This window comes from Elephas maximus, chromosome 2 (genome assembly GCF_024166365.1).
Source record: "Elephas maximus indicus isolate mEleMax1 chromosome 2, mEleMax1 primary haplotype, whole genome shotgun sequence".
Taxonomy (NCBI): domain Eukaryota; kingdom Metazoa; phylum Chordata; class Mammalia; order Proboscidea; family Elephantidae; genus Elephas; species Elephas maximus.
Genome location: NC_064820.1, coordinates 94571817 through 94715995, shown reverse-complemented (window position 1 = coordinate 94715995; position 144179 = coordinate 94571817). Strand labels below are relative to the sequence as shown.

The 144179-nt window shown below is 37.9% G+C and overlaps 1 protein-coding gene across 3 annotated transcripts; it reads left to right on the top strand.

The window, feature by feature from the left end:
- Positions 1-36611: 36611 nt before the first annotated feature.
- On the top strand, positions 36612-127011 carry TMEM161B (transmembrane protein 161B). Of its 3 annotated transcripts, XM_049867285.1 has the most exons (12): positions 36612-36750; positions 67370-67473; positions 88320-88403; positions 90783-90880; positions 95232-95388; positions 112497-112648; positions 115699-115759; positions 116258-116398; positions 119172-119285; positions 121986-122160; positions 123233-123329; positions 125805-127011. In XM_049867285.1, the coding sequence occupies exons 1-12, from the start codon at positions 36748-36750 to the stop codon at positions 126077-126079; spliced, it is 1461 nt and encodes a 486-aa protein (XP_049723242.1). In that variant the 5' UTR covers positions 36612-36747; the 3' UTR covers positions 126080-127011. The 3 variants fall into 3 exon arrangements, with proteins under 3 accessions (XP_049723242.1, XP_049723258.1, XP_049723248.1); XM_049867301.1 differs by lacking the exon at positions 67370-67473; XM_049867291.1 differs by lacking the exons at positions 36612-36750; positions 67370-67473; positions 88320-88403; positions 90783-90880 and having other exon boundaries at positions 95298-95388; positions 112535-112648.
- The last annotated feature ends 17168 nt before the right edge of the window (positions 127012-144179 follow it).

Sequence of the window (144179 nt, the reverse complement as noted above, 5' to 3'; positions counted from 1 at the left end):
ACCAGAGGCCATCCTCTCAATGAATACTTTTTACACTGGCAAAGTTAATATGTAGATTCTATCTATCAGGACAGTCTGGGTAATGCTATAGAGCTAAACTATACCACAGCCTCAGAGGCTTATCACATAAAAGTTTCTTAGGCAAACCTGCTATAGTCCAGGAATTTCTCCAGGGCAGCCCTTTATTTAGTGGCTGAATATTCCAGATTACCTCCTTCTTCTGGCCTCTTGATCTCAAGGTGATGCCTCAGGGTTCCTTGTACCAGAAAAGACAGCATGGTGAATCACGGACTGACCATCAAATGCTTTGGCTTGGAAGTAGCACATGTCATCTCTAGTCACTGCCCATTAGCAGAACTAGTCATATGGCCCTGCCCAATTTGCAGAACTAGGAAACATAGCCTTTTATGTATCCACAAAGGGAAGGAGAACTGAGAATACTGGTGAATATTGGTAACGTTAGCCACAAGGACAGACATACTGTCTGATAGAGGCTAATATTTTAGCATCCATAAGGATCATCTTATAAGAGTTTTACTTTGAGACAAACTGTGCATATATCTTATCCTGGGAAAGGAATTAATTTTAAGCTGTTATGTTTATTATGTAATTTGAACGAAAGTAAATTTAGTTAAGTGTAAATAGAGATTTAGCAGTTAAAGTAAAACCTGTCAAGGCATATACAGTCTCTTCAATAATAAGATAAATAGTAAAAAAAAAAAAAAAAAAAAAGAGCACATTTGAGTGAGCTGTGAACATTTATGTAATATTCTTTTTCCAGATGTTTCCTCGAAAGAGTGATTGTAAAGTTTAAAAACAAGAATAAAATATAAATAAAAGTGAGCTTTGCTTGGATTTATTTTCACATTTGACCATTTATTCCTTTAAAGAGGAGTAAAATTACCCCGTAAGTAAATACACCCACACCTTTGTTTATACGGCATTTCTTCAATAAGAAAACATTTCAGACATTTCACATTATTGATTAGAAGACAGTTCATAGCTAAGCTTGAACACCCCACAAAAAAAAGTAAATGAAGGTACATATTTCCTTGCTTTCCATAACCTTGAAAACAAATTTATATATATATATATATACACACACATATATATATATATTTGGTGTATAATTTTATAAAATTTTGTCACATGTACAAATTCATGTAACCATTGCCACAATCTGGATACAGAACTATTTTGTTATCCCAAAGTACTCCTTCATAGTCATACCCTACCCCAAAATCTAATCTCTGGCATTAATGATCTGTTCTCCATCACTATAATTTTGTCATTTCAAGAATATTTTATGAATAAAGTCATACAATATGTAACCTTTTGGAATTGACTTTTTTTTTTTCACTTGGGATGATGACCTTGAGATCCACGTACGCTTGCTTCTTTTTATTGGTGAGTAGTAGTCCATGGTATGAATGTACCACAGTTTATTCACTCACCTACTGAAGGACATCTGGGTTGTTTTCAGTTTTTGGCAATTATAAATAAAGCTAATATGAACATTTGTATTCAGGTTTTTGTGTGAACAAAAGTGTTCATTTCTCTGGAGTAAATATCCAGGAGTTAGATTACTATGTCATATGGTAAGTGTATGTTTAAATTTATAAGAAACTGTCAAACTGTTTTCTAGAGGGACTGTACCATTTTACATTCTCATTAGCATTTTCTGAGAGATTAGTTGCTCCACATCTTTGCCAGCACTTGGTATCATCACTATTTTTAATTTTAGTCATTCTAACAGATTTGTGGTGGTCTCATTGAGGTGTGAATTTACATTTTCTTAGTGTACAATGACGTTGAACTATAGTGATTTTTACACCTACATAGTGTTTAGCAGTTTTACAAAGAATTTTTGAAAACATCTCAAGTAGTTTCCACAAGTACGGAGTGATATATTTCAAGTGATAAGAGGCACATATCATGTAAATCTGAAAAAGACAGGCAAATTACACAAATGCAGAATCGAAGCAATTTTAAACCTCAAAAGGAATATGAATGTAATTTAGTTGAACTTCCCCTTTTACAGAGAACTGAGTCCCAGAGAGTTTAAGTGACTTTCCACACAACTGGAATCATACGTAAAGCCACACTTCTGATGCTCGAATCTCTTCTATAATGTTCCTTCAAGTACTTTATACTGGAATCATTCAAGTGACTGGGAATCCATTCATTTTCTGCACAGTTCTGTTAGAAAATGTTTCTTGACATTGAGTTGAAATGGGCTATAAGTGAGCAAGCAAGTATATAAGTGTTTTGACATTGAGTGGAAATGGCTTACTACAGCTTCTGCTAATTGATGTCGTTTCATCCTGAGACCTTCCAGAGGAAGTCTGGTCCCTCTTCCACATGGCAAGTACTTCAGGTACCTGAAGGCTGCCATCATGCATTCACATTTTCCTTCAACCATTCCTCAAAAAATGAACCTTAGTATCCTGTTTGCTTTTACGTGAACCTATCTTAGATTTCTTATGGTGCATAATATTGAATAAGATATTTCAATTAACACAGCTAAAGTCTATACATTTTCTGATTGTACATATACATTGCAGGAATTAATGAAAATTACTCAGAAAAACACCAATAATGCATAATTTCACTACACAGAGGAAACTTTTTTTATGTTTATTTTTAAAAAGTCAAGATTATACTGCATATTGCAATTTTTCTTACCTTTCATGTAGCATATCATGAGCATTTTCTCACGTCATTAACATATTTGTATATGCATATTTTTCATTTTAAACTCAATACTTTATTTTTAAATTGTATGAGTTTTTTCTTTTTTTTTTTAGATGTGTTACATGGACATGGTACAAAATTCAAATGCCCTAAAGGGTTTACAGCAAAAAGCCGCAATCCCTGCCTTCTAGTTGCCCTGTATGTATAGACTAAAATTATCTGTTTGTTATGAATTTTCCCAGAGACAGTCAATGAATAAACTATAATATAATAAATATAATATAGTGTGGTACAATATAAGATATTTCAGGCATTACTTTTTCAGATGCATAATTTTCTTCTTTGATTATGACATTTCATCACATGGCTGTACCATGTCTTTTCAATTACTCATCTTTAAAATTTTTTCCTATTATAAAAAAAGCTACTGTGGAATTCTCATAAAAAGACCAGACTTAGTGGCCTGACTAAGACTAGAAGGACCCCAGCGGTCATGGTACCCAGACCTTCTGTTAGCCCAAGACAGGGACCATTCCCAAAGCCAACTCTTCAGACAGGGGTTGGACTGGACTATACGATAGAAAATGATACTGGTGAGGAGTGAGCTTCTTGGATCAAGTAGACACATGAGACTATGTGAGCAGCTCCTGTCTGGAGAAGAGATGAGAAGGTGGAGGGGGACAGAAGCTGGCTGAACAGACACAGGAATACAGGGTGGAGAGAAGGAGTGTGCTGCCTCATTAGTGGGAGAGCAACTAGGAGTATATAGCAAGGTGTGTATAAATTTTTGTGTGAGAAACTGACTTGATTTGTAAACTTTCACTTAAATCACAATAAAAAATTTTAAAGAAATGCTAATGTGGACTGCCTTATATGTAACTTTCCATAAACATTTTAGAGTCTTTCTTTCTTTCTTTTTTTTAGAGGTGAAGTTTCCATATTTTTCTGAAACAAAAAAGGCATTTTTTAAAAAAGAAGTATAATATCAGGAATACTAACCTCTTTTTTTTTTGACCTTTTCTGTTTTTGAGAATATACACAGCAGAACATACACCAATTCAACAATTTCTACATGTACAGTTCGGTAGATTCTTTATTAAAGTAGACACCTAGAAGAAACCTGCTGCATCAAATAGTACAACTTTCCAAAAAATTAGCATTTTTTTTGCACCAGCCATATGTAAGTGTCCATCTTGCCACACCATCAAAAGCATAGAATAATATTGTTTATTGATTTTTTAAAAAGGTGTTGTCTCAATTTGCTTACAACTGAGGATAATTTTTTCATATGTTTTATATTTTATATGTTCACTTGCTATTTTTATTTCCTCCTTTGGGTGTTCAAATCCATGTCATTTAAAAAAATCAGTATGTATGAGCTATCTATAAGAATATTGACCCAATGTCATATTTGTGGGAAATATTATTTGTCCCGCATATTAAACTCCTAAATGTGCTTTGGAAACACTGGTGCCAGTCCATTCCATACAATTAATGTAGTTAATTTTTTTTTTAATTTTTACTAAATATAGGCATTACAGTTAACATTTATGTTGTAATACATTTGATCTCTTTACAAGTCTATTTCACTCACCAGGTTGTAAACTCCAAGTCCAAGGACCCTATATTAATCATCTTTCTATAGTTTGACATGGACATTGACACGGAGTAGATAGTCTATAAATCTGTGACAAAAAAATGAGTGAATAAATGAAATTAGTTCGTTGGACTCTGCCTATATGGTTACAGGCTCTCGAAATCTTATGAATTCTGTAATGACCACCTAGAATTTAAACCAAAGTTAACATCAAGCTCTTTTAAAGTTTGTAGAACATCCTGCCCTTTCCAACTTTGAATCAGGTGAAAATTTGATAAATATGCGTTCTGTATCTTCATTCATGTCAATGAAACACAGTGCTTGCCCCCATAGCAACTGTGGATCTATATTAGAAACCTCTGGAGAGGTTGACTGCCATTCAGGAGTCAGAATTCTTAGGGGTTAAATCACTCAGCCATTTGCCAAAAATGAATTCCCCGAAGATACTAACATCTAGCCCTTTTTGCTCCCAACTTACAAGTATATGATGAGAAATATCAGTAAATACCTTTTGAGCCCAGATAAATATTGTCTGCTGAATTTTATTGCTGTTTGGAAGAAAATAACGTTTGACTGAAATGAATTCTTGTTGGTAAATCCACACTGTATTTGATTGATTAATGCTTTCTTTTACAGATAATCCCAGAGCATCCTTTTAATAATTCATTTGGTATGCTTGCTTAGGATCAAGATGATCTTGGCTGAGGGGTGAGAGTGATTAGAGGTGTTGGAGAATCTCAGTTGGATGAGTAAAGACCTAATCAAGTATAGATTGGAGGTAGGAAAGAAAGATTTCCATTCCATATCACTGGAACAGCTTTAGTTGTTCATGTTGTTTTTAGGTGCCTTTGAGTTGGTTTCAGCTCATAGCGACCCTGTGTACCACAGAATGAAACACTGCCTGGTCCTTCGCCAAGCTCACAATCGTTGTAGTACTTAAGCCCATTGTTGCAGTTACTGTGTCAATCCATTTCATTGAGGGTCTTCCTCTTTTTCGCTGACCCTGTACTCTACCAAGCATGATGTCCTTTTCCAGGGACTGATCCTTCCTGATAACACGTCCAATGTATGTAAGACATAATCTCGCCACCCTTGCTTTTAAAGAGCATTCTGGCTTGTACTTTTTCCAAGACAGATTTGTTAGTTCATGAGCCTTCCTTTACTTCTGAGGGTTCGTAACTGCCTGAGAATATTGAAAAAGGACTTTTTCCCTAAAGTAGTTTGGATAGGATAATAAAGTACCTAGGTACAGGCAGCAGTTACTCCTGCCACAGACCAAGGTGTAGTGAATGGAAGCATTTGTTAATCAGCCAGAGGCTTTCCTGATCACATGGACCACTCTTTGGAAGGAATCTTCAGGTATTGACTTGGAAACCCTGGTGATGTAGTGGTTAAGAGCTACAGCTGCTAACCAAAAGGTTGGCAGTTTGTATCTACCAGGCACTCCTTGGAAACCCTGTAGGGCAGTTCTACTCTGTCCAGTAAGGTTGCTATGAGTTGGAATCGACTAGACAGCAATGGGTTTGGGTATTGGCTTGGCAGTTACATGGCTTCCTGGTTCTGGCAATGCATGGTAACACTGTTGGATCTCTTTCAAACCTTGACAATCTCTGTCAAAGCAGAGACTGTGGGGTCTGTAATTTACTAACTCCACTCTAGTTCACATAGCCTCTTCAAGGAGTCCATGGACCTTCTACACCCTCCACCACTCACTTCATAATCCCCCATTCCTGCAAACCAGGAAAACCTAATCTTTAAACTCCTGTGTATTCATCTTACCTAAAATTACCACAAACTGGGTGGCTTAAAACAACAAAATTTATGCTGTCATAGTTCTGAGGCCAGAAGTCTGAAATCAAGGTGTCAGCAAAGCTGCCCTTCCTCTGAAGGCTCTGTTCTTTGCCTTTCTAGCTTCCGGTGGTTGTTGGCTTTCCTTGACTTGTGGCTGCATTACTCCATTTTCTGCCTCCTTGGTCATATTGCCTTCTCCTCTTCTCTGTGCTCTCTTCTGTTTGTTGTTGTGTGCCGTCAGGTCGATTCCAACTCATAGTGACCGTGTAGGACAGAGTAGAACTGCCCATAGGGTTTCCTAGACTGAAATCTGGATGGGAGCAGATCGCCAAGTCTTTTCTCCTGTGGAGCCGCTGGTAGATTTGAACTGCCAACTTTTTGGTTAGCAGTAAGCACTTAACCACCAGGGCTTCTTCAGTTAAATCTAAACAGTCCAAAATATGGTCCTCATAGACTTTCAGCAGGATGCCGTAGGTAAGTGAACATGATGCCCTGTGGGGCAGTTCTACTCTGTCCTATAGGGTCATTATGAGTCTTCTATTTTATAAGGAAACATTCATTGTATTTAGGGCCCACCCAGATAATCTAGCACCATCTCCACATCTCAAGGCCCTTAAAAATTAAATCTGCAAAAACCCATTTTCCAAATAAGGTAACATTCACAGGTACTGGGAAGTAGGACATGGACATATCTTCTTTAGGGTCCACAATTCAACCTGCTACATCTTGTTTAAGAGTACATTTTTTTCCCTTCTTTCAAGCTTCGCTTACTGAAACTTCGAAGAAAATTACAAAACCTCTTCTTTCTTCAGCACTTTAGCTTTTAAGATGTGTGTCTCCTCATTAAGAATTTCTTTAGAAAATTCAATCAATTCCTTTGTTTCAGTTGCTTTTTTGGGTGATTCTCTCTTCCCTGGGGCAAATGAATGCTACAAAAATGAAAAGAAAGTCACTATGACAAAAAGTAAATAATTCAGATCTTAAGATCTCCACTTTTCAGGCAGACAATTGCCCGAGTTTGGTGTTTTAGCACCTCTTCTGTTTCCCACAATTCCTCAAAGATGGGGACAGTTGTTCTCAAATCTCGTTTGTACCTCCCCCTGCATCTCCTTAGCCTGGAGTAAATCATTTTATGTCAGATAATACACTCTAAGTTGGAACCATTAGATACTCTCTTACAATGTCTCCCTCCTATTTGAGAATAGTTTTTCTTCCTGTCAATATTTATGTTACTGTTTTCAGTAATATTAATAAGTTGCCACTTATTGAGTCACTATTAGGAGCCTGGCTATATGTTTGGACGTATTGCTTCCATTGCTAGAACAATCTTATGAGAAAGATAATGGTTTCTCCATTTTACAGATGGGGAAAAGAAGGCCCAGTGTAATATAGTAAGTGTTGAAATAAGGAAACAAACTCAGCCCTGACACCCAAACTCATGTTCTTTCTACTATGTCAGACTAATTTTTGGGTTTCCTTTGTAGGGAATGAAGCAAAATAGTAGTTGGGGAGTTCTGCATTCTGTCAGCTCTGATCTTACACCAGATGCGGCAAGTGGACTTTTCCCTTCCTTGATCATCTTCTGCCTCTGAGCAGAATCTTAAAAGGCCCATTCTTTGCCCTTTCTTAGCATTTTTTGCAAGTCTCACCTCATTTGGGGGCTTCAAGTTTCTTGACACTATACTTTAGTGCCCAGGTTACCTTCTTATAATTATCCTTGGTATGCGGTTGCTTTCTCCCAATGTTTCTGTCACTTCCAATTAGCCAAGCTATTCCTTCTTTTTGGTCAGAATTAGGTTCGCCAGTTGCTCCTACTACCCGCTGGGACATTCAATCATGAGAAAGGCAAGTCAAAAATTTGTCAGAAGTTTTGGTTTTAGCCCAATGAAACTTTTAAAAGGTGTCCAGTGATTTGAATTTTCTTTTTTTTGGATTGCTGTATTGCTACAAGTATCAACAAATAGTATACTGTAGGGTACTACGGTATCAATAATGAATTCTTTTATTAACAATTGTATGTGGCAGAACATGCTTGAAACCAGTTTTAAACGTCTCACATAAAACACGCTAAAGCAGTTCCATACTTCCTATTGTCTATATGTACACCTGGTCATTCTAATACATTCCCCTTTCTCATCCTCCCCCCACAATGAAGAATTGTGTCCAGAATTAATTTATTCGTATATCTCATTTTGAGCATAATCCCAGTCCAGAAAGATAGGAGGGGAGAGAATACGACTTCTCTAAATTAAAGTACAAGCCACAAAGCCTGTGAATTAAGGTCGTAGAGCAGAGGGCCTGTGAATTTCAATGGGAAATATATTACAATTCAGTTTCTGCTAACCTGTAAGTGATAACCTGGGTAATCAATTAGCATTTCCTTCAATTGTGAATTTAGATCACAGTGTTTTATTAATACTGATATTTTTATCAGTAAATATCATAGATTATTTTCTTATCATGTTACTATAGTTGCAGATATCTCGAAATACAATTGGTATTACTTCAAAACTACAGACAATATTAGCCCCCCTGCTAGATTGTGTTATTTAATGTATAAAGAGGCACATATATAGCACACATTTGTTAAATGTTTTGATTACTGTATTTTAGCATAATTGGTTTCATTTATAATCCTATGCATTTTACTTAAAAACATTATTTTGAAAAGGCCTCCAGAAGCATCACCAGACTGCCAAGGGGATCCACAGCACACGTGCACACACATACATGGACACACACACACACAAAATGTATGCAATATATATATATATATAATATGTACATATATATGTCGAGGATGCCTATTATAGACTCTGGCTCTGTGGCTAAGGGCATGTATTCTGGTGTCACACTGCATGGGTTCAAATTCTCTGGCTTAGATAAGTTACATACACTCCGATTCTTCACAAATGAAGATAATGATACCTACCTAAAAGTCTTGCTATGAAGAAGTGAAATAATATCTGTAAAGAGCTTAGCACAATGTCAGGCACACGGTATGCTATTTATCTCCACATCCGTCCAGTTGATAAGGGCTTCGTTCAGATCCTGTTTATCCTACATACAGTTTTTTTTTCTTTTTTTTAATGAGTTGTCACTGGCTTCATTTTAAAAGTTTATTATTAAATATTGACTAGTTTCAAATTAATATCTATAAAATACATGTATAGTATAAGGAAGAATGATATAAACAGGACTTATGTATCCTTCATCCAGTTTAAGGAAAGAAAAAAGTTTCCTTAAAAAGGATGAACATGTAATTTATTATCCAAACTGGGATACACTTGGGAGTGAAAGAGGGTGCTATGAGTCGTTACACTAAGAAAATAGGCAAACTAGGACTGTCCCAGGCAAACAAGGACTGTTCTGGCCAAACCAGCACGTATGATCACTCTACTTTTAAGTTCTTTGTATGTCCCTTCCTTATTCCATCCCCTTCTCTCTTTAACCTGTTAACCCGTTGCTGTCAAGGTGATTCTGGTTGCTGTCAAGGTGATTCTGATTCATAGTGACCCTCTATCTTGAATTTTATGGCTATCATTCTTTTGCTTTTGTGATGGGTTTGCTTGGGAAGATAAGAGCACCACACTGGCCTGAGATTGCCCTTTTATGTCACTTCTGAAGCCAGGTCATGGCACGGTGGCTTCTGCATCTCTCTTGGGTTACTTGCACTGGGGGGAGCCAGGCAGCACTATGGAGAGGTGTTTGTGAGCAAGCCATCTTGGAAGTGATCCTCTAGGACCCGTTAAGCCATCAGATGATTACAACTCCGGTCGACAGTTTGAATGCTACTTCATGAGAGACTCTGAGCCAGAACCACTCAGTTAATTTGGCCCTGGATTCCTGACCCTCAGAAACTGCATGAGATAATGAATGTTTGTTGTTTTAAGATGCTATGCTTTGGGGTAGCTTGCTACGCAGCAATAGAAAACTAATATAGATTTTGGTACCTGGAAGTGGGGTGCCAACATAACAAAAGCCTAAAATGTAAGAGTGCCTTTGGACAGGCAGTGGACAGAAGGTAGAAGGACTTACAGGAGAGTGTTAGTGAAAGTTTGAAGAGCCTTGAAGAAACTGTTTGTAGATAAATGATAACCTTTGTGGAGCTGCAAGTGACATCTTAAAAGAGTAGAAAAATTTTATTGGAAACTGGAGGGAAGCAGAATACCTGTTATGTAGTCACAGAAATTTTAGCAAATTTGTCACCTGCAGCTATGTAGAAAGTAAAAAATACACCTAATGAACTGTGTAATCAAGCTAATGAGATTTCCAGCCGGACGGGTAAAGATGCTACCTGGTTTCTTCTGGTTGTTTACAGTAAAATGTGAGAGGAGAGAGAATTAAGCTAAAGAAAGGACTGTTACACAAAAAAGGAGCCAGAACTTGCTGGATTTGAAAATTCCCAGCCTCTCCAAATGACAAACTTTCTCCAAATGACAAACTCTACTAAAATTAGGAAGTGGCTCTGAGCAAAGAACAAATTCATGACACTGCCAGGAAAACACGAAACTGAGGGTATAGTTGTAAAGTACTTTGCTAAGATCTCAGAAAGATTTTTATTCAGTCAAAAAGGGCACACCTCACAGAACCTCTCAATCAAATAACAGAGCATCTGAGAAGCTTAAGGGTATTGAGAAAGAAGTTTATATTGAAAAAGATTATGGGTGTTGCTTTTGTCTAGTGGAGTAAATTCCAGTAAGAATCACAGGAGACCCACAAAGTTTTAAAGAGAATTGTATCAGCAGAAACACTACCAGCTTGGACTGTAAAGGGACAGAGAGAGTGCCAAGTGAAAAGAGACTTTTGAGCACCCAAGCTTCTATAGACAGAAAGCACACAGATACAACTACACCCCTGCAAATGTGGAAAAGGAAGGATGACTAAGTAGGTGACTCTAAGAGCCCAAAAAGTCAAGATAACAGCCATTGAGAATTACTTCCTGGCCTTGATACCTAATCAAGGAACTGCCAACCTGGGCCCTGCTGGATTTCAGAATTTCTGTGAACCTATGTGCCACTAGCCCACGCCTCCCACCCCCCAGTTATCCTATCCATATTATATTGGGTATGAGGGGGCAGGAAATGTGTGTCTTTAATTTACAAATTTTCGGATCAAGAGGAACTCTGTTTAAGGAGCTGTACTTCCTTAAGTGCACCTGAAGAGACTAACCCATACTTGGACCTGATTTAGATGATGAGATTCTAGACTTGGAAATAATGCTGTAACGGAATGAAATTTTCTTTGGAGTTTTGGGAGGGGATAAGTGTATTTTGCATGAGAGGAACGTAAATCATTGGGGGATGGATTGTGATAGCCAGCCTCCAAGATAGTCCTTGATGACCCAATTCCTAGTATTCAACTCTGTGGTGCTTATTATAGTAGAAGGGATGGCATGTCACTTTGAGACGTTGTGGCTTCTACCTTTCTCTCTTGGATCACTTACTCTGGGATACATCAGCTGTCATGTTATGAGGACTCTCAGGCAGTCCTGTGGTGAGGGAATTCTGGGGGAAAATTGAGGATTTCTGCTAGTCAGTCATGTGAGTCATCTTAAAAGTGACACCTCAAGCACCAGTCAAGGCTTCAGAAGACTGTGGCCCAGCAAACAGCTTAACTGCAAATCCGTGAGAGACCCTGAGCCAGAACTACCTAGTTAAGCCCCTCTTGGATCTCAGACCATCTGAAACTATAGTTGTTGTTAGGAGCCATCGAGTTGGTTCTGACTCATAGTGACCCTATGCACAACAGAACGAAACACTGCCCCGTCCTGCCCCATCTTTAAAATCATTGTTATGCTTGAGCCCATTGTTGCAGCCACAGTGTCAATCCACCTCGTTGAGGGTCTTCCTTTTTTCCACTGACCCTGTACTTTACCCAGCGTGATGTCCTTCTCTAAGGACTGATCCCTCCTGACAACATGTCCAAAGTATGTGAGACACGATCTCGCCATCCTTGCTTCTAAGGAGCATTCTGGCTGTGCTTCTTCCAAGACAGATTTGTTCGTTCTTTTGGCAGTCCACATTATATTCAATATTCTTCGCCAACACAATTCAAAGGCATCAGTTCTTCTTTGGTCTTCCCTATTCATTGTCCAGCTTTCACATGCATATAATGCGATTGAAAATACCATGGCTTGGGTTAGGCACACCTTAGTATTCAAGGTGACATCTTTGCGTTTCAACACTTTAAAGAGGTCCTTTGCAGCAGATTTGCCTAATGTAATACATCTTTTGATTTCGTGACTGCTGCTTCCATGGGTGTTGATAGTGGATCCAAGTAAAATGAAATCTTTGACAACTTCAATCTTTTCTCAGTTTATCACAATGTTACTTATTGTTCCAGTTGTGAGGATTTTTGTTTTCTTTATGTTCAGGTGTAATCCAGACTGAAGGCTGTGGTCTTTGATCTTCATTAGTAAGTGCTTCAAGTCCTCTTCACTTTCAGCAGGCAAGATTGTGTCATCTGCATAATGCAGGTTGTTAATGACTCCTCCTCCAATCCTGGTGCCCCATTCTTCTTCAGATTATTTGCTCAGCACACAGATTGAATAGGTGAAAGGATACAACCCTGACACAAACCTCTCTTGACTTTAAACCACTCAGTATCCCCTCATTCTGTCTGGACAACTGCCTCTTGACCTATGTACAGGTTCCTCACAAGCACAATTAAGTGTTCTGGAATTCCCATTGTTCACAATGTTATCCATAATTTGTTATGATCCACACAGTTGAACTCCTTTGCATAGTCAATAAAAAACAGGCAAACATTCTTCTGGTTTTCTCTGCTGTCAGCCAAAATCCATCAGACATCAGTAATGATATCCCTGGTTCCACATCCTCTTCTGAATCCGGCCTGAATTTCTGGTAGTTCCCTGTTGATACACTGCTGCAGCTACTCTTTAATGATCCTCAGCAAAATTTTGATTGCGCGTGGTATTAATGATGTTTTTCTATAACTTCCGCATTCAGTTGGATCTTCTTTCTTGGGAATGGGCATAAATGTGGATCTCTTCCAGTCAGTTGGCCAGGAAGCTGTCTTCCATATTTCTTGGCATAGAAGAGTGAGCACTTCCAGCACCGCATCTGTTTGTTGAAATGTCTCAATTGATATTCCATCAATTCCTGGAGCCTTGTTTTTGCCAGTGCCCTCAGTGCAGCTTGGACTTCTTCCTTTAGAACCATCAGTTCCTGACCATATGCCACCTCTTGAAATGGTTGAACATCGACTAATTCTTTTTGGTATAATGATTCTGTGTATTTCTCCCATCTTTTGATGCTTCCTGCATTGTTTAATATTTTCTCCATAGAATCCTTCACTATTGGAACTCGAGGCTTGAATTTTTTTCTTCAGTTCTTTCAGCTTGAGAAACGCCAAGCGTGTTCTTCCCTTTTGGTTCTCTAGCTCCAGCTCTTTGCACATGTCATTATAATACTTTGCTTTGTCTTCTCCAGCTACCCTTTGAAATCTTCTGTTCAGTTCTTTTACTTCATTATTTCTTCCTTTTGCTTTAGCTGCTTGACATACGTAAGCAAGTTTCAGAGTCTCCTCTGATATCCTTCCTGGTCTTTTCTTTCTTTCCTGTCTTTTCAATGACCTCTTGCTTTCTTCATGTATGATGTCCTTGATGTCATTCCACAACTCATCTGGTCTTTGGTCATTATTGTTCAATGTGTTAAATCTATTCTTGAAATGGTCTCTAAATTCAGGTGGGATATACTCAAGGTCATATTTTGCCTCTCATGGACTTGCTCTGACTTTCTTCGGTTTCAGCTTGAACTTGCATATGAGCAATTGATCGTCTGTCCCACCGTCGGCCCCTGACCTTGTTCTGACTGAGGATATTAAGCTTTTCCTTTGTCAAATTGATTCCTGTGTATCCCATCTGGCAAGGTCCATGTGTATAGTCACCGTTTATATTGGTGAAAATAGGTATTTGCAATGAAGAAGTCATTGGTCTTGCAAAATTCGAACATTCGATCTTCAGCATTGTTTCTATCACCAAGCCCATGTTTTCCAACTACTGATCCTTCTTCTTCGTTTCCAACTTTCACATTCCAATCACCAGTAATTATCAATGCATCTTGATTGCATGTTCGATCAATTTCAGACTACAGAAGCTGGTAAAAATCTTCATCTTTGGCCTTAGTGGTTGATGCATAAATTTGAATAATAGTTGTATTAACTGGTCTTCCTTGCTGGCGTATGGATATTATCCTATCACTGACAGCATTGTACTTCAGGATAGGTCTTGAAATGTTCTTTTTTACAATGAAGGCAACACCATTCCTCTTCAAGTTCTCATTCCCGGCATAGTAGACTACATGATTGTCCGATTCAAAATGGCCAATACCAGTCCCTGTCAGCTCACTAATGCCTAGGATATCGATGTTTATGTGTTCCGTTTCATTTTTGACAATTTCCAATTTTCCTAGATTCATACTTCATACATTCCAGGCTCCAATTATTAACAGATGTGTGAAGCTATTTCTTCTCATTTTGAGTCGTGCCACATCAGCAGATGAAGGCCCCAAAAGCTTTACTCCATCCACATCATTAAGGTCAACTCACTTTGAGGAGGCAACTCTTCCCTAGTGGTCTTTTTAGTGCCTTCCCACCTGAGGGGCTCATCTTCCAGCACTATATTAGACAATGTTCCGCTGCTGTTCATAAGGTTTTCACTGGGTGACCCTGCTGGTATCTATCTGAATACCAGTGGCATAGCTTCCAGCATCACAGCAACATGCAAGCCCCCACAGTCCGAAACTGTAGAGGTAACAAATACTTTTAGTTTTAAGCTGTTAAGTTTTGGGGTAATTTGCTTCATAGCAATAGATAACTAATACAAGTTCACACATTTCTATTGGTTCATAGCAATCTTTTAAGAAAGTCTCTTTTAACCATTCGGCCCTCCATTTTCTCTCTTTCTGTGTCTCTAGCATATTTGCTTAAGCTAATTTTTCCATAGATTGGATTTTGTTGATTGCATAGTGTGATGTTTAATATGTTCTCTATATTTTCTGTAACTTGGTAAATGGATCTACAGCCTCAATGTCAGGTACAATTTTTTTTGGCAAAACTTTTTAATAGGTAGCGGTATATTTCCATTAAGAGGAACAATACTTGCTTGTCTGTCAAGTTAGCAACTGTTGAATTACAAGAGCAAATCCATTTATTCATTAGGAATTTCAAAATGGCAATTTCCTAATTCTATAATTGCTCTTCATTGATTAGCTGGAACGTGTATATAAAGAGAAACTTTCCCCTCATGTTCTATTTTTTTTTAATTGAACTTTAGATGAAGGTTTACAGAACAAACTAGTTTCTCATCAAGCAGTTAGTACACACATTGTTGTACGATATTGGTTAACAACTCCACCACATGTCAACACTCTCCCTTCTCAACCTTGCGTTCCCTATCACCAGCTATCCTGTTCCTTCCTGCCTTGCAGTGCCTGCCCCAGGTCTGGTGTAACCCTTTAGTCTTGTTTTGTTCCATGGGCCTGTTCAATCTTGTGTAATACTCCACTGTGTGCATGTACCACAGTTTGTTTATTCATTCATCTGTCGATGGGCATCTAGGTTGTTTCCATCTTTTTGCTTTGCAATCAATGCTGCAACGAACATGGGCATACATATATCTATTCGTGTGACAACTCTTATTTCTCTAGGATATATTCCTAGGAGTGGGATTGCTGGATCATATGGTATTTCTATTTCTGGCTTTCTAAGGAAGTGTCGTATCATTTTCCAAAATGGTTGTATCATTTTGCATTCCCACCAGCAGTTCATAAGAGTTACAATCTCCCTGCAGCCTCTTAAACATTTGTTATTTTCTTTTTTATTGATTCTTGCTAGTAATGGCAGGTGAGATGGCATCTCACTGTGGTTCTGATTTGCATTTCTCCAATGGCTGGAGATCTTGAGCATTTCCTCATGTGTCTGTTAGCCGCTTGAATGTCTTTGGTGAAGTGCCCGTTCATTTTCTTTGCCCATTTTTTAATTCGATTATTTGTCTTTTTGTTGTAGAGCTGTTGGATTTTCTTGTAGATTTTAGAGATTAGGCCTTTCATTTGTAATAGCCAAAGATTTTTTTCCCGGTCTGTAGGTTCTTTTTTTACTCTTTTGGTGAAGTCTTTGGATGAGCATAAGTGTTTAATTTTTAGAAGATCCCAGTTATCTAGCTTATCCTTTGGAGCTTGTGTGTTGTTGGCTGCGGTTTGTATCCTGTTAATGCCGTGTATTAGGGCCTCTAGCATTGATCCTATTTTTCCTTCTATGAACTTCATAGCTTTTGGCTTTATATTTAGGTTTTTGATTCATTTTGAGTTAGTTTTTGTATATAGTGTGAGGTATGGGTCCTGTTTCTTTTTCTTTTTCTTTTTTTTTGCAGGTGGATATCCAGTTTTGCCAGTACCATTTGTTAAAAAAAAAAAAAAAAAAAGAAATCTGCCAGATGCTCCTTGGAAACTCTATGGGGCAGTTCTACTCTGTCCTATAGGGTCGCTATGAGTCGGAATCGACTCAATGGCACTGGTGCTGGGTTTATTTGTTAAAAAGACTGTCTTTTCCCCATCTGATGGGCTTCGGGCCCTCATCAAAGATCAGATGACCATAGGTAGATGGATTTATACCTGGGTTCTCAATTCTGTTCCATTGGTCAGTGTGACTGCCGTTGTACCAGTACCAGGATGTTTTGACTACCATAGCTGTATAGTAGGTTCTGAGGTCAGGTAGTGCAGGTCCTCCTACTTTATTCTTCTTCTTCAATAGTGCTTTACTTATCCAGGGCTTCTTCCCTTACCATATAAAGTTAATGATAAGTTTTTCAATTTCTTTAAAGAATGTTGTTGGTGTTTGGATCAGTATTGCTTTGTATTTGTAAATTGCTTTGGGTAGAATTGTCATTTTCACAATGTTGAGTCTACCTATACATGAGCATGGTATGTTTTTCCATTTATGCAGATCTCTTTTGGCTTCTTTCAGTAGTGTTTTGTAGTTTTCTTTGTACAGGTTTTTTACATCCCTGGTTAGATTTATTCCCAAGTATTTTATTTTTTTAGGGGTTATTATAAATGATATTGTTTTTCTCATTACCTTTTTATTGTTCTCTTTATTGGTGTATAGGATGCCAACTGATTTTTGTATGTTTACCTTGTATCCTGCAACTCTGCTGAATCTTTCTATCAGTTTCAGTAGTTTTCTCACAGAATCTTTTGGGTTTCCTATGTATAGTATCATATCATCCACAAATAGGGAGAGTTTAACTTCTTCATTACCAATTTGGGTGTCCTTTATTTCTGTTTCTTGCCTCATTGCTCTAGCTAGGACTTCCAACACAATGTTAAATAGGAGTGGTGATAAAGAGCATCTTTGTCTTGTTCCTGTTCTTAAGGGGAATATTTTCAGGCTTTCTCCATTAAGAATGATGTTGGCTGTTGGTTTTGCTTAGATACCCTTTACTTTGTTGATAAATTTCCCGTTTACACCTATTTTATTGAGAGTTTTTGTCAGGAATGGGTGTTGGACTTTGTCGAATGCCTTTTCTGCATCAACTGAGATGATCATGTGATTCTTTTATTTATGTGGTGGGTTACCCTGATTGATTTTCTAATATTGAATCATCCTTGCATACCTGGTATGTTCCTACTTGGTCATGGTGTATTTTTTTTTTATATGATGCTGAATTTTATTGGCTAGAATTTTGTTGAGAATTCTTGCATCTATACTCATGAGAGATATTGGTCTGTAATTTTCTTTTTTTGTAGTGTCTTTACCTGGTTTTGGTATCAGGGTTATGCTGGCTTCATAGAATGAATTTGGAAGTATTGCTTCCTTTTCTATGTTTTGAAATAGTTTGAGTAGTACTAGTGTAAGCTCTTCTCTGAATGTTTGGTAGAATTCTTCAGTGAGGCCATTTGGGCCAGGGCATTTTTTGGTTGGGATTTCTTTTAGTTACCTTTTCAGTCTCTTCTCTTGCCATGGGTCTGCTCAGATTTTCAATGTCATTTTGTGTTAGTTTGGGTAGGTAGTGTGTCTCTAGAAATTTGTTTATTTCCTCTAGGTTTTCAAATTTGTTTGGGTATAGTTTTTCATAATACTGTGTTATAGTCCTTTTAATTTCAGTTGGGTCTGTTGTAATGTCCCCCATTTCATTTCTTATTTGGGTTATTTCTGCTCTCTCCTGTTTTTCTTTTGTCACTTTGGCCAGTACTTTGTCGATTTTGTTGATCCTTTCAAAGAACCAACTTCTGGTTTTGTTGATTCTTTCTACTGTTTTTCTATTCTCTACTTCACTTATTTCTGCTCTGATCTTTATTATTTCCTTTCTTTGGTGGCTGTGGGCTTCTTTTGCTGTTCTCATTTGTTCAAGTTGTGTAACTAATGTTTCAATTTTGTCCCTTTCTTCTTTTTTGATGTGTGCATCTATTGCTATAAATTGACCTCTGAAGACAGCCTTTGCTGTGTCCCAAATGTTTTGGTGTGATGTGTTTCCATTCTTGTTTGATTCTAGGAACTTTTTTTATCCCATCTTTGATTTCTTCTATTACCCAGTCGTTTTTAAGCAGGGTGTTATTCAGTTTCCATGTAATTGATTTTTTTTCCTTACTCTTCGTGTTAATTTCTACTTTGATGGTGTTGTGGTCAGAGAAGATACTTTGTATTATCTCAATGTTTTGAGTCTTGTTGAGGGTTGCTCCGTGGCCTAAAATGTGGTCTGTTTTGGAGAACCTTCTATGTCTGTTGCAAAAGAATGTGTACTTTGCAGCTGTTGAATGGAGTGTTCTATATGTGTCTATGAGGTCAAGTTGGCTGATTGTACTTTTTAGCTCTTCTGTATCTTTGCTGACTTTCTTTCTAGATGTTCTGTCCTTTACCGACAGTGGTGTGTTGAAGTCTTCTACTATTATTGTGGAACTGTCATTTTGTCTTTTCAGTGCTGTTAGAGTTTCTTTTATGTTTTTGGAATGCTGTCACTGGGTGCGTAGATGGTTATTATGGTTAAGTCTTCAAGATGGATTGTCCCTTTAATCATTATATAGTGTCCTTCTTTGTCTTTTATGGTGTATTTTGTTTTAAAGTCTATTTTATCTGAGATTAGTATTTCCACTCCTGCTCTTTTTTGGTAGTTATTTGCTTGATATATATTTTCCATCCTTTGATTTTTAATAAATTTACATCTCTGTTTCTAAGGTGTGTCTCTTGTAGACAGCAGATTGATGGATCCTTTTTTTTATTCATTCTGTCACTCTCTGCCTCATGTACTATCTGGTTACTCAGTGGTACAGTTCATACAAGAAGGACAGGATAAATGCTTAAATGCCTGTAACCTAGTAGCAACAAACCTCATCTATATTCAGGAGGAAGGATGAGAACCAAGATCAGCACAAAGCTAATTTCTATGAGGTGGAGGTCAGACATACATCCACTCTCCAAATTCTTCACCATTTCGGATGCCAGCTGTACTCCCAGTGGCACTCTCTACTTCTCTGCTGGGTTTGATGATTCATTACAATGACCACACAGAACTCACAGACCATACTCATGATTACGTGGTTTATTAGAGAAGTAAAAGGCTACAACTTGGGATCAGGATCAACTTGCAAGTAACAGGATACAACTCAGGAGACAGGATACAGTTAGTTAATCAAGACACTTTCCAACCAAGACAGCTCTCTACTTCTCAGATATGCCTGTAGGCAGGTGGCCCTTCTCTAGGCCATATCCACTTCTGGGCCGTCTCTCTATCTTGCATGCCACTGGGCAAGTGTTACAGCTCTCTAACTTCACTGACAAGTGGCTGGAGGCACACCACTCAACCAGCAAGCTTCTTGCTGAAGGCACTCAGCTCTCTCGATCTCCGTGGGTTAGCAAGCCCACCAGAGCCAGCTCACACCAGTCTCTTGGTTCCTGCCATTTGATCTGCTACTGCTGTTTCTCTGCTACTGGGCTCTGCTGTGGTTGCCACTGTTTCTCTGCTGCTTGTGCAATCTCCAATGTTACAACTTCTGTGTTTAGGAGGTTCTCAGTATAGGGACTGAGTCGAAAGAATATGCTCCAATCCAAGCTCTTCTTCTTGATGGTTGTAAGGTTCCCTTAACCTCTGTGGAATTGGCCCTTGTGTAAGGAAACCCCTTGTCAATTTCAAGGCATGATCCTCCCACCAGAACCACTAACTGACCCTTGGTAGGCCACAGCCACTGAATTTGCATAGTAGTTGACAAATTCCCTGAAAGATCACTTAATTCTACTGGGTGATTTTACGCACCCTATTTGCATAGTAGACTACCAATCCCTTTAACAGTGTGTAAAATAGACCAATCACAAGGCAAGCTGCAACCCAGCCAAATATTTTTGGCAGAATTATAAACCTAAGGCCAGAAAGGCCATATATGGTGACAAAGCAAATGTACTGCAATACTTTTTTAAAATTGGTTTTCAGAACAATAAATTGATTTCATACCATCCTCTATGGTTGACCAACTATATACTTTTTGTTTTACTATCATTACGAAGTCATAGATTTAAAGACATTTGATAAGTTTTAATTCATTGCAGTTACTGTCCTTACTGATACTCAAATTGTACCATTTTTGGCCAATGGGAGGCTTTTCCGTTTTCTCCTGAGTCCGTTTGACATGACTCTAGTAGTCTGTGATAGCTTCCTTGCTATCATACACAGCAAAATGTTCCATGCTCATCTTGTCCATTTCATGTGTCTGTCTGAAATCAGCCACTACTCCAAGAGTTTGTGGTGTTTCTTGATGAACAGAGGTTCAGAATTTTAATGTATTTGAATCTATTCTTTCTTTATAGAGTTTGCGTTTCCTTACCACAAGATCGTAAACATATTCTCCTTGGAAACTCTGTGGGGCAGTTCTACTCTGTTCTATAGGGTTGCTATGAGTCAGAATTCACTCAATGGTAACGGTTGTTTTTTTTTTCCTTTTTTTTTTTTTGTAAATGTGGGTTTACTCCTGGGCTCACTATTCTAGTAGAAATCAATTTTTCTACCCCTAAACCAATATAGGACTACCCTTATTACTATAGTTTTTTTTTAAAAACAGCTTTATTGATAAATAATTCACATACAATTCACCCATTTAAATTGTACAAGTCAATGATTTTTAGCATATTCACATGTATGTACAACCATCACCAGTCAATTTTAGGACATTTTTATCATCTCAAAAAAAAAAATTCATATTCTTTAGCTATCACAACACCCCCCCCCCACCCTTCCCTGTACCTCATCCACCAGTGGTAAGCTCTAATCTATTTTCTGTCTCTATAGATTTCCCTATTCTAGATGTTTTATATGCATGGAATTATGCAATATGTGATCTTTTGTGAATGGCTTCTTTTACTTCTCATAATATTTTCATGTATCAGTACATCATTCCCTGAATAATATTCTATTCATGGATATACAAAATTTGTTTATTTATTCATCAGTTGATAGACATTTGGATTGTTTCCAATTTATGGTTATTATGAATATCTAATTACTACAATTTTTTAAAATAATTCTTGATATCTGATAGGTCAATTCTCTCCATCTTAAGTCTCCTTCTGAAGTATCTTGAATTGTTATGGCCCATTGCTCTTTCATATAGAGATTAGAAACAGCTTGTCAAGTTCCTTGAAAAGTTCCTTTGAGATTTTTATTGAAATTGCTTTAATTGTGTAGGAGAGAACTATCTTCTTAACTCTAGTGTCTTGTAACACTTGACCATGGTATATCTTTCTTTTTTAATAATACTCTTTAAAGTGTTTCAAAAAAGTTTTATAACTTTTTTCCATATGTTTTATATCTTTTCTGAATTTGCTCTGAATTTGCTCCTAGGTAATTAATATTTTTAAAATGGCATAGTAAATGGAAGAAGGACCTGGTGATCTACTTCTAGAAAAATTGGCCAGTGAAAACCTTATGAATAGCATTGGAACATTGTCTTATATAGAGCTAGAAGATGAGCCCCTAGGGTTGGAAGGCACTGAAAATATGACCAGGCAAGAGCTGCCTCCTCAAAGCAGAGTCGATCTTAATGATGTGGATGAAGTAAAGCTTTTGAAACCTTCATTTGCTTATGGGACATGCCTCAAAATAAAAAGATACAGCTACAAATATCCATTAGTAATTGGAATGTGGAATGTACAAAATATCAGTTTAGAAAAATTGGGAGTTGTCAAAAAAGAATTGTAATACTTGAAGGTAGATATCCTATGCATTGGAGAGCTGAGATGGACTAGTATTGGCCATTTTGAGTTGGACAACCATAAGGCCTAATATGCCAGGAATGACAAATTGAAGAGGACTGGCATCACATTAATTGTCAGAAAAGAACATTTCAAGATCTATTCTGAAGTACAATGCTGTCAGTGATAGGATAATACTGCCTACAAGGAAGACAAGTTAATATGACTATTATTCAAATTTAAGCACCAACCACTTACACCAAAAAATGAAAAAATTGAAGATTTTGATCAATTTCTGCAGTCTGAAATTAACCAAACATGCAATCAAGATACAATGATAATTACTGGTGATTGGAAAGCCAAAGTTGGAAACAATAGTTGGAAAATATGGCTTTGGTGATAGAAATGATGCCAGAGATTGCATGATAGAATTTTGCAAAACCAATGACCTATTAATGAGAAATACCTTTTTTAAACAACATGAATGGTGACTGCGGAAACCCTGGTGGTGTAGTGGTTAAGTGCTGCGGCTGCTAACCAAAGGGATGGCAGTTCGAATCCACCAGGCGCTCCTTGGAAACTCTACTGGGCAGTTCTACTCTGTCCTATAGGGTCGCTATGAGTCGGAATCGACTCGATGGCACTGGGTGTGGTTTGGTGAAATGGTGACTATACGTGTAGAGGAGCCCTGGTGGTGCAGTGGTTAAGAGCTTGGCTTCTAATCAAAAGGCTGGCAGTTCAAATCCAGCAGTTGCTCCTTGGAAACCCTATGGGGCAGTTCTGTTCTGTCCTATAGGGTCACTATGAGTCGAATCGACTCAATGGCAATGGGTTTTCAGCAGTGACTACACATGTGGACCTCACCAGATGGAATATGCAGGAATCAAATTGACTACATCTGTGGAAAGAGATGATGGATAAGCTCAATATCATCAGTCAGAACAAGGCCAGGGCTGGGTGTGTGCATGATGGTTAAGTTTGTGTGTCACCTTGGCTAGGCCGTGATTCTCAGAGGTTTAGCAGTTATGTAATGATGTAGTCATCCCCCATGATGTAATCTGATGTGATCAGTCAACCAGTTGTAGGGGGAGATTTCTTGGGGGTTTGGCCTGCATCGAATATATAACCCAGTGCCATCGAGTTGATTCCGACTCATAGCAACCCTATAGGACTGAGTAGAACTGCTGCATAAAGTTTCTAAGGAGCACCTGGCAGATTCGAACTGCCGATCCTTTGGTTAGCAGCCATAGCACTTAACCACTACACCACCAGGGTTTCCACTGGATATATATATATATATACACACACACATATGGACATTTTGGCAAAGCTCACTTGCTCTGGGTCCTGCACCCAGTTTGTCATCCTCTTACTTCCAGTTCTTGGGACTTGAGCCACTGGCCTGCCATATTGCCTGCTAATCTTGGGATTTGTTAGCCTCCAAGCCTATGAGCCAATGGCCTACTCTCTGACCTGCTGATCTTGGGGCTCATCAGCCCTTGCAGCTACATGACTCAGGAGAAGCCTCCAGCCTGACACATGACCCATGGATTTGGGACTAGTGAGCCTCTACAACTGCATGAGCCATTTCTTTGAGCTAAACCTCTCTCACTGGTTTTCGTTCTCTAGAGAGAACCAAAGACATTTGGTACCAGTTGTGGTTCTAGAGACACAAAATTGTAATGATGAATTTTCTAAATTGGTTCTCAAGTCTGACTAGTCTTACAGATGCCGATGACTCTCCAGTAGTAAAGTGCACAGCTAATAGATGGTATGAAGTGGCAATATTAATACACAAAATATCACCACAAATAGATCAAGTATTGGTTAGAAGTGAGGCTCTGGGTGATCGCATGTTCGATACTTTCCTACAATTTTGTGAAAATGAGAATTATAGGGAAGCTGGTTGGTTGGTCTTCCTTTCACTAGACGGTGGTAAAAGAAAGGGATGAGCTCAGGGTTTCAGAATCACAGCTCAAGAACCACAATGAAAGACTTCAAAGTTGCCACAGAGCTGTTATTGGCAAAAATCAAACCTAGTCTTATCCTGAGTGACTGAATTACGGTGTCAATTGAATTCCTAACCTCAAATGGTGTCTGAAGTTAAAGTGAGGGCACTGATTCAGAAGAAATGGGATCTGGAAACTTGGGATGGAGACATATGGGCAGATAATCAGGAAGCTGAGAACATGGACCCCCCTAAATTCCATTGAATCACTCCTGACAAAAGAACCAGCCTTCTTATTACCATCTGAAGAGATCACTCCATCTTTATCTGCTAAGTTAGCCTCCCCAGTAAAACTATTATCACTTCCACCCTTATTTGATGAGACTGACCCAGCTGTGCCTGAAAAGTCTTTGTCTGATATATCGCCTGGTGTATCACCTGTGGCATTGCCCAAGGTAGATGCCTTAAAAGACATTCCTGAATGTTCCCAGGACCCTACACCATCACCTGTTATTGTTTGTAGACCTATAACTAGGCTTAAGTCCCAGCAAGCCCCAAATAGTGAAGTACAAAGTGTGACTCAGGAGGAGGTACACGACATTCCGAAATAACTGCTTGACTTTTCTAATACGTACAAACAGAAACCTAGGGAATTTGCGTCAGAATGGCTATTAAGGGTGTTGAATAATGGTGCAAGGAACATAAAGTTCTATCAGTTTGAGTTTATTGATACAGACCCCTAAGTACAGATTCTTTATTCAATGTTCCAGCTCAAGAGGTTAGGAAAGGATCTAATAGTTTATTTGGTTGGTTTGCTGAAGCATGGATTATGTGGTGGCCTACACTAAATCAAGCTGAAGTACCACACCTGCATTGGTATACCGTAGAAGAAGGTATCCAAAGGCTTAGGGAAATTGGCATGGTAGAATGGATTTATCAGGTTAGACCCACAGACCCACACATGCAGGGCCCAGAGCAGACACCTTTTGCCATGCTGATGAGGAACAAATTTGTGAGGAGAGCCCCAAAATACTTGAAGACTGCTGTGATTGCTATTTTATGTAAATCAGATTTGACAGTGGGAAATGCCCTAAGTGAATTAAGACACCTAACTATAATGGGGCTGAGTGGACCCCAGAGTGGTAGGGACCAAGTGGTGATACTCAATCAACAAAGACAAGGTTGGCATGGTTACCATTATGGACAGCAGAGTCAAAGCAATAATTAGAATCCTCTGACTCATATGGATTTATGGCTACTTAGTCATGAGGTCAGGTTATTAAAAAAAAAAAAAAATTTTTTTTTTTTTTTAGCTCAGGTCTGTCTCACAGTGGGCCCAGTGGGTGCCTGAACCCATCCTGTAGTGATTTCCCCCATTCTAGAATGCAAAATTAGAATAGAAATACTCAGCAACTGGCAGAACCCCCACATTGGATTCCTGACAAATAGAGCAAGGGCTATTATGGTAGGAAAACAAAGTGGAAGCCATTAGAACTGCCTCTATCTAGGAATACAGAAAACCAAAAGTAATACTGTATTCCTGGAGGGACTATCAGGAGATTCGTGCCACTATCAAGGACTTGAAGATTGCAGGGGTGGTGATTCCCATCACATCCCCATTCAACTCGCCCATTTGGCCTATTCAAAAAATAGATGGATCTTGGAGAATGACAGCGAATTATTGAAAACTTAAACCAACTGGAGCTGCATTCCAGATCAGGTTTTACTGCTCTAGAAAATTAACACATCTCCTAGTACCTGGTGTGTGGCCATTGATTTGGCCAATGCCTTTTTCTCAATTCTGCTTTCAAAGGAATACCAGAAGAAGTTTGGCTTCACCTGGCAAGGCCAGAAGTACACCTTCATGTCCTATCCCAGAGCTATATCAATTCTTCAGCCCTATATAATCATTTAGTTCACAAGGACCTTGATTGCCTTTCCCTTCCACAAGAATCATACTGGTCCATTACGCTGATGAAATTATGCTGTTTGGACCTAGTCAGGAAGAAGCATCAATGACTCTGGACTTATTGGTAAAATTCTTGCCTGTTAAACCCAAAAAACCTGTTGGTGTCCAACTGATTCCAACTCGTAGTGATACGATAGCACAAAGCACAACTGCCCTATAGGGTTTCCAAGGAGTGCATTTCCAAGCTTGTGGATTCGAATTGCTGACCTTTTGGCTGGCAGCCAAGCTCTTCAACCACTGCACCACCTCAGCTCCATTTGTCTGCTAAAAAACCAAAACCAAACCGACTCATAGCAACTGTATAGGACAGAGTAGAACTGCCCCATAGAACTTCCGAGGAGCGCCTGGAGGATTTGAACTGCCGAACTTCTGGTTAGCAGCTGTAGCACTTAACCACTATGCCACCAGGGTTTCCTATTTGTCTGCTAGAGGTTGGTAAATTAATTCCACAAAAATTCAGGTGCCTTCCACTTCAGTGAAATTTCTAGGACTCCAGTGTTGTAGGATATGTCAAGGTATTCCTTCTAAACTGAAGGATAAGTTGTTACATCTGGCCCCTCCTATGACTAAAAAGGAGGCACAACACCTGGTAGGGCTCTTGGATTTTGGAGGCAATATATCCCTCTTTTGTGTGGGCTACTCTGACCTATTTATCAAGTGACTCAAAAAGCTGCTAGTTTTGAATAGGGCCCAACAAAGGCTCTGCAACAACTTCAGGATGTCATGCAAGTGGCTCTACCTCTTTGGCTATATGATCCAGATGATTCAACAGTGCTTGAGACATCAGTGGCAGATAGAGACACTGTTTGAAGTCTTTGGCAGGTCCCTATTTGTAAATCACAGCACAGACCCATAGGATTTTGGAGCAAAGCCCTGCCACTCTCTGCAGATAACTACTCTGCATTGAGAAACAGCTTTTGGCTTGTTACTGGGCCTTAGCAGAGACATGAATGTTTAACCATGGGACACCAGGTCACTATGTGGCCTGAACTACCCCTCATGAACTGTGTGTTGTCTGACCCAGAGTCATAAAGTCAGAGTTTTACATTAAAGAAGTGGTATATATGATATCAGGCCCGAACAGGACCAGAAGGCACAAGTCAGTTGTATGAGGAAGTGGCCCAAACATCCACGGTCTCCATTCCTGTCGCATAACCTGTCCTCTCCCAGTCTGCACCTATGGCCTCATGGGGAGTTCCTTATGATCAGTTGACTGAGGAAGGGAAAACTTGCACCTGATTTACAGATGGTTCTGCGCAATATGCAGGCACCATTTAAAGTGGTCAGCAACAGCACTATAGACCTTTTCTAAGACCTCCCTGAAGGACAGTGGTGAAGGGAAATCTTCCCACTGGGCAGAACTTCTAGCAGTGCACCTGGCTGTTCACTTTGCTTGGGAAGAGAAATGGCCAAATGTGCAAATGTATACTGATTTAAGGGCAGTGGCCAATGGTTTGGCTGGATAGTCAGGGACTTAGAAGGAACATGATTGGAAAACTGGTGAAAAGGAAGTATGGGAAAGAGGTATGAGGATAGGCCTGGCTGAATGAGTTAAAGTGAAGGTATTTGTGTCTTATGTGAATGCTCATCAAAGGGTGGCCTTGACAGAGGAGGATTTTAACAACCAAGTGGATAAGATGATGCGTTCTGTGGAATCCAGTCTTTCTCTTTCCCCAGCCGCTCCTGTCATTGCCCAATGGACTCATGAACAAAGTGGCCAAGGTGAAAGGGATGGAGGTATGCAGGGTGTCTTAGGCTGGGTTCTCCAGAGAGCAAAACCATTGAAGTGTCTATGTCTCTCTACCTATATGTGTATATATATAGAGAGAGAGAGACAGAGAGAGAGGGACACTGAGATTTATACCAAGGAAATGGTTCCCACAGTTGTAGAGGTTGCAAAGTCTCAAGTCTGTGGTAAGGCTGGAGGCTTCTCTGACTTATGTAGCTGCAGGGGCTGGTTAAACCAAGATTGGCAAGTCAGGCGCAGGTCTCTGGCTCACAGGCTGTGGAGCCTGAAAAATTCCAAGATCGACAGGTGAACTGGCAGGCCGCTGGCTCACAGACTGTGGAGGCTGACAGATCCTACGATGGGCAGGTAAGCTACTAGCTCAAGTCCCATGAACTGGAGGTCCAATGAACAGGAACCAACTGCAGGATCCAAAGCAAGCAAAAGTCCACGAGCCTTGCCAGAAAGTCCACCTATATTGGATACAGATCCGCGACCCCACGGAATCTCCCTTTCAACTGACTGGCTACTAACAGCAGATCCCATCATGGAGGTGATCACATTATATCAGTTCTCATCATGGAGGTGATTACATCATTATCTGACTGCTAACCTACATCATAACTGCCAAACTACTGAGATTCATGGCCCAGTCAAGCTGACACACAACCTTAATGATTACACATGGGCTTGGTAACATTAACTTCCAGTCACCAAGGCTGACTTGGCTACAGCCACTGCTAAATGCCCAACCCGTCAGCGGCAGAGACCAATACTGAGTCCTCCATGACACTGTTCCTTGAGGCAACCAGTCAGCAACCTGGCGGCTGGATGATTACATTGGACTGCTTCCACCATGGAAATGGCAGAGTTCCTTCTTACTGGGATAGACATTTACTCCAGATACAGAATTGCCTCTCCCGTGCATAATGCCTCTTGCAAAACTGCCACCTGTAGACTCAGAATGCCTTATCCATCATCATGGTATCCCACACAGCATTGCCCTGGATCAAGGGACTCACTTCACAGCAAATGAAGTATGACAATGGGCCCATCTTTATGGAGTTAACTGGTCTTACCATGTTCCCCATCCTTCTGAAGCAGCTGGCTTGACAGAACAATGGAATGGCCTTCTAAAGACACAAGTACAGCACCAGGTAGGTGGCAATACTTTGCAGGGTTGGGGCAATGTTCTCTAGGAAGCTGTGTATGCTCTAAACCAGCAACCAATATACAGTGCTGTTTCATCCATAGCCAGGATTCACAGTTCCAGGAATCAAGGGGTAGAAATGGGAGTGGCATCACTCGCTATTACCCATAGTGACCCACCAGCAACATTTCTTTTCCTGTCCTCCTGGCCCTAAGCTCTGCAGGTCTAGAGGTCATAGAAATGTTTCCACTTGGATACACAACACAGATTCTATTGAAATGGAAGTGAAGAAAGCCATCCAGCTACTTCGGGCTCCTCAGGTCTCTGGATCAACAGGCAAAGAAAGGAATCAGGATAATGGCTGGTGTGATAGTCCTTGGCTACCAACTGGAAATGGAATTGATGTTGTATAATGGAGTCAAAAAAAGAGTACATCTGCCATACAGGAGCTCCTTTAGGGGTGACTAGTCAATGGAAAACTACAGCAACCCAATTCTGACGTGTCTATCAATGGCTCACCCACTTCAGAAATTAAGGTTTGGGTCACCCCACCAGGCAAAAAACCACAACCAGCAGAGGTGCCTGTCGAGGGTTAAGGGAATACAGAATGCATGGTAGAAGGTGGTTCTAAATACTGGTTACAACCACGTGACCAGTTGCAGAAACAAAGACTGCAATTGTTACGAGTATTTCTTCCTTGTGTAAGTATCTCAAATATTCTTTTATTTATAAAATGTAAAATGTAAATGATGCTAGTACATTTTTGGTTGTACACCTATTAATTATATCATGTTAGGCACAAGTTTGACTTTGTAATTGCCTTTATTTAAAAATTGTGTATGGTTTAACACATGCACAGGTATTAAATTGTGAAGCAACAGACTGTGGTACTTAAGGTTGCGTGTCAACTTGGCTGGGCCATGATTCTTAGTGGTTTGGAAGTTATGTAATGATGTAGTTTGGAAGTTATGTAATGATGTAGTTTGGAAGTTATGTAATGATGTAGTTTGGCAGTTATGTTATGGTGTAGTCATCCTCCATGATGTGAGCAGCCAATCAGTTGTTAGCGGAGTTTCCTTGTGGGTGTGGCCTGCATCCAGTAAATATACATTCTGGCAGAGCTCACTTACTTGCTCTGGATGCTGCATCTGACTCGTCATCATCTGACCCCCGGTTCTTGGGACTTGAGCCAACTGGCCACCAATCTTGGGATCTGTCAGCCTTTGTAGCTTGTGAGCCAGTGCCCTGCTGTTTTACCTGCTGATCTTGGCATTCATCAGCCTCTGCAGCTTGTGAGCCATCAGCTTGCCATCTTACCTACAGATCTTGGATTCATCAGGTTCTGGAGTCACTAAGCCAGTGGCCTGCTGTCTGACCAGCTGTCTTGAGTTCATCAGTCCCTGCAGCTACGTGAGTCAGAAGAAGCCTCTAGCCTGATGCCTGACCCACGGACTTGGGTCTTTTAAGCCTCTACAACTGCATGAGCCATTTCCTTGGGATAAATTGCTCTCTCTTTCTATATATATACACACACAAACACACTTCATTGGTTTTGCTTCTCTAGAGAGCCCAGCCTAGGACACTGCAGAACACACCATCAATTGCTCATATGCAAGTTCAAGTTGAAGCTGAGAAAACTGAAACAAGTCCACAAGAGACAAAGAACAACCTTGAGTGTATCCCACCTGCATTTGGAGACTATCTAAAGAACAGATTTGACACATTAAACACCAATAACCAGATGAGTTGTGGGATGACATCAAGGATATCATACATGAAAAAACCATAATGTCATTAAAAAAACAGGAAAGAAAGACAAGACCAAAATGGGCATCAGAAGAGACTCCAAAATCTATTATTGAACATAGAGTAGCTAAAGGAAATGGAAGAAATAATGAAAAGAGCTGAATAGATGATTTCAAAAGGTGGCTTGAGAAGACAAAGTCAAATACTATAATGAAATGTACAACACATGGAGTTAGAATAGCAAAAGAACAGAACACTCTTGGCATTTTTCAAGCTGAATGAACTGAAGGAAAAATTCAAGCCTAAAGTTGCAATATTAATGGATTCTATCAGTAAAATACTGAACAACCCAGGAAGCATCAAAAGATAGGAGGAATATACAGAATCACTGTACCAAAAAGAATTGCTTAACATTAAACCATTTCAGGAGGTACCATAGGATCAAGAATCGATAATACTGAAGGAATTTATCCAAGCTGCACTAAAAACACTGGCAAAATACAAAGCTCCAGGAATTGACGGAATACCAGTTGAGATGTTTCAATAAACAGATGCGACACTGGAAGTACTCACTCATCTATGCCAAGAAACTTGGAAGTCAGCTATCCGGTCGACTGGAAGGGATTAATATTTATGCTTATTCCAAAGAAAAGTGATTCAGCAGAATGAGGAGATTATTGAAAAATATCATTAATATCACATGCAAGAAAAATTATGCTGAAAATAACTTAAATACAGTTATGCCAGTACATTGACAGGGAACTGCCAGAAATTCAAGCTGGATTCAGAAGAGAATGTAGAATGAGGGCTATCACTGCTAAAGTCAGATTGATCTTGGCTGAAAGCAGAGAATACCAGAAAGATATTTTCCTGTGTTTTATTGACAATGCAAAGGTATTTGGCTGTGTGGATAACAAATTATGAATACCATAACGAAGAATGGGAACTCCAGAACACTTAATTGTGCTCATGTGGAACCTGTACATAGACCAAGAGGCAGTTGTTCATTCAGAACAAGGGGATACTACGTGGCTTAAAATCAGGAAGGGTGTTTATCAGGGTTGTTTCCTTTGACCATACTTACTCAATTTGTAGGCTGAGCAAGTAATCCAAGAAGCTGGACTATACGAAGAACGCCACATCAAGACCAGAGGAAGTCTCGTTAACAACCTGCAATATCCAGATGATGCAACCTTGCTTGTTGAAAGTGAAGAGGGTTTGAAGTACTTCTTGATGAAGAACAAAGACTACAGCCTTCAGTATGGATTATGCCTCAACATAATTAAAGTAAAAATCCTTACAACTAGACCAATAAGCAACATCATCATAAATGGAGAAAAAAATTGAAGTTGTCAAGGATTTCATTTTACTTGGATCCACAGTCAACACTCATGGAAGCAGGAGTCAAGAAATCAAATGAAGTATTGCATTGGGCAAATCTGCTGCAAAGACCTATTCCAAGAGTTAAAAAAGCCAAGATGTCACCTTGAGGACTATGGTGTGCCTGACCCAAGCCATGGTATTTTCAATTGCTTCGTATGCATGTAAAAGCTGGGCAATGAATAACGAAGGCTGAAGAATTGATGTCTTTGACTTACGATTTTGGAGAATATTAAATATACCATGGACTGCCAGAAGAACAAAGCTATCTTCAAAGTACAGCCAGAATGCTCCTTAGGAGGATGATGAGATTTCATCTTATGTATTTTGGACGTGTTATCAGGAGAGACTAGTTTCTGAAGAAGGAAATCATGCTTGGTAAGTAGAACCCATCGCCACGGAGTCAATTCCAATTCACAGTGACCCTATAGGACAGAGCAGAACCGCCCCATAGGGTTTCCATGAAGCAGCTGGTGGATTTGAACTGCCAACTTTTTGGTTAGGAGCCAAGCTCTTGAAGACCTCAATGTGATGGACTGACATACTGGCTGCAACAATGGGCTCAAACATAGCAATAACTGTGTTGTTGGCGCTGTACTGGGGAGTGTTTTATTCTATAGTACATAGAGTTTCTGAGTAGAAAACTACTGGACGGCACCTAACAACAGTAAATAGTATCTTCAAAAAATCATGTTCTAGCAGTTAATTTCTGCTGAAGAAAAATGCAATTCATTTTTATATATTGATATTATATCCAGAATCCTCACAAAAACTCAATCATTTATTTGTAGATTCTTAGGTTTTTTTCATTTTCAATCTTCATATCTTCTATTGTTACTGCCTATGTGACCTAGGATCTACAATATAGTACTTATTTCTGATTTTAAGACTCAATAAAAACTAAATGAACATGTAAAGCTAATTTGTTTTAAATAGATTAGTTTTGTAACTTTATTGTCTCGATTATGATGGTGACTTAAAGAATTTCTTGACATAAGGTTTTATAAGAAGATATTATTATGTTATCTTACCTTATCCATTGCTGTCCAGTCAATTCTGACTCATAGCAACTCTATAGGACAGAGTAGAACTGCCCCATAGAGTTTCCAAGGAGCACCTGGTAGATATGAACTGCCGACCTCTTGGTTAGCAACCATAGCACTTAACCACTACGCCAGCAGGGTTTCATTTTATGTACATTAGTGGTCCTTAAAAATGTGCTTTGTACAATTTGTATATAATTCGCAGGAGGTATTCTACCAATTAATCAGATAGGTGATGTAGTCCTAGATATAACAGTAACCAACATATAAAGGAAACGGCCCAAGGAAGGCTACTGAAATATTATATATCACCACTCCTGACATTACTATCCTAAAACCAACTTTTATATTTTGATTTCTTCACTTTTACTCTTTGCTTTATAGTTAGGATTCTTCTTTCCAAGTGAAAGCAATCATAGATGGGACAATTTTGCATCCTTTTCCTGTAACTTAGAAAATAAACAATTTCCCTTGGAAAGACTAGTCTAACAGCTTTTTAAAATAAAAAAAATTTTTTTTTTAAATAGCTAGATAATATTTGACTAAGTATACATGAGAGAATTTATCCATTCTCTTACTGTTGTATGTAGATCGTTCCTAACTTTTCACCATTATAAATACTGTTACAACTAACATCTTTATCCATAAAACATTTAAGGGTAATTTAACTGAAGTGATCTTGGCCACATTTATTTAAATGGTTATTTCTTGAGCTGGTGTGTGTGGATGTGTTTCTGGGGGATGGGAGGGGGCAATATCAAAACAGGGTCTCAGCTTTAAAGGCATTTACAGTCTAATGAGAAAAACAATACATACTGTAGAAAAAAAACCCACCATCAAATAAAAGGCATTATATACAAGAAAACGTATAATAATCCCATTCATTAAAGGTTAAAAAAAAAAAAAAGGGTAGCTAAAAATGCCTTACAACAGGAGCTAAACAGAAAAACCTTTTGGAAAAAATATGAAATTGGACTTTGAAAATGTGATAGGTCTTAACAGTTGAAAGTATTCCAGGTGAGCACAGGAGTGAAGAAGGAGGTAATTTTTTTTTCTCAGAATCTTTCAACTCATCATAAAGCCCTAATGATAAGCAATAAAAATTTCTCAATGTTGGGCTCCAAACTCAATAGCCAAAACTACTCATTTTTTTTAATCTCCATCATCAACATCTTTTTTTCCCCTTTCATAATTCTCTTCGTTCCCTCAACTACCAAATGTATCTTTGTCAAATACCCCCATGCATTTTAAATACCAAAAAAAAAAAAAAACCCAAACTCATTGCCGTCGAGTCAATTCCGACTCACGGTAACCCTATAGGACAGAGTAGAACTGCCCCAAAGTTTCCAAGGAGTGCCTGGTGGATCTGAACTGCCGACCTTTAGGTTAGCTGCTGTAGCACTTAGCCACTGTGCCACCAAGGTTTCCATATTTTAAATAGAAATAGGTAAATCCCTGCACTTCAAGGTGTGTAATCAATACCAAAGCTTATAATTATTGCACAGGATAAGAAGAGGGGGAGACATTGCCTTAAAACATATACTCTACTATTTTAATTTTTAAAAAATGATTACTTGTGTAACAGATTCCTCACACTGTAATAGAGATAACTCTGTGAAATAGAAACATTAAAGGATATTAACTAAGGGTTATCAACGTGCCATATAACAAATAAAGAACATAGAACTCCATGATCTATTAAAAATGATAAACATAACGAATACTGTGATTTCCTTTTGTGGTTTTATTTTGGCAGGAATGGATTCCACTGATAATAATTCCAATCTTACTGCTACACAGGAGATGCTTTGTGAACTTCAATGAGGCTGCCAGGTTTAGGATAGATTTAAGAACCACTGTGTCAGGAATGAAAGAGTAAGAATTCACTGGATGCGTTGTCACTGACAGGGTGATGGCCACTTTCCTTCTCCACAGTTTTTTCCTCAAGGATAGAAGCTGCTTCCCACATATAATCAGCAGACAACCCCAACTGCTCTCTACTATATTTAACCATCTGCACATGCCCTCGGGCTTGTCTATTTACAATAGCAGAAGTAGGACCCTTAGGGAAGTTCTGGATTCATCCCCAGCAGTAAGTGTTTAGCAAACTACTCCCCAACCCCAACCCACCTCCAGCTGTTTGTCAGTTCTTATGATTCTATTTCTTCTCTCATTGCCACCTATTCATTTTCCCACAAAATTTAGAGTAAAAGCAACATAACTCATACACTAGTTTCTAACCCCCTTTATAATTTAAACCAACAGCCCTAAGCATGCTTTGGTGTCTTTGGGCCATTTATAGCTCAAACATCATGCTCTTCAGATACTTTGACATGAAGAGTGAGACAATACCCCTACCTCCCCAACCGTTAACTTCTTCTGAAGCTTCCCAGTCTCTCTCCCCAGTTCCAACTTTAAGACATAACAATACATAGTAAAAAGAAATCCATGGATTAAATTGCAGATATAGCCACGACTTAAATAAGGATCCTCAAGTTGTGAGATTAATTTATAGGTTGAAGGTACTCTGTATATTCCAAGCCAGCCTCTAGTGCAATGTCTCATATAGCTAAATGAAAAGGCAGAAAGAGTTGACGGGTGCAGATTTGGAAAAGACAACACAAATTAAGAGGCATATTGGTGTTTCGCTTCTTACCACCCGATGCAAATTTTTTTTTTTTTTTAAACGAAAAGGAAACCGCCTATATTGGTGTGCTAAATGAACAGAAGCCTCTTCCTGGTTTCTCTGCTCTTCGTCCATGTCCTTCTGGCTTCAGCTGGTATCTGTGAATAGTGAAAATACTTCTCAGGATCAGATTTCACTGCCCTGTGAAGGGTGGAGCAGAAGGACCAACTAAGTCAGGGAGCAGAGACGACAGACGGACAAGTCGACTGAGGGGCAGGTCTGTGGAGATGGAAGTTTTCTAAGAACTGCTAGGGTCAGAAAAAAGGGAAGGTAAAAAAAAAAAAGGCGTGGCTGAGCTGAAGCAATTATTATGTTGCCTCAGCACCGGCACCGCCTGTGGTCTTCGCCCTCACTAAATCCACTAGCTCTGGGGTCTGCTCCCACCCTAGCCACCAACCTGTACCACCATAACCTCTCAGAGGAAGGATGAGCTCTGCCGAAAACACCAGCCTACCTCAGGATTCTCGCAGGCGCTGCAACGGCGCGCACCCCGCCCACTTACCTGTGCTGCGCCTGCGCCTCTCCCGCACGTTCTCAAGGTCAGCACCGCCCCCAGCCCTTGACCTAGCGCCCGCGGAAGTCGCTTTAGAGGACGCCTTGCGTCTCGTCACCTCTGCGTGGCGTGGGGTCGTCTGCGTTCAGAGGGGGGGAGGGACTTCCTGTCTCGCGCGGATAGAACTTCCGGCAGAGCCGGAAGACCCGCTCCCTCGCGGCCTCGAGAAGCTGCGAGACGGGGAGGGGAGGTCCCGGTCGGTCCCGGTCGGTCGCGGTCGGTCCCGACGACTCCTGGGCGTCTGGTCCACGACCTGTTCTTGGCGCTATGGTGAGTCGTCTTGTGAGGCTTGCAGTAACAGTAGTCGGGAGGGAGCAACTGGGAGGTCAGTCCTGTGAAGGGAGCCGGTTGGTGCAGGGTAGAACTCACCACCTGGCCGGGAGCGGCGTGCCCCTGAGGAAGCTGCATCAGTTCTCCCCGATAGCGAGACTCTGGCGCGGGGGTGGGGGGATCTGCCAGAAAGTGCTGAGTAGGTAGCCCTCGTGTTCTTGGCCTATTAAGTGTGTATGGCCCTTGTCGCCAGGTTGTCCCAGAGTTGACCTTTCCTGGCGGGTCACTTGTCCCTCTTTCTCAGTCACAGAGTAGCGAACAAGAACTCCAGATTTTAGAAACGCTTTTAACCTGTCCAGGTGGATATAACGGGTTTTCTCGTTGTAGAGGATCAGCACCTGTCACGTATAGAAATGGCAAAGTCAGCTCGCCTGTTAAACCCGGTCCCATGGGAACTGTAAGAGTTACGTCAAAGATAAATCCAGACTTAGTAAGGAGAGACTGTTCGGTTATTGTAGTGCGGGGGGCGAGAGGGGCACGGAGGGGACTAAGCAAATAAGGAGACGGCTCTGACAGTAAGATCTATAAGCATGTAAAGGGGTCAGGGAAAAGGGTTTTTCTTCAATTCCAGTTGCCATCGAGTCAATTCCGACTCTTAGCCACAGTAGAACTGCCCCACTGGGTTTCCAAGGCTGCAGTCTTTAAGGAAGCCGACTGCCACATCTTTCTTCCTGGTGGCTTCGAATTGCCAACCTTTTGGGTGGTTCGCAGATGAGTCCTTAACCACTGTGCCACCATGGCACCTTTTTCTTTAATAGGAGTAAACAAGGCTTCTAGAAAGAACTAGGTGTGGAGAAGTGGGATGAAAGGGTGCATGGTTGGACGGTAGATCAGAGAATATTTTATCCTGAGGCCAGCCGAGTCTAAGGGGGGGCTGCATACTGCCTCAGGCTGAAGGTGGGCCAAAGACTTAGGGAAAGGAGAATCTTTATTTTTTTAATTTTAAAAATTAACTCTATTAAAAATTTTTTGGCCTTTTTTTAATTGTACGTTAGATGAAGTTTCATAGAACAAAGTAGCTTTTCATTGAACAGTTCACGTATTGTTTTACAAGATTGGTTAACAACCCCACGAGATGTCAACACTCTCCCTTCTCAACCTTGGGATCCCTATTGCCAGCTTTCCTGTTCCTTCCTGCCTTGTAGTCCTTGCCCCTGGGCTGGTGTGCCCCTTTAGTCTTGTTTTGTTTTATGGGCCTGTCCAGTCTTTGACTGAAGGATGACCCTCAGGAGTGACTTTATTACTGACCTGAAAGAGTGCCCGGGGGCCAGTATTCTCGGTTTCTCCAGTCTCTGTCTGGTCAGCAATTCTGGTCTTTCTTTTTGAGTTAGCATTTTGTTCTACATTTTTCTCCAGCTCTGTCCAGGACCCTGTATTGTGATCCCTGTCAGAGCAGTCAGTGGTGGTAGCTGGCCTCATCTAGTTGTACTGGACTCAGCCTGGTGGAGGTGGTGGTAGATGTGGTCCATTAATCCTTTGGACTAATCTTTCCCTTGTCTCTTTAGTTTTCTTCATTCCTCCTTGCTTCCGAAGGGGTGAGACCAGTGGAGTATCCTAGATGGCTGCTCACAGGCTTTTAAGACCCCAGACGCTACTCACCAAAGTAGAATGCAGAACATTTTCTTTATAAACTGTGTTACGCCAGTTGAGCTAGATATTCACCAAGACCATGGTCCCCGCAGCCCTCATAGCCCAGCAATTCGGTACCTCAGGGAGTTTGGGTGTGTCTATGGAGCCTCCGTGACCTTGCCTTGTGTAAGTTCTGCTGGCTTCCCTAGTGCTGTGTACTGTCTTACCCTTCACCAAAGTTACCAGTGGTCTATTGTCTATTTAGTGTTTTTCCATTCCCACCCCTCCCCTCCCTTATAGCCATCAAAGATTGTTTTTTCGTGTGTGTAAACCTTTTCATGAGTTTTTACAGTAGTGATCTCATACAATATTTGACCTTTTGTGATTGACTTATTTCCCTCAGTATAATGCCGTCCAGATTGATCCATGTTATGAGATGCTTCACAGATTCATCATTGTTCTTTATTGTTGCTTAATACTCCATCGTGTGTATGTACCACAATTTGAGTATCCATTCATCTGTTGATGGGCATCTGGGTTGTTTCCATCTTTTTGCTTTTGTAAACAGTGCTGCAGTGAATATGGGTGTGCATATGTCTATTGGCGTGACAACTCTTATTTCTCTAGGATATATTCCTAGGAGTGGGATTGCTGGATCATATGGAATTTCTATTTCTAGCTTTCTAAGGAATTGCTGTTTCATTTTCCAAAATGGTTGCATCGTTTTGCATTCCCACCAGCAGTGCATAAGAGTTCCAGTCTCCCCGCAGCCTCTCCAATATTTGCTATTGCCTGTTTTTTTGATTCCTGCCTGTAATGCCAGGGGTGAGATGGTATCTCCTTCTGGTTTTGATTTGCATTTCTCTAATGGCTAGTGATCCTGAGCATTTCCTCATGTGTCTGTTGGCCACTTGAATGTCTTCTTTGGTGAAGTGTCTGTTCATTTCCAGGGAAAGGAGAATCTTAACCAAAGTTTGGTTAACAAGCATTTTGTTCCAGTTGGTCAGTGGAGACAAGCAGTTCAGCTAATCATTTGTGAGGCAAAGAATGAGAACTTAGAGGATCTATGTCTGGCCTTGGAAACCCTGGTGGCATAGTGGTTAAGTGCTATGGCTGCTAACCAAAGAGTTGGCAGTTTGAATCTGCCAGGCGCTCCTTGGAAACTCAATGAGGCAGTTCTACTCTGTCCTATAGGGTCGCTAGGAGTCGGAATTGACTTGACAGCACTGGGCTTGGTTGGTTTGGTTTATGTCTGGCCTGTCATAGGTAATCAAGGGGGGCATCCGTGAATCTTAACTAAGTCATATGGAGAAGGGTGGTTCTTTGCAGTAAGCAGTTTTCCAGAACACTAAAGATTGGGAGGCAGGGGGGATTTCTTAACTTTTGTTGTTTTCCCAGGATCACAGGGCTCAAGTAAAGTTCAGCATTGTCAGTTACTTGACTGTGTAAAAGGTTTCAAACCCTCGTATGCAGTCTTCCACCTTGGAATTTAGCATCAGTTTGCCATCTTTTTTCAGGGCCACATGTGGCCAGCGTTCAGCTATTGTGCGTGTAATGAATAACTTTTGAGTGACTTGGGGACTTGACTGAGTGTGAAACAAAAAATTTCAAGGTAATGTGGTTCTTGATGGACTGTACTGGAAAACCTGTGTCTCCTTGGGTACTGTTTTTTTTTTTAACCTCAGTGAATAATATGCTTTGTATTCATTAAGATTTCTTTTAAGTCAATGAAATTAGACAGGGAACAGTAGAACCGGAAGGAACCAAAGAAAATAGTCTACCCCCCGCCCCCTCCCCCATTTTACAGAAGGAAAATAGGCAATCGTTTACCTCAGGTAACAATAGTTTGGCACAGCCTGGACTAAAACTCACAACTTCTTACCTTTAAGTTCAATTTTTGACTTTTGGGTCTGAAAAGTTGATGATAGAGCTTAATTAAAGTCCTTAAATTCACAGTAGTCACAGAGAAGCTGAATGTGAGGTTGTTCCCAGTATTCTTTAATACTAGGAGTAGAATCTCCTCCTGCCAGCTCAAAAGAGTTTTAAGCTAGTGTAAACTCATGCCGTTTCTCAGACCATCTCTTAAGTAGTACCAGGGGCCAGACAGCTGATGATCCATTGTGGCATTGCTTACATTTTTGGGTCAGTTACTTAAACTCAACTTTAGCTTTCTCAGTTATGAAATTGGTAATGTCTCTTTGTGTATGCCTCTGTGGTCAGTGCTTTGAATCCTTCAGAAGAGGGTTTAACCATTCAGTGAATGAACATGGGCTGAATTTAGGAATCAGCTTAGATGAATTGAGAACTTCTTTTCCACTGCATGGGTGTCATGATATGTAATGAAAAGGGTGCTAGACTTGAATTCAGAAGATCCAGGTTTTGCCCGTTGTTTGAATTTGGCAAAATCACTCAATTTAGGTAAGAGTTCCAGTTCCTCCTAAATAGTGTGTCTTGAAGGGAATTAAAGCACCTTCTAGCTTATGATTATATGACTTTACTCAGGACTTTTTCCAAAATAGACCCATGTTTCTAATTAAGTAAAATTTAGTCTGATTTCTACTGTTTTTCCTTGTTTTTTTTGGTTTATTAAGTTTGATTTATTTTACCATTTCCTTTTTTGTGTGTATAATCATACACTTGGAAGTACTTGGAACATTTTTCCGTGTATTTGGCCACGTATTTCACTTTTGTCTGAAATGTTATAGAGTGGGAAGCAGCTCTTGGGACATCTTGATTTCATTTTCATTTTAATTATATACACCATCTGGTCTTTCACTCTATGACATATTACGTACATCAAAACTCAGTAGATGCCTATGCATGTAGCAGGGTTCGCAGATTGTGAGTAAATGACAACAGGATTATGATCCACGCTAAAATACTGAGTATTCACTCTAGTTTTTCTGCTTTCGCGTTATGGTGAAAATGGCGTCTGTAGAAAATTTACTAAAGGAATAAAACTTTTTGCTCTGTTGTAAATTTTAAAAATTACAGGCCAACTATAATACAGTAGAAGTCTTTCCATTTTTTAGACTGATTTTGGGAGAAAGGTAGCTTGGAGCTATCACCTGAAATTGCAGGTATCTCAGGGCCTGTTTTATGTGTGTAGCATCCTGTAGTAAGTTATTGCTAGGAATGTAAAAAATTAAAAAGGTTGCAAACCCCTGCCCTAGTCAGTCAGAGCTAACGAGAAGTTTTTTTTTGCGGGGGGGGGGGGGGGGGGCGCATTATCTTTGGCAAAAGATAATGATGGCACTGGGTGTTTTTTTTTTTTAATGTGGTATGTTAGAAGAGAAATAAATGTAATAAGCTCAAAGAGTATAGAGGAGAGAAATTCTGGCTTGAGTTGGTGGTGTAGTCATGTAAAAAAAAATTTTTTTTTTTTTTTGTAGTAGGTGATATTTCAACTGAATTCAAAAAGTGAATTAGGACATTAGTTCTCAAACTTCAGTTTGCATAGAAATCATCTGTGATGACTTGATAAAAATGCCTGTCTGAACCCAATTATTGGGGGATGGAGTTGCAGAATCTCATTTTTAACAAGTTCTGCGGTCAAGTCTGAAGCTGGTGACCCTTAAACCACACTTTGAAGACTTTGATGGAGATGTTGAAGGTTCTTGTGTTAGCTGAGTGATAATCAAATCAGACATGTACAGCTTGAAGGATGGTTTCAGCAGTTAACCACAAAATGGCAGAGATTTGGGTTCCTTCCCAATTCTCTGAATTTCTTTTCTTCCTTCTTCACTACTTTCCTAAAGAGGCTTAGTTGAAATAATATTATAGACGGCTTTCTTGTTTAGCATTTGGTTGACTGAATGTTAATTCTTAAGACTATGGTTTATACGTTGAGCTTTGGTCTATTTTGTTAGTTTAGTTCTTTGCTTTGGGGTAGAAACTTGAAGTGACTTAAATTGATTATAGAAAATTCGAAGATATTCTGAAGTGTTCATTTCTAAGAGATAACTATTGTTTTCTTGACATGAGTTTTGCCCATGTTACTAAGTCAAGAATGAACACAACTTACCCTCAAGGAGTTTCCCAGAAATAAATTTGTCTATAAACTGCCCTCCTACTCTTTCTGTATAACCTATGTTTGAGTTACAGAAAAAATAATCTTTAAAGTTCTAGGGATATGAATATTCTCTTAGTTTTGTTTGAATTGATTGTAACTTGTTTCACCAGGCAAATATTTTTAAAACAATGCTCTTTTTTAAGGACATTTGTTTAATCATTCTCTAAGTATTAAGCTTCATCTATATGCCTCATAGGAAACCCTTATGGTGTAGTGGTTAAGTGCTATGGCTGCTAACCGAAAGGTCGGCAATTCAAATCTACCAGGTGCTCCTTGGGAACTCTATGGGGCAGTTCTACTCTGTCTTATAGGGCTGCTATGAATCGGAATCAACTCAATGGCAATGAGATATGCCAGATACTATTTTTGGTAACCAGGATATAACTTTTACAAAATAGTCTTTGCCTTTATGAAGCTTCTATTTTATCGGGAGAATCTGATTATAATCAAATGATGAGATAGATGCGTAATATGTCAGTAGTGGTAAATGCAACAATGGAAGATAAAGCAGAGTAAGTAGATAGAAAACAGTTGGGGTGGCTGTTTTAGAAAGAGCATTCAGGGAAGGCCTCAGTGAGGAAGTGACATTGGAACAGATTTGAATCCATATGTAAATATGTATTTTCCGTCTGGTACTTACCAGTAGAAATTTATGAACTACATCCTTAAATTATTGTAATCTATCTAAAAAACAGACAAAAAATTCACACTGTCTTCCGTTGTGTAAATCTTTCAATAAACTGATATGTCACCTTTCCAGTGAACAGAAAAATGATAGAAATTTGATTTAAAAAACCCAATGATAGCAATATTAACTTTTATTTAATAGATTGCATTTTTGTGCTACATATTTTTAGTCTTTTGAGTTGTTAACGGTTCTCAAGAGGATATAATGCACTCACTTAAAATAACCTGATTTTACATTCTATCTTTTACTTATATAAAGTATAGTAATCCTGTTGGCAAAGTAGGTTAAATATCTTTTGTATTTTAGCTATAAACTTTAAGTTTTGGAAAAATGTCCTGGAATAATTTCAGTTTTTGTGGTACTTTGATTTGATACTCAGGATCTTGATATTGGATTATAAGTATAAATAAACAAATGACATTGAAAGTCCACTTAAACTAGAACTAGAAGACTTCTATAGCTTGGCTCTTAAGATTCTGTAACTCTGATGTGAATTGATGACTATTATTGATTTTAACTGTGTAGACTTTAGATTTTTGAGAAACATTGTGGACTTATGCTCCAAACATCCTATAAGGCACTAGGGATAAAATACTGAGTAAGATGGTATTTGCTTAGCCTTCAAGGAAGTCGGTCTAGGAGGAGAAATAGGTACATGAACAAAACATAGTACGTTTAGTAGAATGTATATTGGGGACACAAAGGAGGAATATTCCATTTGTATGGGATTCAAAAAGGGTTTTACAAAGAAGGGTTGGTTGACTGGATCTTTAAGGGTAAGTTTGTATGGTAGATAAAAAATTGAATTTTGCTTGTCCTCAATAACAATAATAACTATTTATCAAGCAGTTAATATTTATCAGGTACTGTTCTTTTTTTTTTTTTTTTTTTTTTTGTTCTAAGCCCTAGTAGTGCAGTGCTTAAAAAGAGCTTGGCTGCTAACCAAAAAGTAAGATGTGGCAGTCCGCTTCCATAAAGATTTACAGCCTTGGAAACCTATGGTGCAGTTCTTCTCTGTTCTACAGGGCCACTGTGAGGCAGCGGCAAAGGGTATGAGCATTTGATGTGTCACACTTGTTCCGAGATTGTCTCACAGTAATTCCATTTCTTTTACTCCAAGGGCCCTAAGGATTGGCTCTCTCCCTTTCCTTTCTATTTTGACGACCTATTGTTTGCGGATAGGGCTTTGTTTCTTCCCTGAGGTGCAAAAAAGAATGTAGTGTTATAGAGTACTTTGCCTTCCCTTGGATTTTAAGGTTTTCGCTGCTAGGAACATTGGGCAGAAGTCTTCTTTCCTTTCCTCCTTCCCTCCTCCCTCCCTCTTTTCTCGAAGATATTTTAGGGGAAATTGATCAAACCCTTGATGATAATGGGTTTTAGCAGTAAAAATTGTTAGAAGTAGAGAGGTTTGGGTTTTGAGGAGGAGATGAGATGTAAATCCTAAGGGACACTGGAGGGAGAAAGGGAAGCTTTACTCCACTAATAGAAATTACTTATGAAGAAGGAACTTCACAGGCTGTTCTGCTTCATATTATGTGATTGTAGACTGCCAACAGTTAATGCCCAAATACTTGACAGTGTTGCGCTGTGGCTGTTTTTCTTACCTACCAAAAAACCCAAACCCGTTACCATCAAGTCAGTTCCGACTCATAATGACCCTATAGGGCAGGTAGAACTGCCTCATAGAGTTTCCAAGGAGCGCTTGGTGGATTCGAACTATCAGCCTTTTGGTTAGCAGCTATAGTACTTAACCACTATGCCACCAGGGTTTTCTCTTCTTACCTAGCTAGGCTTAATACTTTTATCTTTGTGACAAGCAATAGAAGTCTTTTGAAACATTATTCTAAATTGTTTATTTCTTCATATAGTTATCTTTGTCTGCCCTTTCACAGTGTTTACTTGATTTTTGTTATCTTTTACCCCGTGAATGCTGCTGTTTGCCCCAATGCAATGATCCACTTAGAAAAAGCAATGTCATAGCTTTCTGCTTTCTTTTAGGAAAGTCATACGGTAGGATTCTGTTCCACCAAAGTCAAGCTTCATTAACTTGAATGTCTATTAAGTATAATTATCATTTGAAAAGACTTTGGCTATTTTTACGTTGAGAATAAATGGATTAGAAAATGGTTCCACTTCTTTGCAGTATGTGGGCATATGTGTTTAAGTACTCCGTAACTAGAATCATTTGTTTTGGGATTCAATCTTGCTCAAAAGAAAAACCTTGACGTTTTTTCTCAAGTCTTGATTTTAGTGGAGATTAAATTCATTAGTAGAATTTTACTTGTGTTTAAAGTGATGCTTACTGACTCCTCCCTCCCGCTTTCCCCATTAGATCAATTAACATTAGGACAGTGAAGCCTCATTGTATCATTTATTCCTAGACAGTTTAGTTGTCTGGGTAGGTCAGATGTTTCAGGTTGAATATACCAATCTTTTCTTTATAGTCTTTCTTTAGGAAGAAAGAGAAAGTAGGAAGTAATCCGGATAACTGTAATTAGAAATAATTGCTAACAAAATATGTTTTCTAATCATTAGGATAAGAAAGGTTTGGAAACATTTATAGTAATGTCAGCTGTAACTTTGAGACTTTTTTAGTTTAATTTTTAAGATTAAATTTCATCTTTAAGATTAAAATTGTTTTCTAACTTGATTTCAACTAACATTTATTGAGTGCTTATTCTTGATTTTTATAGAGAGCTTCCCAATTAATCATTCTATCAGAAGCATTTAAGGTTATCATAGTTCTTTTTCTTGATAGCCACTAAAAAGAAAATTTTCAAATCATAAAGAATATGAATCATTTAAGAAGGGAGAATTTGCCAGGTATCTGAGATAGATTTTTTTTTTTTTTTTAAACTGTAGATCTTTTGGCATTCACAAGTGTTCCGTGAGAGAAATTCCCACAAACCACTAATCAAGATGAGAATACTGGGCAGTGGACTAGGTCTGTTGCTTTACATTAACTTGGAACTCTAGTTTCCCTTCAGATCTCTTATAAATGTTGGTGGTGGTGTTAGGTGTCATCAAGTCAGTTCCGACTCATAGCAACCCAATGCACAACATAACTAAACACTCACTGCCCAGTCCTTCGCCATCCTTACAGTCGTCATTATGCTTGAGCCCATTGTTGCAGCCACTGTGTCAGTTCATCTCTTTGAGGGTCTTCTTTTTTGCTGACCCTCTACTTTACCAACCATGATGTCCTTCTCCAGAGACTTATCCCTCCTGACAGCATGTCTAAAGCAAGCCATCCTTGCTTCTAAGAAGCATTCTGGTTGTACTTCTTCCAAGACAGATTTGTTTGTTCTTTTAGCGGTCCACGGTATATTCAATATTCTTTACCAACACAATCCAAATATGTCAATTCTTTGGTTTTCCTTACTTATTGTTCCGCTCTCACATGCATATGAAGTGATTGAAAACACTGTGACTTGAGTCAGGTGCACTTTAGTCTTCAAGGTGACATCTTTGGTTTTCAACTCTTTAAAGAGGTGCTTTGCAGCAGATTTGCCCAGTGAAATGCGTCTTTTGATTTCTTGACTGCTGCTTCTTGGGTGTTGATTGTTAGTCTAAGTAAAATGAAATCCTTGATAGCTTCAGTCTTTTCACCATTGATATGTTGCTTATTGGTCCAGTTGTGAGGATTTTTGTTTTCTTTATGTTGAGGTGTAATCCATACTGAAGACTGTGGTCTTTGATCTTCATCACTAAGTGCTTCAAGTCCTCTTCACTTTCCACAGGCAAGGTTGTGTCATCTGCATAACACAAGTTGTTAAGGAGTCTTTCTCCAGTCCTGATGCTCTGTTCTTCATTTAGTCCAACTTCTCGGACTATTTGCTCAGTGCGCAGATTGAATAGGTGTGGTGAAACGATACAACCCTGATGCACACCTTTCCTGACTTTAAACCACACAGTATCCGCTTGTTTTGTTTGAGCAGCTGCCTGTTGATCTATGTACAGATTCCTCACAAGCACAGTTAAGTGTTCTGGAATTCCCATTCTTTTGAAATGTTATCCATAATTTGTTATAATTCACACAGTCGAATGCCTTTGCATAGTCAATAAAACACAGGTAAACTTCTTTCTGATATTTTCTGCTTTTAGCCAGGATCCGTCTGACATCAGCTGTGATATTCCTGGATTAATATTAGTTCATTTAATCCATATGAGGAAAGGATTATTATTCATTCCCATTAGCAATAACTGTACATGACAGGTTTTGATGGTGGTTTAGAATTGATAAATCTGTGAATGCCAAAGATCTATTGTGTATTTAAAGTATTGCAATCATAGACAGTAAGATCTGCTTGAGATTTTAGAGATCCTTTGCCAACTGTTGTCATTTTGTAGATAAAGAATGAGTCCCAGAGAGGGCTTGGTAATTGTTGTTAGCTAGTTAGTGACAGAATTACTTAGATCCTAATGTGTTTAATTATTTTACCCATTAAAATATACACAGTGAATGTGTCTTTCTACACAGTTTATGTTAACATTGGGGGAAAAAAAAAAAGCAGTTTTTTTGAATCATAGCAACCCCCCCATGTGCCAGAGTAGAACTGTGCTCTGTAGGATTTTCCATGGCTGATTTTTTGGAAGTAGATTGCCAAGCCTTTCTTCTGATGTGCTTCTGAGTGGACTCCAGCCTTTTTATTAGTAGTCATGCATGTTGACCATTTGCAGCAGTCTGCTTCCATAAAGATTTACAGCCTTGGAAACCTATGGTGCAGTTCTACTCTGTCCTACAGGGTTGCTGTGATTCAGAATGAACTCGATGGCAATGGGTTTGGTTTTTGGTTTTGGGTAGGAATGCATATTAGATTTCCTTGGTTTTTGTGCATCTTAAAAATTCAGAGTTAAACTTAAATTTTTATTTTAAAGTTATTTAATGAAGCTTTATTATTGTACTTACCCAAGTGTAATTTTTAGCTTATTTAAAAGAAAGTATTTGTAACACATATGTGTATTGAATTAAAAGGAGAGGATTATGTTGTAAAAATAGATGATACCTTTCTCTTAGATATGTAGAAAGCACAATGTATTGTCTTTTGATCTTAAAGTGAATGCTTCTTTATGGTAACGTTCAGTGCTTGCTTGAGAGTAGGAACCTGATTGTGGTGAAGTATAGTGGGCAAATTTATGCTTTATCCTTTTCTTTCATCTAAAAGGTAAATATTCATTCAACTTGTACTGAAAAATCTGTTATGCCGGGCACTTTGCTGGGAGGTGGGGGGTGGAACTGAAGAAATGAGATAAAATACAATTTTAGTGGAGAAGAGGCTCAAACTAGTGGTCACAGTTGAGTGTGATAAAGGCTATTTGGGAATTATGTATATGTTTTTTAGTAGAAGCTAGAAAGTTAAGGAAGACTTTATAGAGGATGTGAATGTTGAATAATAAGTAGGAATTGATTTGAACAAGATGATTTGTAAATTTCAAATATATGTCTTTTATTAGTTTCTTTGTATATAGACCAGTAGGAATATTTTCTACAATGTCAGAAACTACAGTAGTTAAGTAATAGTGGCAGAACTTAAGAAAGCCTTCTTTTGAACCTTTCGTTAGTTACTTTTCAGTACTATAATCAAACTTTTATTGCTATCTTGCCTAGAGATGAAGTGGCTTGTTAAAATCTTTAAAAATGTTTCATTTTCAGCAATATTTTAATGACTGGTATTGCTTTGAGATATTCCATAATTTATTCAACCTACTGTACTTGTGGAAAATTATCTTTTAAAATAACTAGTTCAACACCTATGTATTAAAATGCTTTGTAAAGTATATTTAATTAGAATGCCCTCTATTCTCGGCGGCAAAAAAAAAAAAAACCCTGCCCTCTGTTTTTGGTATTGTGTTTTTGTCTTACTAATTTATATTGGGGGAAATACTTTCTGGTAAGTTTATTTCTAAATTTAATCAAATTCTAAAAACTACCTTACACTACCACGTTCATGAGAAAGGTGGGAGCTGCTGTTTTTGAGCATAGTTTTTACCAACTACATGTAATCCTTAAGAAATTTAGAATGTGTTAGAACATTTTGTTGAGGATTTATGCTTTTTGACCTTAGGTTTTAAACTACATTAAATTTCTTATTTCTTCTGAGTTGGGAAGTAGTAAAAATTTCTGCTTGTGCTTTTTACTTTGAAGAAGTTAGGAATGTATTTTGTGCTACTAAGCATTGATGCTGGCGAACCCAACTAATTCTCTAAACAATTAAATTTGAAAATCCACACGCGTGAGTTTTTGGGTGGCACAAATGATTACATGCTTAACTACTAGCCAAAAGGTTGGTGAATAGAACCTACCCAGAGGTGCCTCGGAAGACAGGCCTGAAGATCTGTTCTCAAAAGGTCACAGTCTTAACAGCCTTATGGAGCAGTTCTACTCTGAGTCAGAAATGACTTGATGTCAACTAACAATAATATGCCTGAGTTCCAATCATAGTTGTTGATGATTGTGTTTTACAGTCTCCTTTCTCTCATTTTAGTTTCTTTATAATTTATTTGTGAATTATACTTTTGAGCTTTATGAAATTGCCATTTTGTAGATCAAAATAGTTAAATATCAGTGATTTCATATGATTAAATCAGTAGATCTATATTAAATATCAATAAGTGACCTTATTCTTTAGCTGCTTTCCTACCGAAGTCTTCCGTTATCTTCGATTCAGACTTAGCATAGGTCTTCCTTCGCTACTTTCAGACCAGTTTACTGTGTCTGTAAGGGCTGGAGCTATGTTTTAAAGCCATCTTACGTGCCAGAATAGCCCATGCATAATCAACCTGGGATAGACATAGTCTGTGGGAAAAAATTCTTTTTATTCATAATTATTTTAGGCAGCTTGTGTCTGCTTTGGTATTATATGGAATAATTTCTCTCCTGGAATAAATGTAGACAGTCCTGTCTCCTATTAAAGGACCTATTGGAAGTAACCATGTTTTAAAAACTCAGCTTGGGTCTGTCAGTCATCCTTGTGTATTATTTCATCAGACCTTTTCTTCTCAAGCTTTTGGCGTCTCTCACTCGCATTGCCAGAATGGTAATCCTGGTTTTTAATCTCATGATATTTTGCCTCATCTTCCTGACCATGGGTTGGTATAGTTATGCTTCAAGGTCTTCTCTCAAACTTTGTCCACTTTGGTGATTTCTTTGTTTTGATCAGCCACTTTGTTATCTTGCATTTTCCTATTCGTGTAACCTCTACCACGTCCTAAATCCGTATTGATCATTTTTATAATGTACCTAAGCTGCTGATCCATGCAGACTTGCAGTGGCTTGACAATCATTCAGTCAATTCCTATGTTCATTTTTCCCTGTATTCTCAAAATGACTTTCAACCACCCACCCCACCCCCTTTGTTTTATAGCTTAACTCCTCACCCTATTCTGGCCTGTTGCTTCTGTTACCCTGGCTAAGTTCATATAACTTCTGAAAACCCGTTTTCCGATTTTATGCCTTTTCATATCTATCTATGCTTCTGTCCACTAGGTCTTATAAAGTTTCTTTTTATGCTTTTGATCCACACTTAACTCCTTTCTAGAATATTCAGCTCTGCCCCTAATGTTGGTTCCTTCCCTTTTGCATTAAGCATGTACACCCCCCCCCACCCATATATATGAACCATTCTAGAAACCCTGGTTGCACAGTGGTTAAGAGCTCGACTGCTCACCAGAAAGTTGGCACTTTGAATTCATCAGCCGCTTCTTGGAAACTCTATGGGGCGGTTCTCCTCTGTCCTGTGGGTTGCTATGACTTGGAATCTGCTTGACGGCAACAGGTTTATTCTTGCAGCCATCAGATTTTTCCTTTAGTGCATAGTTTCTTTAAGGAATGATTATGCCCATTATTTTCATTTTATTTTTACATAATCACCTGATTTTTAATCTTACCTACTGAAACTTTCGTTACAGAAATAATTAGTAATCTCATGCCTAATTCCTTTATTTCCTCTAAATATCTTTTTTTTTTTTTTTCCTCTTGTTTTTGAAGCTGTTTTAGTTCAAGCTCTGATGGTGTTGCTTGGACTATTTCTGTGGATTTTTTTTATTATTATTTAACCCTTTGTTTCCAATTACTTTTACCCCTCCCAATTTGTTTTTCCACTGTAGTGGTAGAGTTATCCTTCCAAATTACATTTGATATGGTTACTTTCAGGCATAGGATCCTGGACTCCTTTCCAAGTACTTGCAGAAAAGTCCATTTTGTGTAACACTTACTGAAATCTAGTCATGTGGAACTTTTCATTTTGGAGTCATGCCGTTTGCTCTCTTTGTATAGATAGATGTGCCTGCCTAAAATTCTCTTCCTTTCCTATTCTGATAGTAGAATACTTTTTTTTTTTTTAAAACCCTGTGGGACTTCCTGATGTCACCTCTGTGAATCAGTCCTTCCCAGAACTCCCATGCTCCCATGACATTGGGCACTGACCTCTAACCGTACCACTTAGCACATTTTATTTGTAGGTGCCAGTGAAGTGTGGCACTTTCAAGAGTTGGATAAAATCAACACATGGTAGAAGAAATGAATTATATCCCCTTATCTGGAACTTAGATATGTATTGGTTCCAAGGTCTATGGTAGATTAGATTGCAGCCACATCAATGGTATTTACATATTGAAAGATAGAATAATTTTTAGATAAGTTTTATTTAAAGAAAGAGTATATCAGTAGGAGAGCTTATGAGTTGAAAGTCTAGAAAAACAGTTTAAATAGACAGAATTGAACATATGTATCCAGTACTATTTAAGATTGGGGGCCCTGGTGGCACAGTGGCTAAGCGTTTGGCTGCTAACTAAAAGGTCAGTGTTCGAATCCACCAGCCACTCCTTGGAAACCCTATGGGGCAGTTCTACTCTGTCCTGGAGGGTCGCTGTGAGTCAGAGTCATCTTGATGGCAATGGATTTGGTTTTGGTTTTTTATTTAAAATTGGAAGTATTTTACCCTCTACAGAGCTCTTCTGTATATTTTATCAGACTTCAGCACTGCCTGAATGAAATATCCTTCAATGATATTTGTTGCGCTTTGCTCTAAATCACTGCTCATCAAGGAGCCCACTTGTAATTTGGCTTTCAGTGTAGCATTAGTGGAAACCCTTGTGGCATAGTGGTTAAGAGTTCGGCTGTTAACCAAAAGGTCAGAGTTTGAATCCACCAGGCACTCCTTGGAAACCCTTTGGAGCAGTTCTACTCTTTCCTATAGGGTCACTATGAGTTGGAATCGAATTGAATTGATGGCAACGGCTTGGGGTTTTTTTTTTTTTTTTTAGGTAGCATTAAGATGTTGGAACACTTAATATACTTGCATATCTTATCCACTTGGTAGTTTTGTATTTCACTGTAAATTAATTGATAAAACTCTTACAAGTTTTATTGTTATTTGTGTGCATTCTGAAAAGCTGAGGGTGCAGCCAAGGTGCTGTCCACGGGTGGACTGTCTGAGGCTTGTCAGCCCTCTTCCTTGAGTTGCTTTCAGTTTACAACTTACCTGTCAGTGGCTCTACTATTCTTCTGGTCACCCAAACTAAAACATCCTAAAATGACCTTTGAGACATTCTTTGGTTATATTCTACAGTTCCTTCATGTTCTGTCACATTCAAAGTTTGATTTGTTTTTCTTCTGGAGTAGCCTTTATGTTCATTCCTTCTTAGCTTCAAGAACTGCTTGTTCCTCAGGTGTTGTCTTGAACAGTGTACTTACTCTCAGTCTAATTTTCCGTATATGTTACTTGCATTATTTTATCTTCCTACCTCTGACTGCTTAGAAGTTTTTAAGATGATTTTTTTTAACACTTCAGCTAAATACCTTCTTGTGTTTCTAAAGTCTCCCAACAATCTAAAAATTTATCTCTATCATATTTCTCACAATTTTTTGCTGTATGCTAGAGTGTGCTTTTGTTGAGCTAGACTTTTCACTGTTGTCATTTAGCTCCGAATTCCCTTTTACATTTTCATCTAAGTGATTTCAGTTTTCTTAGGTGTCGTTTATCCTGTGAGATTTTCATATCCAATTTTTTGAATTTCTGTAGCTCTTAAAGTACTGTGCAATTTTGTGCTCAAGTATTGTATATTTGGTGTTACCTATTTTGTTAATCTTGTCTATGAAATAAGGAGCCTTGGTGGCACAGTGGTTAAGCACTCAGCTGTTAACCAAAAGGTCAACGGTTCAAACTCACCAGCCGCTTCGCAGGATGAAGATGTGGCATTTTGTTTCTGTAAAGATTATAGCTTTGGAGACCTTGTGGGACAATTCTACGCTGTCATATAGGGCTGCTATGAGTTGGAATGGGCTTGACAGCAATGGGGTAATGGTTTAATCTTTAAGGAAGCAGACTGCCACATCTTTCTTCTGGAGAGTGGCAGGTGGGTTCAGACTGCCATCTTTCGGTTAGCAGCTGAGCGCTTAACTACTGCACTAGCAGGTTCCTTCAGTAGAGCTTACAGCCTTGAAAACCCTATGGGGCAGTTCTACTCAGTTGTAAAGGGTCATATGAGTCGGAATCAACAGCAACAGGTTTGGTTTTGGTTTTTGGTGTATGAATTAAGTTCTGTTAAGAAAAATTTTTTGCAGTAATGACGTTTCTTTAATAAATACTAAGTTTCCTACTGGGTCCTCTGAACTATTCTAAATGGCATTGCTGTGTTTTGGATATAGCAGTTAGTTAAACAGACAAATATCCTTGTGTCAAAGGCCTGATAACAGCCAACAAGATACTGGATGAATATTAGGCAGATAGTTTTTAATATGTACTTGTTAATTTAATTTTCATTTTCTGTTTATGATACAATTTCTGTAATGACATAATTTGGATTTACCATGTTTTTTTTTAACATTGTTGTCACATAATGTATGTTGATACAGCTCTTATCACCAAAGTAAGAAAGACTGCAGCCCTACTCCCTTAAGAAATGCTACTACAGGTCCTCGTCTCGTACCTGGGCTGTTGTCTTAGGACTAGTAGGCTGTTCTTCGCCTGTTCTTTAAATTGGCATCCAGAATGATTTTCCACAAATACTGATCTGATTATGTTGCTTTTCATGGTTTCCTATTGCCTTCAGGTTAAATTCTAAACCAGTTAGTTTTGCCCTTTAGTATCTGGGTTCAGTCTACTTTTTCTGTCTTACCGTGCCATGTAAAGCAGTTATCACTGATGGTCTACCAAACTTTTGTTGACTTATGCCTTACCTTCCAGAGTGTCTTTTCTCAGCTTTTTTGCCCTTAGTTTCCCTCTCTCCTTCTGCTGTGTTCCCATAGAATCCTCTTTCTATCCTCTTAAAATCCTTTATTATGATAGTCTGTTTACTGTCCTAGTAGACTGGCTGCTCATTGATGGCAGGGACCTCACTCCGTTCTCGCTATTGCTAGTGATCTAATGCTTCACACAGGCAATTTGTTTTTCTCAGTGCATTTGTTGAATGCAGTGGACATAGTGAAAAAAGCATTAGGTTAGAAATTAGATAAGCCTGTAACTGGGTAGTTTTGCTATCTTGGTTGTTTGGAACCTGATTTCCTCATTTGTAAATTGTTCAGCGATGGTGCATTTAAATGCTCGAAGTGTTAGTTCTAAGATTTATATGAACCAGAGTTCAAATGACAAAGTTTATGCCTTCTTTGGTAGTATGATTGTTTGAGCATTTAGAAGTCTGTCTCAACGTGCCTTGCTATCTATCACTAAAACATCTAAGCAGTTCAGAAAAAGTAGGAAGGTCAACGGGTAATGTTTTCTTTCTTTTTTCTCCCTTCCACTTGCTTAGGGAGATGATAATTGAAACCATTTGGGCTGGTCTGAGTCCCAAGTATATATGCAAATATGCCTTTTAATGGCATACAACGCATTTGTTGTTTCAATCTGTTTGTCAGCAGGAGAGCCAGTTTAATGAAACATAACAAAATGTCAACTCCACTGAGGTTGACACAACATTCAGAGTTTGAATTTTAAAATTACACCATGTTTGTATTTAAGTTTTGAGAGTTTTATTGTCAGTATTGACAAACAAGATATAGTATTGCTATTTGGTGTATTTTATTTCTTGGAGAATTGTTTAATTTTCCTTGGTAAGAATTTTTTTTTTCAAGCCTACCCAGAAACTATTACTGACAAAAATTGAAATGATCATTCTTCTAGAGACTAAAGGCAGATAACTTTTCTTGCTCTTCATGGCCTCAGGTTAATAGATGTTGGAAAGGTTGAAACCCAAGTTGCCCCAACATTTCACCCTTTTTGGGTGCTTATGAGCTATTTCATAAACGACTTTCCCCAGTTCTAGTTATCAAGAGAATCAGGGCCTAGGGGCAGTAAATACAGACAGAAGCCATCTCTTTGGTCAAGTTATTGTTTTGAAGCCTTAATAAAACCATTAAGGCTACTTGAGTCAATGACCCATATGGTTGTGTGTTTGAGACTTCAGCTCTGATGGGCTTTAGTAGCTTCGCTGCGCCTTTGCCCAATTTAACAGTCTCCTGTTGTGAAATTTATGTTTAAGTTCATAGCTAAATTTGTTTAATTGTCCTCCTTCAATTAAATGGGAATAATTGAAAAATATTTAGGGAATTTGATTTTTAAATTAAATTTTTCAAAAATTCTGCTTTTGTATAAACTTTGACATACATAAATGCTAAGTTGGACAGTGAAGACAGAATATTAGAATTTGTTTTTAAGTTTTAAATTATTGTACGTCTTAATGAAGGTGATGCTCTCTATTTTAATACGCTAATCCCTGGCGTGTACACTGTAATTGTCAATTGTGTAGTAATATATAAAGTTTGACCTGTGCTTAATATTAACGATGTCATAAGATTGATAATATAATTCTGGAAAATGACTTCCGTTTTGAAAATATATTCCAAAGACTGTTTTCAAAACATATATGAAAAGGAATAACTGGTAAAATATTTTCTCAAAATTTTAAAATTACCTTTCTAAAAGATTATGTAGATTCTTACATTGGGCTAAAAATGACATATTTTCTCTCAGTAACGCATAGATAGTCACCTAGCAGCAGATACATTCCAGAAAAGATTTACTGAGTTGTGTTAGAAAGTTGGAAGAATACTTTTATTATATAACAATATGTTCAACACAGTATACAGTTGAGGTTTTTGGAAAACATTTTCTGCTTCATTTAGAAAGAGGAACATGGCATAATAAAGGAACGGAGTGAGGTTGCACTTTTGCATTGAACATTTGTTAATCAAACAGTAACTGCAATACCAAAAACATGCCAGCTGTATCATAGTGTTTGTTCTTCTTAGGGTCAGTCTCTTTATCTCTTCTTTAACTCCATCTTCGAGTTCTTTAAGTTCTTTAGAACCCACTTCTCTCTTGTGTACCAGAAATACTGCTCTAATTTAGAGCACCATTTCTTGTCTGGGTTATTGCAGAAACCTAGTTGATATTTCTAATTCTAGTCAATCCAGTTTGCTGATTTTTTTGTTTGTTTTTGCCTTCACATACACCCTTGAGAGCGGGTCCATAAGCAGTATCTCATTATGCTTAGTGATTTGGAGGAAAGGGAAAGAGTTGGGCCAGATGTTCCCTTCCCCAGTTCCTATTTTACTAGATATACCTTCCAGATCAATCTTTATGAAATACCGTTTAATAGCTGTGACATTTATTAGATGTGACTGAAGATATGATTTCTGTTGTTAAAGAGCTTACACTCCAATAAGTCATTAATACATGTTTGTGAGAGGTGGCAGATTCTGTGAGACTATCACTTATTTTATTCAAGGCTAGGTTGAGGTCTACTTTGTCCAAAAAAATTTCCCTGACTAAGAAATAAAAACAAAGCATCTTTTGCTTTTAAGCCTGTAGTCTCGAATAGACCAACCTGACACACTTGCTAATACACTTCTTGGCCTTGCTCTGGCTGAAACAGTTCTTTGTAATGGCATTCATTGTATGGTTATTGCAGAGCTTCTATCACAAACCATACAGAAAATAGGGTAGTAAATTCAGGTGATAGGAAATAGGAAAAAAAAAAAAAAGCTAAAAATGTAACCTTTGATGTTAAATTAATATTAAAATGGTCTAGACCTTAACCCAGTTGGTAGAATTCAAGGCATTAAAATATTTACAGATAAAACATTATTGGAGGTGGGCATGGTGTGTATATATATATATATATATTTTTTTTTTTAATATAATTTTTATTGTGCTCTAAGTGAAAGTTTACAAATCAAGTCAGCCTCTTCACACAAAAACTTATATACACCTTGCTACATACTCCCAATTACTCTCCACCTAATGAGACAACCCGCTCTCTCCCTACACTCTCTCTTTTCGTGTCCATTTCGCCAGTTTCTAACCTCTACCCTCTCATGTCCCCTCCAGGCAGGAGATGCCAGCATAGTCTCGTGTCCACCTGATCCAATAAGCTCACTCCTCACCAGCATCCCTCTCCAACCCATTGTCCAGTCCAATCCATATCCGAAGAGTTGGCTTCGGAAATGGTTCCTGTCCTGAGCCAACAGAAGGTCTGGGGGCCATGACCACTGGTGTCCTTCTAGTCTCAGTCAGACCATTAAGTCTGGTCTTTTTATGAGAATTTGGGGTCTGCATCCCACTGCTCTCCTGCTCCCTCAGGAGTTCTCTGTCATGTTCCCCATTATGGCAGTCATTGGTTGTACCTAGGCACCATCTAGTTCTTCTGGTCTCAGGATGATATAGTCTCTGGTTCATGTGGCCCTTTCTGTCTCTTGGGCTCGTAATTGCCTTGTGTCTTTGGTGTTCTTCATTCTTCTTTGATCCAGATGGGTTGAGACCAATTGACATATCTTAGATGGCTGCTTGCTAGCGTTTAAGACCCCAGATGCCACTCTTCAAAGAGGGATGCAGAATGTTTTCTTAATAGATTTTATTATGCCAATTGACTTAGTTGTCCCCGGAAACCATGGTCCCCAAAACCCTGCCCCTGTTACACTGGCCTTCGAAGCATTCAGTTTATTCAGGAAACTGCTTTTGGTTTAGTGCAGCCGTGCTGACCTCCTCTGTATTGTGTGTTGTCTTTCCCTTCACCTAAAGTAGTTCTTATCTACTATCTAATTCATGAATACCCCTCTCCCACCCTGCCTACCTCCACCATCTCGTAACCACAAAAGAATGTTTTTTTCTCAGTTTAAACTATTTCTCAAGTTCTTGTAATAGTGGTCTTATACAGTGTTTGTCCTTTTGCAACTAATTTCACTCAGCATAATGCCTTCCAGGTTCTCCATGTTATGAAATGTTTCACAGATTCCTCACTGTTCTTTATCGATGCGTAGTATTCCATTGTGTGAATGTACCACAATTTATTTAATCCATTCATCCGTTGATGGGCACCTTGGTTGCTTCCATCTTTTTGCTATTGTAAACAGTGCTGCAGTGAACGTGGGTGTGCATATATCTGTTCGTGTAAAGACTCTTATTTCTCTAGGATCTATTCCAAGGAGTGGGATTTCTGGATGGAATGGTAGTTCTATTTCTAGCTTTTTAAGGAAGTGCCAAATCGATTTCCAAAGTGGTTGTACCATTTTACATTCCCACCAGCAGTGTGTAAGTGTTCCAGTCTCACCACACCCTGTCCAGCATTTTATTATTTTGTATTTTTTGGATTAATGCCAGCTTTGTTGGAGTGAGATGAAATCTCATGGTAGTTTTGATCTACATTTCTCTAATGGCTAATGATCGTGAACATTTCCTCATGTACCTGTTAGCTACCTGAGTGTCTTCTTTAGTGAAGTGTCTATTCATATCTTTTGCCCATTTTTTAATTGGGTTATTTGTCTTTTTGCAGTTGAGTTTTTGCAGTACCATGTAGATTTTGAAGATCAGGCGCTGATCGGAAATGTCACAGCTAAAAACTTTTTCCCAGCCTGTAGGTAGTCCTTTTACTCTTTTGGTGACGTCTTTGGATGAGCAGAGGTGTTTGATTTTTAGGAGCTCCCAGTTATCTAGTTTTTCTTCTGCATTCTTAATAATGTTTTGTATACTGTTATGCCATGTATTAGGACTCCTAACGTTCCTATTTTTCTTCCATGATCTTTATTGTTTTAGATTTTATATCTAGGTCTTTGATCCATTTTGAGTTAGTTTTTGTGCATGGAGTGAGGTATCGGTCTTGCTTCATTTTTTTTTGCAGATGGATATCCAGTTATGCCAGCACCATTTGTTAAAAAGACTGTCTTTTCCCCATTTAACTGTTTGGGGCCTTTGTCAAATATCAACTGCTCATATGTGGATGAATTTATGTCTGGATTCTCAATTCTGTTCCCTTGGTCTATGTATCTGTTCTACCAGTACCAGGCTGTTTTGACTACTGTGGCGGTATAATAGGTTCTAAAATCAGGTAAAGTAAGGCCTACCACTTTGTTTTTCTTTTTCAGTAATGCCTTATTTATCTGGGGCCTCTTTTCCTTCCATATGAAATTGGTGATTTGTTTCTCCATCTCATTAAAGAATGTCGTTGAGATTTGGATCAGAATTGCACTAAATGTATAGATCGCTTTTGGTAGAATAGACATTTTCGTAATGTTAAGTCTTCCTATCCATGAGCAAGGTATGTTTTTCCACTTATGTAAGTCTCTTGGTTTCTTGCAGAAGTGTATTGTAGTTTTCTTTGTATAAGTCTTTTACATCTCTGGTAAGATTTATTCCTAAGTATTTTATCTTCTTGGGGGCTACTGTAAATGGCATTGGTTTGGTGATTTCCTCTTTGATGTTCCTTTTGTTGGTGTAGAGGAATCCAACTGATTTTGGTATGTTTATCTTGTATCCTAATACTCTGCTGAACTCTTCTATTAGTTTCAGTAGTTTTCTGGAGGATTCCTTAGGGTTTTCTGTGTATAAGATCATGTCATCTGCAAATAGAGATACTTTTACTTCTTCCTTGTCAATATGAATGCTCTTTATTTCTTTGTCTAGCCTAACTGCTCTGGCTAAGACCTCCAACACAGTGTTGAATAAGAGCAACGATAAAGGGCATCCTTGTCTGGTTCTCGATCTCAGTGGGAATGTTTTCAGGCTCTCTCCATTTAGGGTGATGTTGGCTGTTGGCTTTGTATAAATGCCCTTTATTGTGCTGAGGAATTTTCCTTCTATTCCTATTTTGCTGAGAGTTTTTATCATGAATGGGTGTTGAAGTTCGTCAAATGCCTTTTCTGCATCAATTGATAAAATGTGATTCTTTGTTTTGTTTATGTGGTGGATTACATTAATTGTTTTTCTAATGTTGAACCATCCCTGCATATCTGGTATGAATCCCTCTTGGTCATGGTGAATTATTTTTTTGATAGGTTGTTGAATTCTATTGGCTAGAATTTTGGTGAGGATTTTTGCATCTATGTTCATGAGGGATAAAGGTCTATAATTTTCTTGTGGTGTCTTTACCTGGTTTTAGTATCAGGGATATGGTGGCTTCATAGAATGAGTTTGGTAGTATTCCGTCCTCTATGCTCTGAAATACCTTTAGTAGTAGTGGTGTTAACTCTTCTCTGATAGTTTGGTGGTACTCTGCAGTGAAGCCGTCTGGACCAGGGTTTTTTTTCTTGGGAGTTTTTTGATTACCTTTTCAATCTCTTCCTTTGTTATGGGTCTATTTAGTTGTTCTACCTCTGTTTGTGTTAGTTTAGGTAGGTAGTGTGTTTCTAGGAATTCATCCATTTCTTCTAGGTTTTCAGATTTGAGTACAGTTTTTCATAGTGATCTGATATGATTCTTTTAATTTCAGTTGGGTCTGTTGTAATATCGCCCATCTCATTTCTTATTTGGGTTATTTGCTTCCTCTCCTGTTTTTCTTTTGTTAGTGTGATCAGTGGCTTATCAATTTTGTTGATTTTTTTTCAAAAAACCAGCTTTTGGTCTTGTTAATTCTTTCAATTGTTTTTCTGTTTTCTATTTCATTTAGTTCAGCACTAATTTTTATTATTTTTTTTCTTCTGGTGCCTGAGGGTTTCTTTTGTTGCTCTCTTTCTTTTTGTTCAAGTTGTAGGGATAATTCTTTGATTTGGGCCCTTCTTTTTGTATGTGCATTTATTGATATAAATTGGCCTCTGAGCACTGCTTTTGCTGTGTCCCAAAGGTTCTGATAGGAAGTGTTTTCATTCTCATTGGAACCTGTGAATTTCCTTATTCCATCCTTAATGGCTTTTATAATCCAGTCTTTGAGCAGGATATTGTTCAGTTTCCAAGTTTTTGACTTCTTTTCCCGTTATTGATTTCCAGTTTTATGGCCTTATGGTCAGAGAAGATCCTTTGTAATATTTCAATGTTTTGGATTCTGCTAAGGCTTGCTTTATGACCTAATATGTGGTGGTCTATTCTAGAGAATGTTCCATGTGCACTAGAAAAGAAAGTATACTTGGTAGTTGTTGGGTGGAGTGTTCTCTGTACGTCCATGAGGTCAAGTTGGTTGATTGTGGCATTTAGATCTTCCGTGTTTTTATTGAGCTTCTTTCTGGATGTCCTGTCCTTCACCAAAAGTGTTGTGTTGAAGTCTCCTACTATTATTGTGGAGCTATCTCCTTTCAATGCTGATAGTTTGTTTTATGTATCTTGCAGCCCTGTCATTGGGTGCATAAATATTTAATATGGTTATGTCTTCTTGGTGTATTGTCCCTTTAGTCATTATATAGTGTCCTTCCTTATCCTTTTTCATGGGTTTAACTTTAAAGTCTGTTTAGTCAGAAATTAATATTGCCGCTTTTCCTCTATTTTGATTGTTGTTTGCTTGATATATTTTTTTCCATCCTTTGAGTTTTAGTTTGTGTCTCTAAGTCTAAGGTGTGTCTCTTGTAGGCAGCATATAGACAGATCTTGTTTTTTAATCCATTCTGCCACTCTCTGTCTGTATTGGTGCATTTAGTCCATTTACATTCAGGGTAATTATGGATAGGTATGAATTTAGTGCTGTCATTTTTATTTCTTTTTTTGTGTGTTGTTGACAGTTTCTTTTTCCCACTTAATTTTATGTGCTTAGTTGATTATATATTGTCCTTTACTCATATTTGTTGTTGTTGATTTTGTTTCTGCTGAGTCTCTATTATTTTCTTGTATTTTATTTTGATGAGTAGGATAGTTTGTCTCCTTTGTGGTTACCTTATTATTTACCCCTGTTTTTCTAAATTTAAACCTAACTTTTATTTCATTGTATCGCCGTATCTTCCTCTCTGTATGGAAGGTGTATGATTACATTTCATAGTCCCTCTTTATTATTTTAATGTTGTTTTCTTTTATATAATAACGTCGCTGTTACCCTGTTTTGGGCTTTTTTTTTTTTTTTTTAATAATCTTGCTTCGTTTTTTTGGATTTCCCTGTCTGGGTTGACTTCTGGTTGCTCTGCCCGGTGTTCTAGTCTAGGGTTGATACCTGATATTATTGATTTTCTAACCAAAGAACTCCCTTTAGTATTTCTTGTGGTTTTGGTTTGGTTTTTATGAATTCCTTAAACTTGTGTTTATCTGGAAATGTCTTAATTTCACCTTCATGTTTAAGAGACAGTTTTGCTGGATATATGATTCTTGGCAGGCAGTTTTTTTCCCTTCCATTTTTTAAATATGTCATCCCATTGCCTTCTTGCCTGCATGGTTTCTGCTGAGTAGTACGAGCTTATTCTTATTGGCTCTCCTTTGTAGGTGACTTTTCGTTTATCCCTCGCTGCTCTTATAATTCTCTCTTTATCTTTGGTTTTGGCAAGTTTGATTATAATATGTCTTGGTGACTTTCTTTTAATATCTACCTCATGTGGAGTTCGATGAGCATCTTGGATAGATATCTTCTCATCTTTCATGATATCAGGGAAGTTTTCGTTCAACATATCTTCAAAAATTCTCTCTGTTTTTTCTGTTATCCCTCTCTGTTCTGGTACTGCAGTCACTCGTAGGTCATTTCTCTTGATAGAGTCCCACATGATTCTTAAGGTTTCTTCATTTTTTTTTAATTCTTTTCTCAGATTTTTCTTCAAATATATTAGTGCCAAGTGATTTATCTTCGAGTTCAGAAATTCTAGCTCGTACTTGCTCAATTCTGCTCCTCAGACTTTCTATTGAGTTGTCTACTTCTGTAATTTTATTGTTAATCTTCTGAATTTCTGATTGCTATCTGTCTATGGATTTTTTCAGGTTATTAAACTTTTCATTATGTTTCTGAATAATCTAATTTCTTCAGTTGCTTTATCTGTGTGTTCCTTAGCTTGTTCTGCGTATTGCCTCATTTCCTTCCTGATGTCTTGAGGGGTTCTGTATATTAAACTTTTGTATCCTGCATCTGGTAATTCCAGGAATGCACTTCCATCTAGAAGATCCCTGGATTCTTTGTTTTGAGAGCCTGTTGAGGTGATCATGGCCTGTTTGTTTATGTGACTTGATATTGACTGTTGTCTCCAAGCCATCTATAAGTTATTGTATTTGTTTTTGCTTGCTTACCGTGTCATAGCTTCTTGCTTTGGGTTGTTTTGGTATACCCCTGTGGGTTGCTTGAGTGAGCTAGCTTGATTATTTTCGCCTTTGGAAATCTGACGTCCTGTCCCCAGATGTCTAGAGCTGTTATCAGGTTTATCAGTCTAGGAGTCCATTCAGTTTTCTTGTGTGAATTCAGGTCAGGTTTTTAGGTAGCTGATCATCAAGTGTGTGGTACAGGCCCTGTTCTACAGTCTTAGAGGGTTAGGGGTGATTGGCGCATATACCGGTATCTGATTGCAGCAGGGGGTCATGCTCTGAACAAGGTAGGGGGCTGAGAATCAACCCCTAAGTGTGTCTGAGGAAAGCGAGTCCCTTTTCCCTAGAGTGTGCAGGTGGGTGGGTTCTGCAGACGGACCATGGGCACCCAGAGTTTTTGGTTGTGAGGACTGGGAGGTACCAGTTATCTTTGGACCCCTGTCTCAGGTTGCTGGGTGACCTGAGTGGAGGTACCAGTCCCTAGGTCCGTGATGTGGGTAGGTGAGGACCTTGTTTAATAGGCAATGCAGTGTCAAACATCAAACACCCACTTCTCCACTGCACAGCTGAAATGGTTGGAGCTTGCCAACAAGGGCCTATTTCAGGAGACACAGGTCCATGCAGTAGGGAAAGGTGCTCAAAGTCCACGGACGGTTTATGCCTGGACAGGAGCCGCTTCTATCCTGATCTCCCCCAGTTAGTGGAGCTATGAAATTATCTTTTCCTCTAATTGCAAATTTTTTCCTCCCCCATGGCCAGGAGGATGGCCCTAGGTGCTCAACAGGGCCTATCTCTGGCCCAGGATATTCAGCCGCTGAAGCTGGCTTGTGGGGGGGGGGGGGGTTTGGGGGGGCAGCGGTAAAATAAATGCAAGTACTTTGCTTTTGCCCAACGCACCGTTCTTCTCAGGTTCCGGAGGCATGAGTAGGCTGTGTGGCTGGCTGGTTCTCCCTGAGGAAACTGCGGCCGAATGCTAATACCAGCCCACCGCCGTTGCCACTCCGGGAATGGTGCCTGAGGGCTCCCCGCGATTCAGGTCCAGTAACTCCTCTCTGCTTCTGAACAGTCTCTTCCTTCCCCTGCCCCTCAGTTTGTTTTCTCAGCTTGCCTTTGAAGCTCAGGGCTCCCAGCTTGTCACAAATATACTCCTTTCACTTGTTTTTTCGGGTCTTTGTTGTAAAGAGGGCTTGCTGGAAGCGTTTGTCTATTCCGCCATCTTGGCTCTGTCTCCGGCATGGTATATATTTTAAGAGCCATTTTTACTTCCTTTTTTCCCTCTGTCTTTATTTAGTCAGTTGACCTTTTACTAATTGATTTGTAGGAACTGTCTCTGTGTGTAATATCAAATAAGTAAAATTATCTCTGTTTTAAAAAAAAATACTTTATTGTGTTTTTGATCTCTTTCCGATGTGAGTTACAAATACTTTTTGTATTTGGCTTTGCCTTTCGAGTTTGTGGAAACACTGGTGGTGTAGTGGATAAGGGCTACAGCTGCTTAAGCAGAAGGTCAACGATTCAAGTCCACCAGGCAGTCCTTGGAAACTCTGTGGGGTAGTTCTACTTCGTCCTGTAGGGTCGTTAGGAGTCGGAATTGACACGATGGCAATGAGATTGGGTTTTTTTTTTTTTTTTGGTTATTCTGTACCAGGCACAATTCCTACCCACAGCTTGATGAGGTCAGTTGAAGTGTTAGCTCCATTTGATAGAAGAGGAAATGGAGGTGCAGAATGGTTAAATAACATGTTCAGAGTCATACAGCTAGTAGATGGCAGAGACCAGATACTAACCCGGGCAGTTTGAGTCTAGAGTCCAGTTCTCTTAAACCAATATGCTATACTACTCCCTTTTAAGTTTTTATACTTTTCTAATGTGTGTGTGTGTGTGTGTGTGTATTTATTTATTTTTTTTCTGGGTGGGGGCACATTAGGTTTGAGGTAGCAGACCAACTTTATTTTTGGACTGCTTAGATTAGTTGCCTGGAAGACTTTTTGGATAAAATTAATGGATAAAAGAAAATTACTGAATATATGTGTTATAGATGATATAAAATTGGCTTAATAGATGGTTATTCTAAAGCTTATTCAAGCAAATAAGGTCTAATAGCCGCAGAACAACAGTAGCTTATTGGAGCCACGAATTGTACTTTTTCCTGTTGGAATCATTAAATGTTCAAATATCATCTACAAGCAGTTATGAGTTTTTCATGATTCTCTAACCCCCAGCGGAGCCCTGGTGGCACAGTGGTTAAGAGCTACGTATGGCTGCTAATCAAAAAGTCGGCAGTTGAATCCACCAGATGCTCCTTGGAAACCATATGGGCAGTTCTGCTCTGTCCTATAGGGTCTCTATGAGTTGGAATTGACTCTACGGGCAATTGTTTTGGTATGGTCTTTTTTTTTTTTTTTTTTTAGGTAAGAGAAGGAGGAACCAGCAAAGGGAACCGTGTAGGACTAATTGACCCTTAAGGTGGAAGTAAAGCAGGGGAGAGTGGTTAGCTGTTTGAGATAATGCTGAGATTTAAGATGAGGACAGATAATTTGGCAGCACAGAGTGATCTTGATATGGTAGCTTTTGCAGTGGAATAGGCTGCAGCAGAAGTCAGATGGAAACTGTGTGGGATATGAGAAAATGAAAACAGAACAAATCTTTTGAAAGGTAGCTATGAATACCAGGAAGGGGCAGGAGGGCTGCAGTAAAAGGGTAAATTATTAATTTTTAGAAAGATAAAAGAGATTTATAGGTGTGGCAGTGATGGTGGGAAGGTTTTTAATAGAGAAGAGGTTGGAGAAGATGAGGAAAGAGGCTATTTGGTGGTTGAAATTTCTAAAGCTCAGAGGATGCATCCTGAAGCACAGATACAGGGGTTTACTTTATATTGTAGATGCTTTATAGTAGTAGAGAATATAGAAAAAGGTGGATCCAGAAGAAAGAGACTTACTGAGTTTGGGGGTGGCAAATGAGGGAGTTCCCATTTGATGGTATTTATTTTCTCTGTGAAGTAGAATATGTCGTTTACTGAGTGGAAAGTTGGAAGTTTGAGGGGGTGTTGGAGATGTGAGGAGGGCGAGGATTTGAATTAGCCATTGTGAAAAGTAAGGGGGGATAGATGAGAAAAGTTAAGAATTGTTGGACATTATTGAAGGCCCACTGGAAGTTAGTGGTGAAAACATGAGTCAGATTTTCTTTTCTAGTGACTTTTGGGCCAGTTCTGCCTTCACACTCATTATAGTTAAATGTTTAATTATTCACTACCACCCTAGAGGAAGAAAGGCCTGAGGGTCTACTTAAGAAAATCAGTCAATGAAAACCTGCAAATCACAGCGGTCCAGCCTGCTACTGATCATGGGAATGGCACAGGATTGGGTGTTCTGTTATACATGGGGTTGCCATGATTTGGGGACCGTCTCAATGGCAGCTAACAACAGCCGCTACCACCCTAGCATTAAAACATAGGTATGCCACTATTAAAACTTGCCAAGCTAGTGTTTCAAGTATGTTGAGTAAATTGGAGAAAGATGAAGTAATCACTACTTGATACCCTTAACTTATGCAGAACATTACTTCATTCACATAGATGGTGACCCTGAGGTAACTTGTAGAGGATTATGAGACAAGACTAAATATTTGAAGTGTAAACTTATGTGGTCTTCAGTGACAGAATAACACATACTTTAATAATAAACTCATTTTTATTTCTCTTAAAATGTAATTTTCAAAATGTATAGGAGGTTTAAAAAAATTTTTTTTTTATATAGGAGGTTTTCCAGCAATTTCCTCAAATCCAGATTTATTCATTATTAAGCGTGTTTATTTGTTTTTACACAGGGTGTGATAGGCATACAGCTGGTCGTTACCATGGTGATGGCCAGTGTTATGCAGAAGATTATACCTCACTACTCTCTTGCTCGATGGCTACTCTGTAATGGCAGGTAAGGCAAGGATAGGCTGATTGTGACTGGGACTTTCAAATCTATTTAGTTTACCAGGTTGATTAACTTCCTAAAAGTTAAGTGCTAATTCTTGTTTCTAAAAGTATGACAAAGGGAAGTTTTGGGAAAATTATAATTTTCTTATTTCTCTTATTTGAGAAGTTGGTGGTTTATCTCTTTAGCACAGAGGTAATAGGGTCGTGGTCAAGAATTAAATTTTCCCTTCCCTCAACATTGTTCTGTCCATGGCCACCAAAAATACTGCATATCTTTTTCAGTTACCTTCAAGAAAAGTTGGTCAACAAGAGGGTAAGGAATTACAGTTTGAGGTGCTTAAATATTTTCACTGTGGTTGGAAAAATGGCTCAAAACATATGTTCTATTACTGGTGACTTGTTTGAGAGTTTAATATTAAAGTTGCAGGTTCTTTGTTTTACTGCAAAGAATTTTAAACTGTTTAATTTAGCAAGTAGGTGGAGTTCTTTTGCACTATAATTTTACAACAGCCCCCACTCCTGCCACAAAGGAGCTAAGTTGTCTTACTGAAATATGTACAGTAAAATAATAAACTCGGAAGTAAAGAAGTTAAATATAGGTGAGATAGTGAGGCAAAAGCAGAAGTCTGCACACAGAAATGCGTGCCAAACGTCCTGTGTAATTATGAACAGTAAATGATGAAGTTGGTACCATGACTAACTTTTGAAACTTACTCCAGTATTCATTGCCAATAAATGACCACATTCTTTATTTGTGCTTTGTATGTTCATTTTCTTTTATTTACACCCTCAAAGATAAAGAATAATGTATAGTTCTAACCTTACTAATGATTTCATATGCTGTGGTAACCTTTTAATCAGGGCTATTCGATCTACAAAGTTTAAATCTCATGTATATTCTTTTTCCATATTAGTGTTTAAATACAGGAAAATATTACTTTTCCAGATACTTAAAAAATTTTCAGACCATGCTGAAATTTATACACACAGCACATACACATGTATATATGTATATGAACGTATGAGACAAGAGCTGTTGAAAAATGTGTGTTTTATTAGCAAAGTAAACAATAGCTAAAAGTTTTGGTAAAAGTTGAAAGCCTGTCAGATCTATTTATAGGTGAAAACCAACTAGTTTTTGATTATGGCTTATAATAAATTTCGAACATTTGTTTTATAAATAGGTTCATTATGCCCTGTGCAATCTTGCTTACTTATTTTGCTTAACAAAACCTTTTTCTGTAGATCATGAAAGGGTAAAAATGAGATGGACAAATTATCATTAATTCTCAATTAATGGCATCTGATTTAATTTTCCACAGAGAACTGTACTTTTCCAGACTGCATGCGTCTCACACAATGAGACTTCCAGATCTTTTTTGGCTACAGAGATCTTGGCAGTCTTGTCTCATTTTACTCTATATGCATTTCCATGTTATTACGTATTCCACTTTGCATTTGTTTCTATAAAACTTACATTTACCAGTAAAACTAGAACTTTAAAGATAGAAAACTTTATTCTCTTCTCTTCGCTAATATTAGAATAATGTATTATATTTAAAATCTTTACTTTTTTCACAAGATTGTGTCATAAGTATATGTATCTGCTAATTTGAGGGGAAGCTTAGCCTTTAAAAGTAACCACAAAGTTAATTTTCTTTGTTCTTCACTTGTTTCTGTAAACAGATTAACTTTAGTCTTAGTTGACACTCTTTTATGCCAAATAAGGTTCCAAGGATGGCACCCAATATTTTCCAGTATAGTTACTCTTCTGCTATTGTTAGCTTCATTTCCTCCTAGTTTTGTTTTTTTTTTAAAGATCATATACCTTTCTTCGTTGTTAGTCCAGAAGTTTTCAAATTGCTGAGTTTCGTCACCTAAATCAGTTGAGTACGATAATTGATTTTACCCTTTGGGGATAATTTATTTTTTTTTAACCAGCCTTTTTTGAAATGAAATGATAGTGTTTTAATATCAGAAATACCTAAAATCCCTGTTAAATAGCCCATGGAAAAATATTATTGATTCGAAATGACCGGTTGCATTTTAAAGCACATGATGCAGTTGGGTTGAAGGAAGAGACAAATATGAGGGCATTCTTTTTTTTTTTTTTTAATAATTTTTATTGTGCTTTAAGTGAAAGTTTACAGATCAAGTCAGTCTCTCACACAAAAACTTATGTATACCTGGCTACGTACTCCCAGTTACTCTCCCCCTAATGAAACAGCCTGCTCTCTCCTTCCACTCTCTCTTTTCGTGTCCATTTTGCCAGCTTCTGACCCCCTCCACCCTCTCATCTCCCCTCCAGGCAGGAGATGCCAGCATAGTCTCAAGTGTCCACCTGATGCAATAAGCTCACCCCTCATCAGCATCCTTCTCTAACCCATCGTCCAGTCCGATCCATGCCTGAAGAGTTGGCTTCAGAAATGGTTCCTGTCCTGGGCCAACAGAAGGTCTGGAGGCCATGACCACCGGTGTCCTTCTAGTCTCAGTCAGACCATTAAGTCTAGTCTTTTTATGAGAATTTGGGTTCTGCATCCCACTGCTGTCCTGCTCCCTCAGGGGTTCTATGAAGGCATTCTTTAAGGTTGCTATAAGTTGGAATTGACACGACGACAATGGGTTTTTTGGTCTTGAAGGTCCATAAAATGCTTCAAGGAATTTTGAAGGGGAGAGGCTCCTGAAGGACTTGGTAGGTTAATCATGAATGTGGCAGAAGAAACTTGTTCTTAGTTTTTGTATATATCATCTTACTATTCACTCATCCTACTGGTATCATAACAAAATTGCAAATAAACATATTTTTCTTAGACATTATGGCTTCTCTTTTTGTATCACGTTAATTAATGTCTGTCCTTATCTCTCAGCAAACTCTGTCCCATTTGGGATAGAGGGTTTGAAGTAGCACCTGATCCTAGGATGTTGATTTAATGAGTAAGCCTACCATTTTTCTGAAGGAGTCAATACCTTGAAGGAATAAGCAGTTTTAAAATTAGTAGTCTGTTGATTTTTAATATACCAAAATTGACTAATTTTCTAGCTCTTGTTAAATAACATATATTGTTTTTATATCTATTATTTCACTTGGATCTGTACACTCTGAGCTAGTTGTGTTAGGTTATGTTATGACTTCAAAAAAAAAATCTCAGTGTTAAATTTAAAAGTTCCTCACTCTGTTTCACTCAGACAGGAATCAGAGTCAAATGGAGTTAACAAACTGGTGGGAGTTGAGCAGCTCTTCAGAGAGGTCCTTCATACAGTGGTGATTCAAGGATTCAGCTGTCCTTGAAGTGGAAACCCAGTGATTCTAGGCTTCCCTCTTGCAAGCCTGGAGTCCTCTGTTAGATGCTATGTCAAGGAAAAAGAGAGTTGGCTATGGCTCTTCCAGGAAATTCTAAGGGTCAGGCTTAGAGCGGATACTCATTTCTGCCCGCATTTACATAGGCCGGGGCCCTGGGACTGGTTCTGGCCAAAGTGCAAGGGAGGCTCGGAAATGTAATTTTCATTGTACCTAGGAGCAAGCTAAAGTGGATTCCTTCAGCCAAGAACCAAACAAAAACTAGTCATAAGGCCGTTTACAAGAAACAACAACTTTTGGAAGAATAGAAACTCAGGCAAGTTTTTACTAGCATGAGTTAGCAATACTTACCAGCATAAGATAGCAGCTATCATTTAGTCAAGATAAGCCAGCTTAGCTTTCAGTGACCAACTTTCCCAAAACAAAAGGAATATTAAATATGATTTAATTAAACCAGTCAAAGCAAAGGGCAAGGTACTTACTCATCTAAGCTTTAAAAGAACATTGTAACTGTAAACTCAGCACCTTATACCATTTCCAGTTTGGAATGCTCCCTGTTCGTAAACAGTTTCTCACTCAATAAACCCTGCTAATTGTAATTGACTAGTTGATTAACCTTTTTTTCTTTTCAGTAGTAGTATATGGTTTCTCTTAACTATATCCTCATGAATTCTCTATGACCAGATAGCCATTGCTGTCAAGTCAGTTCCCACTTTTAGCGACGTTACAGGGCAGAGTAGAACTGCCCCATATGGTTCCCAAGGCTGTAATCTTTACGGAAGCAGACTGCCACATCTTTCTCCTGCGAAGAGGTTGGTGGGTTCGAATCACTAAACTTTCAGTTAGCAGCTGAGTGCTTTAACCACTGTACCACCAAGGCTCCTTCTGTGACCAGATAGCCACCTTTTATTGTAAGTGAAATTAAGGGGCACATAGCTAAGGATGAAGTAGAGCCTAAGAAATACCTATTTTTCAAAGTATACCTCTACTTGCCCTTTGAGATTAAGTCATTCCACGTTACTAAATAAAAATCATCCTGTGACTGTCAGATTTGGTTGAAAGGATTCAATCTAACAGTTGCTTGGGTCACCTAAAGATAATAGTTCTATATCATGTCCTGTTACACCACTGATTTGTAGCCAAACTATTCCCTGCATTCTATTGTAATTAAAGTTCCTTTTTGTTTTGAAGTTTGCTTGGCCCCTCTTTTCACTGAGAGGTAAGTGATAGGTTGCATTCTTTGTACATTTGAATAGTGGGTTTTGCATGAGGAGTAGGATATTGCTTTTTCTCCATAATAGCTTCTTCGCTGAACCTGCCTTTCACTTTCCTGATTGTTGAGCTCAAGCCTCATGCATTTTTCTCAGCCCCTGTATCTCCCTAGTTTCCTCACTTTGGTCTGCTGCTTCCCTTCATATGTCCCTCATTGAAAATATATCATGGTCAGATTTACTCTGATTTTATCTCATCCCATATTGGGCAAAGAGAGTGTGACTCAGAATATTCTACTAAAATTTCCAGCACATAACCTTCTTATTCAATTATTCTGCTTTGTTTTGCTTGTTATCTTTTGCATGTTACCTGATCCAAGAATCTGCAAGTTCCCTTTGGTAAGAGAAATCTACTATTCAAATGCACAGTAGGTGGGACCTATGACCTAAGGGAAAGGTTTAAACCTTCAGCTCTTACCCTTATGGAATGCCTGAGTCCCTGCTCCCCTTGCCTTAGCAATCTTAACTTTCAGAATGTTCATGATACTCTTGAAATTTCCAGCAAATAATGGGACAATATGTATATATAGCAAATGATTTTTTAGCTGCTTATACTGAACAGGGTTTTGAGGATTAAAAGCTGTTGTTTTCTCAGAGTTTTGTTTTTTTTTTTTTTAATTCTCAAAATTTGGAAGATTATTTTAAAATAGACTAACCAAAATCAAAACCAAACCCATTGCCTTTGAGTCCATTGAGACTCACAGCAACCTTATAGGACGGTGTAGAACTGCCCCATAGGGTTTCCAGGGAGCTGCTGGTGGATTTGAACTGCCATTCTTTTGGTTAGTAGCCAAGCTCTTAACTACCACATCACCAGGGATTCAGAATGAAGACTAAAGCTGCCTTTAATGTCCTAGGTGCATACCTTGGAATAGTGTTTTGTAAGACTATTAAAACTTTTTTAGCTTACGATATCAATACTAAACTTTTCCATGTTTGTTCATGTTCAGTTTTCTACTTTAAATTTCTGGTGAAAATATTTTAAGTGCGTGTGCCATAAATGGCACTGCTGACTAAATTTTAAAAATAAAGTCTAGGTCAGTATAGTCTGTATTTTCTGATTCATTTCTTTCCACTGTTATTGAACTACTTTAGTAAGAGTAGTAACTGTCTGAGATTATTTTATCTAAGAGCTTTATAAAAGAAAGCCATTGAAAAATTATGATTTTTTAATTTTCATTGTGCTTTAAAAGTTTACAAATCAGGTCAGTCTCTCATACAAAAAATTTCTACACATCTTGCTATATAACCCTAATTGCTCTTCCCCCTCATGAAACAGCACACTACTTCCCTCGACTCGCTATTTTCATATCCATTCGGCCAGCTTCTGACCCCCGTACTCTCTCAACTCCCCTCCAGACAGGAGATGCCAACATAGTCTCATGTATCTTCTTGATCCAAGAAGCTCATTCTTCACCGGTATCATTTTCTATCCCAACATCCCGTCCAATCCCTGTCTGAAGAGTTGGCTTTGGGAATGGTTCCTTTCTTGGGCTAAGGACCATGACCATAGACCATTAAGCCTGGTCTTTTTGTGAGAATTTGGGATCTGCATCCCACTGCTCTCCTGCTCCCTCGGGTTCTCTGTTGTGTTGCCTGTCAGGGCAATCATCGGTTGTAGCTGGGCACCATCTTGGTCTTCTAGTCTGAAGCTGATATAATCTCTGGTTTATGTGGCCTTTTCTGTCTCTTGGGCTCATAATTACCCTGTCTTTGGTGTTCTTCATTCTCCTTTGCTCCAGGTGGGCTGAGACCAATTGATGCATCTTAGATTGTTTTCCTGTTTTCTGTTTCATTTAATTCTGCTCTAATTTTTATTATTTGCTTTCTTCTGGTGTCTCAGGGTTTCTTTTGTTGCTCTCTTTCTGTTTATTCAAGTTGTAGAGATAATTCTTTGATTTTTGGTCCTATCATCATTTTGTATGTGTGTATTTATTGATGTAAATTGACCTCTGAGCACTGCTTTAGCTGTGTCCCAAAGGTTCTGATAGGAGTGTTTTCATTCTCACTGGATTCTTTGAATTTCTTTATTCCATCCTTGATGTCTTCTATAACCCAGTCATTTTGGAGCAGAGTATTATTCAGTTTCCAAGTGTTTAATTTCTTTTCCCTGCTTTTCCTGTTACAGATTTCTACATTTATGGCCTTATGGTCAGAGAAGATGCTTTGTAATATTTCAGTGTTATGGATTCTGCTAAGCCCTACTTTATGACCTAATATATGGTCTATTCTAGAGAATGTTCCATGTGCACTAGAAAAGAAAGTATACTTGGCTGCTGTTGGGTGGAGTGTTTGGTATATGTCTGTAAGGTCAGATTGGTTGATTGTGGCATTTAGATCTTCCATGTCTTTATTGAGCTTCTTTCTAGATGTCTCGTCCTTCACTGAAAGTGTTGTGTTGAAGTCCCCTACTATAATTATGGAGCTGTCTATCTCATTTTTCGATGCTGTTAGAGTTTATGTATCTTGCAACCTTGTCACTGTTGTTGTTCTTAGGTGCCGTTGAGTCAGTTCCGACTCACAGTGAGCCTGTGCATAACAGAATGAAACACTGCCCGGTCCTGAGCCATCATTACGATCGTTGTTATGCTTGAGCTCATTGTTGCAGCCACTGTGTCAGTCCACCTCGTTGAGGGTCTTCCTCTTTTCCGCTGACCCTTTACTTTGCCAAGCGTGATGTCCTTTTCCAGGGACTGATCCCTCCTGACAACATGTCCAAAGTATGTAAGACACAGTCACGCCATCCTTGCTTCTGAGGAGCATTCTTGCTGTATTTCTTCTAAGACAGATTCGTTCATTCTTTTGGCAGTCCATGATATATTCAGTATTCTTCGCCAACACCACAATTCAAAGGCGTCAATTCTTCAATCTTCCTTATTCATTGTCCAGCTTTCACATGCATATGATGTGGTTGAAAATACCATGGCTTGGGTCAGGCCTACCTTAGTCTTCAAGGTGACATCCTTGCTCTTCAACACTTTAAAGAGGTCCTTTGCAGCAGATTTACCTAATGCAGTGCGTCTTTTGATTTCTTGGCTGCTGCTTCCACGGCTGTTGATTGTGGATCCAAGTAACATGAAATCCTTGACAACTTGAATCTTTTCTTCATTTATCATGATATTGCTCATTGGTCCAGTTGTGAGGATTTTTGTTTTCTTTATGTTGAGGTGCAATCCATACTGAAGGCTGTGGTCTTTGATCTTCATTAGTAAGTGCTTCAAGTCTTTTTCACTTTTAGTAAGCAAAGTTGTATCATCTGCATAACACAGGTTGTTAATGAGTCTTCCTCCAGTCCTGATGCCCCGTTCTTCAGATAGTCCAGCTTCTTGGATTATTTGCTCAGCATACAGATGGAATAGGCATGGTGAAAGAATACAACCCAGACGCACACCTTTCCTGTCCTTAAACCAATCAATATCCCTTTGTTCTGTCCAAACAGCTGTCTCTTGATCTATGTAAAGGTTCCTCATGTGCACAGTTAAGTGTTCTGGAATTCCCATTCTTCGCAATGTTATCCGTAATTTGTTAGGATCCACACAGTTGAACGCTTTTGCGTGGTCAATAAAACACAGGTAAACATCTTTCTGGTATTCTCTGCTTTCAGCCAGGGTCCATCTGACATCAGCAATGATATCCCTGGTTCCACGTCCTCTTCTGAAACCGGCCTGAATTTCTGGGAGTTCCCTGTCGATATACTGGTACAGCCATTTATGAATGATCTTCAGTAAAATTTTGCTTGTGTGTGATATTAATGATATTGTTCTATAATTCCCACATTCGGTTGGATCATTTTTCTTGGGAATAGGCATAAATATGGATCTCTTCCAGTCAGTTGGCCAGTAAGCTGTCTTCCATGTTTCTTGTCATGGACGAGTGAGCACCTCCAGTGCTGCATCTGTTTGTTGAAACATCTCAATTGATATTCCATCAATTCCTGGAGCCTTGTTTTCACCAATGCCTTCAGAGCAGCTTGGACTTCTTCCTTCAGTACCATCAGTTCCTGATCATATGCTACCTCTTGAAATGGTTGAACATTGACTAATTCTTTTTGCTATAATGACTGTTTGTATTCCTTCCATCTTCTTTTGATGCTTCCTGCATAGTTTAATATTTTCCCCATGGAATCCTTCACTATTGCAACTATTACCTTGTCATTAGGTGCATAAATATTTAATATGGTTATATCCTTCTGGGATATTGTCCCTTCAATCATTATATAGTGTCCTTCGTTACCTTTGTGGTGGATTTAACTTTAAAGCCTATTTTATTGGAAATCAATACTGCTGATCCTGCTCTTTTTTGATTGTTGTTTGTTGGTATATTTTTTTCCATCCTTTGAGTTTTAGTTTGCTTGTGCCTGTAAGTCTAAGATGTGTCTCTTGTAGGCAGCATATAGACGGATCGCGTTTTTTTATCCATTCTGCCACTGCCTGTCTCTTTATTGGTGCATTTAGTCTGTTTGCATTCAGTGTAATTATGGATATGCATGAGTTTAGTGCTATCATTTTGGTGCCTTTTTTGTGTGTTGTTGAGTTTTTTTTTCCCCACTTAATTTTTGTGCTGAGTACTTTATAGATTGTCTTTTCCTTTTATTCGTTGTTGATTTTGTATCTGCTGAGTCTATTTTTTTCTTGCATTTTAATTTTGATGAGTAGGATGGATAGTCTCCTTTGTGGTTACCTTAATATTTACCCCTGTTTTTGTAAGTTTAAACCTAATTCTTATTTCTTTATATTGCCTTGTCTTCCTTTCCATCTGAAAGATTTGCGACTATGTTTCTAAGTCCCTCTTTATTATTTTAATGTTGTCTTCTTTGATGTAATAACGTTGTTTCCCTGTTTTGAGAGTTTTTTTATCTTGATTTATTTTTGTGATTTCCCTATGTCAATTGACATCTGATTGCTCTGTATATAGCATATACAGAATAGCATCTGGCTATTCTGCCACCTTGGGCCTACCTGAAAAATTAATACTTTAGTGAAGAACACTGTGCAGTGTTCTAGTCTTGGGTTGATACCTGATATTATTGATCTTCTAACCAAAGAATTCCTTTTAGTAAGAATTCCTTTTAGCATACCTTGTAGTTTTAGTTTGGTTTTTATGAATTCCCTAAACTTCTGTTTATCTGGAAATGTCCTAATTTCACCTTCATATTTGAGAGACAGTTTTGTTGGATATATCATTCTTGGCTCGCAATTTTTTTTTCTTCAATGCTTTATATAAGTCATCCCATTGCCTTCGTACCTGCATGGTTTATACCGAGTAGTCTGAGCTTATTCTTATCGACTCTGCTTTGTAGGTGACTTTTTGTTTATCCCTAGCTGCTCTTAAAATTCTCTCTTTATCTTTGGTTTTGGCAAGTTTGATTATAATATGTCGTGATACCGCCTTTTAAAATCTACCTTATGTGGAGTTCGATGAGCATCTTGAATAGATATCTTCTCATCTTTAACGATATCAGGGAAGTTTTCTTTCAACAAATCTTCAACAATTCTCTCTGTATTTTCTGTTGTGGTAATCCAGTCACTTGTAGGTTATTTCTCTTGTTAGAGTCCCACATTATTCTTAACATTTTTTCATTTTTTTTTAATTCTTTTATCTGATTTTTCTTCATATATATTGGTGTCAAATGCTTTGTCTTCAAGCTCACTAATCCTGCCTTCCACTTGCTCAGTTCTGCTCCTCTGACTTTCTATTGCGTTGTCTAATTCTGTAATTTTATTGTTAATCTTCTGAATTTCTGATTGATGTCTCTCTGGATTCTTGCAGCCTATTAAATTTTTCATTATGTTCTTGAATAACCTTTTTATTTTCTTCAACTGATTTATCTGTGTGTTCCTTGGCTTTCCCTGCATATTTCCTGATCTCCTTCCTAATCTTGTTCCTGATGTCTTGAAGAGTTCTGTATATTAATCTTTTGAATTCTGTATCCGGTAATTCCAGGAAGGCACCTTCATCCAGAAGATCCATTCATTGTTTGTTTTGAGAGCTTGTTGAGGTAGTCATGGTCTGTTTCTTTATGTCACTTGATATTGACTGTTGTCTCTGAGCCGTCCGAAAGTTATTACTTTATTTTATGTTTTACTGTATCCTAGCTTATTGCTTTGTTTCTTTTTGATATGCCCAAATGGGTTGCTTGAGTGGGCTAGCTTATTTTCACCTTTGGAGCTCTGATGTCGTGTCCCCAGATGGCTAGAGTTGTTACCAGGTATATCAGTCTAGGAGTCCATTCACTTTTCTTGTATGAATTCAGCTCAGGTGTCCAGGTAGCTGACCATCAAGTGTGTGGTACAGGCTCTGTCCTAGTCTTAGAGGCTCAGGGGTAATTGGTGTAGCTGCTGGTATCTGGTTGGATCAGAGGGTCATGCTCTGAACAAGGCAGCGGGCTGAGACCATCCCCCGAGTGTCTGTGAGGAAAGCGTGTCCCTGTTCTCTAGAGCGTACAGGTGGGTGGGTTCTGCAGACGGACCATGGGCCCCAGTGCTTAGGACTGGAAGGTACCAGTTATCCTTGGACCCCTGTTGTGGGTGGCTGGGTGAACCGAGTGGAGCCACCAGTCCTTAGGCCCCTGGTGTGGGTAGGTGAGGACCCTGTTTAATAGGCAAAGCAGTGTCAAATCTCAAACACCCACCTCTTCACTGCACAGCGGAAGTGGTTGCAGTCTGCCAACAAGGGCCTGTTCTCCTGAAATGTCACACACGAGTCCATGCAGGGGGGAAAGGTATTCAAAGTCCATGGACCAATATGCCTGGACAGGAGCCACTTCTATTCTGAGCTCCCCTGGTTATTGGAGCTGGTAAATTATCTTTTCCCCAGCTGTGAGTTCATTCCTACTCCAAGGCTGGGAGGATGGCTTCAGGCGCTCAACAGGGCCTATCTCAGGCCCAGGGAAATCAAAAGCCTCTGAAGCTGACTTGGGGCCATGGGACACAGTAAAACATACACAAGTAGTTTTGCTGAGCATTCTTCTCTGCTTCTGGAAGTGTGAGTAGGGTTGTGGCTGGCTGTTCTTCCCTGAGGAAACTGCGACAGAACACTACCACTACCACCACCACCCCAACACCCCGCAGCTGCTCCCAGGAGTGGTGCCTAAGGGATCTCAGGGATTCAGGTCTGGCAATTCCTCTCTGCTTCTGAGCTGTATCTCCCTCCCTCTACCGCTCACTCCGTTTTCTAACTTTGCCTTTGATGTTCAGGGCTAATAGCTTGTCATAAATATAATTGTTTCACTTGTTTTTTCGGGTCTTTGTCGTAAGAGGGATCGCAGGAAGCATCTGGCTATTCTGCCACCTTGGCGCTACCTGAAAAATTAGTACTTTAGTGAGGAACAACTGCAGATTATCTTTATTTTCTGTGAGACACTGCTGATAATCTGAACATAAGTGAAAAAAGCCAAGGTAAATATCATAAAATACGCTAAATTTAGTGTGTTTAACTAAAATGCAAGAGTCTCAGTGTTTTAATTACATTCTGTTAATTTTTTTTTCCTCCTACGCCTGTGTTATAGAAAACGATGATAAATTGATTTTAAGGAAAAATAAGAGGTGAAAATATATGCCCATCACCCACAGAAAATCACTGTAAATTTTGTTGTGTTACTGTAACTGAACGAGGGTTCTTATCCTGTCGTATTAGCTGATCAAAATAAGACGAACGCCACACCACCAGTTGCAAGGGAAACAGAAAGTGGAAATTTATTGTTTGCGCAGACAAGGAGCAACATGGGGTCTAGTGACCATAAGGCCATGTGCTCACTGTCTGAGGGCATTGGGAAGTGTTTTATTTCTAGTGGCATCTGGGGGTTGGGTTTGGTGCCCAGAACTCTCCACCCTTAGCCCTCCCATGTCTGCATTTGGAGGTTGGGATGTTGAATCATGTCGGCGATGTTCAGGTCCAAGGACAGATTTGAAGGCACAGCTCTTCAGGTCCTGCGCGTGCACTAAAATCTTGGCTTGCGCATGCACAGGATTCTGGGACCAAATTCAAACTGCTGTTCGGGCCGCAGCATGGTCAGGCCAAACTGCAGTTAGAAACTGTGGCTTGGTGGGCTGGGAGAATGGTGGGGAACCGTGGCAGAGTGGGGGGAAGTCTTGGTGGAGGCTTCAATTCCCCCTCTAACAGGTTCCTTTTAATCTTAAAAGGGGTTTAGGGCTGAAGGTCTTATCTTCTGTAGCGTCTTGCTGGCTAGGGGCGCTGGCATAGAGCTGGGCTCTAGCTGGAACCTGCTCGGGGGAGATGCAGTGATATCAGCATCGCAGCATCATTTGCAGGTGGAACTTTTGAAGCCTGGAAGACACAAACTTTACTAAAAAGTTAAATAAACAAGGCCTGAATATGACCATGGCCAAGGATGTTAGAAGGGGAAGACACCAAGTTAAGTTTGGGATTTTTGCCTTTACTATATCTCAGATATCTTGTGAAGTTGGGCCTTAGTTGAACTCGTGTGGCCATTTATTACGGAGGGACTCGAGTCCTCAACAAGGGGCCAGGAGTCCTATTAGTGCACCTGACCCAGTTAGGATTAAACTCAGTGTCCTCTTTAGCCTATTACCCAAGTCTCTGCTGGAGGCCCAGTACATGCGGACGTTGGTGCCTGAGAGGCACAGAAATTTTAGGGGACATTGACTGGTGGTTGTGACAGGGCCGATGTAAAGAGCTGTCTATCTACAGCCAGGACAACAAGCCTGGCTGGGGTCACTTGGACACAAGTCAGACCCACCCACTCAGACACATCCACTGGGGGCACACAAAGATTCAGTGATGGCACAGCAACTGAGGGTGGCACCGGCTCGTTCGAGCCGAGTGCTGCTGTACAAGTTCAGGGCCAGGGGAGCACAAAGCCCAGGTCGGCACACCCGGCACTCGGGGCTTTGGTATTTTTTTCTTGTGGCATTGTAAATGTGTTTCAGAGGTAAATGAGCGTGCTCGGGGGTGTAGGCACCATGTGGTTGGGCAAGCAGTAGTCAAGGAGCAAATAAAAAGTTCTTGGGAAATTTTTGGGTATCTTTTCTGCATGGTATCTCCATGTAACAGACTTGGTTGGTCAGATTCTAATTGGGGTTTTAGCAGTGGAGTCAGTGAGGCCCTGGATAGTCTGTTGGACAAAGTCCTTATTGTAATTAATGAAAGATGGGCCCAGGGGGAGATCCATCGCATGGAAAATCTAGTGGTTTTTTTAGTAGGTGGAGGCACCTGGACTGGGACTGCCTGCGTCTACATTGTCTCTAGTTCTGGTAGGAAGGGTGAAGAACACCTAGTGATCTTTTAACTGGAGAGCATTTGAGGTGTTTGTGAGATGATTATCCTGCCATTCTGTGGGCCCTGTTTTTCTTCTAGAGAGACACAGGAAATAAACAAGCCAGGATATAAGGCCGTTTATAGGTGATAAACTTGAACAGAGTCATGACAGTCGACTGGCACAATTGTCTATCACTTTAAATCTTCTGAAGCCTGCAGGTCTTGTTGGTTGGTATCGTGAGGAGGAGCCGGCTTGATATGAGTTGTGGATCCATGCTCCCTTTTTGGTAATCTTGATTGCAGTGCCAGGGGTTTATTCGCCTGCCAGGTCTATAGTGCTCCAGGTCTTGACATGGAGAAAGAGACTTCAGGTTGTGGAAGAGTCTTGTTATGTACCTGTAAAGAGAGTCAAGCACCCCTGCCACAGAATACAAATACTGTTTAATAGCGAGCTAGCTTTGTGCATGTCTCTCTAGCATCCAAGGTATCCTCAGGACCCAGAGTAATGAAGCCTTTTCATAAGTTCTGGAGGAGGGGACACCCATACATAAGCTCAAAAAGGCTTACCTTAAGCTTGGTTTGAGGTGCCTCTTGTCCTGAACAGAGCCAAGGGAAGGGTCTTAGCTCATGGGTATTAGGTCTTCCTGCAAGGTTTGGCCCAGTGGGCTTCAATAGTCCAGTTAACCTTTTTCTTGCAGTCTTTTTCTGGAGCATATTCCTGGTGCATAGTCTCCTCTTATGCTGCCAAGAAGATCTTATCTCTTTTTTTTTTTTTTTTTTAAGTAGTGGTCTTTAATATTAAGAAGGACCATACAGAATGATAAGTGCTGCAGAGCCAGCTGCTCACCATACTCTAAAACCTGATCCTGCAGCAGAATAAATCAGTATATTTACATTTAGGTTTTTCCTGGAAACCCAGGACAGCCCAGTCTGGAGCCATCCTTCCCTTTCTTGTCTACCTTTCTACTTCCTTCTCACCTTTTTGTTTTTTCTTCATTCTTCTTGCTTCCTACCCTTTTACTCCTCCAAGCCTCATCAGTTGTTTCTTCCCTGTCCAGCCCCTATTTTTGCAACTATAAAGGTCTTCTGTAGCTTATGGAAAGCTAGAATCAGTCACTACTACTGGGGTCAGAGTTCTTGCTACTCACTTGGCCTCTAAGTTGGCCCTTTGGTAGTCTTGGGCCACTACTGTATCTTCTTGTTGATGTCTTTTGCAGTGTAATTCAGCCAGAGTAGTGGAGAGTGACACCATCTCAAGGAGTTGTAAAATCTGTTGGCCATGTTGATTTCTTCATTGACCCAATTTAAAAGCTCTCTTTGCTTCCACAAAGTCTCATATACATGTAAAACTGCTAACACATAGACTGAATCTATATAAATGGTCACTCTCTTGGACTTGGCCATCTGTAAGGCCTCGATCACCACAGCTAGCTCAGCTTTTTGGGCTGGGATCCATCTGGGAGAGTGTTTGCCTCGAGGACCTTGGTGTGGCTGACAACTGCATAGCCCTCTCTCCTTTGGCCACCCTCGACAAAGTTACTCCCACCTCTGAAGATCTCTAAACTGGCGTCTATTAGAGGTTGATTTTGTGGGTCTGGACAGCTGGCACGGACCAGGCCCACTGTCTGGACACCGTCATGATGGAGTCTCCAAGGGACAGAGTGGGAAGAGGGGTGGCTGAATCTGGAGCGGCAACAAATTGGACCTATGCACTGGGATTACCAACCAGACAAGTCTGGTACTGAGTTACACGGTACTCTCTCGGGACAGCCTTTTTGCCAGTGGCCCTCTTGTTAACAATATGCACACTGGTTCTCTCCCAGCAGGGCCCAGGGCCAGGCCTACTAGGGTCTGCGGGTCTTTTCCTCCTAGGGGGCCTATACCATTCCTATACCGTTGCTGGTGTTGCCGGTAGGGCAACCTGGCGCTTTCTGCCTTTGTCTTCTTCCCTGTTGTTATAGACCTTGAATGCCAACTCGACTAGGTGTTTGATACTCGTAGTTACTCTTCTGTTTTGTGAAGTTGGTTCCCAATATGCAGGGCACACTGCCTTATAAAAATATCATTGACCATGTGAGCATTTGTTGGGTCCTTTGGCTCTTGATCAGTATATTGTCTGAAGGCTCCGTAAACTCTTTCAAGGAAGGTTGCAGGATCCTCATCTTTACACTGGTTGATTTCATGTACTTTGTTCCAATCTAAGAGCTTAGGCACTCCACATTTAAGGCTCACTAAAAGTTTCAGTATCGGGTGAGCCTACCATATTCCACTGTGCAATTATGGTCCCATTGGGGTCTTGAAGGGGGAAAATGTCATCGACTGCATCACTGGTCCTTCGAGCATCATTCGCCTCTAGGCTTCCTCTCCGGCCTTGTCTAGGACCATCTTCTTCTTTTCCGCGATTGACAGCCTGCCCAGTTGAAATCAAAAGAGTTAAAGATGGCAGTAAATAGTTCATAGAATTTCTTTGATTTCTCTCGACGTCTGGAGGTGTTTTTCTTCAGTTAATCAGGTCCACTGTACTAAAGGGAACGTGGCCCTGTTCACCACTGGAGTTGTTTGGTGGAGGGGATACTGGCTGGGGGCTAGCCCTCCCTCTTGGCTCTGTTCTGGCTTTGTGGCACTCAGGACCACATTTGTCCCTCGATAGTGTGTTGTTCTCCCACCCCCACCCCCCGCCCCCATTATGGGGAGATGGCAAGGGAAAATCTCCAGGACATTTGAACTGCGTTCCCTGGTTAATTTTTCACCCTTCCCCCCTGCCTGGCATAGGTCAGGAGGTGAGCCGCGCACGCTGCTGGAGTTGTAAGGGCTGTTCATCACTAATCTGGGCAGGTTGGACTTTCTCTTTTGCCCACAACTGCAACTGAATTTATCTCAGTTTTCTGAAGTACACCTTAAGAGTGAACACCTTGGAGTGTTTTTAGGATTATTCCTGTTCCTATACCTACACACTTGGCGCAAAGACACACAAAGAACAGCAGTTTTAAACACATTCAGACAGAAGGACTCCCACCCCCCAAACTAGAGGAAAGCCCACCAGACAGACAGACAAGGAATAACAATGCAGAAAGGATGTCCTCTAAACCAAAAACCAAAACCAGGGCTTAACCAAAACCAATGACCATATATTAAATTACCTGTTTTCTGCTGTTGGAGAACAGCGATAGAAAGAAAGGGAAAGAAGAAAAGAGTATTCTGAAAGAAAGATTATCGCGATGGCAGGGCAACCTCTGAGGGACTTAAATACCCTCTGTAAACTACCGATTAACCTTGGGTGATCACAGATGGACAAAGATCGTTGCCGATGGCAGTGACCTGATGCTTTTGGTTCCAGATGGGGCGAGGGACCTAGCTTTTAATATTTCCTATTCGTATTTTTCCCACATGGTTCTGATTATATTGTATGTGCAGTTTTATATCATGTTTCTTTTTGCTTAACATATTAACATAAAGCATTTTGATACTTTATTTTATTTTTGTGACCGTTGTTATTAATTGCTACGTAAAATCTAAATCTGATAAACTAGAAAGGCATAGTGCGTTGTTGCAAGCAGGCAGTGATTTTGCTGAGATAGACATATCAACTAATAGCAAAAGAAAAGACTGAAAAAGCATAGCAGATAGTAACCATTTGGTATGGAGTCTCAGGCTCTTTATGGAGCATTGATTGTTGAAGAATATCGTGCAACCGAACTTCTGTGTTTTAATTTGAATTCATGACCTCAGACCAGATGGCCACTCCATAATGCCAGGCAATTTTTGTATGCTCCACTTCTCAGACAGCTTTTCAACCCTAATCTTTTCTCCTCAAACCTCCCACATGTTTGTCTCAGCATCAGTCTTAAGCTGCTGAAACTAGAACCCATCACTTTCATCTTCACACCACTAAACCTACAACCCTCATTACATTTGCAGCTCTTTTTATCTTCCGTGTATTTTAATTTTGGCCTGTAGAGGCCTGCCCAATTCCTATATTTGTGCTCTAGACCCTGTTCTCTCTCCCTTTCACCCAGACTTTGCTTCTTAGGCCATTCCATTTTATTTTATCAGTTGCTCCATTTCTTTTGGGTAATTCCTGTCATCACACATACTTGTTTGCTTCAGTATTTCCCAGTAAAAGTAGCAGCAACAAGTAAAGAAAACAGAACTCTGCCCCCCCCACTTAAAAAGCAAAGCCCCTTCCATATCCACTCCCTAGTTGTTGCCCTGTTTCCCAAGTTTGTCACATGAGCACAATCATGTAATGACCCCAAATTATCTCTGAGCTCTAGATGTTAATATGTAGTTGCCCTCTTGACATTTTCACTTGATGTCTCATAGAGACTTCAAGCTCAGAATATTTAAATTCTTGATTTCTTTGCTCTCTCCTCCATCTCACAAAATGCAGAACCATTTCCCTCAACTCAGAATGTAGACATTATCCTTATCTTTACTTTTTCTCCCTGTGTCACTACCTCCGGACCATCGTCGATACCTTTTGATTCAATGTCCAAAATATATCTACCTGCTATTCATGCCCCCCCCATTCACACAGCAACAAAAGCAATCTTAGAATGTAAAGAGAATTATTTCTCTGCCCTCCTTCAAGAACATTATTTTAGCATAAAATTTAAACTCTGTACAGTGAACTGTAAGGCTTTGTATGATCTGTTTCCTGTTTATCTCTTCAGCTTCTCTTTATTTCTCTATGCATATGGTACTATTGCCTCATTAATTTTTTTAGTTACTGGAATATTCTTGCCTCTCTCCTTTTAGACATGCTGTTCTCTGCCTGAAATGCCTTTCCCCTCCATCCTTCAGGTTGCTGGTTAAATGGCATCTCAGAAAGGTTTCCTTACCTAACAACTAAGGCTTTTTTCACTCATTCTTACCACTTCTTTGTTTCTTTCATGTGGAGTCACAGTTCGTGTGTGTATGTATATAATTGATTAAATTCTGCCTTCCAACTAGAATATAAACGTCAAGAAGCCAGGGACTTTGGCTTTTCTGTGATTATATCTTCATTGCCTAACAGAGTACCTGGAACATAATGGGTTTTCCGTAAATGTTTGATGAATGAATGAATCATGGATAGATGACTGAATAACAGATTAGAACTGAGTGGGCTTAAGAGTATCTTTAGATTCCAGCTTTGAACAATTACTGTTATTACTGAAGATGGCCTTAAGTTACCTAGTAAGAGGTATAATAAATGTAATCCCTTTTTAAAAAGTGGGATCACAAAATAAGATTAAACAAGCTTAAATATATCTAAAAAGGAAATGGCTTATAGAAAATCTTAAGTAGTTCATTATTATAGGGCTGTAAATATAACCTGTGTTTTCATGTACTGAAGGAGTTTTTTTTACTGCTTACTATTTCTCAAAATTAAACTTTATAAATGAGTTATTTCTTAAGTGTTCTTCTAAATGTTGTGGGTTAAAATTCTGGACTTAAATTAAGATTTCAGGAACTCCCTCCTCACCCATGTTAATTCTAGTTTAGGGACTTTTTGGTTGGGATGTGTATTTTATTTTAAAGCCATTAAACTAGGAGGGAAACAACTAATTTTGGTTCATTGGTGATAACGTGGAGAGGGTGTATGGAAGATAAGGCCTGAATATCAAATTTAGCTGACTGTTAGATAGTGATGGTTGTTGTTGTTAGGTGCCATCGAGTCTGCTCCGACTCGTAGCAACCCTATGTACAGCAGAAGGAAGCAGTGCCCGGTCCTGTGCCATCCTAACAATAGTTAAGCTTGAGCCCATTATTGCAGCCACTGTGTAAAATCCATCACATTGAGGGTCTTCCTCTTTTTCGATGACCCTCTACTTTACCAAGCATGATGTCCTCCACGGACTAGTCCCTCCTCATAACATGTCCAAAGTATATGAGATGCAGTCTTGCCATCCTTGTTTCTAATGAACATTCTGGCTGTACTTCTTCCAAGACAGGTTTGTTCGTTCTTTTGGCAGTCCATGGTATATTCAACATTCTTTGCCAACACCATAATCCAAAGGCATCAATTCTTGTTTGTTCTTCCTTACTCATTACCCAGCTTTCCCATGCGTATGAGGCTATTGAAAAAACACTATGGCTTGGGTCAGGTGCACCTTCTTCCTTAAGGGTGACATATTTGCCTTTTAACACTTTAAAGAGGCCTTTTGCAGCAGATTTGCCTGATGCAGTATGTCTTTTGATTTCTTGACTGCCTCTTCCATGGTGGTACCACTAGGTAAGTAGTATCAGTTTCTGTTGAGTTTACTCCAACTTCATGTGCGTCAGTAGAACTGTGCCCCGTAGGGTTTTCAATGGTGGATTTTTAAAAATTAGGTTTCCAGGCTTTTCTTCCAAGGTGTCTCTGGATGAGCTTGAACTTCCAGCCTTTTAGTTAGCTGAGTGCATTAACAGTTTGTACCACGTAAGGACTACTAGGTAAGACAGTAAATTCAGAATGACCAGGAAGATGCTTGGGAGCAATAAATGATTTGTTTGGATATTTTGGCTATGTGGTGGAAGTAAATACCTTCGGTTGTTGAAATCCTAACTGACATAGTCAAGAGTAAAGGGCTTTGTGCTAATTCTTAAGCACATAAAGTTTGAGAATTCTCAAACTAAATTAAAGGAGGAAAAGAAAGACTACCTGTCCCTGTCAGAGCATTAGAACGACTGTTTTTAACTATCAATTCCTTCTGAGTAAATGAAGGATGAATAGAGAATTTTAATGTACTCCTGCAAGCTTGCCTGCAGAATTCACTCCTATTTTATTTCAATAATAAGCCTATATAACCTTAATATATATTACATTGTCAGTTGTAAGAAACATGTACGGACAGCATTGCACGGCCTGGCATGTAGTAATTGTTTAGTTAAGTGTTCACTGGATTTGAATCTAAAATTTTTTAAGGCTTAAGCAGTGCTATCTGTTTCAGATACTAGTTTTTCACTTGACATTTCCCAGCAGTATCTTCACAAACTGGAAACTCGGTAAATATTTGTAGAGTAAATGAATAGTTCTAGTAATTTTAATTGCTTTATATAAGAGGATTCTCTTTTTCTAAGTTTGAGGTGGTATCAACATCCTACAGAAGAAGAATTACGAATTCTTGCAGGAAAGCAGCAAAAAGGGAAAAGCAAAAAAGATAGGTAAGTTATACTGTTGAGCATGTGAGGTGTTAAATATTTAATACAATTTATGTACATGTATTTTGTGCTTTGGTTAAAGGCACGTTTATTAATTGTGCCTTACACAGTTGATATACTTGAGATAAAAACCCATGATCTAAAATAATTGAATCACGCTTTCTTATGAAAATATTTAGTAACCTAAATGTAGAAACTAAAAGCAGTGCTTATTATTTTACTCAAAAATGATTAACTTCATTCTTCTTCTAGTTTAAATTGTGAAAATAAGATAGCCATCATATTAAGGAAATTTTTGGTGAGGGAATGAATTGGGGAGAGATTTAGAACTCATGTCTCTATCCTGCAACTCATTTGAAGATGTTATTTGGTTTGAGTTCTTCTTCAGGTTTTGGCGCTACTTATTATTGCGATGTTGGACAAATTGACCTGCTTTTGGTGTTATTTTTCTCATCTTTAAAATAAAAAGAGTAGATTGTACAGTAAAATCTGTGAAAGCCGGAACCCGTGTAAGGTAGAAACCTGTCAGAGAAGGAAAACTAAAATATTTTCCGCTAATAGCAAAGGAAAGTGGTAAGACTACCCTGTAGAAGTCAGAAAATTTGTGAGACATGACAAAACAAGACAGCCCTTTTGAATTCTTGCTTTCACAGGTTTCTCTCTATAATTTCATAGGTCTCATTCAGCTCTTAAATATTTATATCCATGTTTAAAGTTTCTGAAGAAAATTGCCTACTAATAAACCTCACTTGAATGGACCACAGTAGCCCCATCTGTGAAATGGAGGGACTGGCCATAGTCATTTTGAAGGACCTTTCAACTCTAAAATTTTATATCTCTTTGAATTGACTTCTAGGGAAAATTGCGTGACAGCTGGGTTCTCTGAATGGGCCTCACTTTTCTTAGCTGGGGATCCAGGAAGACTCTGCCTCTAAAATCATGATTCTAAAGCATTATAAAATGTCCGTGACAACAGTTTGTCATTAAATTTCTCATGTACGTCATAAAAATGATATTAACCTGGCCTAATCATTAATGATTGTTTGGCTTGAAATTAGAAAATTGAAAAGACTGTCTTTTCTGATTTTACTTCCATTCTCTTTTTTGCTTACCATTACAAATACACCTTAAAGCTTGTTTTAATATTTATTGGAAACCTTCCTACTTTTTATTCCAGTAGTTGTGTTCTTTAATATTTCTGCCTAATAGTTTTTTTTTCAGTTCCTGAATTGCTTTTTAATTATTCCAGCTCTACCTTCTGTGGCTACAGTGTTCAACATTTATAAAATTTAGTTATGTACTATAGTATTCATTTTGCAGATATTTGGATGCTTACCATAGCCTTGTACTCAATAATTTTGTTATTTTTTAATGATAAACTCTTATATATAGAACATGTTTAACACTTATAAAACATGCACTGATGTCACTGTCTTGTTCTAGTAGCAGTAATTATTGGTTGATCTGTTGACATAAAATAAGTTTTTTACCAAGCATTTTTCTGTTTATATTTAAAAATAAATGCAAAATTCTTCTCTAGTATTGTAATTAGTGTTATTAAAACTGGATTTATTACTTTCTTTACATGTTTGGGAAACCCTGGTGGCATAGTGGTTAAGTGCTACGGCTGCTAACCAAAGGGTCGGCAGTTCGAATCCACCAGGCACTCCTTAGAAGCTCTATGGGGCAGCTCTACTCTGTCCTATAGGGTCGCTGTGAGTCAGAATCGATTCAGCGGCACTGGGTTTGGTTTGGTTTGTTTACATGTTTGATTTTCTTTTAAAAATTAAGTTTAGGAATGATAATGTATACCTGAAGAATTCCTCTATTTTCCTCGACCTGTGATTCTTAGTAAAAACCACTCTGTGTTGCCTTTCATGAATTTCTCCTGAACGTAAATCTTAATATGTTTTTTCAACTCTGACTTGTATATAGTGTCAGTTCTGTTTATATGTATATGTATATCTGTGTGTGTGTGTGTATATATATATATATAAAATTGCAAAGACATGTGTACTTTGTCTTCATTGTTTTTACTCTTGTGCTTAAAGAAAGTTTCCATGAAGATGTTAGGTTGTCTAAAATCTACAGAAGAAAAAGTAGAAGAAAAGAGGGTGAAATGCTAAGCTAGCAACCAAAATTTTCTTCTTGTCATTAATTTAGGTAACTCTTTCATTGCTAATCTATAATAAAAATTTATCATATAATAATTTACATCCACATTTTGTGATACCTTCTGAGCACCTTACCTGCTCCTTTTAAATGAAATATTAGAAATACTGTGTATCTTTTTCACTGTGAAATGTAAAATCACGTTTGTAATTAGTTGATACAAACACTTAGGTAACTTGTTTTTTTGTGTCATCTGTCTGATTTTTACAGGAAATATAACGGTCACATTGAAAGTAAGCCACTAACCATTCCAAAGGATATTGACCTTCATCTAGAAACAAAGTCAGTTACAGAAATGGATACTTTAGGTAAGGGAAATCCGTAAATCTCAATTTTATATTATGTTGGTGAAAGTACTCAAGATTTTGTCTTTTGTGGGTCATTTTTTGGTTGGTTGTTTTTCTAATCAAATCCGTTATACAGAATATGAAATCTAAGACCTTAGGGGCTCAAAATTCCTTCATTTGATTTACTTTTTTTTTTTTTCTATTCATCTATAGAAACTGGTGTTAAACATTTTTTTCCCCCGTTTTTCAAAGGAGGTTAACTTATATAGGCTTATTATGCAGCTTCTGTCTTACTAAATTGAGATCACAGTTTTTGTTGTCTTGACTTCTAGACTTCTTTTTGCTATGCTACTCTGCTCCTTTTATAACGTGGTTTGAAAAAATGCATTTCTTTAATTGTATTGAGGTACATATATTCATAATCAATTTTATACTCACATTTGGTGGAAGGGAAAGTGATTTCAGAATAATGAACAGGATTAGGGAACAGAAAGCTTTACTTTTTCAAAATTAACTTTTACCTATTGGGTATCTGTGAATATATCACTTAGGTTTTCTTTCTCCCTTTATCTCAGTTTCTATAATTGTATAATTATTAATTTTAAGTTTAAAGTGAAAATTTGCATGAAATTATGTTGATCCTAGAAAGGAAAAGAATCTAAGGTGTTGTTATTTAAAACAGTGTTTTCCGAACCTGCCTGCACATCAGAATCATTTGAGTGGCTCTTGAAAAATAAAGATTCCCCAGTTCTACCCTATGAGATTTAAATGTAGAGTGGGTTCTGGGAGTCTCTGTTTTTCAAAGTACTCCAAGTGATTTTGAATTCTGTCCAGGTTTGAGAATCACTGGTTTACATGATAAATGAGGAAAGGAAATAAAATAATACTTTTTTTTTTTTAATTTTGATAGTCTAATATAAAGAATCATCATACAGCTTGGCCCTTCTTGGGTTAAGTCACACCACCCTCTGAAAAAACTTGAGATTTATCTAGCATCTCATATAGAAATATTTTGTGAAATAAAGTGGCTTTAATATATCTAAAAGTATGAATATGGAAAGGTATCCTACAGTCCAAAAATGTTAACGAGGAACAGTATGAATCATTTGTCTAATATTATTCAGACTTTTAAGACTGGTTATGTCATCTTTTTTTCTTTACAGCTATCTTTTATGCAAAATTAAAAACATTTCAAAGTACTTTGACTTTCTGATTAGTAGTTGTCACACTTGTTTTATTATATGTTATGTGGTACCTGTACAAAATGTCCATAAATATATACATATAATAATAAATATACTTTCTCCCTGGTTGTTAATATAGTTTTTATCATTTTTATACTAATAGTTAATATTTACTAATGATCAAATTGACTACATCTGTGGAAAGAGATGATGAAAAAGCTCAATATCATCAATCAGCTAGGAAGACAGGGGCCAATAGGAACAGACCATCCATTGCTGATGTGCACATTCAGGTTGTAGGATGACATCAAGCACATAATACATGAAGAAAGCAAAAGGTCATTAAGAAGAAAAGACCAAACTGAATGTCAGAAGAGACTCTGAAGCTTGCTCTTTAACATAGAGTAGCTAAAGTGAATGAAAGAAATGATGAAGTAAAAGAGTTTAACCGAAGATTTCAGAGGGTGGCTCGAAAAGACAAAGTATAGTATTATAATGAAACTTGCAAAGACCTCAGGTTAGAAAACCATGAAGGGAAGAACACACTTGGCATTTCTCACACTGAGAGAACTGAAGAAAAAATTCAAGCCTCAAGTTGCAATTTTGAAGAATTCTATGGGTGAAATTTTGAATGATGCAGGAAGCATCAAAAGCAGATGGAATGAACACACAGAGTCACTGTACCAAAAAGAATTGGTTGACTTTCAGCCATATCAGGAGGTAGCATATGATTTTGAACCAACAGTATTGAAGGAAGAAATCCAGGCTGTACTGAAGGTGTTGGCGAAAAACAAGGCTCCAGGAATTGATGGAATACCAATTGAGATGTTTCAACAAATGGATGCTGCACTGGAAGTGCTCAATGTCTATGGCAAGAAATTTGGAAGACAGCTACCTGGACAGCTGACTGGGAGACCCATATTTGTGTCCATTCCAAAGAAAGGTGATCCAACAGAATGCAGAAATTATCAGACAATATCATTAATATCATGGGCAAGTACAATTTTGCTGAAGATAATTCAAAAACGGTTGTAGCAGTTCATCAACAGGGAATTGCTAGAAAGTTAAACCTGATTCAGAAGAGGACACAGAACCAGGGATATCATTGGTGATGTCAAATGGATCCTGGCTGAAAGTAGAGAATACCAGAAAGATGTTTACCTTTGGTTTATTGACTGTGCAAAGGCATTCCACTGTGCGGATCATAACAAATTATGAATAACATTGCAGAGAATGGGGATTCCAGAACATTTAATTGTGCTCATGAGAAACCTGTACATAGATCAAGAGGCAGTCATTCAAAGAGAGTAAGGGGATACATGTGGTTTAAAATCAGGAAGGGCGTACATCAGGGTTGTATCCTTTCACCATACTTATTCAGTGTGTATGCTGAGCAAATAATATGAAGAATGGGGCATCAGGATTGGAGGGAGACTCATTAACAACCTGAGTTATGCAGATGACACAACCTTGCTTGCTGCAAGTGAAGAGGACTTGAAGTACTTACTAATGAATCAAAGACCACAGCCTGCAGCATAGATACACCTCATATAAAGAAAACAGAATTCCTCACAACTGGACCAATAAACAACATCACGATAAATGGAGGAAATGTTGAAGTTGTCGAAGATTTTACTTGAATCCACAGTTAATGCACATGGAAGCAGCAGTCAAGAAATCGGATGAAGTATTTATATAATTTACGTTAGTTGTAATGTATTTATTATTAGAATCCTAGTAACTGTTTCACAGGTTTATTTCAGTTTTTGTTAGCTATCTGTCATACGAACCCCTTAAAGAACAGGAACATTTGAAGGTTACGTGACTGTTTGCTCTGAGCGAGTTTACTGGAACCTTTTGTGAGTGTGGGCAGGCATGGAGAATCAGAATGCTACTTGGATTTGTAATAAAATTTGAAAGCCTTTAGAAATGGGTATTTGTCTGTTTTTCATCCATTTCCCTGTTCTCCTTTCAGAAAGTTATTCTGTAGTTCAAAGTGAGTGACTTTTCTTTTTCCTTCCTTTTTTGAGTGTGGAGTGGGTAAAGGAATTCTGTAATCACTGTAAGATCAATCTTATAGTCCCATGAAATTATTAATTCTGATAGAGCAAAAGAGCTAAAGCAGTTAAAGTAATTTGAAGCAAATGAAAAATTAATCCAATCTAAAAAGGATTTGGGTTTTTAAATATTTTATTGTCACCCTGTGGAGACAATGAAAGTTTTGGTTACTTTGGTTTGATATTTTTAATAGGTCTTACTTTGAGTTGTATTTTATTTTATTTAAAACACTGCTTCTATAAATGTGTGATTAAAAAGTACAGTGCGGTATAACTGTATTACATTTTACAACTAAAAAATTTCCAAAGCAGTATAGATTGTTTTGTTATGTGCCAGTGAGAACATAAGAATTGGCCTATGTACATGTTATTTATGCTCACATTTTTAGGTGGCCTACAAGATGATGTGATATTTTGGATTACACTCTGGCAGAAGTAAATGAGAATATCTGTACCTTCTAAGAAATGTAAAACAGCTGATGCAAAGGGAGATGGGATTATATTTACTTTCAGAAGATGTTGGTTTTAATGCACATCCTTCGGGTGAAATAGTTTGTTGTAGGGGTGTGGTTTTATGGAAAATTGACAGGCATTTCATCAGCTTTTCTTGATGATCAGAAGAGGAAATAAAGTATTTATTTATTAATTAAGTTTGCAGTAACTCACAAAATTACTAGTCCTCCATAGTGTAGTTAATAATTGTAACATGAAATAAAAGATAAATCCATTGTGTTCTAGGCCTAGTTGTATTCTGAAGTTAAGGTATCATATCTTAGATACTTAGAAGAAAAAAAGAACTTGATTTCTAATTCCCTTAAAAAATAGCAAATCACTTAAGAAAATACCAATACATTTGTAATCATATATTTTAACAGACTTTAAATATATTTTGGTAATATTTTTGGGTTTATTTTAATTATTTACATTATGCGGTATTAAAATTTAGTTTTGGATGCTGCCATTCTCACTCCATTTCCTACCTTTTTAGACTTCCATATTTGCAAGCCTTACGTAACAAATCAACAAGTAGGATTCTAACAGTAGTCTGGCGTGTTTAAAGTTGATTATGGATAAATCTCCGTAAGTATTTATAAGAGTTTAATTAAAACTTTTTTTTAACTTATTTTTCAGCATTACATTACTTTCCGGAATACCAGTGGCTCGTGGATTTCACAGTGGCTGCTACAGTTGTGTATCTAGTAACTGAAGTATACTACAATTTTATGAAGCCAACTCAGGAAATGAATATCAGCATAGTTTGGTGCCTGCTTGTTTTGTCTTTTGCAATGTATCCTTCAAAACATCATTAATGTTAATATTAATTTTTGAATTTGTTTTCCTTATGCAGCTAATGTCATTAGAAGTTATCTGTGATTTAAAAATTAGAGTTATTCTTTGTTGCAATCCTTTTTTTAATTGAAAACTTTTTTAAGGTACATAGTTTACTGCCTTTCCTTTTCTACCTTTGAGTCTCATGTCACGTAGGCAGCCACTTTTACCTTTTTTTAGGTATTTCTTTTGGATTTCCCGCCTTTTTTTGGTTTATTTGCAAAAGGCCTCAGTAATTTATTTTCTTTTAAAACAAAAAAGGCATTAAATGAAAGTAAGCTTTTGTTTGCTTTTTAAAGTTAACGTATTTTTATTTCAGAACTATCATGCCTTCATTTTAAATAATATTGATAATGTACAAAATGAAGTATATTCCTTGGTCAGCAATCTGAAAATTTCATAATAGCCTGTCCCCTCCTTGACTCTCTCTCTCTCTTTTAAAATTTTGTTGTGCTTTAGGTGAAAGTTCACAGCACAAATGAGTTTCTCATTCAAAAATTTATTCATGAGCTGTTTTGTGACTTTCTATATTTTTCAATATTATGTGACAGTACTGTTTCTTTAATTTTAGATGTTATTGCACCTTTCTCCCCATTCCCTTTCCTTCCCTCCTTCCATTCTCCTGAAATATTTATGAGGAATTTTTTAATTATATCAGTAGTTTTACCTTGTTATGCTTATGGAAATATTTATTGCTGAGCATTATAGTGTTTTTGTTACCTTTCTTTTATTGAACAATTTTTTATTTTTGCTAAATAGAAAGTAACCTCCTGCACAGAATTCTGAACCTCAGCACACCCACTCCTTATTTATTGACATGGTTGTATTCCAGAGACTAGGTTCTTAAGCAAAATAGGCATTATTGCGAAATGGAGGATGACTACATTACCTAACTGCCGGATTACATCATGACATAACTGCCAAACCAGTGAGAATCATTGCCCAGCCAAGCTGACACATAGCCATAACCATCACAGCCAACATTACTCTCGTCTTGCACCTCAGCGTTCGTTATTGGCAGACATATGTCATTAATGCACAGATTAGTCAGTCGATGTTTTACTGTTGTCGTAAATGCAAAATGTTGGGTAACGAGATAAGAAGTGAGGAGTAGGTGTAGTTCAAACATATTTCTATTTTGTTTTCCCCCATGGAAATGTCCTCCTGGAACTCTCAGTTCTCTAAACTTCATAGCTTTTATTCTGGGACTTTCTTCACTGTCTTCCTAGGAATTCCCTGTAGCTTTTTCTGGATCCCATGATCTCCTCTTGATGTATTCTCCTATAGTGTCCTTAGAAAGGGTGGTAAATTGCTTTTTAAATTTTGCATGCCTGAAAATACTTTTATTTTTTTTTCCTTAAACTTGACTGATAATTTGTTTCAGTAGAAAATTCTAAGAAAGAAATAATTTTTCCTCTAAAATTTGAAGTCTCTTGAGAACTTGGATGCCCTTTTTCCTTTGGTATATGCCTCCCCTTTCTCCCTTACACATACTTTTTGGAAGCTTTCTTTATCCTTTTGATATTCTGAAGTTTCACAGTAACATGGGCAATTTTTTTTTTTTTTTACTAGTTGTGATAAATTCTGCAATGACCCTTTATCTGGAAGCTTAATGTCCTTCATTATTGAGTAATTTTTTTTTTCTTGTTTTTTTTTTACATTTAAACATGTCTCCTACTTTGTCCTCCATTTCCACCTTTCTAGAGGCAATTTCTTCCAATTCCATTAGTCATCCGTATGATATTTACCTCCATGCTTCTATATGCTTATAAGGTCACAGCTTAATTTTAGATTTAGGCATTAAGTATTGCCGTTGCACTAGGGAAATGAGGATTTAGCACATCTCCCTGAGTTGTCATGTACCACTGATCATTCCTTTTCATCACTTCTTCTACATATAATAATGCCATATTTTTTTAGAGCAATATTCAATGTTAACATTACAGCAGCATAAACACTATTTACAGATAAATGCTTGTCTTAATTTTTCATTTGCCTTATTTTCTTTGTACATATCGTTAATTCAACCTCAAACTTTTCTGGTTATAAATCTCAATATGTTCAGAAGCATTGTTTAACCTTCCTACCTGATACACAGCTGTGCCCCTGGAATCATAGAGTAACCCATTATCATCTTTTGGGGGATTCTTTTTGCATCTCTCCATAACTAGAGTTTCTTTTTCTTAAATTCCATGTCTTTCTCCTACTTGACTTACTTCTCATAGTGATGGAGCATATCCTTCAGTACCAAGTTCCGAAAGGTTGCATGGAAAGTACATTTTGCAGCCTTGTACATCTGAAAATATTCCTGTTCTACCCTGAAATTTAATTGATCTTTTGGCTGAGAATGGAATTCCAGGTCAGAAATCATTTTCTTGATAATTTTGAAGGCATTATTTTATCCTAGGTTCCATTATTAGCCCTGAGAATTCCGGTTGCTGTTCTGATTTCTGATTTTTCATGTATCCAGTTTTTTTCTCTGTGGAATCTTTGTTGTTGTTTGCCTTTGAGTTGGTTTCAACTCAGAGTGACCCCACAGGACAGAATAGAACTGCCTCGTAAGATTTCCAAGGCTGTAGTATTTACAGAAGCAGATTGCCACATCTTTTTCCCATGGAGCAGCTGGTGAGTTTGAATGACAGACCTTTTGGTTAGCAGCTGGGCACTTAACCACTGTGCCACCAGGGCTCCTTTGTGGAATTTTTACCATCTTTTATTTAGCCAACTAGTGTGATGAAATTTTATTATGTGCCTTGTTGAGGGTCTGTTTTTATCCATTGTGCTGTGATTTCCCCAATCCAGAAACTCATATTCTTGAGTTCTAGAAAATTTTCCTTAATTTCTCTCTTCTTTGTTTCTCAAAGGTTTATTGTTTAGATATTGGATCTCCTAGACTGGTTCTCTGAGACTTGCATTTTCTCTCTCATATATATATGTTTTCTAGAATATTTTTCTCAGTCTTCCCAGTCCACTGAGTTTTTTGTTTTTAATTTCTGCTCTAATTTTTGCTTGTATTACGATCTATTATTTTATACTATTTTCTTGATTTTCTCTTTAATCTTTTAACCCTTTTGTTAACAGTTTTTATATCAACTGTTATTTAATTTTTAAAATATTTTTTGTTATATTTTCATACCATTCTTGTGTCATGGATATGTAATATATTTTTATCTCTGAGGATACTAATATTTTTTAAGTTTTAATTTGCTCCTTGCATTGTTTTCTGAGTCCTGCCCTCCCACCCCCCCCAATTGCTGTCATGTTGGAGATTGTTTTCAAATGTGTGGTGATTTTTGGAAGTTTTGTGTAAGTGGCTAGAAGTTACTGAGTAGTAGACCTTTTTGTAGGTGATTGTGTGGGGACCTGACAGTGTCTTTGGAGGAACCTCTAAGTATCAGTGTCTGTAAAGAGCCCTGGTGGTACAGTGGGTACATGCTTGGCTGCTAACTGAAAAGTCAGCAGTTCAAACCAAGGCTTCATACCTCGACTCATTCTGATTTGAACAGCTGCTTAGAATTTGCATTTCCATTCCAGATATTCTGAATCAGAATGTACAGTTTAACAAGCTCTGCAGGTGATTCTTATGTATAATACATTTTGAGAACTGCTGCTCTACTGGTGATTCACAGAATTGGTCCCTAACCAGCGTCTTTAACTGGCATCACCTGGAAACTTGTTAGAAATGCAAATTCTCAGCAGGAGTTAGAACTGTTGGAACCACACGAAAGCCCTGGTTCAAACCCACCAGTTGCTCTGTGGAAAAAAGATGTGGCAGTCTGCTTCCATAAAGATTAAACCAAAAAAAAAAAAAAGAAAACCACACCGGTTGCCATTGAGTTGATTCTGACTCATAGAGACCCTGTAGGACAGAGTAGAACTGCCCCATAGGGTTTCCAGGGAACGGTTGGTGGATTTGAACTGTCAACCTTTTGGTTAGCAGCTGAGCTCCTAACCACTGCACCACCCTGGAAACCTATGGGGCAGTTCTGCTCTGCCTCGCCTCCCCAACTCCTTATTGTCACTTTCAGTTTTGCATGGTACCACTAAGCCTAGCCTTCTCTGGTTCAGCATGTTCAGATAGTAACCTTTCTGGGTTCTGCCGCAGCTGGAGAATGGCCGTCACCTAATCTGTCTGATTGGGCAAGACAAGATCTGGGAAGCCTCATCACTACTAATACAGACTTGTAACCAACCTTCTTATTTTCACCCTTAATGCAGCCCTTCCTTGAGAGGTACCTGGAGTCTCTAATTTCTGACTTTTGCAGGGCTTCTGGTACATGAATTGGCTCTTCTTTGGTTCCTCCCTTTGCAGACCCCCATAGTAGACAAAGCTGAAACCGGAATTAGTTACTGCTTGTCCATCTACTTGGCTGCTTTCCAAAATTTTGTTGATATCTCTTTTGTTACCATTTCTTCCTGTGGGTTTTTTTTTTTTTTTTAACTCTTCTTTCTAGATGGCTAACTGTTTCTGCTGTGTGCTAGCCTGTTGCAGACCCTCTTTCTTATATTCAAACAAACAAACAAACCGGTTGCCGTCAGTTCTGACTCATAGTTACCCTGTAGGTTCGAACCCTCAGCCTTTTGGTTAGCAGTTGAGTCCTTAACCACTGCGCCACCAGGGCTCCATTCTTATATACTCTCTTACTTAATTTAGTCAGATTTTGGGAAATAAAAGTAAATGCATGTCTAATATCTTTTATATTCATCTGGAGACAGCTGAACTTTCTTTTAAAGCTGTAAGCAGATACAAGTTTAAATATATGGTATGATTTGAACATTTCATCACCACATTTCAATAGTGCTGCTTCTCTGTGGACTCTTTTGGAGATATTTAGATGTAATTTAGACCAGATGGGTCAGAACAACGCCTTAACAGTTAACATCTTCACAAAGCATATATTGTACTGGGTAGAAACACTGATCATGTGTATTAGTTGACAAATAGCCCCAGATATCCAGTGTTGTACTGATTTCAACAACAGATTAAATTCAAGCATTTAAAATACTGTTCTTTAATTGTATAGTATTAAATATGTGAAAATACTATTCAATCAAAATAAGGACCCATCAATAGACATCACCCATAAATTCAAACCAAACCTGTTACTCTCGAGTCAGTTCTGACTCGTAGTGACCGTATAGGACAGAGCAGGATTGCCCCGTAGGTTTCCACAGAGTGGCTGGTAGATTTGAACTGCCAACCTTTTGGGTAGCAGCCGTAGCTCATAACAACCGTGCCACCAGGGCTCCAGTAGACATCAAGTCATTTAAAACACTGAAATTATTTTAACTTGATAATTAGTACCAGCTAGCTAAATATCATGCTGTCTTTTTCATCTTAATGATTTTTTGTGTTCTCTGAAATATTGTTTATTATGGAATACTGTTCTTGATTTTCTTCACAGCTTATACATATGATGTTAAATTTTTATTTAGACCCTCAATGAGATGAATTGACACAGTGGCTGCAGCAGTGAACTCAAATATAGCAATGATGGTAAGGGTGGCACAGGACCAGACAGTGTTTTGTTCTGTTGTACATAGGGTCACTCTGAGTAGGAACCAAATTGACGGCATCTAACAACAACATGTGGAAATGCGAATTTTTTATACGCAGTTTTATTTAATGTGATACAGCCCTTGAAACCTAACTACTAAGAGAAATTAGAAAAATGTATTTGTGAATAGCAACTCAAATTATTGTGTGAATAAATTTTATCTTTCCTTTCATTCGGTGATGCCTAATGATGTGAGAGCTAAGGTCGCACACAGTTTTCTGCACTGAACTGTCTATGTATAGTTTTAAGTAGTGCACTGGTGAAAGTCACCAAACAAAGCATCCCTGCAGGAACATAGTAGCTGGCTGTTTCTCCATCCCAGAGAGGACAGAAAGCGGTGAAGGGCTTTAAAATACAAGCTATTTTCTGCCAACTTTTACGTTTCACTAGGGGGGAAGGGAAAAGGAAGGAAAGTAGAATTACATGATTTTCCTTTGAACTTGAGGCATGTGAGAAAATAACCTCTACTTCCTTCGGTGGCATGCAGGAAGAAAGCCAGACTCAAATGCCAGATATCCAGATTAAGACCAAGGAGAAGTCTGTTCATAGTATATTTTTATCTTAGTTATAACATACCTGGTATGCCTTTCACACCCTATGAACGTAGTCTCGCTGAAGTGACCTCTATCTGGCATCTCTTTATTATTGTAGAGGACTGTTGATTAGTCAAATACATTTCTCTATTGATTACATAGGACAGTCCAAAACCAAACCAAACCCAGTGTCATCGAGTCGATTCCGGCTCATAGCGATCCTACAGGACAGAGTAGAACTATCCGGTAGTTTCCAAGGAGATCCTGGTGGGTTCGAACTGCCACCAGGGTTTCCTATAGGACAGTAGCTCCACTTAATTTGAGAGTCACACATACATCAGTTGAATCAGAAATTCTCTGCCGTTGTTACTGATGAAATGTCCTTTGTTAAACTGGTCCCAGATTTAGACATCTAATTTGTTTTATATCCATGGTCATTTTGGTTTTTTCCTTATGAGTTGTATTTAACTTAATAATGTAGAGTCAGCAATTATAATTTCTGTACAATCGTACATTCTAAAATTATAAGAATGACTTTTTAAAATATATGACACTAAAATCTTGAGCCTAAGACTTCTGTATCTTGTCATCAGTTTTGCTTTCTGCTTCTACTGAATTGCATATTCATCTCAGCTAACATACCTCCCTCCAGTCTCACTCCTAAATCCAGACTAATTTTCAGCTTTAGTCTCTTTCCCATTTGTAATTGTGACCACTTTCTTTGACCAAATCCATGCGTCTCATTTGTGCCAAGTTATATGGCATAGGGTAGATACAGGGTGAAGAAGGCTTTGCAGTGAGGATGGAGCACTTCTGGTAAAAATCATTGCCCATGACGTATAGTCAACTGGAGAACTGGCTGCTGATTTTTTTGAGTATGAAGCATATCATTTTCACTTACGAATAAAAGAAAAGGAAAAGGTTAAAAATGGTACTTGCAAAAAAATTCAGAGCTCCTTTGGTGAAGGTAGAACTTTTAAAAGTTAAAATACAGTGTATATATATATTTTTTTTTTTAAGGAAACTTTTCTTATGAGTAAACCGTGGCACCGAGAGTAATGCTGAGTCAGTTACATGAATTTGAGTGAGAAGAAAGCTGTTCTACAAAGAATTATAAACCTATTATATTTGGTTAAAGGACTGGATCATTAGTCAGATTTCCAAAGTGCTTGTCTTTCACATTGTGGAAGGTTTAAAGTACAAAACCCTATTATGTATTTTTTATGGCCATATTTTAAAATTTTAATTTGCCTTGGTTGTAAGACATGCAAATTTTTTATGAAGGAAAATGCAGAGAGAGGTTTAAATTGGAATCTAAGGTTTTCTGTGTTTAATATTCATTTCTGTATGTATATTTGTAAACTAAATGTTTACAGATTATCTTGTATTTGTTTGCTGAGGGAAATAGATAACTGCAGCAGGTCAGCACAACTTAGTAACCATTTTTAAATTGTATACAAGTCCTAAATTGCTACATTTGCACTTCACAAAAATGTCCTGGTTTAGATTAATAAGCAAAAGAAACAGTAACCACTGAACAGACTACATATCAGATCTCCCAGTGAGAAAGGGACAGAGAGTCAGAGCTGTTGAATCTGATCCAAGGTACCTGTTTTGTCTTGGAAACTTTTATGTAGCATATTAATGTCAAAGCTTGTTTCTTTTATAAACTGGAGGAGATCTATGACGTTAATACTGCCAAATTACTTAACTTTCAGGTCAGAAACCTAGAGTTTTACAGGGAACTTGGGTAATAGTACCTTATTTCTGTCTATTATAATTGAATCTGACTTCTTTTTCCTTGCCTGGAATGTAAAGTTTTAAGGGCAGTCTCTTTTATTTTAATCAAGAAGATTAGTTAATAGATTTTGGTTTTGTTTTGTGTTTGTGTGTTTGTTTGTCTGTGAATAAAGTTTGTGTTCTATGCTTTTAAAATCTTTGGCTCTTACTTCCCTCCCATAACCTGGTTAGTTTAAGGCTGGCTATAAGCTTTTTTGTGTGATGGGGTATTACTGAACATGCATAATGCTTATTTACTTATATTTGAGAGAATTTTAGATTCTTTTTTTCTGTTTAATTAAAAAAATTGAACCTTCACATCTAAAAAATTTTTTTAGTTAAAAACCATCTATTTTTTTTTTTTTAATTGGAAGACAGGATCAGATTATCTTTTGAAATGATTTTCTCAATAGGCCATAAGGATTAATGTACTTCTTTCACTTCCAGAAAATTGCTTGAATGCTAACATGGTCTACTTTAAAAAGATAACAGTAAATAGTATGAAAAAATTTTTTGAACCTCTGAAAAATTTCTGCTAGTTCTTTAGGGCACTGTATCACATTCGTGTATTGGCAATAAAATGTTTCTTTTCTTAGACTATGGACTTTTTTTTTGGTTCTTGAAAAAGTAGTGATAAAATCTGTTTGAATAATTTCATGGTAACCCAAGTTAGGTGTAGAAGATGTGTTTTTGTAATATGAAAATTGGGCCTTTAAAGCGATGGGAATTCAAACTAATACAGTAGTACCTTGGTAACTATGTGCTAATTAAATTGTTATCCTATATCTGGAAGCAGTTTGCCAGTTGAGAACTAGAAATGAAACTTGTTTGCCACTTCACCTTGAAGGTAGTCATATTTAAAATATTTCCTCCTTGTAAATATTCTTCACCTGTTCTTTATATATATTTTTTTATTTTGTTGAGAATATATGCAGGAAAACACACACCAGTTCAGCAGTTTCTCCATGTACCACTTAATGACATTGATTATATTCTTTGGGCTATGCAACCATCCTTACCCTCTTTCTGAGTCGTTCCTCCTCCATTAACATAAATTTGCTGCCTCCTAAGATTCCTGTCTAATCTTTCGAGTTGCTCTTGTTGATTTGATCCCATATAGATAGTTCTTAAAGGAGCATAATACTAAAGGCAAGCATTTTTTACCACTAAAACTAGACAGTCGTTTGGTTTTAAGAAGACTTGAGGGAATATTTTTGGTTTAAAGTTTAAAAATTATCTCAGGGCAGTAATTTCAGGGGATCATCCAAACTTCATGGCTCCAGAAAGTCTGGAATCCATGAGAATTTGAAATTCTGTTCTGCATTTTCTCCATCCCCCAGCTAGTCTTTTTTATTTCCTGTTACAGTGTAAGTTATATATTTGTACTGGTCAATTATGACCTAATTCCAATTGAGAAAAGTGTTAATGTTAAATTAGAACATTAAAAACCTCAGCCATGTAGCAGGAAAGAGAAGATCTTACTTCCCTAGCATTCTCTTTGCTTCAAAGGTTGAGATTTTGTAATATCAAGGAAAATAAATGAACACTTAAAGTAAGTAGTACTCAGGGATTAAAAAGGAGAAAAAAATTAACTGCAAGAAAAGAAAATGACTATTTGCGTCAGTAGTTTTCTATATGCAGTTTTGAGTGTATTGTTGTTAGGTGCTCTCGAGTTGCATCCGACTCGTAGTGACCCCACGTACAGCAGAATGAAACACTGTCCAGTCCTGTGCCTTCTTCGCAGCCTTTGTTATGCCCAGTGTTGCGGCCACTGTGTCGATCCATCTTGTTGAGGGTCTTTGTCTTTTTTGTTGACCTTCTGGTTTATCAAGCATATTGTCCTTCTCTAGGGGCTGGTCCCCCCTCACATGTCCAAAGTATATGAGACATAATCTTGCCACCCTTTCTTCTAAGGAGCATCCTGGTTGTACTTCACAGGCACGTCTGGCCATGTGGTGGTTCTGGCAGCCAGGAACAAAAGCAGCCAAAGGGTATTTCTGGAGCATAAAATGTTAAAGAGTCTCTGAACTGCGACTTCCCAGCACCTACTACAAAGGAGAATTTTGAGTGTATACTAATAAAATGTTTTTTAAGGTTTAGTTTACAGAATGATCTGTGAGAATAATAGAGGGATAGAGATAGGGAGAAGAGCTTACTCAGAGTGAAGATCCTTGACTGATGCCGTTTCTTTATATATCAGCACTTTGCCTGTGAAGGAGAGTATATTCAAATTTTAAGATTTTATGTTAATGGTGTCTGAGAAGTATAGGAAACACTTCCATTAGGGGACAAAATGAAGCCCTGGATCTAATCTCAGTATGAGATTCAAAAAGTAAAACATAGAAAATGTGCCCACACGTGAATTTGTATGTACCTTCTACATAATGACAGTGTTTGGCTGCTATTCATAAGGTTTTCACTGGCTAATTCTTTTCAGAAGTAGACCGCCAGGTCCTTCTTACTAGTCTGTCTTAGTCTGGAAGCTTAGCTGAAACCTGTCTGCCATGGGTGACCCTGCTGGTATTTGAATACCAGTGGCATAGCTTCCAGCATGACAGAACTGAAAAGATGTCAGGGGAAGAGCTGCCTCCTCAAAGTAGAGTCAACTTTAATGACGCGAATAGAGTCAAGCTTTCAGGACCTTTGTTTCCTGATGTGGCACAACTGAAAATGAGAAGAAACAGCTACAAACATCCATTAATAATCAGAACCTGGAGTATATGAAGTTTGAATCTAGGAGAATTGGAAATCATCAGAAATGAAATGGAATGCATAAACATCAACATCCTAGGCATTAGTGAGCTGAAATGGACTCTTATTGGCCATTTTGAATCGAACAATAAATACGATCTCCTCTGGAGGGGGATGGCAAATTGAAGAGGAATGGCATTAGCATTCATTGTTACAAACACTTCAAGATCTATCCTGAAGTACAATGCTGTCAGTGATAAGTTAACATCCATATGCCTACAAGGAAGACTAGTTAATACAACTATTATTCAGATTTATGTACTTACCACTAAGGCCAAAGATGAAGAAGTTGAAGATTTTTACCAACTTCTGCAATCTGCAATCGATAGAACATGAAATCAGGTTGCATTGATAATTACTGATGATTGGAAGGAGAAAGTTGGAGACAAAGACGGATTGGTAGTTGGAAAGTTATGACCTTGGTGATAGAGACGATGCTGGAAATCTCATGATAGAATTTTGCAAGACCAGCAACTTCTTCATTGCAAATACCTTTTTACCCCAACATAAACAGTGACTGTACACATAAACCTCGCCTGATGGAATACACAGGAATCATATCGACTACATCTCTGGAAAGAGATGATGGAAAAGCTTAATATCAGTTAGAACAAGGCCAGGGGCCTACTGCAGAATGGACCATCAATTGCTGATATGCAAATTCAAGTTGCAACTGAAGAAAATTGGAACAAGTCCACGAGAGCGAAAGTAAGAACTTGAGCATATCCCACCTGAATTTAGAGCCCATCTCAAGAATACATTTGGTGCATTGAACACTAATGACCAAAGACCAGATAAGTTGCGGAATGACATCAAGGACGTCATACATGAAGAAAGCAAGAGAAGGACAACATGCTTGGTAAACTAGAAGGTCAACAAAAAAGACAAGAAAGCAAAACAGGGAAGAAAGAAATGACTAAAATGAATGTCAGAAGAGACTCTGAAACTGGCTCTTGAATGTTAAATAGCTAAAGGGAAAACAAGAAATGATGAAGTAAAAGAACTGAACAGAAGATTTCAAAGGGTGGCTCGAGAAGACAAAGTATTATAATGACATGTGCAAAGACCTGGAGGTAGAAAACCCAAAGGGAAGAGCATGCTTGGCATATATCAAGCTGAAAGAACTGAAGAAAAAATTCAGGCGTCAAGTTGCAATGTTGAAGGTTTCTATAGGCAAAATATTGAGTAATGCCGGAGGTATGAAAAGAAGATGGAAGGAATACAGAGTAACTATACCAAAAAGAATTGGTTGACTTTCAGCCGTATCAGGAAGTAGCATATCAGGGACTGATGGTTCTGAAGGAAGAAATCTAAGCTGTATTGAAGGCACTGGCAAAGAACAAGGCTTCAGGAATTGAAGGAATACCAACTGAGATGTTTCCACAAACCAGTGCAGCACTGGAAGTGCTCACTTGTCTATGCCAAGAAATTTGGAAGACCGTTACCTGGAAAACCAGCCAGAACAGATCCATATTTATGCCTATCTCAGAGAAAGGTGATCCAACAAAACCCACTGCCATCGAGTCAATTCTTACTCATGGTGACCCGATAGGACAGAGTAGAACTGCCCCGTACGGTTTCAAAGGAAGACCTGGTGGATTTGAACTGCTGACCTTTTGGTTAGCAGCAGTAGCAAAAATTATCGAGCAATATGATTAATATCAGATGCAAATAAAATTTTGCTGGAGATCATTCAAAAGCGACTGCAGCAGTATATTGACAGGGAACTGCCAGAAATTCAGGCCGATTCAGAAGAGGACGCAGAACAATGGATGTCATTGCTGATGTCAGGTGAATCCTGGATGAAAGCAGAGAATACCAGAAAGATGTTAACCTGTGTTTGACTATGCAAAGGCATTCAACTGTATAGATCATAACAAATTATGGATAACATCGCAAAGAATGGCAATTCCAGAACACTTAATTGGGCTAATGAGGAACCTGTACATAGTTCAAGCGGCAATTGTTGGATCAGAACAAGGAGGATACTGTGTCGTTTAAAGTCAGGAAAGGTGCATCAGGGATGTATCCTTTCACCATACCTGTTCAATCTGTGTGCTGAGCAAACACTCTAAGAAGCTGGACTATATGAAGAAGAATGGGGCATTAGGATTGGAGGAAGACTCATTAACAACCTGTGTTATGGAGATGACAGCCTTGCTTGCTAAAAGTGAAAAGGACTTAAGTACTTACTGATGAAGATTAAATACTAAAGCCTTCAGTATGGATTACACCTCAACATAAAGAAAACAAAAATCCTTACAACTGGACCAATAAGCCAACATCACGATAAACCAAGAAAAAATCGAAGTTGTCAAGGATTTCATTTTACTTGGATCCACCATCGACACCCATGGAAACAGCAGTCAGGAAATCAAAAGACGCATTGTATTAGGTAGATATGCTGAAAGAGACCTCTTTAAAGCAAAGATGTCACCTTGAAGACTAAGGTACGCCTGACCCAAGGTCATGGTGTTTTCAGTCGCCTCAGTGAAAGCTGGATGATGAATGAGGAAGACCAAAGGAGAGCTGACAGCTTTGAGTTCTGGTGTTGGCGAAGAATATTCAATGTATCATGGACTGCCAAAAAAACGAACAATCTGTCTTGAAAGAAGTACAACAGGAATGCTCCTTAGAAGCAAGGATGGTGAGACTGCGTCTTACATACTTTGGAGATATTATCAAGAGGGATCAATCCCTGCAGAAGGACATCATGCTTGGTAAAGTAGAGGTTCAGCGAAAAAGAGGAACCCCCTCAACAAGGTGGATTGACACAGTGGCTGCAACATTGGGCTAAAGCATAACAACGGTTGTGAGGATGGTGCAGGACCAGGCAGTATTTTGTTCTGTTGTACGTGGGATTGCTATGATTCGGAACCAACTTGACAGCAGCTAACAACAATCTACATAGTGAAGAAGCCTTGATGGCACAGTGGTTAAAGCATTCGAGTGCTCACCAAGATGTCTGCAGTTTGAAACCACCAGTAAGTAGCTCGTGGGAGAAAGATGCGGCAGTCTGCTTTTGTAAATGTTTACAGCCTTAGGCTCTGTGGTCTATATGAGTCGGAATCCACTTGACAGCGGTGGGTTTGGTTTGGGTATCTACACTGTTACCCTATAGAACAGAGTAGAACTGCCCTGTGGGGTTTCTAAGGCGGTAGTCTTTAAGGAAGCAGATTGCCGCATCTGCTGCAGTGTGGCTGGCGGATTCAGACTGACAGCCTTTTGGTTAATGGCCGAGAGCCTGACCACTGCACCACCAAGGCTACTTTTGTAACCACAAGTTTTAGTGTCCGTTAAACTCCAGTACGCAATGTATTTATTTTTATAGTGGGGTTAAGTATGGACCACGACTCTATTAAAATTGACATTGAATTTTATAAAATGTTAATTTTTATCAAATATGTATACATAGTTTATAAAGTTAAAAAGTACTATAAGTATTGTACTAGAAGCCAAGAGTTCTGTTCCCTACCCTTGTGCTGCTGCTTCCATTCCTGTTCTAGCTGCAGCTTCTGGCTTTTAAAAATCTCAATGTTTCTAAATATCAAGCTTATCCTCCTAACTCTGAAGTCGTCAATTATGGTAGATGTGGATTTTTCTTTTTAAACTATGCCTTCCTCTCATTTATATTCTTAATCTGGTTACTCATTTTTTGGTGAAATCAGCATTTAATGATTAGTTATTGTGCCTATGTAAATATTATTCAGAGGCAGATGTCTAGAAGCACGGTTTCTTTTGCAATGTTTTTTCATTAATAGGGGAGGTAAATGTATTTAAGAGTTTGCAGTTTTGACCATGTTATTAATTCAGTATTCTTATTTAATTGGTTGTAGAATTCTGGGTTGTCAATTTTTTTCTTCATAATTTTGAAGACATGGCTCCATGATCCTCAGCCTCCAGAATTGCTGTAAAATACTCATACAATATTATCATGTGTAATTCTATGATTTGGCCATGTCCATGTTTCCAAGCTTTCATTCAGTAGTCTCCAAACGTCCACTTAAGCCAGAATGGCGTATTTACTGTCTCCTGAGTATAACAGCTACGCCATCTTAGCTCATAATCTTTTTTATCATCTGAACTGCCCTCTTCTGTTCTCTCCACCTAATCAAAGACTCAGCTCAAGCTCTACAACCTTCGTCAAGTTTACCTTTATAGTGTAGGTATGGAAATTTTTTTTCTTCTTTTTAAACATAAAGCTTTCTTATTACTAGATGTTAAGATTTGTTCCATATACAATATGAATTAAAGTGTAGAATTAATACTGTTTCAGCTTACCAAAATTACCACGTAATATAATATGGCTGTGGTAAAATTCACCGAATTTTTGAGCATGTACTGTGTGATGTTGGTGAAGAATATTGAGTATACTTGCTGTCTTAGTTATCTAGTGCTACTGTAACAGAAATACTGCAAGTGGATAGCTTCAACAAAGAGAATTTATTCTCTCACAGTCTAATAGGCTTAAAGTCCAAATTGAGGGCGCCAGCTCCAGGGGAATGCTTCTCTGTTGGCTCTGGAGGAAGGTCCTTGTCATCAATCTTCCCCTGGATTAGGAACTTCTCCGCGCAGGAACCCTGGGTGCAAACAATGTTCTGTGCTCACAGCACTGCTTTCTTGGTGGTATGAGGTCCCCGTGTCTCTCTGCTCGCTTCTCTCTCTCATATCTCAAAAGAGATTGGCTTAAGACACTATCTAATCTTGTAGATCTCATCAATATAACTGCCACTAATCCGTCTTGTTGCATCATAGTGATAGGGTTTACAACACAGGGAAATCATATCAGATGATAGAATGGTAGACAATCATACGGTACTGGTAATCATGTCCTAGCCAAGTTGACAGACATTTTGGGGGGACACAATTCAGTCCATGACATTTGGGTTGCCAAAAGACTAAAAAAATCAGTATTAAAAGAAGAAATACAACCAGAATGTTCCTTTGAAGCGAACATAGCGAGACTTCAACTTGCCGGCTTTGGAAACATCATGAGCAAAGACAATTGCCAAAAAGGACATCATGTTTGGTGAATTCAAGGGCCCATGAAAATGAGGAAAACCTCAATGAGATGGATTGATACAGTAGTCACAACAGTGGACTTGAAACAAACCAGTGACCGTGAAGATGGCACAAGACTCAGCAACTTTTCATTCTGTTGAACATAAGGTCACCATGAGTCAGAACTGACTGGAGGGCACCTAACAATAATAGCTATGTGGTATTTACTGTTCTCAGTGCTCTGATTACAGTAGCAAACAAGAGACAAGAATCCTTGACCTCATGGAGTTTTACGTTTTAGTAGAGATTTTTTTTCAGTTCCATTTGAAAAATTCCAAGAAGTCATAGTTGTGCTCTTCAAGTCAGCAGCTGGGACTCTACATTTATATCCAGTACCTTAAGAATAGAGGAGGGCCATTTTCAAATAGGGCAACAAAGGACAGCTTTCTTTTAATGAGCAAGGATGAGAGTACTTGTTCTTGCCCAGCCATTTCTGAATGAGGATTCTTCAGATTTTGGGAATGTTTGAGCTATTTATTTGATCTATTTACTTCTGTCAGGGCATCACACCTCCAGTTTTAAAAAATTGCATGTGTTTCTGCTTAACTACTACATGAATTAGATGCTGTATATAGTTTTGTAAAGGCGGTATAATCAACTGTCATTAAGTGCTAAGACCCTGTATCCAGGTTTAAATCCCAAATGCATTTAATCTAACTGTGGAACTTGGGCAGGTTCCTTAACCTTAGTGTGGCTAATGTGAGGACCAAATGAGTTAAAGATAATGAATGTGTGACACATGGCATGTATTAAATGATGGCTGCTGTTATTTTCCATAAAGTTATATAAAAATGGCTTTTCTAAATATTTGTTACTGAGTATTTGTTTTTTTACTTTCAAGGAGAACAATTTGGCATAGAGGATATCTGGGTTCTAGCTTTGGATCATCTACTGCTTTATTAATTGAATCAGTGAGGGTTCAGATAAGATGATCTCTTTTTAAGTAGGTGAGCATGTTGAAGGCTTGGCTGTTTTGGAATACTGAATTTGAACTTGTTTTCTCTAGTTATTTGTTTAATCATAACATGGAGTGGATATCCCAGATCCTTAATTTTTTACCAGTGGCTTTTAGTAATTCTCAAATTTTAAATTGTAGAATGATTACAGCTGATTCTGGTGATGTGCATTTATGTATTCTAAATGTAAACTCTTTGACAGACATTCACAATACAGATGGTTCCCTAAAGTAACTCTTCCCTGACTTTTTGTTACATTTTTACTTTCTTCCAAAGGGCACCCGAGGATGCCCTTTTGTCAATAAGTATGTTGTAGAATCAAAACAAAGGTTATAGTTAAATTATATTAGAGTTCAGGTCCTGTAATGATGGTTGTGTTTAACTCCCACAAAGTTATTTGTGGTTTTTCCTGAACTCTTCCTTCTGCAGCAAAGTTCTATTTTCATTAACTACACACTATTTTAAAGTAGAAGATGGTGGTGAAAGATCAGTCTGTGTTACCTTTGGATTTTTTTTCTTCGTCAAAGCAATGGCAGTATTGATTGTAACAGAGAACTATCTGGAATTTGGACTTGAAACAGGTAATAACTGTGCAATTTTAAAAACCAGTTTTTCTTTAATGTTAGTTTTTACTTCAATATATAAGTAAGTTTTATATTTTATAATTTTTTAAAATTGTTTTTGCAGTACAGGCATACCTCATTTTATTGTGCCTCACAGATATTGCGCTTTTTACAAATTAAAGGTTTGTGTCAATCCTGCATCGAGCAAGTCTATTGGCGCCATTTTTCCAACAGCCTGAGTTCACTTCTTGTCTCTGTCACATTTTGGCAATTCTCAAAATATTTCACACTTTTTAATTACTATTATATCTGTTATGGTGATCGATGAGCTTTGATGTTACTATTGTAATTGTTTTGGGGCACCACAAACCGTGCCCATTTAAGGCCGCAAATTTAATCGGTAAATGTTGTGTATGTTCTGACTGTTCCACAGACAGCTGTGCCGCCCATCTCTTTCCCTCTCTCAGGCCTCCCTATTCCCTGAGACACAACAGTAGTGAAATCAGGCCAATTAAAAACCCTACAATGGCCTCTACGTGTTGAAGTGAAAGGAAAGGCCACACATTTCTCACTTTATATCAAAAGCTAGAAATTATGACGCTTAGTGAGGAAGGCATGTCAAAAGCCAAGATAAGCCAAAAGGTAGACCTCTTGCACCAAACAGTTAGCCAAGTTGTGAATGCAAAGTGCTACTCCGGTGAGAACACAAATAAGAAAGCGGAACAGCCTGTTGCTGATATGGAGAAAGTTTTAGTGGTCTGGATAGAAGCTCAAACCAGCCACAACATTCCCTTAAGCCAAGGCCTAACCCAGAGCAAGGCCCGAACTCTCTTCAGTGCTATGAAACCTGAAAGAGGTGAGGAAGAGGCAGAAGGAAAGTTTGAAGCTAGTAGAGATTGGCTTACAAGGTTTAAGGAAAGAAGCCATCTCCATAACTTACGAGTGCAAGGTGAAGCTGCAGCAAGTGATCCGGAAGACCCAGCTAAGGTAATTGAGGAAGGTGGCTACACTAGACAACAGGTTTTCAGTGTAGACAAAACAGCCTTATATTGGAAGAAGATGCCACCTAGGACTTTCATAGCTAGAGAGAAGTCAGTGCCTGGCTTCAAAGGACAGTTTGACTGTCTTATTAGGGGCTAATGTAGCTGATGGCTTTTAAGTTGAAGCCAGTGCTGATTTACCGTTCCCACAATCCTAGGGCCCTTAAGAATTACGCTAAGTCTACTCTGCCTCTGTTCTATAAATGGAACATCAAAGCCTGGATGACAGCACATCTGTTTACAACATGTTTACTGAGTATTTTAAGCCCGCTGTTGAGGCCTACTGCTCAGAAAAAAGATTCCTTTCAAAATATCCCTGCTAATTGACAATGCACCTGGTCACCCAAGAGCTCTGATGAAAATGTACAAGAAGATTAATGTTATTTTAATGCCTGCTAACAAAACGTTCATTCTGCAGCCCGTTAATTAAAAAGTACATTTCATGAGGTTATAGCTGCCATAGAGAGTGATTCCTCTGATAGACCTGGCCAAAGTAAATTGAAAATCTTCTGGAAAGGATTTACCATTAAAAACATATGGGAGAAGGTCCAAATATTAACAGGAATTTGGAGGAAGTTGATTCCAGCCCTCATGGATGACTTTGAGGGGGTCAAGACTTCAGTGGAGGTAGTAACTGGAGATGTGGAGATAGCAAGAGAACTAGAAGCGGAGTCTGAAGATGTGCCTGAATTACTGCAATCTCATAATAAAACTTCAATGGATGAGGAGTTGCTTCTTATGGATGCGCAAAGAAAGTGGTTTCTTGAGATGGAATCTACTGGTGAAGATGCTGTGAACATTGTTGAAGTGACAACAGAGGATTTAGAATATCACATAAACTTAGTTGATAAAGCAGTGACAGAGTTTGATAGGATTGACTGCGATTTTGAAAGAAGTTCTACCATGGGTAAATGCTGTGAAACAGTATTGCATGATACAGAGAAAACTTTTGTGAAAGGAAGAATCAGTTGATGCGGCAAACCTCACTGTTGTCTTATTTTAAGAAATTGCTACAGCCACCCCAACCTTCAGCAGCCATCACCCTAATCAGTCAGCAGCCATCAACATTGAGGCAAGACCTTCCACCAGCAAAAGGATTATGACTCACTGAAGGCTCAGATGACAGTTAGCATTTTTTAGCAATAAAGTATTTTTTAATTAAGGTATGTACATTATTTTCTTTAGACAATGCTATTGCACACTTAACAGACTAAAAAGTATAGTGTAAACGTAACTGTGTCCTGGAAAACCAAAAAATTCGTGTGGTTGGCTTTTTTTGGTAGTGGTTAAGAGCTGTGTTTGCTAACCAAAAGGTCAGCAGTTGGAATCCAACCAGGCCCTCCTTGGAAATCGTATGGGGCAGTTCTACTCTGTCCTATAGGGTCGCTATGGGTCAGAATTGACTTGATATCAACAGGTTCACTTTATTTCGGTGCCCTGGAACTGAACCCACAGTATCGCTGAGGTATGCCTGTATCTGCAGTGTTCGAAATAATTCTATTTTAAGTGGAAGCCCTGGTGGTGCAGTGATTAAGAGCTACGGCTGCTATCCAAAAGGTTGGCAGTTTGGATCCACCCGCAGCTTCTTAGAAACCCTATGGGGCAGTTCTGTGCTGTCTTGAAGGGTCACTATAAGTTACTCAACAGCAGGGAATTTGTTTTTATTCTTAAATAAGATCTCCCTTCTAAATTGTTTCAGCTGTTTTTTGTTTACCTTTTCCAAAAAAATACTGTCTTCTTCCCTCATTTTTTCTTATAGTTTCTGTAATGCTGAAATTTACTGGAATAAAGAGTTTATGCCGATTTTATTCACACTCATGGAATGTACAAATATCAAAGGAATGTTTTCAAAGACTGTTTTTGCTAATAACCAAATTGTATTCATGATGGCATACTAATTAGCACATCAAAGAGCTAAGCTAGTCACTTCAAAATTTAAGATGCTCTGTGTTCTAGCATTTCATTTCTAAAGAAAGATTCTGTTATTTTACCCCTGTGATAAGAGTAATCATTTTTTTTTTCCAACAGGGTTTACAAATTTTTCAGACAGTGCGATGCAGTTTCTTGAAAAGCAAGGTTTAGAATCTCAGTAAGTTTTTGAAAAATTAAGCGTTATTTAAATATCACAGATGAAATTTTTAAATTTTCTATTTTTATTAAGGTAGTATTTACTATAAATGGTTCTTTTAAATCAGTGAGAATTGTTTTTAAGTTAGGCTGTCACTCTAGAAACATTCTTACTCATAATTTCTGTATCTTCTTAAAGTTAATATCTTTGATAGAATTATTTTGATTTGCTCTTACTTAATTCTTTCTGCATCCAAAGAGTAAACTAAATTGGTATCTGTGTCAAACATCCATTGTTTGTCGAATATGAGGTAGTGTTGTTATATTTGTGACTAAAGACATGTCTGGTTTATTAAATATGGCAATTTGTAGTTCACTAAAATCTGTTACAGGTTCTTAAATAAGAGTAGTCTTTTTGTAGAAATCTTATTTTATTATTTTAGTGATTAGAAGAAAGGAAATTCTTACAAATTAACTTAAAAATTTATCAGCTGTTTTTTTCCTTTTAATTTATTTTTAGGAGTCCTGTTTCTAAACTTACTTTCAAATTTTTTCTGGCCATTTTCTGTTCACTCATTGGGGCTTTTTTGACATTTCCTGGATTACGACTGGCTCAAATGCATCTGGATGCCCTGAATTTGGCAACAGAAAAAATTACACAGTAAGCGGAAAATGTACATAAGCACATGCAGATAAATATATGTTTTCCATCTTAATGAAGGTATATTATTGTAATGAAATCATACATTACTGTTTTAAAAATGAATAACCAAGTAACCATTCAATGTCACACTACTCTTCTTACTTTAAACAAGGTTCTTTTATTCACTTCTAAGTTTTCAGTCCTGTGTTAAAAATGTGTGTATTCCATCAATTACTAAATTTGTTTTACCCGCTAAAATGAAAACATCAGTATTTGTTAGTTCTTTTTACTTCAGAAGTCTGTACTCAGGATATTGCAAACTACAACTGAACTAAGGCGCTATGAGAAATGTTTCCTTAAAAAATCAGACCATTTTATTGAAAAATATTTTATATAAATTTCTTTAAATAATTTATTTTTTACTTAACATAGTTGATGTTCAAAAAATTTTTAAACTAAAAGCTATATACCAAAGAAATTTTGTCTTAAGTTATTGATCTGTTGTTAAGAGTCTTGTTAAGAGTTACTTCATTTTGCAATTGCTAATACTGTACAGTGTTATATATCATAGATTACTTTTTACTACCAAATCCTGTTTTAGTTTTCAGATGGGAAAGTATTGAATCAAATCTCTACATATAGTTCAAAGCTCATTTAATATATTTTTTTAAGTTTTCACAGATTTTTTTTTTTTGTTGATCTAGACACGTTGGCAGAAATCTACTTCAACTCATAACTAGATCCCAAGTTCCCATCTCCTCTTTTTGTTATGCAGTGAAGTTCAAGTTGAAAATGTTCCATTGTGATAAATGTACTATAGTCATTAGGTTTCTCTCCCTAAGTATATTTCCTAACATTTCTGTTCCGTGAAGCCCTATATTTAATGGTGCTGATTCTCTACAGTCTTTTCATAGAAACCTTTCTGTAATCATCCATATCTCCCTTACCTATGTCATTTTCCTTTATTTTAATTTTAGCAGTCTGTTTTTCCCTACCTCCTTTTTCTACATATGCTTTGTGTGCGTGTTTACTTACTCCCACCTCCTACTATACACTCCTTCGCCCCCAAAGCCCCCCCTTTTCCCTCCTTTTACTCAGCATGCTCTTGGCTACATCTTGCCTTTCTTCCACCACCCGTCTCTCTAATGGCTTCCTTCAAGACAAAACCTGGTTCTCCCCCTCCTCTCTACACACACACTTCAGTCCACTAACCCCAGTGTTATGATTTAAATAAGCTGAAAAGGGTGGGTGGAGGGGAGCCCTTCACAAGCTACTGAAACCGCTGTGGGCTGCTCGTTGATACTAGAGTGTTCCCTAGCAACACTGCATACCTAATACTGCTTTTTTCTTCCCCTGCACTCGATGGTTTACTCAGGGTGTAGGATGAAAGAATCACTTTATAAAAACATTTAAAGCAATTAATAGGGGCTTGGAGGGGGCACATTTTACTGTCCTTTTCAGCAAAATGTGGTTTCTTTTTAAGAATTCATTCTTTGGAGATTTCGTGTTTTGTTTTCAGTTTATGGCAGCGCCTGCTCCCCCCCATTGTGATGTAGCACTCTGCCTTGATAAAAGGGTGTGGGCAAGCTAGTTCTGTTATGAAAGTACCATAACTGGCACAAAGAACAATATTGTTCTTACCCCATGGCCAGGCACTAGTTTTTGTTCTAATGATAGAGGCTGGAACCCAAAGTTCTACATTTCCCTATCAGGTGTTCGTGCTTTCCTTATCCAGCACCGCTTCCACACACCCTCACACAGATTACTATCATTTGCGTACGTAGTGATATTTAAAAATGTGTGTGTATTAAAACTGGAAAGTGCGGTTGATAATGAAAGCAGTACAAGTGTAATAAAATGACTAGTCTGAAGAATTTGTCTTTGTTCTAAAATAAAAAAAATCTTCAACAACAGTCTTTCCCTGTAGGGTAAAATCTTGGAGAACAGTTAACAATGAAGTTATAGCTCAGACCTGAAACCCCTTTCTGTATTGGGTAGAGTGCCTTGTTAGAAGTAATATAAATTTTCTTGGTTTATGTAAGATAGGAAAATTAATTTCAGGTATGTTAATAATTGTCTAAGAATAAATTAAAATGTGAATTAAGATTTTGATAATGTACTTTAAACCCTGTATATGATTATTATATATTAAAATGTTCATCTGTTATAAGTCATAGTAGGTTTTGTCTGCCATATATATACTTTCTACTATTACGGGCCTTGGTAATCACTATCACTTGTGAATAATTAGAAGACACTTCATGTCAGCTATGCTGAACAGTACCGGAAGATGACCCCCCTGTATTGAAATGCATTGAGTTTATTGTGTAAACTTAGAGAATCATCTGCTTCCATAAAGATTATAGCCTTGGAAACCCTATGGGGCAGTTTTATTCTGCCATCTAGGGTTGCTATGAGTCGGGGGTATTGAATCACAGGTATGGTATTGGATTGTTAAAAAACGCTCAGCTAGAATTGAACAGATTTGAATTTTATTCCTACCTGTGCCTCTAACTTCTAATGTCACCATGAGCAAGTCATTTAACCTTCTGAATCTAAATGTTGTCATCTGAAAAATTACGATAATGACTGCCACACTTAACTAACATCACATAATTTGGCAAAGCTCAAATCAGTGTTAAGTGATAGTAATAAATATAAAATGTTGATGATACATAGTACTTTAAAGTAGAATACTGAAGTACATTCCTAATTTTATACAGATCAAGTTTCTGTAGTATGAGACTATTTTGTTTCTGGATATTTATCTTTATTTCTTACATACTTGCAGAATATTACTTCATATCAACTTCTTGGCACCTTTATTTATGGTTCTTCTCTGGGTTAAACCAATCACCAAAGACTACGTTATGAACCCACCATTGGGAAAAGAAAATATCCCTTTGTAAGTATGGGTATTTGAGGACTAATTTTTATTTAATTATGTAATTAAAGTGTTTTCTTAAGAGTTACATACTGTACCTAAGTTTTTTAATGATGAAACTAGGAGACTATTTTTCAAACATTAATAGAAATGTTAAAAATATTAAATTGAAGATGCAGACCATTATTTAATTTTTTGTGATCCTCATTAATATTAGTTATTACCTTGCAATAATATTATTTTGTGCACTTGTAAGTTTTTCCTTTTCTTCATTTAATGTCCAGTTGTCATCATTCATTTTTCTGTTTTCATTGTACCTACTTTTTAGATAACTTCTGTAACTTTTATTTTTTTAATTATAAAAATCATGAGGAAGAGTAGTAGAAATGAAAACTCATATACTCAGCCCCTATACTTAATAGTTATTAACATTTTTCATATTTGCTTCATTCTTTATTTTTGATGAAGTATTTTTCAAGTAAATTAGAGAGATAACATTTTACCCCTAAGTACTTTACTATGCACTTCTGAAAAATAGACGTTTTCCTACATAACAACTAACACATTTAACTTATCACAATTAACATTAAAAATATTTCCCTAACATTGTTATATAATGCTAGTTCCTATTTCCCTAGCTAGAACACAGGCCCGGAGGGCAGAGCAGGCTCTCAGATGGTGAACACAGGGCTTGCAGGAGTGAGAGTGGAGCCCTGGAGGCGGCTTGGAGAAGGGAAACTCAGACCCAGCACAGGAGGAAGGTGAAGTGGTTAAGCCATGGGCCCTCCATTCACATAGCCCAACTTTATCCAGCTTTGTCTCCTCCAGGCCTCCTACTCCATGGCTGGACTTGTCATAGAGCCCTGCTGACACAGTGGTTAAGAGCTATGGCTGCTAACCAAAAGGCTGTCAGTTCAAATCCACCAGCCACTGCTTGGAAACCCTATGCAGCAGTTCTACTCTGTCTGTAGGGTCACTGTGAGTTGGGATCTACTCAGCAGCAATGGGTTTGCGTTTTTTTTGTTTGTTTGGACTCGTCCCAGCACAGTGATAAGCACATCAGTAAATCTTAGCTGTTATTATTTCTATGATCATATTTTCTAAACAAAACAAAAAAAATCAGAAAAATGGGTGGTCTGAAAACAAACAAAAATTCCTCCATCTTTGCATAACGCCAACTTTCTCATTAACGACGTGGTCCTTTGAAACTAACCACATTGATAAGTGAGGAGCGGTTGTATACATAATAAAGCCTTTGTTCCATCCTCATTTGTGACCTCTATGTCTAACAGTTCAAATGAAGCTACATGATCACCTCTTCTTCTGTGCCTTTTCTGTTTCCTAGAAGTTATTCCTAAGAGTTACTCCCCTAGGCAACTTTTTCTGTGTTGAAGTTTTAGTTATTTTCCTGGGTTCTTACTACTAGACAGGAGAATAGGTGATAATGGAACCTATTTGGGGAGAAATGTTGTAAAATTTTTAATCTTTTCCTATTCTTTTTTATACCCATCGATTCTAGCCTCATAGTCTTAAGAATTCGAGGGAGATCTACCAAAGTGCCAGATCCTACAATCATTTATTAAGTGCCTGATACATGGCTAGAGATTAGACTAGAGGCTGGGGGATGGTCTTTGTTACTTTCAAATTACTCAAAATGTAGTCCTTTATCAAAGCAGAAACCATAGTCCTTAAAAAAAAACATTAAACCCAAAAAGACATCAGAAATCATCTCTGCTTTCTAAAGTCCCTTAGAAAAGGACTAACAAAATTAAAACTATTCCCCTAACATTGTTATGTAGTACTAGTTTGTATTTTCCTAGTTAGAAAGCAGGCCCAGAGCACAGAGCAGGAGCTGGGATTTTGAACATTAGGCTTGCAGGGATGGAAGTGGTCTAGTTTCTGAAAAGATATCCCAAGGGTACATCTTCTTACCTGGAATTCTAACCTTATCCTTGAGGAATTGCTCAGACCTGAACCAGCTTCAGTCAGTCATGTAGCAGGCTAAATGGTTGGTGAATAATTTGAGACATCTGATTTCTTAAGGAAGCCCTGGTGGTGTAGTGGTTAAGAGCTACAGCTTCTAACCAAAGGAGATTCCACCAGTTGCCCCTTGGAAGCCCTATAGGGAAGTTCTACTGTATCCTATAGGGTCACTGTGAGTCGGAATTGACTTGATGGGGATAGCAACAGGTTTGTTTGTTTTCATCTATATAATGTACCGGAATTCTTGATTTTCCATGATTCCAGTTAGGCACTCGGCAGAGTGAAAGAGCCTATCCAAATATCAATACAATCAGACAAAACTGGAGTCAGTGATACATGGCTCGTTCACTTGATTAATTCCACAGACACTCTCCTATGGTTCCCTACTCCTAATTTCCTTCTTTCTTTCTCCTCATCTCTAGTTTAAGTGGTACCCAACTTCTGTTTTAATTTCACAGGCAGTTTTTCTTCCATGGAAGAAAACAGATAGAGAATCCCAAACGTTGCTGTCCTTTTTCTTCCAGATATCTATTACTTCTTACACTCCCATGATACATTTATCTGTCTGATTCAGTTACGCAAGTGAAAGTATTACATGTATGTCTGTGGCAGAGTGGGATTCTTTTGTCATCTCCAACTGTAGCTAAAATATAGATTTCCTATATCTTAGCATATATAACTAGCATGTTAGCATATTAAATGGCCTTTGAGAGTACCATATCAATGTTTTATCTGTAGAATGACAGAAGCTACATTTGATACTCTGCGACTGTGGTCAATAATCCTGCTGTGCGCTTTGCGGTTGGCCATGATGCGTAATCACATGCAGGCTTATTTAAACTTAGCCCAGAAATGTGTGGATCAGTTGAAGAAAGAAGCAGGACGAATAAGTACGGTTGAGCTACAGAAAATGGTAAGTTTTATACTGCAGTCAAAATGAAAAATAGCATATATTGTAAGAAAAAACATAGAATTTGGCTTCCTTTAATAGAGAATGATTTCATCCCCTAATATCCTTATTGTAATAAATGAGGTCATCTTAAGCTAACAGCTGTCAGAGACCCTGATCTGATTTTGGTGATAAGTGAAAACAGGGCTTCAGTTGCCCTTCCTCTTCCTGCCTAAAGTGCTTTAAATGCCATATAGTTGGGTGGTGAAAAGCTGTAGTATGCCTACTGTTGCTAACTGGGACCCTTCTAAAATTTAAGAGGTGTTACAATATATTGTCCAGAGTTTATGGCTTAAACAGTTAGGAATTAATAGTTTTAGTGCTTAGATTTATTCCTTTTAATATTAGTCCATGTACTTCAGCATGAAACTGAGTATTTAACTGAATGGCGATTCCAAAGAGTTGGAAATTTGTCCACCATTATAGTAGACCTATAATCTGATCAGAGATTTGGTGTTGAGTCGCCTGTTTTTTACTGTCTTCTATAGTTTTTTTTTTTTTTTCCTGTAGTTAGCATTTATCAAGATTCAAACAACTTTTCTGTTTTTTCTTTCATATATTTCCATATTCTTCATAATTTGACCTCAATCAAATATATTCATGTTGAATGGGGATTTAATGTTTTTATTTATGAGGGGCGTGTGTTCAAATATGACTGCCTGTTTTAGGTTGTTGTCCTTAGAGATTTTAGCCATTTTGTTATTGTCTTTGAAATGTAAGTGAATATATGCCATTTGAATTTTAGGGTTATTTCTTCCTATTTATACTAGCCACTTAAGAACTGTCTTTAAGTGATTTATTTTAATATTTTCCATTTTTTAAAACTTGTCTTTAACCTTAAGAATATCAGAGACTTTCTGACATCAGAATTTGGGAGCATTTATAATGAAGTGCAAACTTGTTAACATATAACTTCCTTGCCAAGAAAGGATTACTTATCTCTTAATTCAGCTTGACTGACAAAATTTTATGAAAGTTTAAATCACTCATAACATGTCAACCATATTAGACACTTTAAGAATGTTGTTGGTTGCAGGTGGCTCGAGTCTTCTATTACCTTTGTGTCATTGCACTGCAGTATGTGGCACCTCTGGTTATGCTGCTGCACACAACCCTGCTTCTGAAAACACTAGGTAGGCATGCCCTGGCAACTGGGAAACGTGTTGTTTTGCTTCCTACCTATAATAATAATGATTTTTTTAGAACTACGCCTCTTTAATTTGTGTCTCTCTTAAAAGTTTCAAGAGAAAGCATGGGAAACTTTTAGCTGCAAAAGTTGATCCATTGTCTTGACTGAAAACTCAGGCCTATGTATTATTTTTTAACATAATGCTTATAAGAATTGGTTATTAAGGGTTACTTCCTAAAGTTAGACTTACTGAGTTAACTGCTGAGCACTGTTGATCTTAGTTCTTTTTGTGTTTTAAGAGGATGATTCTCTTTAAAAACATTACTGTTTTAAAGGTGTTGTTAGTGTCTAACATATAAATTATTAAAAGATAAACTTGTAAACTTACTTGAATTACAGAATCTCTTCTTAAACTCTCCTTTGGTGAGTTCTACTTTAGATAACTTTTGGGGAAAAAGTAAAGATTTCTCAGTGAAAAGACAAAGTCCCGTACAAGTCTGTTCATTGAGCTGTCAAGTCCTTGTGTGATGTTCTTCAAAAGCTATCTATTATTATAATGATCATTTCCTTTCTCTTAGATCAGGTAATCTGCCAATGTAGGAGTTTAAGAAGCACAAAGGAATTGAAAGTATTGGGTAGGATTAGTAGATACCATAGAGCAGGCATGTGTCATAGAAGGGTGTGCGTCAGGGTTGTATCCTTTCACAGTACCTATTCAATCTGTATGCTGAGCAAACAGTCCGAGAAGCTGGACTATATGAAGAACAGGGCATCAAGATTGGAGGAAGACTCATTAACAACCTGCGTTATGCAGGTGACACAACCTTGCTTGCTGAAAGTGAAGAGGACTTGAAGCACTTACTGGTGAAGGTTAAAGGCTATAGACTGAACATAAATCAAAACTTCTCACAACTGGCCCAGTAAGCAATATCATGATAAACAGAGAAGAGATATGAGATTGTCAAGGATTTCGTTTTACTTGGATCCACATTCAACACCCATGGAAGTAGCAGTCAAGAAATCAAAAGACGCATTGCATTGGACAAATCTGCTGAAAGAGATCTCTTTAAAGTATTAAAAAGCAAAGATGTCATCTTTAGGACTAAAGTGCACCTGACCCAAGCAATGATGTTTTCAGTCGCCTCATATACATGAGAAAGCTGGGCAATGAATAAGGAAGACTAAAGGAGAATTGACGCCTTTGAATTGTGGTGTTGGCAAAAAATACTGAATATACCATGGACTACCAAGAGAATGAACAAATTCTGTCTTGGAAGAAGTACAACCAGAATGGTCCTTGAGACTGCATCTCACATACTTGGACATATTGTCAGGAGGGCTCAGTCTCAGGAGAAGGACATCATGTTTGGTAAAGTAGATGGTCAGCAAAAGAGGAAGACCCTCAACGAGATGGATTGACACAGTGGCTACAACAGTGGGCTCGAGCATAGCAACAATTGTGAGGATGGCACAGGACCAGGCAGTGTTTCGTTCTGTGTGCACAGGGTCGCTATGAGTGGGAACCGACTCGACGGCATCTAACAACAACAAGAACATAGAGCTGGCTATAGGTATAAAACAAAAATGAAAAATAAAAGTAAACATTACAGTCAAGTCAATTCCAACTCATAGTGGCAGAATAGAACTGCCCCACAGGGTTTCCAAGGTGGCATAGTGGTTAAGAGCTATAGCTGCCAACCAAAACATTGGCAGTTGAAATCCACCAGGCGCTCCATGGAAACTCTATGGGGCAGTTCTAATCTGTCCTGTAGAGTCGCTATGAGACGGAATCAACTCAATGGTAATGGGTTTGTTTTTTGTTTTTTTTTTTTAAATCTTTATGGAAGCAGACTGCCACATCTCTGTCCTGTGGAGTGGCTGGTGGGTTCGAACTGTCAACCTTTCCGTTAGCAGCAGAGCACTTTAACCACTGTGCCACCAGGGCTTCTCAGATGTCCTTTACGGGTAGCTCACTTATAAATTATGTGACTCATATCCTATCCATCATAGGAAAGTATATGATGAAAAAATTTCTGGAAGCTATTAATAGTCTGTTACTGAAATCATAAATATTTTCTGGGAAAGACATTTATTCTGATATTCTAAAGGTAGAAAAGATTTCTAAGAAGTTATTCAATCAGTCCCTGTTACTCAGTGTAGGTAGTTTGATTCATGTCTTGTACAAGGAATTGTTATTATTTTACCAGATTTTAGTGCAATTTATTAAAAGTAATTTAGGCGTTTTTTTCTATATGTACCTTTACCGTTAAGACCAGATTACAGCTTAGTCAAGTTAACTGAAATTATTTACCAGATATATAGAAAGATTATTATTTTACTTTAATTTCAGCGTAAAATAATTTGTTGTGCTACTAAACTTTTTGTTCTTAATTTCAAATATGTGTTAAAGAATTTTTTTTTTAAAGAAGCTTTGGAATTAGTTATTCTTAAAGTTTCATTTATGTCTTGAATTTTCTAGGTAATCATTCCTGGGGGATTTATCCAGAAATGATTTCCTTGCCAGTGGATAACAGTCTGCCCTCCAATTCTGTTTACTCTGAATTACCATCCGCTGATGGGAAGATGAAGGTAACTGTTACACAGATAACAGTGGCACTGAGCAGCTTAAAAACCGTTTTTACTCCTCTGCTTTTCCGAGGACTTCTGTCTTTTCTGACCTGGTGGATTGCTGCTTGCCTCTTTTCTACAAGCCTTTTTGGGCTTTTCTATCACCAGTATCTGACTGTGGCATGAACCTCAGTTAACACTAAAGGATATACAAGTCACACTTTAAATTCAAATATTTGTGCCCTTGAAGGGTTGAAGAAAGCAGACACAAAGGGAAAAAAAGGCATATCAGAATATCTTGTTTTAAATACTTCCTCTGTATTCTCAGGGTGAATTAATGTTATTTAAAATCACAGAATAAATTGATAACTGTTGTACTGTGGCATTGGAATTTTAACTCTTTGTATTAACTGATGTGAGTGGGCTATCTACAAGGGTGATGCTTTTGATTACCTTGGTTTACAGAAAGCCCTGGCAGTCTTTGAAACTTCTCATGTGACTCCAGTTATTGATTGATTGCTTTTAATAGTATTAAGGTACTGTTAATACTCAGTATTGGCTGCCTGTAGAACAGTCTTCAAACTGAGCCATGCTTTGGGGAGGAAAGGGAGTGAAAGTCTCTTCTGTTGGCAATGTTTTCTCTTCAGATAACAACAGAAAATCCAACAGAAAGGAAGAAATAGCTACTGTATATTACAGTAAAGAAAGCTGCATAGTTATTTTAAATTTAGTGGAGATGTACATGCTTAATATCTATAAGTACTGCTGCTTGAGAGTAGCAAGAGTATTGTTTTAAATGTATTCTGTCCAACTTGAGAGTTCTTCTAAAATGATTGGCCATATGAACATTTGCAATCCTACTTTTAGGTTTGGGCTCCCATATTTTATTTTATTCTGTGATCCGAAATGGTTCTTTTTAATAGCCTAAAAATATTTATGAATACTGATCAAACTTTAAAAAAAAATACTTTATAATCCTGCTGACTACCTGTTGTATATATTGTGTGTATATATATTATATATTAAATATATAATATATTGAGATTTTAAAAGATGAAAATATTGGATCCTTATAATACTTTAAGTTGTTGAATGTATGTTTTTAAAAAATGATTGAATGAGATGTATTTGTATCTAGAAATTTTCTTTCTTTTGGAATGAGATTAAAATACATTTTAAAAGTTCAGCAGAACAAGCAATTTATTTGTGTTGCCTATGTATGGTATTACTTCAATTTTTGTGAATATTTAGATGACTTCCCCCAAATTAAAATGCTGTCTTGTCATTTTAAAAAATCGGAACCTTTCCTTTTCTGATCAAATCTACAGGTATCATGTAAACTCTTACTTAAATAGGACTTGTTTTAAATCTGTGATTTCTGGAATTAGAAATAAGTAAGTTGTTATTTTGTAGGCTGGCAGTTGAGATAATCAATGGATACATAAAAAAAAAGGGTAAAAATCTTTTTGATGCCATTTACATCTAAAACCCAGAATAAAAGATTAAGGTTATAAGAGTAATATAAGAGACATAACATTGGTTTGTTTTTTAAACACTAGAATTTATAAATGAGTCTTCCATGTAACTGTCTTGGGAGGCCATATATTGTGTTTCAGTGCTGCTGCCATTATTGAAAGTATTTTTGAAACTCTTTGAAATTACTTTCAAGGCTTCGGATTCACATTCATTTGAATAATCTTGGTATATCAAATTCCTGGTTTTTAGAGTGTATTTAAATATCTTTTCGAAATAAGTTTTTAAACTGAATAAATCTCTTGGTCAAGATGAATCGTGAACATAGCCTAATGATACTGCATGTTTATTTCCAAAAGAAGCATTCCCTATATGTCTTGAAATATATCAGAATCACCAAAATAAATATGTGAAGATGACATTTGGCATGTGAAAGTTCTCGTATGTATGACTCAAATAATCTCACATGGCATTTTTAACTATTCTTATTAAAAAGCTGCATTCTTAAAATTATAATTAAATATTTTGAATTTTAAGATGGTACAGTGGGATAATATGAGGGAAAAAGGCATAGAATTCATTATTGGACGGAATAACATGTATGTCTGAAATTTTGTTGATTCATCCTTTTTAGCTTGGCACAAAGTGTACATTATTTTAAATAATGGGATTAGTTTTAGATTTCTTCAGACTTTGAAAACAAATTTTAAGAGAATGATGGTTGTAACTATTAACTGATTTATTTAAATGTCTTGTATTTATACTAAGAATTGTGTGTTTTAAGTCCAAAAAAGTTTGTACTTCAGTTTAAACCAAACAATATTTAATATCCCAAAATTAGAACAGTAGTTATTTTTTTATATTAAATTCTGGTCAATGTAATATGCTTCAAAGATAATTATTTTATTATATATATGTTTGCCATATCAGCGAGGAACCCTTATAATCTTGCTTTGTATGATTTATAAAATTTTATGTGATAACTTGTCCCCCCGTTGCACTATAAAAATCAGTGTCCCTCCTACCCCTGTTGACTTTTCTGAAGTGAAAAGCATATAATTTTATCTTAATATCCATGTTTATCTTGATTATCTTTGATATTTCACCCAGAATTCCAATTGGTATGCTTAAAATGACCAATGCACCCAAGCAAAATAGGCTCATTGTCTTATTGTTTCTGATATAAATATCATTGGTAAAATAATGACATTTCTTCTTGAGTTATGATTCAGAAGAGATAATCATCCATTAATGGAATTGATAGGTCCAGGAAGCAATAAGTAGAGATCATTTTGAAACCTATAATTGGAACTTCATTGGCTAGGTTTTATTCCTTCAAATGAAAATTAAATTCTCAGTACTGCAAAGTATAGGGCCTCAGCATTCTCTGAATTCATACAGTCTTTCTGAGCCATCTCATAATAGAAAATGGTCTATCATGGTATGTGGCTCTATTCAGCGAATAACGCTAAGTGATTTTTGAATGCAGATGATCTTGTATCTTCACAGAGCTTTAGGTGGCTTAAAGAATCAGATTTGAACACACTTATGATCCTAGAGCTTGAACCCAGTGTTTGAAATAGTTATACAGTCTCATCTTTTAACTCCCACTCATCTCATTATGTCTCTATCCTAACTTTATATCTGAGCTGGCTAAATGCCATGAAAACTCTGACATGGACAAAGGGATGGTCAACCTTTCCCTTTTTTAAAATGGTAAACTCTCACTTATTTTTGTTTTCCTAAAGAAGAAAAACCAGGTATAGCCTTTTTATATGTTTGGCTTCTGTTATTACTGAACTTTTTAGCTACAAACTAACTTTATTTGAGTTGGATGGACCTATCCTTAATAAGTCTGAGGCTGTTCCATCTGCCTCACCGCCCCCCCCCCTTTTTTATTCATTTAACTCCCTACATATGCTTACTGTTCTTTCTTCCATTTGGCAAAAGACAGTTCATTTTCTTAAATGAAGTAGCGTAATTTTATGAAAAGAATGCTTATCTAAGAATTGGGAAACATGTCTTCACAACCATTTCTGTCATTCACAACTGATTTCTGTCATTAACTATACCCCTTGTCCCACTTATTAGAACATTCAACCCATGCTAGTTAAATAAAACTGAATTGTCACCATCACAGTTGACGTCAGTTTTATCATCTGTAAAATGAAGAGTTTAGATTAAATGTGTGGTTCTATATTTCCAAGTTTGATGTGGATTTCTCTTTGGGTTAGTACGAGAAAAATGTGTAAGTATTTTTCACTTCAGGACTAGTTAGAAGTCATGTTACTGAGAGGACATTCGTTTCTTATTAGTTGAAAATGAGTTCACAAAGGGTGTTTTCTCCAGGATTGTTTTAGTTTGTGCTCATTTAATTATCTGTTCAGTATTTATTGAGTGTCTGTCGTGTGTCAGAATCTGTTCCATGCGCCTAAATACAGCAGTGAATAAAACAGCAATATTTCTGGCCTCCAGAAGCTTAGAGTCTGCTGGGGGGGATGCAGACAATGAATAAGGTGACTATGAGTCAAATATAGAATATGTTAGATAGTGAATAAAGCTGATGAGTAGCGAAATTAGGGAGGGGGAATATGTAGTTGAAGGGCAGGGGTACAGTTAAAATTTTAAATAGTGTGTCTAGGGAAAGCTTACTGAGAAGATTATTTCAGAGTAAAAACTGAAGGAAATGAGGACCATCATAGTGGTTTTTGTTTGTTTTTTTCCTTAAGTTGCTGTGTTTCATTGGTAGACAAAACACCCCGATTGCTGGGACTTGATTAATAGTGAGGTCACTAAGGGAAATTAAAAAAATATAAAAGTATTATATATTCAGTTGGCGTGTTGTAAAGGAAAGATTGTAGCCATTGAATTTAGTGCCGTTTGCTGATAAACAGTTAAGCATGCAACAAATATAATTTCCTGAGTCCACTTTTTATGATTCTCTGTCAGGTGTTCATTTTTTTTTACTTCATTTGGACATTTTTACATTTTATTTCAGTAGACCTTTTGACAGCTGAAAGGATTTCAGAAAAGTTGCAGGACCCAAGACAGATGTATCCATTTAGCAAATAAGTTTCACCCATAGTTCTTCAATCTGTCAGGTATTCTGCTGAGGAGGACAAATTTGGATAACACATCTTACCACAATTTCAAATTATATAAAACGTTAAAAGTGTAATACAGTTTGGGTATGTTAAGTATCTTGCTGAAGTATTAAAAAGGAATAAGATACGGATATTTTTTTAAAATAGTGCTCAACAAAAACTAGCTTTAGCATCTGTTTTGTTTATTTGAAATACTTTTTTTTCTGTGTTCTACAGTGAAACAATTTATACATAGGAATGCACATTTCTAAAAGATTAAAAAATTGAAATCATGGCAGTAAAACTAAACTAAGTAGGTAGCTATAAAACACAGGAATTACTGTAATTCTATATGTATATTCTTTCATTTCTGTTCTTGATAATTCCTTAGAACATGAGATGTAATTCCTCCCCCCATATTTAAACTACTATCATTATAATACCCATTGCCATAGAGCAGATGCCAATTCATAGTGACCCTATAGGACAGGGTAGAACTGCCCCATAGGGCTTCCAGGGAGCGGTTGGTGGATTTTTTTGACTAGCAGCTAAGCTCTTTCTTAACCACTGCCCTCCAGAACTCCATGGTAGGTTATCCAAATACCTATTTTGGATAAGTGGCTGATGTTTAAAGTTAATATTATGTCAGGGAGGAAGGCAAATATCAACATCAGAGAAAGAACTGAGTTTTAGGAATAAACGAGATTTTATTTGAAAAATAAAACCAATTAGTAGTAAAACAAAAAATTATTTGGTCATTTAAAAATTATTTATTTTAGTATACACTGGCATTCCAATTTTAATAAATTTATTAAGTCACATAAGGTCCAATCATGATGTTAGATTACTAAAGCCAACTAATAAGAAGAAAATGAAAGATTATGCTTCTGAAGGACTCTAATATGGTGGAAACATTTTGACAAAGCAAGGAAAATCTTAAATGTGTTTTTCTTCCAAAAGCTATTGTCATTTGTTCCAGTTTTGCTTTGTTTAAAAAAAAAAAAAAAAACTATTCCAAAACTTAATAACTTAGAACAACCACTTTATTATGTCCTGATTTTGTAGGTTGGGAATTTGGACAGGACACAGTTGGGTGATTATTCTGCCACATGGTATAAAGTGGAGTTACTCACTGGTATTCAACTGGACTAGTCTGGATGTTCAAAAGGGTTCCACTAACATGCCTGATCCCTTGGTAGAGATGGCTAGAAAGCTGGGCTCAGCCCCCTTCTCCTCCCATTCTGCTTATCAGGACCTTTTTAATGTGGTCACTCCAAATGGTTTGGTCAGGTGGTATAGAGCTTTCTGAGCAAAGGTAGAACCTGCCAGCCATTTTAAAAAGAAGTACTAGATTTGGCACTGTAGGCTATTGGTCAGTGCAATCAAAGACCACAGATTGAAAAAAGCGGTGGGAGGGCAGACCCTACCTGTTGGCAGAATGAATGTCAAAGAATTGATAACCATCTTTAGCCATATTTCAGTGGATCTTAATAAGAAAGCTATTCATATTAGTATTCAGTACAGAAACCCACAGCTTACTAAGAAGCATTTATATGTCAAAAAGAAAAGGCTAACATATTGGACAGGGCAAATATCCAAAGTTTCCATTATCACAGGAAGCTCTTTAGTGTGTTCTATACCCCCATCCCACCCCCCCACCCCCTCACCCCCCAAAAAACTGCATGTATTGTTTGGTGGTCATTTCTCCAAAAGATGAAGCTAGAACTTTAATAATACAAACACTTGTAATATTGGTAAGCAAGCACTTACCAAACTCCTTAAGATCCGTTTGTTAATAACTATGACAGTTTATTTTCTGACCAGTTTTCCACATGTGCAGCTTGACAGTTGGGCACACTTGGGCTCTTGTATTTAAAAAAAAAAAAAAAGAAAGCATTCAGACAGGTTATATTTCATTTGGTCAGTATAAATAGGTGGTATACTAAAAGTGAAAAGTAATCTTAAAATTGGCTCACCTCAGCAAAATATGCAGAATTTTGACTGAAGTATGCAAAATTTTTAGATATAACCCTAATGGTAGAATGGGCTCTTTTGTAGTTAAGTATGTTCGATCCTGTTGTGATGGTTTTAAACCCTGGAATGAATGCTTAGGTTATGTTTCAATATTACTGCATTGAAATATAGTGAAATAGGTATCAAACTGCTATCATTCACAAGTTGTAAAATAAACATTTACCAAAGGAGTGTCTTTGGATGTTCTCTTTGACTTATAGCTAGCAGAGCATTACTATTCAAAATTTGCATCTTCACATCGTAAGTTCTTGTCTCCCTTCTCCCTACCATAGTTTTAAAATTTTAATTAAAATTACAGCACCAATATTACTAATAAGGAAGAAAAACTCTGAAGGTCAAGAATTCCTTGTGTTTTTTTTTTGCTTTTGTGTTTATCTTGTGTCTGTGTGTTTTGTCCACAGAATAAGTATAGCACACTAAATATGTACAGCCTGAGAACTGTGTCTGAAATTCACTTGAAATGAATGAAGATTCCCCCCCCCCAGTTCTTGATTTTAAAGTTTGGCTTTTTAACTTAATTTTGAATATGTAAAACATTTACATGGTTCAAAAACAAATTCAGAAAAGATTCAGGAAATATTCTTTAAAGAATTCTTACAGTGTATTATGAATGTGGAAACCCTGGTGGCGTAGTGGTTAAGTGCTACAGCTGTTAACCAAGAGCTTGGCAGTTCAGATTCACCAGGCGCTCCTTGGAAACCCTACGGGGCAGTTCTACTGTCCTACAGGGTTCCTATGAGTCGGAATCGACTTGACAGCAGTGGGTTTGGTTTTTTTTTGTTTGTTTATTCTTATGAATGAATGTGTTTTGTAATAGGATAACATGTAATTTTGTACTAATAACAGGACTAGAGGCAACCCAGTTAATACACTACTTTGCTGCTTTCTGCTGTAAATATATTTAAATAAAAAGGTAGCATGTCATTTTAAAAGACAGTGAAGTCTCCCAAGGTTTGTGTAAAAATGGCATGGTGTCGGATCTCATCTAACTTTAAGAGTGGGAGAGAGAATCGCCATCAACATCAGCCCAACGCTGATTCCTATGATGTGGACATCAGATATACTTCCATCCTCCAACATTTTTACCAATTCTGACACCAGCTGTCCCTCCCGTGGCACTCTACTTCTCTGCTGGTTTTGATAATTTGTTGCATTGGCTACACAGAACTCACAGACTCTTCTCACAATTACTGGATTTGTTAGGGAAGTAACAGGTTACAATTCAGGATTAGGAGTGACTCAGGATACGGTTATTTGGTCAGGACAGCTTCTCAGCCATGTCTATAGGCAGGTCTCTCTCGGCCCTCAGCCTGGCCTCTGCCGTGATTGGGCAAGTGTTACAAAGCTCTTTAGCTTCGCTGATCAGTGCCCAGAGACACCCCACTCTGCCAGAAAGCTTCCTACACGAAAACACTCAGCTTTCTCACTTCATGGGTCAGCAAGCCTAGCTCTGCCACCATGTGCTAGAGGCACTTATTTGCATTATTAGCAGGCTGCCCAATCCCCTCGGTGGGCCACAAGCAACTTATTTGCATAGTCCCACCCATTTTGTGGGAGTCACAAGGCCATACCTAGTAGGGCCATACAATGTATTTCACTGCGTCACAGTATGGTACTTGGGAAATAATTGCCAAACAGGGGAGGGGCTCTGTCAAAGGAACAAACCTGGTCTGCTCCTTCAAGAGATTTGCCAGATTTTGAAACTGCAGTTGATCCTCTTATTTACAGATTTGTATTGCGAATTTGACTGCTTGCTAAAATGTGTTTGTAACTTCAAAATCAGTACTTGCAGCACTTTTGTGGGCATGAGCATGTGCATAGCAATGACAAATTTGAATTGCCTAACACATAAGGGGGTTCATTATTTGCTCATTCAGTGTTCATAGGTACTTTATAGAACATAACTGTTGTGAATAATGAGAACTGACCACCATATTTTACACAAATAACGTGTGTGTTATACATTTTTTGCCAACCATGCCCTCCCTCTGTGAGGTATTTTCATAGGTCTGCTGTGCTAGGTTTTTTTACAGCGATGTGTAAAAAATTTAGCATAGCATGCTTACAAAAATATCTCATGGGAGGAGGGAGTGGTTAGCAAAATATATATATATATATATATAAAACACACACATTATTTGCATAAAAATATAGTTGAGAAGCTGGATGGCAGGCCTCTGAAAGGCCTTTATCTTCCACTGTCAGGAATAAGGAAATGGAGACCAACCAGTATGGGTCAAATTGAAAGCCCAGGAAAAACAGGCATAGAAGCAGGAATGAAGTAAAGGTAGACTGAAAACTAAAACTACAGCCCAACCCTGACCCAGTTGAAACCATGATTGGATTTAGGTGGTGAACTCTTCATTCCACCAAATAGTAAAAAAGAAAGCCCTCTATCATCGAAAAAAACCTCTGTGGTTTTTATAAACAGTATTTGGCATACAATTGAAAATTACTAGATGTATGAAGAGGCAAGAAAATGTAACTCATAATGGAGAGACATTCAATAGAAGTAGACAGTGATTTTAACAACCATGTTTAAAAGAGATAAATATGAAAAAGAATGGAGTCTTTCATAAGAACATTATTTTTAGAATTCAAACGAATAATGTAGAAGTGGTAAATATGGTATCTAAAATTAAATTCAGTGGACCAATTTAACAAAAGATTGTACATAGCAGGCCATTAAGATTAGTGGACTGGAAGGTAAGTCAATTAAAAATGCCAAATCTGAAGCACAAAGAGACTAATTAATGGAAAAATAAATCCAGGTAAGAGTATAAGAGACATGGGCCATGCTGCAAAGATTTGGCATGATAATTGGAATTCAAGAAGAAGGGAGAAAGGGCATAGGAAGAGATTATGGACAAGAGTTTTGCAAACCTGATTCAAGAAGAAAAGTAAATTCTAAACAGGATAAATACATAGAAGAGCTCAGCTAGACACATCATGGTAAAATTGTAGAAAACTGAAGACAAAGAATATCTTAAAAACAGTCAAAGGGAACAAAAGGCACATTATATTCAAGGGGTAACAATAAGACTTAAACTGACTGCTCAACAGAAATAATGGAAAGCAGAAAACAATGGAACTAGATCTTCAATATGTTGAAAGAAAACTGCCACTGTAGGATTCTGTGCCTTTTAGATATGACAGTGAAATAAAGATTTTTAAAGAGAAATAGAGGGAATTTGTTTTGAACAGGATGGTACTAAAATATTTAATAAGGGATTTCTGCGTAATGAGGAAAATGATCCCAGGTGAGACATGGAATGCAGAAGGGAATGAAAGACAACTGTACATATGCAAGTAAATAAATGATCACAAAACAATAATTGAATGTGGCATTTAAAATTTTAATAGAACTAAAGTTCATGACAACACAATGCAAAATGGAAGGGGGTAAATGAACTTAAAAGATTTGTAAATTTCTAGCAATATCAGGAAAGCAGCAAAAAGAACCATTTGTATTTGTGATAAAACAAGATGTTACACTAATCTCAATCAGTAAAATTATAATAAGTAAATAGAAGAGGAAAATGAAATAATGTTAGTTCAAAAGACAGGAAAAACGAACACAAGACAGATAAGACAATGAGATCAAAAGTTGTAGAAAACCTATGTCAGCAATTAGATTAAGTGGACTAAATACCCCAAATAAATCATAATTCCACCAATCTTTTTACAGAAATTACAAGCTGATTCTAGAGGTTAAATGGAAATGCAAAATACCTAAAATGACCAAAGCATTTTGGAATGGAAGAACAAGGTTGGAGGACTTGATGACTGTAAAGTTATAGTAATTAAGATAGTGAGTTACTAACATTAAGAATAGACAAATAGATTGATAGAATAAAAAACCAAACCCATTGCTGCCGAGGTGATTCCTACTCATGGCAACCCCATTTGTTGCAAAGTACAACTGCTCTATAGGGTTTCTTGGCTGTAATCTTTACAGAAGATTACCAGGCCTTTCTTTTGTGGTGCTGCTGGGTGAGTGTGAACCACCAGCCTTTAGGTTAGTAGCCCAGTGCAAACCTTTTGTGCTACCCAGGGACCTTAACCGGTTGCCATTTGAGTTGATTCCAACTCATGCTGACCCCATATATGCAGAATAGAACTGCACTCTGTAGGGTTTTCAAGGCTGTGACCTTTCTGAAGCCTTTCTTCTTAGGTGCCTCTGTGTGGGTTCAAACTGTCAGTTTTTGGGTTAATAGTCAAATGCTTAGTTATTTGTGAGAAATAGACTCACTTATACAGTAATTTGGTTTTTGATAAAGATGTCAAAGCAATACAATGGGGAAAGTCATTACAACAATTGGCGCTAGAATAATTGGATGTACACATTTTCTAATATAAACTTTGATCCCTACCTTACAATATACAGAAAAATTCATTCAAGAGGCACCATAGATGTACAAGTAAAAGCTAAAACTGTTAAAGCTTTCAGAGGAAAGCATAAGAGAGTAACTGTAATTTTAGGGTTGGACAAAGGTTTATTAGGACGTGAAGCAGCAACCATAAAATTTTTTAAATGATAAAATGGATTTCCTTAAAAAACTTCCTCTCCAAAAAAAAAAAAAACCTAAGAAAATGAACAAATCACAGCCTGAGGTAAAGTATGCAAAATATGAGAGAATGGGTGTTTTAAAATAAAGCTTATGGAATGGGCAAAAACGTTGAGTAGGTTATTAAAATTCAACTAAAAGCACGTGAAAAAATGTTCAACCCTTAGTAAATTGTGATGAGCCTGGGTGGGTATAGTTTTCCTCATGTTTTTTGAGCTAAGCTGCACTGAGGTTCACAGATCAGTGGCTTTCCATCTTAGACCAAGTTAAGAACTGACCAGTTTTTCCATCCAGAGAAAAGAAATGGAAATGAGGCATAAGTTGCTGTGCATTGTTGGATTTTATATCTATTTTCTCGACAGCTTTTTCTGCAGAGGAGCGTTGAAAGAAAATGGTGTTGGGTTCTTAAAAGTGCCTAGAATAGTTACCTTAAAAAAAAAAAAAAACAGTGCCTTCGAGTTGATTCCGACTCATAGCGACCGTATACCTAACATGCAGTTAATATCCTTGCCTGGATCAAGTATAAAAGGACTTTCAATTATATAATCAGACATCTGCAGTAAATTTGATAATAGTTGTCTTTGTCTCTTTAAATATTGATTCTGCTTGAGAATATTAAAATTCTTGGCAGAAGTTATGGATTCAGTTTTAATAAATGCATTTTAAGTAGATGAACACATTCTGGTCTTGTCTCTTCATTTGAGAAATTAGAAATATGTTTATTATTCAGCTGTATTAGTTGCTGGCTTGTAAAGCAATTAAAAAAATTTTTTTTGTCTGTAAAGCAAAAAAAAAATTGAAATGGTCCCAATGCTCAATTCATTTTTTTTTTTTAGTTTTTTTGATAGTTTCTAGTGCTTTGTCTTCACATTTATTGGAGCCCTGGTGGTGCAATGGTTAAGAGCTGTGGCTGCTAATCAAAAAGGTCAGCAGTTGAAATTTACCAGTTGCTCCTTGGAAACTCTATAGGGCAGTTCTGCTCTGTCCTATAGGGTCGCTATGAGTCTGAATCAACTCAACGGCAATGGGTTTAATTTGGTTTGGTTTTTCTTCACATTTATTGATCTTTTGCAATGTCTAATCTAGTGTTTATCTTAGTGTATTTTTCATGCAGACATTGTTTTACTTTTTTATCTTCAGAAGTCCAGTTTGGATCTTTTCCTATTTTTTTCATGTCTCTCAGTGTGCTCATGCTTTACTTTCCTAGTTATAAGAGCTGTTTCAGTGTCTTTGTCTACTGACTCTTCTGTGTCATTTGGAACTTGTTTCTATTGATTGGTTTTTCCTCTCATTATGGGTCATATTTCCCTGCTCGTTTACCTGCCTGAAAACTCTGGACGCCAGACATTGTGAATTTAACCTTGTTTGGTACAGAGTGTTTTTGTATTTCTTGAGCTTCCTTCTGAGATGTAGCTAAGATATAAGGAGATAATAAGTTATGAAAATGTTTATTTTTATGAGGCTTTCTTTTAAGCTTCATTAGGCAAAACCAGGGCATCATTTAAATTTAGTGCTAATTTTTACCCACTGCTGAGCCAATATCCTCTGGATACTCCATCCCCATCCTGTATTAGCCCCAAGGATTATTCTGCCTGTTTCCCCCCATCCCCTGGTGGTTCTTTCCTAACCTCATGTGTAGACTAGTACTCTGCTGAAGACTCAAGGGAAACCTCTGAAGATTTCTAGAGCTCGCTCACTCTGCACCTTTCTCCTCCCTGGTACTTTGCCCTGTTAATTCTGATTGCTTTGGTTTCACTGAATTCTCAACTCAAGAAGATCACCGGAATCTGTGAGTGTTATCCCCCTTGTGCTGTGGCTTAGACATTCTCTCCAGAGAGTAAGCTGGTGCAAGCATAAGAGTTCCCCTCATTTTCATCTTCCTTCAGGGGTCACTGACCTATGCTGTGTGTTGGTCAGTGCCTGAAAACATTGTGTAATTTGTTCAGTCTTTTAATTCCGTAAGGTAAGAATACGTCTGGTCCTTATTGCTCTGTTTTGGCTGGAAGTTGAAGCCCCCAGCTTGTGGTTCTAATTTGTTCCCATCCAGAATCCATGCAGAGGCTTGCTTCCATTCATGTGTTATTTTTTAACAATGAATCACGCAACATCATTAGTCATCAGGGAAATGCTAATTAAAACCACAGTACGTTATAGTGGTTAAGAGCTCGTTTGTGAACCAAAAAGTGGCAGTTTGAATCCACCAGCTGCTCCTTGGAAACTCTAGGGGGCAGTTCCACTCTGTCCTGTACGGCCACCATAAGTCAGAATTGACTTGATAGTAACTTTTTTTTTTTTAAACACACCCAGCAAGGAGCCCTTGTGGCACAACAGTTAAGCTCTTGGCTGCTAACCAAAAGGTTGGTGATTGAGACCTACCCAGGAGCTCCACAGGAGAAAGACTTGACAATCTGGTTCCTTAAAGATTACAACCTAGAAAACCCTATGGAACACTTCTACTCTGTCACATGGAGTCACTGTATGTCAGAAATGGACTTAATAGAACCTAATAACACACCCAACAAAATAGCTAAAATGAAAAATTCTGACACCATCAAATGTTTGCAAGGATGTGAAGCAACTGGAACTTTCATACCTTGTTGAAATGTAGCCACTTTGGAAGCAGTACAACCACTTTAGAAAAAATTCTAACAGTTTCTTGTAAAATATATACCTGTCCTATTCAATTATACACTTGTGTGTTTACACAAGAGAAATAAAAACATCCATAAGGACTTATCAAGTCGTCATAGCAGCTTTATTCATAATAACCCCAGGTGTTCATCAGTTGGTATATTTGTGCAAGGGAGTATTACTCATGGAGTACATATACATTCCATTTATATGAAGTTCTAGAGTAGATAAACTAATATCTGGTTAATAAAATTAGAACAATGGTTGCCTCTGGGGGTGTGCTGGAGCGGAGATTGGGATGGAGCATGTCGGAACTTTCTAGAATAACAGTTCTACATCTTGATAAGGTTTGGGTCACGTGTATGTGACTCAGAATTCAGCAAATGTACACTTAATATCTGTGCACTTCATTGAATGTAAATTTTTCCTCAAAAGAAAATAAGTTGTAAAGACATTAAACTCTGGTTAACTGTATACATGCTTATTTAGGGAAAGTGTATTGATACCTGTAATTTCTCCTGAAATGCACCAAAAATTTAATAGATTGCTAGAACTATGTATAATGGATAGATGGATAATTGCATAATAAAACAAGTATAATAAAATACTAATGGTAGAATCCAAGTAGAGTGTGCATGTGTATGTGTGCTCACTGTAAAATTCTCTGAACCTGGCTGTATTTTTGAAATTTTTTTATAATGTTGAAAAAGTGTATTGTGAACAGGCTTACACTAACATTTTTGACAATTTAATGAACAAATTTATTGAAAAAGGCAACATACCATAGTGGAAGAAGAAGAAATAGAAAATATTAATAGCCTTATAGCTATTAAAGAAATTAAGTCCATTATTAAAACTTACCCACAGAGGGCTTCTGGCTCTTATGGCTTCATCAGTGAATTTTGCCCAGTAATTCAAGAAGTAACACTGGAGACTGGAGGAACCCCCTATACTAAACCCCTTTAACTTGGAACTTCAGCCTTTCTGGGAAACTGCCTTCCAGCCAAACAATACACAGGCCTATAAAATAAACTGTAACACCCGAAAAGAATGTGCTCCGTAGAACAAACAATTATATGAGACCAAAAGGGCAACATTTGCCCAAAAGCATAGATGAGAAGGCAGGAAGCGGTCGGAAGACCAGATCAGAGGGAATGGGGAACTCAGGGCAGAAATGGGGAGAGTGTTGACACTGGAAATTGCAACCAGTGTCAAGGAACACTTTGTGTACAGTTTGTAGAATGGAAAAATAATTTGCTCTGTAAACCTTCACCTAAAGCACAATGAAGTATTAAGAGAGAACACTAATACAGCACACACTCTTCTACAGAATGGAAAAAGGGTGAATACTTCCTCTCTTTGAGGCAGAATAATCTTGATTCCAGAGCCTGATAAAGGTATTACAAGAAAGGAATTTTAAAAACCAATCTCATGATGGTAGATGCAAAAATCCTTAGTAAAAATATTAGCAAATCAAATCCAGTGATATATAGAGTAATGCATCACAACCGAGTAGGCTTTACTGTAGGTTAGTGAGGGAAATTTGACAGTTGAACACAACATAATTTTTCAAGGTAAGTGAAAAATGTGTGGGCCTAAACCTTATGTTTCAGAAAACACATTTGGTGAAATTCAACAACCATTCATAATAAAGTCTTAGAAAATTTGAAATAGAGGGGGAAAAAAATTTTATCTTTAATCAGATGAAGACCTACCAAAAACTAACAGCAAATATCATAATCATGAAGTGCAATATTGAAAACAATGTTCAGAAATGAGACAAAGATCCCTACTATGACAACTTTCATTCAACTTTGCGCTGAGGTCCTCGTCAGTAAAGCAAGACAAAAAAGGCATTAAAATCAGAAAGCACAAACAAAACTCATTATTTGATGATACAATTGTGTACCTAAAATGTCCAAAAGGACCCACTAAAATATTAAAAAGTGAATTTGGCAGGGTTCCTGGGCATAAAGTCAAAAAATCAGTTGTACTTTAAAATGTTGCCACTGAAAATAGCATAAAAATAAACGTAATGCCTAAAAGTAAAAGATGTGCAAGACCGCTACACTGCAACTGCAAGACGTTATTGTGAGGAATTGAAAAATTTCTAAATAGAGGAATAGAACATGATCATGACTTGGAAAGCAATATTGTAAAGGTATCAATTCTCCCCCAAGTTAATATATAATTTCAATGCAACCTCCATCAAAATCTCAGCAGATATTTTTTGTGGCAATTAACAGGTGAATTCAAAAATCCATTCGGAAATGCAGAGGGCCCAAGAACTCTTGAAGAAAAACCTGGAGGATTTAAGTGTGAGAAATGGCCTTTTCATTAAACAGTGGTGGGTCAGTTTGATACCCATATGGAAAAAAGTTTATTTTGATCCTTAAACCATACACAAAAGTTAATTCCACATGGATTGCAGATCTAATCTACATGTGACTTTTGACTAGGCAAAGATTTGTTAAATTGAATGCAAAAGTGCTAAAATTGGAATTAGACTATTAAAAACCTGTGTTCATCAAAATACGATTGAGAATAAAATGGCAACCTCAGAATAGGATAAAATGTTCTCAATAGATATATCCAAAAATGACTCATGCCCAGAAAATACAAAGTACATTTACAAATCAATTATATATATATTTTAAAACAATAAACCCATCGAGTTGATCCCAACTCGTAGCGACCTTATAGGACAGAGTAGAACCGCCCCATAGAGTTTCCAAGGAGTGCCTGGCGTATTTGAACTGTCGACCTCTTGGTTAGCAGCCTTAGCACTTAACCACTATGCCACCAGGGTTTCCTTTTAAAACAATAGATCTTAGAAAATAGAAAATGGGCACCTCACAAATAGAGACACCCAAGTGGGTAATAGCATATGAAACATGTATAACTTCATCAAACCTCAGGAAAATGGACATTAATACTAAATGGAATACCATCACACGTTGACCAAAATGACTGAAGTTAGAAAGATGGAAAATATCAAATGTTGGCAAGAATGTGGTGTATTAGAACTCTAGTAATGCAAATGAGAATGTAAATTTGTATAACCAATTTGAAAAATTGTTCAGCAGTTTCTTCTAAGGCTGAACGTGTGTTTCTTAGGACAGCAGTTTCACCAGTAACAACCACCAAAGTCCATACATATATTCATCAAAAGCTGTATATTATACCTGACAGCAGTAATTCTAATTGTCCCAAAACTGGGAAGTAGTCAAATGTCTTTAAGTACTAGAATGGATACATTTGTGGTATGTTCTTAATGGAATACTACACAGCAATAGGAATGAGCAACACTAGAATGAATAAGGCACAATGGAATAAAAAAAATATATACTATATAGTATTTTTTATATATATATATAGTATAACCATGGGAGTAATCTACAACTACATGCAACACTGGATGAACCTCACAAACATAATATTGATCCAAAGAAACCCATACAATGAAAGATGCTTTGCATTTATAAACCAGCTGCAGTTGAGCCCATTCTAACTCGTGGCGATCGCATGTGTTTCAGAGTAAAACTGGCTCACAGGGTTTTCAATGGCTAATGTTTTGAAAGTAGATCAGGCCTTCCAAGGCACCTCTAGATGGACTCAAACCTCCAACCATTTCAGTTACCAGCTGAGCGTATTAACTGCACCACCCATGGACTCCAATTATGTTGTTAGGTGCCATGGTGTCAGTTCCCACTCATAGCAGCCCTATGTACAATAGAACAAAACACTGCCTGGTCCTGCACCATCCTCATAGTCATTATACTTGAGCCCATTGTTGCAGCCAGTGTGTCAGTATGATGTCCTCCAGGATCTGACCCCCCCCCCAACATGTGCAAAAGACAAAGTTCTGCCATCCTCCCTTCTAAGTAGCATTCGGGCTATACTTCTTCCAAAACGGATTTATTCTTTTTTCTGGCAGTCCATGGTATATTCAATATTCTTCACCAACACCATAATTCAAAGGCATCGATTCTTCTTTGCTATTCCTTATTCATTGTCCCACTTTCGCATGCATATGAGGTGATTGAAAATACCATGGCTTGGGTCAGGTGCACGTTAATCCTTGAAGTGACATCTTTGCTTTTGAACACTTTAGAGAGGTCTTTTACAGCAGATTTGCCCAGTACAATACGTCCTTTGATTTCTTGACTGCTGCTTCCATGAGCATTGATTGTGGAAGTAAAATGTAAAATCCGAATAAAATAAAATCCTTGACAACTTCTGTCTTTCCTCCATTTATTGTGATATTGCTTATTGGTCCAGTGGGGAGGATTTTTGTTTTCTTTATGTTGAGGTGTAATCCATACTGAAAGCTGTAGTATTTGATCCTCATCAGTAAGTGCTTCAAGTCCTCACTTTCAGCAAACAAGGTTGTCATCTGCATATCACAGGTTGTTAATGAGTCTTCCTCCAATCTTGATGCCCTGTTCTTCACATAGTCCAGCCTCTCAGATTATTTGCTCAGCATACAGATTGAAT

What these genes read in the sequence shown, in the direction of transcription:
- TMEM161B (XM_049867285.1), top strand. An exon ending in CTTGTTTTGTCTTTTGCAAT is followed by an intron (nt 95,389 to 112,496) that starts GTATCCTTCAAA and finishes TTCCTTCTGCAG; the next exon opens with CAAAGTTCTATTTTCATTAA. An exon ending in GGAAAAGAAAATATCCCTTT is followed by an intron (nt 119,286 to 121,985) that starts GTAAGTATGGGT and finishes TTTTATCTGTAG; the next exon opens with AATGACAGAAGCTACATTTG.